The following is a 144179-nucleotide window of genomic DNA, read 5'->3' on the forward strand; positions in this document are numbered from 1 at the left end:
TAGTTATTCGTAAATTCAGTGGTTCATAGGCGCCCCTTAAGGCTGTAAATCAAAAAATTAAATTTAAATATGTAAATTTCATCTGCTTTTCTATTTGATAGATTACTAACGGGTTTCTTACTTGAGTGCACTAGAATGAGTTCGAATCGTGACAAATGGCGTGACGTCATGCAGCCAGAACATCTGCGCCTGACAGCATAAGCAGTTGACCACGACACCCTACTAAGAGCCCAACGACTGAGGTGAAGAAGAGAGATCCTTAATTTAGGACTCATTGACGGATCGACAATGGTGCATAGGTGTGAAGAGAGAGATTGAGAGAGAGCAGAATTTATTGCACACCAAGACACAATTAACATGGAACAGTCAACGGGCAGGTATAATTGTACAATAGTCGGTCTTATCGTTAAAAGCGAGCACCCTCATTATTATTATTTTTTTTGTTCAGAAGAAAATCGCCAGACTCCCATCTTCCACTGGGAATGGCGGGCGGGGTATGTCGGAGTCGAACCGACTAAAACCTCTTGTCGCTCAACAACCCACGTCCGAGGCTCACATGAGACAGAAGTCATGACAAGGCAAAATGGGGGAGAGTGAAGCGTTTAGTGCGGAGCACATCTCTCCCTTCACCCTCCCCCACGGGACGCCGGACCGGCGGTCGTCGGCGCCACGACCACCAGCCCTCTCGGTCGGCAGGCTGTCCGAAGCCCGCCCAAATGGCGCCAGTTAGAGTGAGTTATCCTACGGAATACCCCGCTGGGTCAGAATCAGCGTGGGTCGAGGATAGCCGGCCTTCCATCACCCGAATGCTCTTGCGTAAAACGCATGCAGATCAGCTTGCACGTCGTTTTCTTAGGTCCCCTTCGCCAGGCCCTAGCCCGTCATATGAGAGGGACCCACTTAAAGGGACAGGGCTTGGGCGAGATGGCCCCCGCTCGACGGCGACGGGCTTGTGCGTCCCACACGCGCCCCGCCACCCCCTTCTGCGAGATGGTGCACTCGCACAAGTCGAGCATCGATGCCACAACGCTCGGCAACGAGAAGTCGTTTCCTATTTTTGCGACGAGGGCACGGCGCCACCCTTCCCATGCAGGGCAGGCAACGAGCATGTGCTCCGCCGTGTCTAAGTCGCAATCAATGATGGAAGCGCCCACATAGGCGTTTTTGTCAAGAGAAATTATGAAAAGGATACAACAGGTGGGCATGTTGTTTATTATACATGAATCCATGATTTCACGGTTTCTGACAGCTTTAACAAAGGTACATTTAAATAATAATATAATGTTCTCAAGACAAATATTTTTTTATTAGCAAATAGTTTTTATGACTTTCGAAAAAGTATTACGATTGTATGAATCCACCATGAAAAAATAAAAAGGCTCATTCCTAATGGAAACTCTTTACGACTACGCTAAACTAATCATACAAAACGAAAATTTGTAATAACTCCATTTCCAATCTAACTTTCTTAAACAAAAACAATTGAACTTTTTTTTTGTCTAAGTTGTTTACTGAAATTAAATTACAGAAAAACTAAATTAACTTGAACTGCGACAGCGAATTGCATGAATTCTCAGAAAATATTAAACAGCCGGTGTTCATTATGTCCTTTAATTTAATATAGTTCCAAGTACAAACGGTTAACTTTTTTTTTTATTGCCTAGATATGTGGACGAGCTCACAGCCCACCTGGTGTTAAGTGGTTACTGGAACCCATAGACATCTACAACGTAAATGCGCCACACACCTTGAGATATAAGTTCTAAGGTCTCAGTATAGTTACAACGGCTGCCCCACCCTTCAAACCGAAACGCATTACTGCTTCACAGCAGAAATAGGTGGGGTGGTGGTACCCACCCGCGCGGACTCACAAGAGGTCCTACCACCAGTAATTACGCAAATTATAATTTTGCGGGTTTCATTTTTATTACACGATGCTATTTTCCTTCACCGTGGAAGTCAATCGTGAACAATTGTTAAGTACGTATTTTATTATAAAAATTGGTACCCGCCTGCGGGATTCGAACACCGGTGCATCGCTACATACGAATGCACCGGACGTCTTATCCTTTAGGCCACGACGACTTCAACTAACGTTCCCACGCATGAAGAATATCGTCAGAGAAAATATTAAACGTGTTTCGTTTTATCATATAATGAAAACTAAAGCTAAGTTGTTTCACTAGTAACATATAAAAGGCACTACAAATAACGAAAGCTAGACCCTGCAGTAAAATAACTGAGAGACTTACTGGTGAATTGGTGGTGGTAGGACCTCTTGTGAGTCCGCACGGGTAGGTTACCCTGCCTATTTCTACCGTGAAGCAGTAATGCGTTTCGGCTTGAAGGGTGAGGCAGCCGTTGTATACTGAGACCTTAGAATTTATATCTCAAGTTGGGTGGCGCATTTACATTGTAGATGTCTATGGGCTCCAGTAACCACTCAACACCTGGTGGGCTGTGAGCTAGTCCACCTATCTAAGCACGAAAAAAAAGAGACACAAACTCAAATCGACAAGAAATTAAACAAATCTATATCTTTCATGGCGAATGCTGTCATTATTCTTTCGAAAAGCTAATCAAATCTCTTTGTACTGAATAATGAATACATTTTCAATGTTGCCCTGTAATTAAGTTTACTTTCAAAAACTGTACTTACAAAGCAGATCCTGCAAAATAGATAGCCCGATATTAATAATATAGGCTAATTAAACAGAACTGGACATGCTGGATTAAAGTTAAATAGGAATAAAAAGAAAAAAAAAAGCCATAGACTTTATACAATAATAAAAAGAGCATATATGCGTGTGTGTCATAAATACATGGTAGGTTGTTTAATGTATATATTTTTTTTTAAATGTATTTTTAATGCATGATTTAAAAAAATATTAACATTCTGCACTCCTTCTCTATATTCTCTATAAGTGTGGGAAACTTATATACTCCTCCGTCTGCGCAATTTTCGTAAAAAGGGATACAAAGTTTTAGCTTCACGTATTAATAGACAAATTCAGATACTAACTACCCCGTAAGTCCCCGTTTATGAAATCGGTACTGATTGCGACACAATATTCATGAAATTCATCAAATTCGTTCAGTCCATTACGGTTTCTGGACCTCTTGTGAGTCCGCGTGTGTAAGTACCACCACCCTGCCTATTTCTGCCGTGAAGCAGTAATGCGTTTCGGTTTGAAGGATGGGGCAGCCATTGTAACTATACTTGAGAGCTTACAACTTATATCTCAAGGTAGGGGCGCATTTACATCGTAGATGTCTAAGGGCTGATGTAACCACTTAACACCAGGTGGGCTGTGAGCTCGTCCACCCATCTAAGCAATAAAAAAAAAACGTTAACTTTATATATTTTTTTTTATTCCATGTTATGTAGTGGTTCTTATTATGTTTACTTTTCCAAAAAATGTTTTTATCTATCTATAATCAAAATTGATACTAGCCATTTTGGTATTATGATTAACTTTAAGAGGAATCGAGTCAATAAGAAACGAAATTTCGTGATGTTTATCTTTATTGAGAATGAAAATAGCAGATGCGAAAAACGAACTCTGAGTAAATTTTATTGAAATTAAACCGACACAGTACAAAATCGTTTCGACGGCGTACGCTCTAGTGTTTTTACATTTTTTAAGAGCTATCTGTCGCGTGGAATGGACGTAAAACTCTCTGAACCGGTCACGGAACTCTATCAATAAACTCTACATACAGTTTATTGATAGAGTTCCGTGACATTTCGATGTTATTTTTGTTAACGCTTTGAACAGGCGGCCAACCGTGAACACTAGTGAAGATGTTTCACATTATATCATGCTTTTGATTAATTAATTATGTATGCAGGACAAAAAATATCTCATACAATTTCAATTGTTAAATACTTAAACTTATATATACCTTAGTCCAATATATGACGTCAATAAGATGACAAGTTATAATAATTATAATTATTATAGTAATCTATATATTAATACGTGAAGCAAAAACTTTGTATCCCTTTTTAAGAAAATTGCGCGGACGGAGGAGTATGACATTTTCCACACTTATAGTGAATATAGAGAAGAAGTGCACAATGCTAATATTTTTTTTAATTAATGCATAAAAGATACATTAAATCAATAAAGAAAACATTACACACACTACATACCATGTATTTGACGCACACACGCATGCATACTATTTATTGTCAAACTTTTGTTCTTGACGTCTGTTGTCAAATTGAGAATAGATTAAATATTTTTTGTCTTTGTTAATATTTTTTATAGTGTAGTCTTGGCGAACTTTGTGATTATAGAAGTATAAAATACAACCATAATAGTGTACAAACTTACAATTCCAATTAATTATAGTCGAATTTCGACTACTGCGGGACCTCTAGTCTATTAAATTATAATAATATAGACTATAGTTATACAGTACCCTATTTGTGGTTGTAATTTTCTCACTTTACTTTACCTATCCAAATTATTTTTGTGGCCTAGAAATCGGGTATTCAGATCTGGGACGAGATAGAATTTTATCAAAGAATTTCAGAGAAGACCTCAGGATTCGAGGCTTGCCTCGGAAGTCACGTTGTACTTAACGTGCTCTGGAAGCTTTAAATCTAGGCAGCGGTGAGGTCCTCTGTCTATTTTATGGTATTAAAAAAACTCAACTGACGAGTATGCACGTATAAGACTAATGTGGTTCAAATACGCTACATATGTGCTTCGAGTGCAGACCCACCTGGTATTTACCATTACTGGTGGTAGGACCTCTTGTGAGTCCGCACGGGTAGGTACCACCACCCTGCCTATTTCTGCCGTGAAGCAGTAATGCGTTTCGGTTTGAAGGGTGGGGCAGCCGTTGTAACTATACTTGAGACATTAGAACTTATATCTCAAGGTGGGTGGCGCATTTACGTCGTAGATGTCTATGGGCTCCAGTAACCACTTAACACTAGGTGGGCTGTGAGCTCGCCAACCCATCTAAGCAATAAAAAAATAAGTCATTACTAGAGACCGCAGACACCAGAATGTAAATTCGCCGCTGCATATCTTCAGACAAGTGATCGAAGTTTTAATTGTATTGTAAATTTACTCTTCTATCGTTCAGATCGTAATGTTTCGCTATAGATAGAAGGTGATACTCACCAGTGCGAGCTGGCTGTACAGTCTATGAATGCCAATATGAAGGACTGGGATTCAATGAATTTTGTTTTATGGCATTGTTTAAGCGAATTATCTCGAAAGTTGTTGGATTATGAAACCGTCTGATGATCTTATTTCGTAAACTATATCCGGAAGTTCTTTTTTTTCTGTAATGAAAAATTTTGAGATCTTTAACTTTTTTCTTTCGTCTTATTATAGTAACATAACGCAAATATGTACAAGGACCTAATAATAGTGTGAACATATCAAAGATTACCTACATGCGAATTTTTATGAATGAAAATTGTAGTAAATGCATTTCAGTAAATTATTAAGTAACATTTATTCGTTTCTTATTTGTTTTCTTTTTTTTTTAAAAAATACAGTACAATGTGAACTACGGTGCTGCGAAGATTTCTGGCTAAAGTCCAAACAGGAGAGTGGCACGTAGAACATGATAAAGAATGATAATGACTCTAGCGATCTGTGTAGTTCATGGACAATATATAACTTTGAAATAGTTCAGTTATGTAAAGCATAAAAACACTTACTTTTTGATTTGCCTCTTTTTAACATTTGCTATGATGACAGTAGGGTGTAATCTGAATCCAGTCCGAGCTCTCTTCATTATCCTGGATATTTTTATCACGATTCATAGAATACGTTCCGGTCTCAATCGTACGATCGAGTTTGATTGGGGTGAGACATAAGAATCAACTTCTCAATGCTTAAATATTCTACCGGGATGAAGGGTGGTATGGGACAGGTGTGAATTTTTTACATTGTTCCTACGGAAAAGCATCTTAATGGTCGGTACGGAATTACCCATTCAGATACCTTCAACCTGGAAGTTGACTGTGGATAAATGATGCGCCCCATAGATGTTATATATTTTTATTTTTATTGCTTAGATGGATGAACGAGCTCACAGCCCACCTGATGTTAAGTGGTTACTGGAGCCCATAGACATCTACAGCGTAAATGCGCCACCCACCTCGAGATATAAGTTCTAAGGTCTCAGTATAGTTACAACGGCTACCCCACCCTTCGAACCGAAACGCATTACTGCTTCACGGCGGAAATAGGCGGGGTGGTGATACCTACCCGTGCGGACTCCCAAGAGGTCCTACCACCAGTGATTACGCAAATTATACTTTTGCGGGTTTGATTTTTATTACATGATGTTATTCCTTCACCGTGGAAGTCAATCGTGAACATTTGTTGAGTACGTATTTCATTAGAAAAATTGGTACCCGCCTGCGGGATTCAAACACCGGTGCATCGCTTCATACGAATGCACCGGACGTCTTATCCTATAGGCCACGACGACTTTATGATGTTATATGATGATATGATGTTATATGGTTGCTATTCGAATTTTAGTATGGCGGTGGAAGCCCAAAAGGGCCCAAAGTATTTATTAACATGTATATCATTAAAACAGTCAAGTTATCAAGTTTGTGAGTTGTCCTGTCTCTATAATAATAAAATATTTTCTTTGAAGTCTTGTAGTAGAGTTTGAATTCTTGTCCAATAGCATCCCGGAAAGTCTATACGCATTAAACACCCACGCCGCTGTTGAATGGCCAAATCGAATACATAGGAACGACAAAGGGATTTAAGTTAGCTAGGTTCTAAGATCTCAAGTATAGTTACAATGGCTGCCCCACCCTTCAAACCAACGCATTACTGCTTCACGGCAGAAATCGGTAGGGTGGTGGTACCTACCCGCGTGGGCTCACAAGAGGTCCTACTACCAGTAATTACGCAAATTATAATTTTGCGGATTTGACTTTTATACACGATGTTATTCGTTCACCCTGGAAGTCAATCGTGATCATTTCTTAAGTATAACATTAGAAATATTGCTGGATTCGAAACCCGGCACAGTTGCATTGCTTTAGGCGACAACGATTTCTAATTACTTCTTTTTGGAATTTACTCCTAAAGGATCGATTTGATTAAATTCCCTTTCACTGAAGATTTACCTGCAGCGTAATCGGACCTTAAAAAAGAATATTGTAGACAAATGTGAATCAAAGCAAACTTCATTTAATTTTTGAACTGAATTTCGTAAATCTGATAAGAAATGAAAGAATATTTATGTGATATGAATTTTGTAGAACAGTTTATTTTCTCCTATCTTTTCTTCAGCAACAATTGTATTAAAATTTAAAGAATAAACTACAAACAAACAATCACGGGTTGGAACTGATACGCAGATTTTGTCCGATTTTTAATAATTTATATTTATAGTCAAGCTCTACAAAATACCTAGAGATGTAGTGTTTTTAACGTAGAACAAACTAATTTACAACTCGATGACTTTGATTTGGGGATATGACTTAAATAAGTTTATATTGGTTTAAATATCGTGTTTTGTAATTTAAATTCTTTTCTTTATTCTTTAGATCGCAATAGTTTAACAATATCCGTTACTATATTGAAAGAGTGTTCTTTTCTGACTAATAAATTGTAGAGCTTTACAATTTCTTAATAACTTAGAATCAAAAACCCATCAAGAAATTTTCAATTTATTAAAAATAATTTCTTGAACACAACATTAGACCCTCGGCATCTCATCCAATAAAAATCCTCATTGAACTTAATTAAATCAAAACGTGTGCACCCGTGGTAGAGATACAGTAAAAACAGCTTTTGACAGCTCGGCTTCGCAGCTTATGCGAAAATTTATAGAAAATTGCATGGTATGAGCGTTACGCTCATAGGGTGCGCGGAAACTCTGGGGGTGGATAGGAGCGTATTTAGAAATAGTAACTACAGCCACTGACTACTGCCAGTCTTCGCTTGGTGCGCGTTCCGTCAACACGTGTCCCGTCTTCCCTTACTCCGACTTTCTCGATCGTAATAAATTGAAATTAATTAATACACTCGTGTGTTCTGTGCATCGAACTGGATTTTTATGTTCCGTGTGAATGTTGAACTGTGGCTTTGGCTCGTTTCAACGCTGAAGGACTGTTTTTGAATATTAATGGTTTAGTGGACTTAAGGTACGTACTTATGGTTTGTGTTGGTTTAAATTTTAATTAGTAGCGCAACGAATATCAAAGGGAATGTCGAGGCTCATTCGCACTCGATTTTATTAGGAAATATTAAGTGTTTTTTTTTTTTTATAAAATGTAGAAGCTTCGTTTTTGTTACGCTTTAATTTTTAAATAAAAAATTTAATTCTGGCGTTTATAGGATGAAACAACAACATTGTCAAAGTCCATACGAAAACCTGTTCAATTAAAATTTAACTTTGTGCAATTGACCTTTATGAATAGTGTCAACCTTAAGGTCGAATTTAACAGGCAATTAATTTCACCTCTACATTTGTACTTAACCCAATGTTAAATTAAAAGTTTATTAACACCGTGCACAGTTTTTCTCATTGGAATACGATATTACCCAATGTTGTATACTCATAAGTGATTGCGTGTTATTTTAGGCTTCTTTACATATTCAACGCGATAAGAAAGTTGATACACAGCTGAAGGCAATTTATTATTTCAATAAAACACTCGGAACATCAAATATTAATGAATTATTGCATCTCGCCGATAAAACGCCGTCTTTAATGTTATTTCATGTGTCTTATCTATAACACATTTCCCCTACTACAACATCGTTAAGCTCAAGATCCAAAATATTGGTTACGACTAAATTGATATTGAATTTTACCTTGTTTTTTTAAAAATCGCTTTTTATAAGTTTTAGAATATTATATTATAAGTTGTTACAATTCCTTTATTTCGTCTAACCATATTAAGTCTCTTTGCAAGTAAGATAATTTTATTCTTATTTTTTCTTAGAAGCTTGGTTTCAAGTTTCGTCTTCAATTTCTGAAGTCTAAGCTCATTATAGATTACCGTCTAGATATTTAGAAGAATATAAGTTTGACTGTTCTTATCTAGGACTGTTTCTAACGTCCAGTTTGTTGCTATTGAGTCCTTAACGTAAATAATTGGTCGTTTCCTGCGGAAATGATATCCTTTTTGGGTTAAGCTTTACGTATTTTGTGCGTCACCATTATTCGATTGGCCATTCAACGATTTTAAGCATTAATGTAATTTAAAATGTTCGAGTATTAAAACAAAATTCACACCAGTTCGCAGAAGATTTATGAGATTTTCATGGGAATTGTCGGTCTCAGAGCTTTAGGTTGTAAACATACGCGTCAAGTCAACGAGTGAAAATCTATTTCTTCCTGTCTGCTAACTGTAAATCAGTCTTGTTTTATATCGATTTTAACATACTTTTTTTTAATGGTTTTAATTGTGAAATCGTAACATTCACACAGAATTTGTAATGAACAGACAGACGGTCCGTGATATTTATAGTAGCGATAATAAATTAAGTTAATAAGTGTTGCTGAAGTCATTAAATGATAATAAGTTTATATGCATGAATGTAAATATCTAAAGTCGTAATGAAATAAATAAAGTCTTCTAGTAAACTAAGCTTTACAAAGTTCGTTAAGTTTTTGAGATAGTTGTTAAGCAGTTTATTTCAAATATTTATCGAACATAAAAGAGCTTTGAGCGCCAAAAGCACCAACAAGGACCAAATTGTAATATCTGCCCTAATTTATAGAAATTTTCACTGAAAAAGATGTACACACGAATTAAAATAACCCTTTATCAATTTTAGTTTTAGCGATAATTAGTCAACCATGATCCATGCGTTTCTAGATGTTCAAGGCAAGTTAAATAAATTCTAATTAGTTCTTGAGTTCGTTCGAGAACCCACTATAGGGGTATCACGGCATTGTTTGTTTACATTTTACAACAGTATCGGGGGAGCAGTATATTTCATTACACCACATTTTCTAACGCAATAAATTAAATTATTTCTAATACAGGTGCTTCTTTTTTTACGGAAATACATTTTAAGATTATACTGTTTAATAATGTAAGTTCCATATAATTGTTATTTACGACTTCAATACAAAACGTGTTGCCGACAATAATAACTAGATTGCGTAAGAGCGGAGATAATTTAAGTGTGTTTTTTTTTGTTGGGCATGCGGCATGCCCGCTTACACGTAGCTTTCTGATAGATTACATACGAGTAAGTAATATAGTGAAATGAAGAAATTTGGGTTCAACTAAGATTAGTACTAGTCGTACTGTTGTATTTATTAGTATGGATATATCTAAAATACGTAAGTAGGGATAATAACAAAAAAAAGGGTGCGTGTACTTACGTACGCGCGTAAGAAGTTCAACTTTATTTATATATATATTTTTTTTTAATAATGAATAATGAATAGTAAATATTTAACCTTAATAATTTAATAATATTTAGTATGAATTATATTAATTAATACTTTTGTCATTTATATTAATTAGTAAATAATACATACGGATAGTTAACCTCAATTGTATTGGAGCACTTGTGGGCAACTTCGTTTCTGTTAATTTTGTGTCACGGTGCGAGCGCATCGTTAAATTTAACTCATAAATTTTTCATAATTCGCCTAAAGAAGTATAACTTCAAAAATTCGCTGTTGAATCTTTTTTTTCTGTTATAATAGCCACTGTACGCAGGTGAACATACGGCCCATCTTATGGTCACCATCGTTCACGGACGTTGGCAACGTCAAAGACAAGCCGTTTCCTACTACTTACCTTATAACTAAGGGGATACATATATGGCCAGAAGTACCGTGCCAATTTTACGATTTAAAACTTCTGATCCTTAAAAGACAATTCTATCATCATTTGTCATCGTCTAATTCCATTTCATTGCGATCCGTAATTCAGTTTACTATGAAACAAAATACCATTAGTCATATAGTTAAAAAGTATCACAAATAAAAACGGAAAGAGCCGTATCGATAGACATTATTAGCCGGTCAACTAATACGGGAAGGTCACGAAACTTCGTACAAGCCGGCGTCTTGTTTATTGGCTAATGTTTTTCCATGTAGAAACATTAGATTTTCGGTCACCGAACTTTCATATGGCGGAAATGCGCAAGGAATTTCCTCTTTGAGTGGTCGAAGTAAAATTTCGTGTTCCGACAGCCTTTGGTACGTTTAAGAACATAGGATATTCAATTTGTAAGCAAGTGTGCATTCCTGGCTTAACCGGACCGTACGATAGATTCACTGTTTCACATACTCGGAGATAGATTTACCTATTGCTTTGTCTCGCAACATTGTTTGTGTTGCAGTCTGTGGAGCACACTCCTATAACGTTTTCAATGAATCGTGCAGAGTTTAGTTCTGTTGATACGTTTATCAAACCTTATACACCTTTTATTATTCATAAAACAATAAAAGAATTGTATTGTTATATATTAATTTAATATTATTTAAGTTATATATTAACAACGGCTGTCTGGTGTAGTGGTAAGTGACGTGGTCACTACACAAGGGGGTCGCGGGTTCGAATCCCGCCAAGGGAAGATATTTGTATGATAAATATAAATGTATTTTCCAGGGTTATGGATGTATATTAAATATATGTATGTGTATAATAAAAATCTTTCATTTATTTATTTCCGTTATCTGGTACCTGTAACACAAGTTCTTTACGAACTTATCACGGGCCCAGTTAACGTGGCGTGATTGTTAGTAAATATTTATTTATTTATTAAATCTTCAAAATTCGAAATTATTAAATATTTGTTTGAAATGTCTCTAACGTTATGAATAACGGAAATATGCAAATACATTTTAAGTACAAAGTCACTGATAGTCCAAATTCTCAATGTCTTTAAATAAGCTTTAGATTCCAACCGGGAATATAATATGAACCCCATGTTACAGTGGACAGAATCACTAACAACTGAACCAACGAGCCGGTGAAGTCAAATTTCGAAGTAGCCGACAAATCACTGAATAAATAACACGATGCAATTCAAAATTAAAAAGCTTATTAAATATTGAGTACTACCCATTATCATAATAAATACGTTATGTTTGTATATCGGTTAAACAAACTAGCGAACTAGTTTTCCAATTAAAATTTCAAAGCGACGAATACGGTAAAACTTTATCGATGAACAAACATGTACGTATAAAATTTCCCTTGAACATTTTGTGGAACTAACTTAATTAAGTTATTGGAAATGCGAAAGAAACGACGCCCATAGCAAACACCGACAAGCAATTATGAAGTAGATTCAAAGTTTCCGTCAATGTATTTATTTTATAATCAATAACAATAAGAAACAATGCATAAAGATTCGTTTAAAGACAAAGTAATCGGTCTAAAATTATAATATTAGTTATAGTTTTATTTGTGTTTTTTGATTTTTTCGTGACAACTTGAAAATTTCTCACGTGTCACGTCACGTATGTATGTACTATGTACAACACCCATCCCACGTATATCATTTTTAAATACTTGTGGTAGGACCTCTTGTGAGTCCGCGCGGGTAGGTAACACCACCCCGCCTATTTCTGCCGTAATGCGTTTCGGTTTGAAGGGTGAGGCAGCCGTGTAACTATACTTGAGACCTTAGAACTTATATCTCAAGGTGGGTGGCGCATTTACGTTGTAGATGTCTATGGGCTCCAGTAACGACTTAACACCAAGTGGGCTGTGAGCTCGTCCACCCATCTAAGCAATAAAAAAAAAAAAACTTTCCCAACACCAAGCCCATGCTTCTTTTATGAACTAAAATCCTGCATTTTTTAACAGTAACATTGAATTTAAATAGAAACCAACGGACGAAGGCAGTTCTCTATTGTACACCATAAAAATACCACAATCTTAAATCACCAATATTCAGAAACCCGAAACCACTTAGATCCAAAGTGGATTGATTCTAAACATTCCCTAATAAAACAACTTTTACTGCCCGTATGTATATCATAGTTTCTATATCGGTACTATAAAAGCCAGTAAGGGCAGTAAGATGCTTTATAACTGTGCTATTAGCGCCAATTAGTCGACTTGAAGCGGTGCGTTTGATGGGCATTTGTTGTAAATAAAATTGACCGATTCGGAACGATCTCCGAGGGCGGGCGCGGTATCAATCTTTAACCTAACATAGTTCAATTTTATGTTTTCTAATTATTAATTAAACGTTATTAATATTTGATGGTTTATCACAGATTTCTTGTGTTTTTCAGAGTTGTGACACTGAATTGTTTTGTTGTTACGTCGCTACCAATGAAATTATATTAAATCCTTATTATTTCGATGTGTGCTGTTTAGATATGACAATTATTTTATTAAATAGCTTACTGGAATGAAGAAAAATAATATATTAAAAACTATTACAATCTTATTTTGTCAGCATACTTAATAATACAAATTATAAGCAAAGCACCAATAAAATTAAATGTAATTATGTACATTTACAATGTTTTTGTACATTATCTTTTGAATAAATTACATTAAAATTCATAAGGTAAATTACCCTTACAATGCCAAATGCAATTCGATTTGCATTTAGCGAAAAATCACGTACAGATCCATGCGAAAACACTAAAGCGACTTGGTAACAAAACTACAAAATAAAGCACCTGAAACTGCCCATCCGGTTGGTCCGTCAGCTCAAGGTCAGCGAGGCATGGAAAAAGCCATGCTCGGAGTTTCCCTGAAGGATAACATTCGGAATGAGGTTATTCGACAGAGAACTAAAGTCATCGACATAGCTCAAAGACTCAGCAAGCTGAAGTGGCAGTGGGTTGGCCATATATGCCATAGAGTTGACCATCGCTGGAGCAGACGGGTTCTCGAGTGGAGACCGCGCAGCGGAAGACGTAACGTGGGACGCCCCCTGGCTAGGTGGTGCGATGACTTCCGAACGATGGCCGGCAAGAAGTGGATGAGGAGAGGCGAAGACCGGGCTCAGTGGTGTGGATTGGGAAAGGCCTATGTCCAGCAGTGGATGACTGTGAGCTGCTCATGATGACACTGCACATCCACTAGTATCATCACGTAGTATCAGGTAGTTGTAAAGCTATATGGTATCTTATATTTTTTACTGGTATTTTTCTTTTATTGCACTTGTAGGCAGACGAGCGTACGGCCCACCCGATGATGAGTGGTTAACGTCGCTCATGGACGTCAGCAATGCTAGGGGCAGAGCAAAGTCGCTGCCTAAAAATAGATGATTATAGCGAATTGTTATGATAGGTATTACCATCATGTCATTTCTATCCAGAAATAGTCACACGTTGATCAGTGGAATATGTGTTTATTAAAATTGAGATTTCGACTTAATAACTAAAGGTTATGTGTCTAAAAGCGAAGCGGCGACGCATAGAAAGGTTAGGAATAGGAATAGGTTTTAAGAATTAAAAAACAGTTTGTTTATTATTAAGCCTATTTAATAAGCCTCTATAAGCACTATATTTTTTCATAATTTTTTATTGCATAGATGGGTCAATGAGCTCACAGCCCACCTGGTGTTAAGTGGTTACCGGAGCCCATAGACATCTACAACGTAAATGCCGCAACCCACATTGAGATATGAGTTCTAAAATCTCAGTATAGTTACAACGGCTGGCGCACCCTTCAATATATATTACATTGCAGTTGGCATTCGCTTCGTCATTTCGATGGACTCCTGTAATACCGGGTAAGTAGATCATACACATGATCTAATACACCAATTAAAAATAATAATTTCAACAAGCTGAACGCTTTAGGCTATAATCACCAGGTGCAGTTGGAATAAATTGTTGACCTTCCTTCTTCCTCCCCCAACTAAGCTGTTTCACGGTCAGTGTCCACTATAAATCTTTTAATGGTGATTATTTATTGTTCGATCACTAAGAAAGGCACGAATGCCCGCGGCGATCTCTCGTATTACTCAAATTCAGTTCCCGAGAAAAAATTACACGTTATATCCGTTTAATAGCAACGAATTAGGCATTTTATCCAGAAGTCGTTTCGGGGACTGTTATTATGTGTAGTAAAATGGATGTATGAGATATTGATGGTACGGATGGCGTGTGGCTAAGATTGTAATTCACTTTGGTTTTATTAGTCGTATTCGTGTCTAAAATATTATGGAAGCGGCGACGTATAGAGAGCAAAAAGCGGCTTTAAGAAATCAAAAGGAGTTTGTTTACTATTAAACCTATTTTATAAGCCTTTATAATATTGTAAGCTACATAAGTAATAGAACAAAATTTACTTCATATTCCTTCAAATCACAAATATGCTTTTTTAAGTCACGAATGACTTAAAAACGCATATAATATGGTAATATATAACGACTATTTTTTTTTACGTGCTTGGACGAGCTCACAGCCCACCTGATGTTAAGAACCTCTGGAACCGTTTGGAACCTCTGGGTCTGCGGAGGGACTTCGGTTCCCTCTGTATTTTGTACCGTATGTTCCATGGGGAGTGCTCTGAGGAATTATTCGAGATGATACCGGCATCTCATTTTTACCATCGCACCGCCCGCCACCGGAGTAGAGTTCATCCATACTACCTGGAGCCACTGCGGTCATCCACAGTGCGTTTCCAGAGATCTTTTTTGCCACGTACCATCCGGCTATGGAATGAGCTCCCCTCCACGGTGTTTTCCGAGCGCTGTCATGTCCTTCTTCAAACGAGGCTTGTGGAGAGTATTAAGCGGTAGGCAGCGGCTTGGCTCTGCCCCTGGCATTGCTGAAGTCCATGGGCGACGGTAACCACTCACCATCAGGTGGACCGTAAGTCAGTCTGCCTACAAAGGCAATAAAAAAAAAAGTGGTTACCAGAGCCCGTAGACATCTACAACGCAAATGCCGCCACCCACCTTGAGATATGAGTTCTAAGGTTATTATTATAAGTTATTTATGTTACTAAACAAAAACGTTATACTCAAAAAACACAAGCCAACTTTTCTTTTCTTCACATACAATTCCACTTTCTCTCGAAAATGTTTCGTTACTAAACTCACTAGAAAACTAATTCTTCGCGTAGGCGTAGACTTGCTCACGCCAAGGTCACGTGTAACGAACGCGATCCGAGTTAATAAGCCGTGAAAACTTCACACAATTTTTATCCATTATCGTCCAGCAACCGGCGTTTGACCTAACGCGTTTTTCGTGTAATCCGTCGCTTCCGACGAAAACCGTTTAAACTTGTGCAATGTACCTACCTACCTACTCTCGAGAACTTTCTTACATTCATAAACATTTTACTTATACAAGTCCCGACTCCGCGGCTTGCCAAACACCTGCTATACTTTTAAAAGACCCGAAAACGTTTCAGCGACTGAATTGAAGTTTATTTTGAAGATAGAATTGCGGGATTGAATTTTTGTTTCGCCAGCCATGAATTGATTTCTTAAATCCATGGAAATAATATTTGTGCTTGAAGCAATTATTAGTGTTGTTGAAGAATTGTTTTATGAAATAAAACAAAAATATTTATTTTCACTGGCTCGAGCATTATATAAGTTTAATGTATTTGATATAAGTTTTATTTCTTCTTTCATTTAATCTAAGGAATATTCCAGCTTAAAGTCTTTTGTTCGTTAAAAACATAGGTTAGGTAATAAGGTTTGCTTAGCTTGTTTGCTATAAACGAAAGTGTCGCGATTACCAGTTCTTATTTATATGTGCTACAAAATAATGATACAATTGATTTTAAGTAAAAAACATAGACACGATTTTTGAACAATGTCAATAAATAATAAATTGTAACCAAAATTAAACACTAATTGCATGTAAACCGTGATTCAAATTGAGAAATGTATAAAAAAGGTGAATGCCTCTTTTATACATTTGTCAATGTGTGGAATTTAGTACCAGGCTTAGAAAAAAAACCAAAGGCATTTCAAAGCTTTTTTTTTTTAAAACACTGTCGATACCGTGACTGCATATTGTTGGGGCTAGACATCTCTAGTCGTAACACTAAAACCCGAACAAGAAAGAAATAAGACTTGACCTAAAGGTCTTAGTTACCAAGTCAAAAAATCCATTTAAAAAAAAGAACAAGAAAGAGGGTATAATTTTTTTTAACATTAAACATCCTCCCGCAAGTCAATCTACCCAAGAGAAAGACGTTTGCAACAATCCTGAAATAACGAGATCTCAGTAAAATAAACAATCGCGATTAAGTCAAATAATTGTATTTATATAAAGTAAAATAATTATTCTAAATGTATGCAAATGTAATGGAATGGCGTAGTGCTTTTTTTAAAATTGGGTCACTGACTAAGTGGAAACCTACAAGTTGTGAAAATTGACCAGATCTAAAATATGATCCTGTAACTAATCAATTGAGGGTATTTTAATCTTTTTCGTGGGAAACATTGAATCACTGCACCACATACGAGTTTAATTTGTGTGTTTAGCGATATGATCTTGATATTCGTAAATAATAGCTCTATATAGATCGCATATTTCATTTAGTATGTAATTCAGTTTTAATGTCGTATTTCTCAGACGCTCGTGTTGCAGCCGTAAAAACTTTACGCATAAAATATTCATCGGAAAACAGCGCTGTTAAAGGGCACAAGGAAAGGGTAACAATAGCAGAAAACTTGCCCCATATCCCATTTTATATGATTAGTTCTCAACTCACGTTCGCAAAGTATAGACTTTCTGAATAAGTTATTTATTTTGTACACAAGCCGCCTAGTGTATTCTAGACCGTACTATAGTCTATGGTTTAATAGTTTACTACCAGTTGGGTCATTTGCGAATTGTATAATTCCACGGTCTCATTTTTAAAGCATTAAAAGCGTCTTATAAGAAATTTACGACCGACTTGTTGTTTATTACGGGAATAATTGAGATTTTGAGTTATTTAACAGAAATTATAATTGCATTGGAACGTCGATTAGGAGTACAATAATAATTAATTACCTCAGACATATAAGTGGTAGTAAAGGAGGAATTCAGATCCGAATACATACTTGTATCATCTGATCAATAGTCGGAAAGGCAAATAGTCTATTAAAGTAAGATACTATAAAAAAATACATTCAGGCAAAACTTTGATAAAAATGATAATTATGAAAATGTTGATGATCTTAATAGAAAATGAGCCCAAAAAACTTCTTACTTACTTACATTATCAAAGAGATGTTTACCGAGAAATTCTGTCCACAAAACATTCTTTTTTTTTTTTAAACTAATAAGACGGCTACGTTCTTATGTAGTACGCCTCTAAGGAATACACGTCAATGTAAATTTGGAAAACAAGCTTAAAGCGAAAATTAATTAGGTCTGTAATAATTCTGCACTCAGGTATTCTCGGTCGCTGTACAACTACGCAAGAGGTTTCTTGTTTAAGTTCTCGGCACGTGTTATGAAAATTTCATGACGGCTGCTTTGTATAATTCTAACGAATTAAGGGCATCGCATTTGTGTTTTGTAGTTTATACACTTTTACGAATGTGTTGATGTTTTGAAACTCTGGGTCTATGCTAATATTGAATGATAAAATGACATTAATTTGTTATTATTAGATTTGTCTTTTAACCTAGATATTAGAAACAATACGCAGCTCTTTTGTTTTCTTAGACACGACCGTGTGAAATTGAGTATAAAATTCAATTTACTATACGATATTTTGTTCTTATGATCTTATGTTCTTACGATTAGTTTGTTCTTAGATTTTCGCGATTTGTAGACGTAATTAAAAGTACTTTTACGATGTAGTCTTGTGTTTTTTGTTATCACCTTTGAAAATGATGTGGCCTAACTAAAAATTTTAAGAAAATGTGCTTTATACTTGTAGAAAACGACCAACGTACTTTTTTCTTATCTTTTAAATCAAGCGAATATTATAAAGTATTAGAAAAGAAAAACAAAAAAAATACAATTCAGCAATTATAGTTTTGAGATTACAAAAACAATAAGAATTTTGGATTAAAGCACTTCAATTTTAAAGGTCCGATATTATTTGAGACGCTTCGAATTCGCTTCGCTTTTCAGTGTTCGTGGTGACGGGCGATATTTTTTCATATGTTAAAACCTTTGTAATTGCCACTTAACAAGCATAATTTTGTTCTGCCATAGCTTCAACAAATACCATAGTCTTTCTTTGTTAGCAAATCTTGAATGGCTTAAAGCAAAATAATGACCGGCTGGGCTGTTTGCTTCAGTCCTGTCGAACATAACTCGCCTGTCTATTTGTGTCCATACATAATTGCTTACACCTGGGTATTAATTCTGTAATTGTCTCGTTTCGAAGACCGGTTCGTAGTCGTGTTTCAGTACGGGTACATGTGGGGCTGTATTCTGATTGTTGTACGAGTTGGTTTGTAATTCTGATATAGAAATCTGTATAATTAACGTATATCGATATTGAATGTGGTATTGTACGCGAAAGCCCGCTTTGTAGGCAATTTCTATTATTATAATAATTATTTCGAGACTATATTGTTACTATATTAAGTATATTAGATACGCTGATATGCTTTCAAAATATATAATCCTTTGTGATTAATTAATAATGTATGTAAGAAAGCTTTTGATAGCATTGCCTATAAAAATCGGAAGGATTGAAGTGTCCTACGGATTTTAAATGTCAAATCTATAATCCACTCGGTACTGCGTTTTTAATTTTATTAAATCTGTACGAAAAATTGCGCTGTCATTCTCACGTGTAACAGAAATAACTGATCAACTATTCAGTCAACTAGACAACTAGTCAACTAGACAGATTCTTTGAGATCTCTTTGATTAAAATTCTTTGAAATCTCTTTCCCGTTTCATGGTTGTTCAACTTTTTATAACATTTACTTTCATCCTTATTTTCCATTACAAGAGTAATTATTACTAAAGAGATCTGACGTGATATACCCAGTTTTCAACAACTAGCTAATTTATATTTAATTATTGATCGAATATGTTGTTCTAAATCTTTTTAACGACGTAAAGAGAAGTAATCCATGTAGGTAATCAATCTTAATCTAACTGTAGGATTAAAAATAAATAAACAAACAACTTTTTGTTGATTATAAAGGCTTAGTGGAAGTTATAGAAACATACGCATTTTAAGATAAAAAGCGTTAATTCCAAATATCCTTCGAGTTATCAACGTACTTAATACTACAATTGATAAATTGACGTGTAACTTTTTATCCCAAAGGACGCGTAACGACCGATACATCAGGGTTAAGGGTTCGCGATCAATATTCAATATCCGGACCGAATTCGCCTCTTCCGATCTCCGGATGTATCTACCAGTACGTAACGATTTAAACACGGTACGTTTTATTTGAAGTCGGATCAATTAACGGAATATTAAAAACAAATATTTGAATGTTAAAATTTCAGCAAACACTGAACTTTGCTAGCTGTAGGTACTTTATGAGGCTTATGTTAAATGTTCATTAATATTATTGATATATCTGTCAATAGTAGAGTTATTTACCTATTTCTGTGACAGTTAAGAGGCTTAATTATAATAAATAAATAAACAAACGGTCTTAAAAGTAAATAAAAAAATGTGTTATTACTCATTTTAAATCCTTTAATTACTATTATTTATTAGTAACTATTTTTTGAGATAAAATATGATCAGAAAATCAAATATATTGTAATTAATTGAATATGCGTCTTTCATTGAAACGAAATCAAATAAACAGTAAAATGTAATTATGTATGATCAAACTGGATTGCCATAGAAATTGAATGTGTAATTAATTTAATTGATTACAAGAACAGAGAATCAATCATAATGGCATTATTATGCGTATAATAAACAATTATTATTGAAGATAATGATTGGTTTGTTTATTGTTAATTTGCTAGTAAATTTATTAGATTAACTTAAGGTATAATAGATTATCTGTAACTAGTGTTGAATATTTGATACACCAATTCTGAATATTTGAATTTCTACGACCCATTCTTATTATTTTCATTATCAAATTAAAAATGTAATTTATATATTATTCTTTATGTTTTTTTTAGACAGTGAAGAAAAAAATATAGTCCTGGATTCTATGATGAAGCAAAATTCTACACAGTCTAATCAAAAACGTATTTTGTTAAAAAAAATCTAATTTTATGTATCTGAACATTTTTTGGACACAAAAAAAAAAACAGATTATGAGAGCTTCTCAATGACGTCTTTTCTATTTTAATGATTACAGTTTATCCACTTCAAAAAGTAATCATGAAACAGTTATTCAATGCCAGATTTGTTTTCGAAAGTTTATCTTGGCAGTCCCAATCAGATTCCTAAGTCAAATTATATCGTTAATGAATTAAACAGATAGTGTTGAACATCGTCCATATAATACTCAATTGAAACTTTACAGACAATCGCGAAAGCAAAATAAATTATCGAAAGCTAAAACTTTAGAGAAACATTCGCCTAAAAGATTCGAATTGTTAAATGGTATTTTGTCTATCTACTCTATTGGATGTTTATTCAATTAATCAAATCCTTGCGTCTTCATATTAGTGTAGTTAATTTTTACATTTGTGGTTTATCTTTGAAATTTTCGATATAAATATCTCGATGTTGATTTGCTGGTAGAGACTTCAACTTATTGAGTTGCAAGCGAAGTAGTTTGTCTCTTCATACCAACGTGACAATTTACAAAACTTGCATACGTTTCTTTATGAGCTATGTTAATGTAGTGCTCGCTCATACGGCCAGCATGCTCTTAAATTCACTCCAGGCCATCCAATACCGCTTCTGCAGGATAGCCTTCGGAGCACCGTGGTAAGTGAGGAATGTTGATTTTCACGATGACCTAAATATAGACCCAATACCAATAATCTTAGTGTAGCATCAGACTGCTACTTCGACAACGCGGCGCGACACGATAACCCTCTTATCGTGGCCGTCACTAATTATTATATCCGATGAAGATGAAGGGGAAACGCAAAACTGTCGTCACCTGAAACATGCCCGTCGCTACTCGTGCTTTAGGGGTCTTCAAGCACTGGCCACCTTCTTTGTCGAACTCGTCGATTGCAGTTCAACGAGCGACACAGCCTACTGGATTACCGGATTTCCCCTGGAACATCTCAGTGGGTCGTGATTCGGATCCGGTGGTAGATGCTGCGAAGCACTGCTCTTGTTAGGACTGGTGTTGGCCAATCCTCTTAGGTAGAGCCCGTGAGCTCATCTACCCTTCCACATGAAGGGGCTATCCCTTTTTTTATTTATTGCTGAGATGTGTGGAGGAGTTTACAGCCCACCTGGTGTAAAGTAGTTACTGGAGCCCATAGACATCTACAACGTACCCACCTTGAGATATGAATTCTAAGGTCTCTGTATACTCGTAGTTACAACGGCTGCCCCATCCTTCAAACCAAAACGCATTACTGCTTCACGGCAGAAATAGGCAGGGTGGTGGTACCTACCCGTACCGACTCACAAGAGGTCCTATCACCAGTAATTGTACAAATTATAATTTTGCGCCATTGAAATTGTATAGGCCCAAGTAAATAATAGAAAATATTCTCCTAGGTTGTTTTTCTTTCATAGTGTTTTAGTATTAACTGGTATCGTGGGCGGCGGTGAGTGTTTCTCTCACAGCTAAGGCTATCTGTCTGCTGAACATGCACACAAAATATTGCAGTCTTCTACATAAAGTAATGGAGAACAGTACAGCAATTTATATTATCCTGTTTATAATCTAAAACTGATTGAATTTAATTCTATGAAACTTAAATAGAGTATATAATCTGTTAATTATATATATTCGTTTGCCCAATTATTAATGTCGCGTCTGTGCTGGCCTTTGTTATAATAATTTTTATATATCGACATAATTATGCTATGGTTATGAGTTTTCTATTGTACATTAAAAATAGTAACAGAAGCGTGTCTGTTTTGTTACGATTTACATAAAAAATAGCCTTAGTTTATGCAGAATTTATCTCAAATAAATATTTTTTAAACCTTTTTAATTTATTGGTTCACGTCCACTTAAAAATTACCATATTTTTTTACAACCAATTGCTCATTTTAATTTCGTGGTTCATTTATACCGGTTTTAATAGCATTTGCTAACATATAGACTATTGTTTCAATTCGATCTTCAAATTTATTTTAATTAACAGAAATTAGTTCAAATTTCTCCATTCAAGAATTATATACGATTATCGACAATTAATCGTTTTTCTGAAACCTTCTCATTACAATGATTTATTTTAACGTTTATTTGTATAGATTAGCTAATAAGCACGAGGCCCAACTAATGTTAAACTGATAAAAATCGCTGAAACAAATCGATAATAAACACGATGTGTATGTTCACTTTGAAACATGAGGTCGAAATCTCGATTCAATTGGAATAAAGTCTATTGTGTCCTCCAAACCGAAACGCTTAGATGCCTCAAGCTGATGTTTGCACGAAGCGTTCAGTTGAGAATTATACGTTACTAGTGGTCCCCTGGTAGTCGAAATTCGACTATAATTAATTGAAATTATAAGTTTGTACACTATCAAGATGATATTGTCAAAGACTATTTATACTTCTATAAACATAGATTTCGCCAAGACTACACTTTAGATAAATAAAGACAAACAATATTTAATCAATTTGACTACATACTATATGCAATAAGAAAAGTTTGACAATAAACAAATAGCATGCGTGCGCGTGTGTGTGCGTGTGTCAAATACATGGTAGTGTGTGCAATGTTTTTTATATTGATTTAAGGTATTATTTATGCATAATTTAAAAAATCTGCACTCCTTCTCTGTATTCTCTATAAGTGAGGGAAATTTCATACTCCTCCGTCCGCGCAATTCTCGTAAAAAGGGGTACAAAGTTTTAGCTTCACGTATTAATATATAAATGTTATCTGTAGGGATTGAACGGATCGGCGGGTTCGACGTACTCGCGATCTCATCTCGCTTGACCGCGCCGCAGGTGGATGCGATGCACCTGCCCGGCTCGCCAGCTCACCATAAAATGCGATTGAAACCAACCCCGTTGAAACAAAACTTCATCTCTGTCACTCTCATCGTACAGAAAGAGACGACCGCAATCACCGCCGACATTAAACATCGGACGGAACGCTATCGTACGGAATATCAGTTCTTTTACTGACGCAAAAACTATTGGAATTTCAGGGTTAGCCGCCGAGACGTAATCACTTGCTCGGAGTCGCTTTTAAAACAATATCCCTTTTGTGTTTCACCGGGGCAGGTGTTTTTCGTGGGACGTTCTCATACGCTTTTTTTTTTCTTCAAAAGTTTTTGATTTTTTTCCCGCTTCAGTCTTGAGGGCATTCGTTGCCCTCTCGGAGTTTTGTTTTTCTTCCGTCTACCTTCTGTCTCCAACGTATTTTGAAGTATTTACTTAACTCTCGAATTGGATTTCTTTTTGCCATGTACTTCAATGAATACAAGCAAGAAAACAATTAAAATAATAATGTGGCGTACGAGATTGAAAACATGTTTTCATTACGGGCTCGCCTTTTGTTGTTTTGTATTAATAGGTATTCTATTCGGTATTCTATCCTATTGCAATATCTTAACACCAAATCGACGTAGAAGCGTGTCTGAGCTCCTCATTTAAAGACGAACGGTTCGATGTTTAGATTATATTAGCTTTTTATTTTATTGCTCAGATGAGTGGACGAGCTCACAGCCCCCCTGGTGTTAAATGGTTACTGGAGCCCATAGACATCTACAATGTAAATGCGCCACCCACCTTGAGATATAAGTTCTAAGGTCTCAGTATAGTTACAACGGCTGCCCCGCCCTTCAAACCGAAACGCATTACTGCTTCACGGCATAAATAGGCAGGGTGGTGGTACCTACCCGTGCGGACTCGTAAGACGTCATACCACCAGTAAAAGCTTATAGGCTGCCTTTGAATTTTATTACATTGATCAAAGATCAAAATTATCACGCGAAAACACATTTCTATCATTATCAATGATAGAAACTAGATAGAAATCAGATATTAAACAGTCTAACGAAACCCAAAAATGTTTTACACAACACATAAACTAAATTAATGTGGATAGGACGTACGCATGTTAGATGGAGGATGTGAAACGTGCCGGGACCAAGTTTTTAAAAGCAAAGTCACGCTTCGGTCTGTTGAACAATACATCTTAATTAAAACCGTAACTACAACGTCAGAAACTTACTTACATTCCACATAATTACTTAATTATGAACTCCGGCACTGACGATCAATAATGGAGTACGTACAAAGTTTATTCCAGCCGGGAAGTACTACTGTCTTTGTGGAGCGTAAACGTTTAAATATAAAATGAATACAAGCCACTACAGCGCGCGCAAAAGACGCCCGGAATAAAATGGATGACAGCAAGGAAAGTTATGTTTTTTTACTTTCTCTCTTCTCTTATCCAATCTGACTGTAGATCTTTTTATGTCGAGGGATGAAAGGTCATTTGGCTTAATACGTGACATTTATTTTTGTAGTTAAAGGTGCATATTATTTGGTATTAGCGTCAACAGTTCGATGTTTTTGATTGAACTTCAATTATATTTTTTACTGGTGGTAGGACCTCTTGTGAGCCCGCGCGGGTAGGTACCACCACCCTGCCTATTTCTGCCGTGAAGCAGTAATGCGTTTCGGTTTGAAGGGTGGGGCAGCCTTTATAACTATTCTTTGAGACCTTAGAACTTATATCTCAAGGTGGGTGGCGCATTTACTTTGTAGATGTCTATGGGCTCCAGTAACCACTTAACACCAGGTGGGCTGTGAGCTCGTCCAATAATGTAAGCACAATAAAAAAATAATCACTGCATTTACATAACCGAAGAAGTTATGATATTTTTTACAAAATTTAAATGAGTCTCCTGTAAACCTTTCACCCCTCGATGTGTACTCAATTCTTTACGGTCTCTTGCCATTCACATCCAGTCCTTACCAGTTATTTTGACCAGGTTGTCAGTCCACCTTAATGGTTGTCTGCCCACGTTACGACGTCCAGTACATTGTCATGCAAAATTGTTAATTAATTACACGAACGCTTTTAATATTATTGTGATATCGACATCAATAATTACCGTGGCAACGATACGGCCAGCACAAATCAAGATTAATTTTGCCTTGAATCTGTTCGGGAAAGCATTGATATATTTATGGCACTGTACCGAGTAATTATTGTAAATAGATGAGAGGCGTCGGTTGTTTGTAAATTTATAGCGACACGTCACGCTAACAATAGGTCGGACTGTGGAGCTACAGTTCGTTTTGCTCTCAGGACGTTCTCATTGGTCTAGACGCGGTATTTCTATATATATAATATATACTGTAATGCGGACTTGTCAGTTTGTCACATAACTCTAGAATGCGACCGACGTATCGGCGGTCTTTGATATTTTCGTCTTTTATTGTACTTCTTAATTGTTGTTTAGAATATTGTTTAACGTATAAAACCTTTAAATTTAATGGTATATAATAGGAGACAAATAATTCACGCTACACGGACTTAATAAATATTTCATTTTTTCCGTAATTTAGGAAATGCGGTTTAATATACTTTTCAAATTTTGGAACAAAGTACCTTATGGGACTATGCGGAGGGGTACCATAACCGGGAAAAAACGTCCGTAACGTAAGATTTTTATTAGTAATGAACACAGTGTACGACTTAACTTGGTAATAACGTACAAATTAGTAATGCACACAGTGTACGACTTAACTTTGTAATAACGTACAAAAAATAACACATTTTTTTATCATTCATTGACGACGATCTCAGAGCGTTCGTTTGCGCAATACACTAACTCTTATGCAAACAACTGTGAATGAAATGTACCACAATAAGTTCGCACGTTACCGAATGACCGTGGGTTGTTGCGAGACCTCCAGTTTTATTTACTTTATACCTCGAATATAACTTAAAATTAATACTTTTATAATAAAGAACTTCGTTCCTATCCACACTTTTTTTTTAAGGAGTTATAATAACAAAATACCAACTTACTCATTTTCAATTCCAGCGAGTGCGGCGCCGCTCCTTAATATTCACAGGGGCGACCGCGCGCGGTAGGTGTATTTAATCTGAATTACACCGAACTGACTGACAGAATGTCTAAGCGACGACAAACGAAAAAAAAAAAAAAACAATAAGTTCCCAACCTAAAGGGGAAAAGTTTCGAATAAAGAGAACGAACGCCTTGTTTGGCGAAGAATATTAAAATGGCGGGATGTCTTTTGCATCGTGCCGCTGTGCTGAGCCTTCGGTGTACGCGAATATTAACCGATCCACTCATTCCTGATCAGAAGAAAAGCGATTTTGGGCAGGACGACTGATGCGCACGTGACGCCTACGAATAATGTTGTTTATTAAAATATGAGCGGATATTTAAACTGCGTGATAGGAAGGGCCCGAGCGTTCTACGCATACAAATTACTGTACAAGTTTAAAATCGAGTAAAGAGCGTATTTAGTCGAGATTTATAGCCGGCGGCTGATTTATGACGGCGATGTTAACGTCGCCTACTACTTTGTCACTTTCAGAATATTGAACTAGGGACTTTAAACGAGTCCTGTAGCGATGACTAGCTCAGATAAACCGAGTTCCGCCTAAGGCTAGTGTTTGCTTGAAGTATTATTATTCTGTATTAAGCGAGCCATAATAGGAGTCCGGCTAACGAAGTCGCCCGTCCCGGGTAATGTTTCGTAACTGGAAGGTATATTTTCGCCTACGAATGCGAAAACGGCTCACGACTATTAATGTTGGATATAATGACGACTATGTTGTACAAACGTGAATACCCTTTTATAGAATAATACGTTCTGCTTAATAATATAATATTAAAGTAATTATTCGTCCAACATTTCCGAGCATGTGGCTATTTAAGTTTCATTTTTGAAGTCAACGATCAATTCTTCGAAGTCGTTTCGACAACAGTGTTATGCTTCCAGTAAATGAAGTGCATCTATATATATTAATACGTGAAGCAAAAATTTTGTATCCCTTTTTACGAAAATTGCGCGGACGGAGAAGTATGAAATTTTCCACACTTATAGAGAATATAGAGAAGAAGTGCACAATGCTAATATTTTTTTTAAAATAATGCATAAAAGATACATTAAATCAATAAAGGAAACATTACACACACTACATACCATGTATTTGACGCATTTGACGCACACACGCATGCATACTATTTATTGTCAAACTTTTGTTCTTGACGTCTGTTGTCAAATTGAGAATAGAATATGGTTTGTCTTTGTTAATATTTTTTATAGTGTAGTCTTGGCGAAATTTGTGATTGTAGAAGTATAAAATACAATCATAATAGTGTACAAACTTACAATTCCAATTAATTATAGTCGAATTTCGACTACTGCGGGACCTCTAGTATAGTATATAATGGGACGTATAACGAGGGAACGGAGATGAACAGTTTGCACCTGTGCAGTTACTAATCAAGTCTAGTCTCAGTCCTAAATATAGAACAGCATAATCGAAGCGTCGATTGTCCTATCAACGAGTCGTTAAGGCTCAAAATCGATGTTTTATTTATTTTTCGATCCTAACATTGAATGTATTAAGTTTTTACGTTTGTTTGAGACACGCCTCGATCTTCCTACCAGTAAGATGTCAAAGCGTCACCTATTGTGAGTCTACAATGAAATTATTTATTTTTCACGAGCCCCCCTCCGAAGATGCCACGGCATTTATCTTTCTCAATATTAATGTGCTAAAATCGCGTCGTCCCGTTGTCGCCATAAATCATTATCATCAAACAGTATTCTGTCTCGACGATGTCGGCTTTCATCGGATGCTTTCAATCCGGTCCTCCTTTATTTCATTACAATAAGCAATTCACTCGCCTACCATTCACTCTGATTTCGGTAAACATTCCCTGAAATTGCCAATAAATTTCCTTCTAAAATCGCCTCGAGAAACGTTCCGTTCCTTAACAATGGACCGACTCAGGAGTATTCCTATGAAGATGTTCACTTGAAAGTTTTGTTCGGAGCAACAATAGTTTTATTTAGCTGCAAGCCCGCTGCCCACACGCCCTGGTTAATGGCCAGAATTGTATGAAGATGTACTAATAAATGGCCCGATTTATAAAGGGCCAAATATGAGTTCTCATGCGGCTGAGATCGTGTCTATTGTTCGCTTTTTTTTATTCTTCTTCTTTGTGTCTGTAGAGCGTCTCGTATAATAGGGAAGGTGTCAATCGTGGCCGGGCAGGTGTAAGTTCCACGGTCTGGCCGTCGCGCCGTGAAATAAAAATGGTCATAATTTAATTCTGCAGCTGCCCGTCAAGGGAATGTAGAGGCGAGTCGCCGGACCAACCCACGTTCGTACACAAATATAAACGAAAACAAATATTTTATTTGCTCACGCTAAGCTTGACTTTATGAATCGTTATTCAAATGTTTTTTGACATTATAATCGAGACGGATCGCTGTGAACAAAGTCACAATTGTAATCGTAGTTCGACAATGCAATCTCATCTTATGATTATAATTGATGCTATGTAAAATTTCTCTAATTAGCTCAATTATTAAAGGACTGTAAAGTTTTTAAACAAACGAAGACACATATACATATATATTATAGTTAATTAAAAATCTGACGTTTAGTTGTTTGACTTAGACTTTGACTTGTCTGGTCTGTTAGTTTTGTGAACTTAAATATGACTTCTAAACTTATAATTTATTGAGCTATAAGATCAAAGATGTGAGCATGATTTTCAATTAAAAAAGAAAAACAGTGTTTATATTGGGTAGCTGTATCGAAAGACTTATTTAAACAAACACAGTTCAAGAATTCTAAAGTTTTGTTTGATTTTCATTTAACTTTAAGTATAGATACTTAACGACTTTAGTACTTAAAAATGAAGATTAAAAATTTCACGTGTACCTTAATTAATCTTGTTCATCCCTTATCCATAATTCAGAGTAGGGATTCCTGATAGAAACAGAGAGAGTTCTGCCTCAGATTATAATAGAATAAATGTTGCGTGACTGAATCTTTTCTACTACATTTTCTCATCATGTAGTGGTGGTCTTTTCAGTGATTCTGATGAATAAATTGGCTTCTTATTGGCTTCTTATTGGCTCAAGATTTAGTTTTAGGGTGTTACCAAAATAATGAAAAATATCAGTATGCTGTAACATATTCTTACTCGTTTATAGCTAATTATTTACTCAAATATAACTCGGTGTTACGTTTTGGCATAAAAGTAGAAAGCACTATATTGTAAAAACGATAATTCTTGTTAATTAATGAAGATAGGCAGATGAGCCTACGATCCACAACAATGATAATATCGCATAAATACCGGCACTCTTCTGTGTAAATAAGCAACACGAGGGTGATTCTTAAAATATAAGCCAAAACGTATAATTGTTTCGCAGCGGAAGTAGGCAAAGCTGATGATTACTAACAACACTAGTAAAACGTGTGTGTGTGTGTGTGTGTTTGTGTGTGCATATGTGCGTGTGTGTAAACAAGCAACCTGAATCATACCAGATACGCGTCTAAGCCATGACGCGCCCAACACTTAGCTCCTTTGAATAATACATAAGTTATTCGATAACGTACTATTAAGGTTAAAGCTCATTTAATACACATTTCCATTATCTGCCAATATGAAGGCTTTAGGCAGTCGCATTCCGTAATCCCAACGCACGCGTGTCTGATGTATCATCGCGACCAACACTTCATTAAAACAACTATGCTACGATGTCTGTGCAAATGTAATATAGATTTAGCGACAATCAACGCCTCGTCTGCTATTACGTGCCCGTTTTTGTCCATCTTAATTGTAGGTAACATTGTTTTATTCGATATTTTACGCTTATGAAAAATCGATTATGGAGGGGATTCATGGCTCTACTTTAGTTTGCATTTAAAATCTCTATATTATTATTACAAAAGTGTTTACACATTACTTTTCATTGTTTATTTCTTTGTTGGTTACCTAATTCTATTCTTGTTACTTATGAAAACCTGGTATTGGCTTTCAGTAATCTAATCTAATCTAATCTAAATCTAATACTACAATACACTAAATTCATTATTGATTTACTCAATAATCAAATGCAACAAAATGAGAAAGTATGAGAAAAATTATTTTGATGGTTTATTAACTAATTAGGGGTGTGAAACCGTTTGATCGAAGTATCGGTTTTAAATTCCTTTGTCTTTTTTTATAACGTACTAGCTGACCCGGGAGATTTCGTAGTACCTCAATCGATAAATAAAAGATCTAAACTTTTGTATAAAATAAACTTGAAACAAACAAAAAGAATCCGTCCGACGGGAAACACATCAAAGGAAAAACAAAATTGTTATTTTTATTTAATTCCGAGCATTTTCATATTTTTCTACCTTTTAAACCTTCCCTGGACTTCCACAAATAATTCAAGACCAAAATTAGCCAATCCAGCCGTTCTCGAGTTTTAGCGAGACTAACGAACAGCAATTCATTTTTATATATTTTATATAGATTATCGGGACTTCCTTACTATCTAGAAAAATGTGGTCTTCCACAGTCTATTTAAATCTAGAATGTAGTACTTACTCTGAAACGCTACCCCTCTCTACACTTGTTCTCTAATGTTACAAAGATCCCACTGCTAACGATACTTGAAGAGAGATCTTAGCTGTAAACATTAGATAGTCCTAGTATCACTGATATTTATAAATCAAGTCAAATAATCATTATTATTTTCAAGACTAACTTAAAACACGTAGTTAAATTTTTTATATTTAACACTAAAATCTTTTTTATCGCCGTCGCAAAGCTAAGCTAAGCCTATGGACCGGTGGGTGCTGTGGCCCATTGGCACAAAAAAGAATGCCTTCTCTTATCTTGGAGTAAGAGGTCAATGTATCAATTACATTGCGTAACGACTGTACCATTTATTTTAAACAAGAACACCGACACACAAGCAAAATGATTTGTTTTGTTGAGAAGGTTTGTTCCCTGTAAGGATTGAATTTAAAAAGCCTTTTTTAGTGCACGTCTAAGAGAATATAAGTCTAGGACTGCTTACCGATATATATGAGATACGTAAGCACCCTCGAGGCATCGCTCCAACTAATGTAGAGTTAAATCCGTTGTAATTACTCTCAATCTCAGTTAGTTAAACACGATTATATTGATTTCGGTGCTTTATCCTCAAGTAATATGTTTAAGATAATATTGAATATGCGATATTGTTTGCTCGAGTTCGAATCTGTGGAATTATAATGTTGTAATGAAGAATCACGGCGTAAAAGTTTTGATTCTGTCCGTTTCGTATGAGGCTTTATCAACGTAATTATGCGCGGAGGGGTTTAAAAGGGGGTTATTAAATATTTATATATGAGCGGCGTCGCTTGCATAATCTCGTACTATCAATTAATCCGCCCACTTGCCTCATAAACCCACAATGTCTTGTCTCTATTCTTTCGATTAAGTTACTTTATCAAACTTTTTTATTGCCTTCGAAGGTATACGATCGTAAGGCTCTACTGATGTTGAGTTGCGACATCCATGCCTTCGCATAATGCTCAAGATTATTTCCGAGTCTTGTTTGAGCTTGTAATATGTTATAACGCCGAAGATCTCAACGTTTCAATATGAATTTTTAACTCACATAGACGGGAACATAAGTCCAGATCGCTCCGTTTGTTAAGCGGCTAGTGAAGCCCGTAAATACTACAACTTGAATGCAGCTGTCCTCGTCGAGACATCAGTTCGAGGCCTCGTTCGAATTGGAATAACTTCTATTGTGACTTCAAAGTAGAGCGCAGGGATATTTCTTGGCAGATGCCAGTACAATTATACTAACTATATAAGTTCAAAATATGCCCGATCATCAGTAAATCCAATAAAAAAATTGAACTAATTAAGTACGTAGCCTTCAAGGATAAATAACTTAATTTTATTTCAACATAATATCCACTACGAAGCAATCGTGCCTTTTGATCAGAAGGATTTAGACGGTGACATACTATTGGGTACTAAGATCTCGTTTCTTAGAGTGGGTAACACCAGCAGGCCATTTTCATTCCGTTGTAGAGATCGAATACGTTCTCGTAATAGCTAAACAAAGATAGTGTAATCAGTAGGCTCGAATTTCGAAACGGAATGACCAATAAGAATCGTATGCTTGGTTCATTAACAGATACTTTTTTTCTAACGTAAAAGTACGTGAGTTTACGGTTTGTTTGATTCTTAGTAGATTCGGAGACTCGCGTATTCCAGCAAATCAGGTTTCTTGACGTAATTCTAATGAAATACGTACTTAAGGAATGTTCACGATTGACTTCCACGGTGAAGGAATAACATCGTGTAATTTAAAACAAACCCGCAAAATTATAATTTGCGTAATTACTGATGATAGGACCTCTTGTGAGTCCGCGCGGGTGGGTACCGCCACCTTGCCTATTTCTGCCGTGAAGCAGTAATGCGTTTCGGTTTGAAGGGTGGGGTAGTCGTTGTATATCATCATATCTCATCATATCTCAAGGTGCGTGGCGGCATCCAATAAACACTTAACACCAGGTCGGCTGTGAGTTCGTCCACACAACTAAGCAATAAAAAAGAAAGAAAAAAATAAACTGGAAACAATACCTAGAATATTAATCAAAATCTAGAATTGTATCTTCAAAAAGAGCATTAAGGAAGTGAAAGTGATAATATTTTGAAGACCAATAATTCGCGCGATTGGAATCGGAAAGTTACCCGAAATCAATTTGTAAACTAAACAATGGCCTTAAGCTATTTATTGAGGTAGCACCTCGCTTAAACAGCGACGAGATTCGCTTACACGGAAAGGAGTATTTCATTTGTAGTTTGCGGCACTTATTGATATTCTCGGGGCATCGTTTGAGATATCAGCGGGTGGATATAAAACTTTACGTGAGTTTGGGATGCGGTTCGAGTGCTGGCGGTTTTGTTGTTAATACGAAATATCGACTGAAATTATCAGAGATAGTTTTGGTATCGTTATTAGCATTGGATATTTGCACGCATTTCAACAAGTAAGAATCTTAGTTAATAAATATTTGGCTTGGTACATCTATATCTATATCCATACTAATGTTATAAAGAGGAAAGATTTGTTTGTTTGTTTGTTTCGAATAGGCTCCGAAACTACTGGACCGATTTGAAAAATTCTTTTTCCATTAGAAGCCGACATTGTCCCTGATGAACATAGGCTACTTTTTTAATTTTTTTTTTTTTGTTACATGTGGGTTTTAATGTTTCCGAAGCGAAGCGAGGGCGGGTCGCTAGTATTCTATACGGAATAAGTGTGCTATATACACATAATTAACTTATGATAAGTGGCTTTGGATTCGTTTCGAGTAATGCTATATTATTTTCGATTAAATTTTAGAAGGCAAACACAAAATAAATACCTCCTAAAGTTAAGCAAACGATAAAGATTTTTTATGAATTAACTTTCTTACCGAAAATATCTAAAGTCACTTAGAAAGCCTTTATGTTTAATACGACTCGATTCACCTTTTATCAGATGACCGTAATAAGCAAATCCTTCGACAATCTAATTGTACTAGTGGCCCCGCAGTAATCGAAATTCGACTATAATTAATTGAAATTATAAGCTTAAGCATTATTATCGTTCTATTGTCAAACACTATTATAATTCGATAATATAATTACAGTATTTGCCAAAACCACACTATAGATCAATAATATTAAAGACAAATAATATTAATCTATTTTCAATTCGACCACAGACTTTAAACAATAACAAAAGTTTCCCAATTGACAGTAAACAAAGAGTATATTTTTATGTATGTGTTGTGTCAATTACATGGTAGTGTGTGTAATATTTTCTTTATAGATTTAAAGTATCTTCTATGCGCTATTTAAACAAATATTAGCATTGTGTACTCCTTCTCCATATCTACTTATATACTAATATTATAAAGAGGAAACACTTGTTTGTTTGTATTGAATAGGCTCCGAAGCTATTGAACCGATTTGGAAAATTCATTCGCTGTTTGGCAGCTACACTATTGCCGAGTGACATAGGCTATAATCTATTTTGAAACAAATTAGGGATCCTTACTAAAACTCCAATAATACCCAAGGTGTAAAAAAATTACCTGAAATATTCTTTATTTCAGGTAATTTTTGGTAGGCAGCGGCTTGGCTCTGCCCCTGGCATTGCTGAAGTCCATGGGCGACGGTAACCACTCACCATCAGGTGGGCCGTATGCCCGTCTGCCTACAAAGGCAATAAAAAAAAAATATCGCGTGCCCTGCAAAAACTATTGATGATAGAATAAAATAATGTACTTTGTAGAACACATTATTATTTAAAAAAAGCGTCGCGACAGCATATGTCTAACTATTATAGTTATGCTGTAGTAAGCGTTCTTTTATTAAAAAAAATAAAACAACGTCAAATATCGTTGAAATTTTTGTTAAAGACCCGAGCGGAGCCGGAGCGGGCCGCTAGTTCTCTATAAGTGTGAGAAATTTCGTACTCCTCCATCCGCGCAATTTTCGTAAAAAAGGTTTACAAAGTTTTTGCTTCACATATTAACATATAGATTGAAACGAAATCTCGAATCGCTTGCACTGGCACCGCTAACATTATATTTTATAAGGAGGTTCGCTTCATGACTCGATCGTGGGCGGTGTAGCTCCACCAGCGGAGGGTGGCCTACGACAATTCAATGTTCTCTTTGTTTAGTCAACGTTTCCGGTATCAAGTGGCTCACCACCGATTAAAGTTGCTAATGCCGAACACATATTATGCAGTACGCAATTATCGATGCTCGCTTCGCTTTAATAAACAAGCAAACCGGTTGTCATAATCACGAATAATTGAAAGGAACATGCAGAGGAGCTATGAAAATTATTTCGTTTGTTTTAATAAGAAAATAAACGTTAATTGTAGTAAATAAATTCGAGTACAGGAGTTGAGAATGTTTGAAATTTTTTTATTGTATTGCTTTTATGGGTGGACGAGCTCACAGCCCACCTGGTGTTAAGTGGTTACTGGAGCCCATAGACATCTACAACGTAAATGGGCCACCCACCTTGATATAAAAGTTCTAAGGTCTCAAGTATAGTTACAACGGCTGCACCACCCCTCAAGCCGAAATACATTTCTGCTTCACGGCAGAAATAGGTAGGGTGGTGGTAACTACCCGCGCGGACTCACAAGAGGTCCTACCACCAGTAGAACGTTAATTGTAGTAAATAAGTTCGAGTTACAGTTTGGGGTTGAGAAAGATTGAATATGCTCTGGGTTGAAGAATAGGACAAGTGTTTTTTTATTCTACCTACCTGGTAGCCTAAGAGGCTATTCCAGCTACACCTACACTAGATGTGAGCTCACAGTTTCAACCTGGGAGAATTTGCTTGAATTCGACGAAGACGGTAACAGGTAATGTAATTCTAAAGTAGTATTTTCGATCTTTGGTTTCAAAGTGAGGGAAGTTCTACTCCTGTTATTGCGTTAAAAGGTTCTTGTGATGGCTTAAATTTTTTTTTTTTACTTATATTCACCTTCTATTAAAGTAAACAAAACAATTTAATACAAATGCGATGCGGACATGTGATGCGTAGAGAGAAGATGCTTGTGACTAGGAGATGTATGGAAATGGTAGTGCAAGGTAGAGGGGGAAGAGGTCGACCGAAGAAGACATGGATGGAGTGTGTGAATGACGATATGAGAGAGAGAGGAGTGAGTATTGAGATGACGGCTGATAAAAGAGAATGGAAGAGAAAAATTAGCTGTGCCGACCCCACCTAGTGGGATAAGGTGGAGAAAAAGAAGAAAACAATTGAATACAAAACACTCAAAACGAGACTTCATTTGAAATTCTATATGATATCACGTCCTGTTGCATTGTGAGAACTCTGACTAAACAGCATATCGCGCCGGAATTCGTACTAAAAGAGGGAGTTATCTTTGTAAATTGTATGTAAATATGTGGACACCTGCTGAATACATTTGTGTAAGCGATCGACCACGAGGCGTGTTTGAGAATGCTCAATGGAACACTTGACTATGTAAGCCTATTAATATGGACACACAATCGTAACCCGGAGAGGTGTTATGTAAATCACTCTGAGAGAAACGTGTGACAAGTTATTAAACTAGGTTTTGACGTTTATCATTGAATCCGCCCTGTTTTTGAAATGTTTCCGTTCGGGTTTCAGTATTTATTTATTTAATGTGGTGTGTGTAAAGCAAATGGCGAAATTAACTCCATTAGGCATTATCTACATGATATGCTTTGGGTTGTAACATATATCTTTTGCAATGCCTGAAGATGAAACGAAGAGAAAATAGACGAAAAATAACTCATTCTAGTTTAATCTGAAATGCAGCTAATTCAAACTTTTGTCGAATGTACATAAATTAAATACATTACCAAAACTTATTTATGCATACATACATCCTGTGTATCTAGTACATGCACATGCAAACATAAATCCAATAAATGCATAACTTTTACATAAAAATACATTAGGTGATATTATTGATGATGATAAAAGGATTTAATTAAAAGTTAAATTTAAGCTTTTCCTGATATCACGTTTCTAACTATTTTTTGCTACTCGGCTTTTAATAAAAGCAATGTGATTCAATAACGTACATTTCGCTCGCTGCATGAGGACGTAAATTTGAAGTTATAAAAAAGTAAAAAAAAGTTTTAATAGTTTTGTCAATCAAAACCCATATCCAAGGTATCAAAAAAAACCTTCAATTGTTACAAAGGCGAAAGTTTCTGGGCGTGGCTGGACGTTTGTTAGTTTTTCAGGAATTTTAACTAGATGGATTTTGGTGTAACTTCAAATGGTTTATAGCTTATAGTAATATTAGTTACATATAGCTTATAGTTTATAGTAGTTTCAAGAGGTAGATTTTTTCTCGTGCATTTTTTGATAATAAAGTAAGGTTGTATATTTCTTGTAAAAGATAAGGATTGGGAATGGTATAAGATAAAACTAATAAAGTCACTTATTGTCAAATTATTGCTGTGGCACCTACAAACAATATACAAATAAAAAACTCTGCAGTTTGTTTATATGTATTATTTTACTGTTTTTTGAAGACAGCCGTTGTTAATACAGGCCACTTCATGTTTACTCCCCACCATAGATATATCCGTTGGAAAAATCTCGTAACGTATTCTGTGTTACAACACTGGGCACAAATTTTATTCAAATCACGTGTTGTTGAACGAAACAATTAGCTACTGAAAACAAAATCAAACATAATGCTACATTATAGAGCAAAGAAATGAGATAATGAAACGCGGAAAGTATGTTTGAGGAATATCTAAAAATATCTCGAATAGCATGGATCCGTAGCAGAAAGCACATTAGCAAACAAAAGAAAACTCATTACGAATGTTTTGGTATAAAATTTGCGGAGGTTCGGTCCGTAAATAGTGGGCTCTTTGTACAAATAATTGTTATTCCAACAGTATCCCTAAAGTTTGCGTACAATAGAAAGTAATGACTCGACATAAAATACAATACCGGGATTTTTAGTCGGCCACCGCGATGCATTAATAAAAACTATAACTTACCTTCCGATCTATAGAAATAAAGTACATGAGATATTCATGTTTGGGCCAATAAAATACATTCATTATCTGAACGAGGAGCCTACAATATCGTTAACTAAGTCCGTGCTGGTGTAGGAATAATGATATCGACAAGAGTTTTTTTTATCGTTCGCTTCCATCTGGACCGGCCCGCTGATGCGATTATCGTACAAGAAAAAAGTTTTTAACTTATCGTCGCTGTCAATGTTACTAATCTGGCATCTCACGGAATGCCCGTAATGTGACGTTTCGAAATCGTCACTAGACGAATTATTGGCCGTTAATGTTAAGTCGTAACGTTTTACTGGTTTACGGCCAAACCACTTAGGGCCATAGCTCAAATTACTCTAGCTCCGCCAAGTTATTCATTTGTTATCGAATGCACGTAAAAACATGACAACTTTCGTATTCAGTAAACAAAAGATAAACGCTAAGTAATTTTATTGATAAAGCTTATTAAACTTTATTGATTTAGTGTTGTTCTTTTTAACTGGCCACTTCTTCGGGATCAGAACGATTTCTCCAAATTCTAACCATAGAATATTTTTATTATGGAAACAGATACAATTTTTTTACGCACACATAATAAAATGCCCAGTATTTATTAACTGCCGCATGGACTGTAGCATCGTTACGATGAATCGAATCTAGTATTAATAATTTGTCCATAGCACCGAACCGAAATTACCGGGATTACCGTTACGGATCCAGTTGATGACCAGATAGAAATCTATTAATAGCATTCGGTCGCCGACAGATCTATAAATGATGAGTTTCATTTCAGATAAGATCACATCCGATATCTTGGATGATTGATGGCTCCCTCTTAATATTACTTTGGAATTCTATTACACTCTGTATTGTTTAGTGGCGGCCATTATAGTGGCATTAGCATATCGCGTTATCAGTTACGTGTTTGTTCCTTGTTTGGTGCTCAGTGTGAAGTTAGTTGAAGTTCGGGGAATTTGTATTCCGGTGGTCGAGCATTAGGATACACCTCAGGTGGTGCATTTCAATTTATTTTTGTATAAAACCAAAATACGTAAGCGACGTGAACGGTTTTGTTAAAGTGCAACACGGCTTCATTTTAGTATTGTCTACATTAATTAGACCTTTAATACATATTGTATGGATGTATTGATTTCTTACAAATTCCATCTCACTCGCATTGTTTTACCGTATTTCTGATTATATAAAACGACCGCGCTGTGGGTAACACTCATTAGTTCAGTACTTTTTAAAAGACTCAGCTTATTAGATTTCATATATTTTTTTATTGTTTAAATGGGTGGACGAGCTCACAGCCCATCTGGTGTTAAGTGGCTACTGGATCCCATAGACATCTACAAAGTAAATGCGTCACCCTCCGTGAGATATAAGTTATATAAGACCTTAGGGTCTCAGTATAGTTACAACGGCTACCCTACCCCTCAATTCGAAACGCATCACTGCTTCACGGCAGAAAGAGGCGGGTGGTGGTGGTACCTATCCGTGCGGACTCACAAGACGTCCTAACACCAGTACGAACATATTAACATAATTTTACCATTATTAACGTAACAAACATTAAATACAAGCTTTAAAAAACACATTTATTAGTTAAAAATAGGTACTATTAAATTACATTAATAGGTACTATTAATTTACAATTAAAACTATTAAATTTTATTAAATTACAATTGATTGTGAAAAGAGTATGTTTTCATTCGTCAGCTTTCATTGATATCTGATTTTATTAGTTGCTTATGTGTTTATGTTTATTGCTTATGTGTGTCAATGAGCTTATCCCATAAAGTATCCATAAGTCGAAACCTTAATTGTATTGTATAACGAATGTACCAAACTTCAAAGCCAACCCTCGACGGCTTCGCGGCAGGAATAGGTAGAGTAATAGTAACTTCTGCTGGAATTTTAAATCACACCTTACCTCTTGGCGATCTGAGTACGCTGGTACTCGAGAATACTGCTGCTAGTTTTTCGATGAATCCCTTAGACGGACGCCTTCGACGAAACTCACGGAAAGATAGAATGCTGCAACTCTCGAGACGAGGCTCCCATAGACACAGCCCACTGAGTTTCTCGCCGGATCTTCTCAGTGGGTCGCGTTTCCGATCCGGTGGTAGATTCTGCGAAGCACTGCTCTTGCTAGGGTCAGTATTAGCAACTCTCCGGTTTTAGCCCCGTGAGCTCACTTACACCAGTTAGGGTGAAGCTGAAATAGCCTCTTAAGGCTATCAGCATAGTTAGGAAAAAAAAAAAGGAGACGAGACAGTCAAATGAAAGAACTATAATTACGTATGCAGATAATTTTGTGATAAACTATTGAAATTCAATTCAAATATAATTAAAACTAATAAATTGATACTGAATTAAACATGATGCGTTTAATAAATCAAAATAAATACGATACGATAATAGCGTTCATTTATTCTATGTTAATATCCGCGTCTGCTTGTACATAAAAAAAAAAGAATAAACAATAGACTATTTTAATGCAACGGATACGTCAAATATGCTTCATCATTATGTCAGAGCTAAGTATTGTTGTTAACATATTAAAATGAAGCTATTATTTCAAGCAACTAAAGAGAGACAGCGAGCCAGTACCTACTAAACATATTTATATAATAACATTTTTCCAGTACTTTGGATCAGGTAGACCAAGTTCTCGTTCCAGCTACGCAATATATAAATAAAAATATTAGTGATTGAAAAAAATAGCATAGATGATAGACAGAATTATCATGCTAAATGATTCATTGTATAAGTATATAGATAAACAGTACCAATACTACGGTACATACTACAGATACATATATACAGTGCGTATACAGTGTCAATGCAGATAAATATTGCACATCAATTTTTGGAAAGAAGCAATCGGCTAATTCTAATGTTTGCGGGTATGAATTTTCATATGCTATGTTGTCAATTGTGAGCATGTGCTAAGTACCTACGTATGGCATTAGGAATATTGCTACCTGCCCACGGCATTCGAACACATTGCTCGATACGAATGCACGGGTGTCTTATCGTTTAGGCCACGATTTGATTTGAATAAAATTACTATAAACTGAAATGACTTAAATTAATAAAATTTCATCTGGTAGGCAGCGGCTTGGCTCTGCTCCTGGCATTGCTGAAGTCCATGGGCGACGGTAACCACTTACCATCAGGTGGGCCGTACGCTTGTCTGCCTACAAAAGCAATAAAAAAAAATCTAAAGTCTCGTTTTCGAGTCCTAATAAAATAAGCCCACATATTCACCAAAAACACTAAGAGAGAGTCACAACATTACAACATTTTATTTTACCGAATGAATACCACAATCATTGCGTCACTATCTGAATGGCCGTATCGCAGCACCTCCGAGGCAATAAACCACGAGTGGGTCCTGAGGCGATCCCTGTAATAACTATCATTTTCTTAATAGCTGTTAATTAATTAAAGGCTTCGTTCCGAATTTAAGCCTTCGTTTAATGACCGAAATGACTTAAATAGCTTAAACGGCCGTAGGCTATTAATTGATACAAATAAATGAAAACAAGAAAAACTAGGAAACATCGGACCACACATCGTCATTGTTGTAAGACATGTATCGCTAATGATATGTGTATTGAGTTGATTTTTAATGTACGGCTACATTCAATCGCATGGTCGTGCTCAGGAGATAATGACGATATATAAATACGAGTATATATATATATATTTTAAATAAAGTAGTTTGTCACATGTCAATTGTGCGTAGCATAGAGAATCGGTTTGGTTTACATCTGAAATAGAATCTTTAGAAGTTTCGAATACTTCAAACACAATGCTACTTCAAAGCTAAGTAATAATTTAAGAATCATCTAGAGAAATGCGTGCAATTCCACTAAATCACGCGGTCGCAGCTAGAAATCCGCGCTGTACTTTTGATATATAATGATTACCATTATTTTAAGAATGATTTTCGTTCGGGCTCACTTGTACGTATTTATCGGAATCACGGTTGAAAAGGAACTTACTTTTTTATTGTATTTTACTTTTAAATTGAAAGCTCTACATGAAAGTTATTCGAATGCAATAATCTCAAATCTCGATTATATTACCGGTCTGTTTCCTACACTAATAAATCATGGCGAAGTCGTGGGTTACTTTAGGTGTTTGAAACGGTAATGCATAATAATATAATCGATAATGCGTCCATAACAAATGAGCACGACAAATGTCAAAGAACACACGTTCCACAACTCAGTAGTTCTAGATAAAGAAAAGGTCGATGCCCAACTAATAAGTATGAATCGATGTTAGTTGTTAATGTTAAGAAGCTTCTAGATTAATTAATTATCGATCTTTTAAATTGAATCTTACATTAGGAGTAGAGCGTGTATATGTAGTGTATAAGCTCTTATCGCGTAATTTTGACTTATATTGTAATTTGTAGACTACAAATTTGTGTTTATATCTAAAAATCATATCATTTCGTCAGGGCGTGAGAGATGAACAACTTCACAAAGATTTAAAAGGAGAATGTGTGAAAACCTACAAATAGATTTGGTGTGTTTAATGTAGTTATTGGAATAAAATATACCTTATACGATTTTGTATTCATTGTATAATACTTAAAGTGGAATGATAAAGTATCGATTACCGAAACTTTCAAAATATGTTTTAATTTAATATGCGAGTCTATATTATTATGTTTTCTACATTAAAAATATATCAATAAAAAAATTATTCACAGAAGCTTGCAAATAAAGACGTACGTACGGCTCACAATTATAACAAAATCTTCTTGGAAACGGATAATAACACAACAATTTCTCATTATAATGCGGTGATGGATGATTCCCCAGGTAGACGGGTGCCAGTTATATTATTTTCTGATGAAAAAAAAAAACACCCAAACATAAACACTCCTATTATATCAAGCACAATGGCTGTTCGAACTGCTGTACCGAATTCCAATCGGTTACGCCAGTTTAATACATTTAATCATTATTTTTTATGCAGCGTCTATAGTCGTTAATAACTGTTTCATCTCATTAACGAGCAGTCGAGCGAAAGAGAATGCATTAGGCTGTACACGAATACATATGGCAACATAAATAACGGTTAATGTTTTATTCGTATTGTCTATGGTTCAACAAAAGTATGCCGGCTATTGCTCCAATACATCTATGGATTATGGCTATCAAGTAGAGCAATTTTTAAGGCATACTAATTAAGAAAAGCCATTTCTTTTGGTTAATTATACCTTTTGTTCGTCTATTGGGATGCTAGACTATAATAAATATTTGTCGAACAATTTCACGGAATAGAAACGAAATTTTTAATGTTGCTCCCTCTATATTACAATGGGTGACGCTAATTTATTTAGACATTGAGTACCGATGAGGGTACGCACCGTTATAGAGAATCAAGTTATTCATTCGGCTGAAAGCTTCGATCAACAATAGTAACTAGATTTCGGGTCGGTGCATAAAATCCGTCTCGTCAAATAACAGCGCACTTGAAATGTGAGCTCTTATTTTGTTTAGTTCACTTCAAACACAGCCAATGTCAACCCGTCTCACAATACCGCAGTGTGTATTCAAAAGTTGCAAAAATAAGGCCCGAAAAAGCAATTTAACGGCCGGAATATCTTACTTTCGGTAAGTACATGAAGTATAAACTATATTGTAAGCTTTAAACTTATAAATAATATTAAATTTTGAACAAAATTACCGATTTTTAACCACCGCTACAAATGTTGGCCAAGGCTCGGCCAACACATGGACAAACTTTTGCTTAACAGAACAGTAAATGCATGGAGTAGATGTGTTTTGTAATAATTTTTTAAAATTTGTTAGCAGCACTTCAAAATTAGTTGGTTAAAATTGGTTAATGCTGCTTTTGTGTCTGTTTGTTGGACTCTCATTAGATACTTAGCTTTCCATTTTTATTTTAGCTTTCCTAGCAAACACGTGTACAAAATGGATCTCGATTGTCGCCAGAGAAACAAGAGATGACTTTTATAAGCCAGCTAAGATCTCCGCTCATTGACACTGGACATCTTTGCCTTCCGTGCTCACGGCTACTGAAACGTGGCCGAAACATTGTAATAAAAATACCACGCTGAAACCGTTTAAACGTTGTTTTATTATGTGCACTGGTCGCGAAAACTTAAAAATATATATTACACAAAAACGTAACGCTAATAAAATAATAAGTAATGTATAGATAGTCAAGTTGCGGGCCACGCGGAGTACGTTTTAAAAAATAGAAATTATATTTTATGAACGTTTATTCCGTACCAAATCTGACTTAAGACTAACTTATTACTAATCTTAATCTAACGGGAAGGGCATCGGACCACCGGTCCAGCGGATGCCGTCGTCTGCGAATTCCACAATTCAGCAGTTAAGTTCGCCGAAGATCTGCCTTTGCAGACATGCGTCAGCAGAGGTGCCCGACGTAACTCCTCCCTCCTTAAGAACGGAGTTCTCTGTTTCAGGAGAACTACGTACTGAAATCTTACAAAATTTCATACGGTACTTATATACTAAGGCACATAACATGAAAGTTATTAAAATTACATAAATGCAAAGAGTCCAAACGCTAACACTTTTCACATGGATAATTGCCTTTTCACTGTGTTCACAACCACTAACACTTTTCTTCAGGGCGAATGAGAGCATCTTCAGGTCTGTAAGATCGACGTCTTCCAGGTGCACTGGTTCTGCAGTTTTTATTTTACTCGTTGAATCAAGTAGGGGTAAATTGAGCATCGGTGATTTTATGTATTCTATATTTTCCACATTGGTTTGGCGTATTTTCAGAGTTATATTTCGGACCTTAATTTCACAGGGGTCATCAAGGGTGAGTATATAGGTGCCTTGGATTTTCTGTCGGGATATTTCTTCAGGACAGGTTTTGGTGAGTAATGTCTCATCTGTAGCGTATAAAATCCATTGGTTTTGTTGTAGAATCTGAATTTTGATGTCTTCTATAATTACTGGAATTTGAATGCACGATTTCACGTTTTCTACGTACATCATTAGATCAGTTATGCAGGGGTCTTGTATGAATTGTAGCATCTCATCGTTGATGCAGATGAAGCTGGCCTCGTCGATTTCCTGGCATGGCTGGGCAAGCAGTCTGATCTTCAACCCTTTCGCTAAGAGGTAGGGATATTTTGGAAGGATAATCACTGTAGGATTTTGAGATACGGGCAATGGTATTAGTTTATAATAGATATAGGTTTCCTTTTCGATCAAAGGTATTTCCAAAACGTAGGTAATTTGGCTCTTCTTAAAATAAGCCTTAAGTGTTATCGTTTGCTCTATCTTAACTAAATTTTCTAAACTAGGGGTATAAACTAATTTATCTTTCTTATGAATATTTTTAAGTAAACTTAATAATTTGTTTGAATCAATAATGGATTGATGTAATATTCCTAATCTACTAAGTGCAAAACTAGTTTCTATTTCACTTAGCTTAACATGAATCGTCTGAAGGTTATGGTATATTTTATTGTATGCGGATATGATTTGAACTTCAAAGTGTTCAATACGTAAATTTTCAGTATAATTTTGCCACAATGTTGCAATTTCTTTATTCAATCTAATGAGGTTTCTATTTAAGGTAATGGTTGAATTAGATACAATTTGCACCATTTCAGAGATTAACGTTAATTTTTTATCATTATCGTCTTGATCTGATTTTATTTCACTAATTAATTTATCGTATTTTATGGCATCATCGTGATCCAGATTTCCTGTAATGATTTTAATTAATGATCCAATTGGGTTAATCAGTCCGCGTTTGATTTTAAAGGTAGGAGTGATTTGTTCGAATTTGCTTACTGTTAGATTTTGCATATAGTCTACTTGTTCTCTTACATCTATAAAATTATAAGTAAAGTTCTTAATAAACTTAACACTAACTAAGCTATTTAGTTCCCTGAAACATTGAATGTTAAGATCTAAGTCTTCCCTAATAGGTTTAAAGTCCAATACTCTTGCTATTATTATTATTATCTTATTATATATCTGTCTTTGCTCAAAACAGCAGTGCCTTCTTTGACGGGTAAAACTCCGGGATTGTTATTTAATGCCTGAAGTTGAAAGGCGTGGACTTGTATCGTCATGATCGTCATCAGGAGGACGCGGAGGTGCCTGTGAAGGGCGTTTAATGTTTTTTAATGGAACTTTTGTACTGCGTTCTTTTATTTGAACGGGAACTGTGTTTCTGACTATGTCATCTATAACTATAGCTTTTTGGTAACGCGGCTTATCTTTGCTAATTCTTTTATTTGTGTTTTTGGAAAATATGGTGTCTCCTGGTTTAATTTTAAATTCTGTTTCTCCTGCTCTTTTTTCGTTTCGTTTTTCCTTCATTTTTATTGTTTGTTCCGAAATATGTTTGTATAAAAATTTAGTTCTTTTTGCGTGTTCTTTTATTAATTGTTGTATATATTGCTTATTAAAGTCGGCATCAAAAGTATTTCTAGAGTCTGTGTGACCTAGGAATATCTCGAATGGGGTGTAGCCAGTACTGGAGTGAATAGACTGATTATAGGCCATAATAGCATAGGTCATTATGGATGCTGCATCCGTGTATTTTTGTTCGTATTTAGCCAATCTATATATTTCTAGTATTGTGGAATGGAACCTTTCTATGAGTCCCATGGAGTTCGGGTTGTTAGGTGTACTGATGTGTAAATCTATTTTGTAAAATGCTAAGAGTTCTTTTAGAAGTGCATTATTAAATTCTGTACCGGGATCTGAGCTAATTTTTTGGGGTATCCCATAAAATGAAAAGTATTTTATTAGGGCTCGTACTACTTCAGGAGTAGATCGGTTTGTAATTTCTAGTGCTTGTCCCAGTTTGCTGAAGGCGTCAATTATAGTAAGATAGTAATGTCCTTCGATAGTAAATAAGTCGATAAAAAGTTCTTCCAAAGGCTTAGTCTGTGTCTGTGTTAATTGTAGTGTAGGTCTGAGGGGTTTCCTGTCGTATTTCATACGTTTACATACTTCACAAGAGTTTATGACACTTGAAACGGTTTGTTCCATTTTATGCCAAAAGTATGTGCGTTTAATATGTGTAAGTGTTTCTCTTATACCTCGGTGACATGTTTTACCTGTATGATATTTTTCAACGATTTCCTTTTGTTCTAATTCATTTTCAATAAAAACTACTCTTTTAGTGCATTCGAAAAATTGTACCATTTCCTTTTTGAATAAAAAGATTACTGCTTCTGTAAATTGTCTCCTATGTTGGTCATCTTCGAAATAAATGAAGTATTTAGTATTGTTCTTTATATATTCCTTAAGAAACTGTTTAACGAGGTCAGGTCGATTAACTGGTAGGTGGACTTCTAAAATTCTTTGTTTTTCTCTAGACAAATTTTTAACTGAGAGTTTGTCGATAAGCCATGTATAGACTAAAATTTGATTTGGTTTTGTATCTATGGCTTCTTGTAAGATAGGAATACCTTTCGATTCTGTATCTTGTGCAGAATGAGCAGTTTCTGTGTTACTAGGTGAACCTTCGGATGCGGTCAGGGTGGAACTAGAGTATGGTATTGAGTAAGGTGAGCGACAATGGGCTGTTAAAGTTCGCTCAGAGTCTGTGTCGGAAATAGACATAGTTTCTAAGTTCTCCTCGGGTTCTCTACGCAAATTTTCTATTTCTTTAATAATTTCTTTTACATGTTTATTTCTATTTCTATCTTTGTCAACGTTTACTTTCAATGAGCTATTATCTTTGTCTAAGGCATTTATTTTAATACGCGATAAGGCGTCTGCGTTATTATTCAGTTTTCCACTTTTATGAATGATGTTAAAGTCGTATTCTGATAGTCTAAGTCTCCAACGGGTCAGTCTACTGTTTGTCTCTTTAAGGGTATTAAGCCAAGTGAGGGGTTTATGATCAGTCACAATTGTAAATTTTCTACCATAAAGATAGGGTCGAAAATGTTTGACTGCCCAAACGATTGCAAGCAATTCTTTTTCAGTTACACTATACCGTGTTTCAGCATCATTTAAAGTTCGGCTGGCATACGCTACAGGTTTGTCATTTCCTACTGTTCCTTGTGATAATATTGCACCGAGAGCGAATTCTGAAGCGTCTGTTGTTAATATATATGGTTTTTCAGAGTCTGGATATTGTAAGATAGGGGCATTTACTAATAACTCTTTACATTTTTGGAAGGCGGCTATATATTTTTCGTCGTCTATTGGCATTGAACGTTTCTTTTTTAATCTAGCGGTCATAGGTTGTGTAATCTTTGCAAAGTCTTTTATGAAACGTCGATAATAACCAATTAGTCCTAAGAAACTTTTTATTTCGGTAGTAGTACGGGGTAGGGGGTAGTTTAAAACTGCTTTAATCTTATCATTATTAGGCTTAAGGCCATTGCTCGTGATTGTATGTCCTAAGTATAGAACTTCTTTCCTCAAAAATTCTGACTTGTCTAATTGTACCTTAAGGTTGGTTTTTCGAAGTCTGTCAAAAATGGTCCTTAATTTGTCTAAATGTTCTTGAAGGCTAGACGAATAGACGATAATATCATCTAAATAGACTAGGCAGTGTATTCCTTGTAGTCCTCGCAGCACATTATCGATGGTTCTTTGAAAAGTAGCCGGAGCTGTCTTAAGTCCGAAGGGCATACGAGTAAACTCATAATGTCCTGCATTTGTGCTAAATGCGGTTTTTTGTCTGTCCTTTTCAGCGACTTCAATTTGATGGTAACCACTAGCTAAATCTAGGGTAGAGAAGTAACAGCTGCGTCCTAATTTGTCAAATAAGTCTGTAATATTTGGTAATGGGTATTTGTCATCGATGGTAATTTCATTAAGTTTACGGTAATCTATTACAAGTCTATATTTCTTTTCATTACTAGCGTCCATTTTTTTTGGTACTAGGTGCACGGGTGCACTCCAGGGTGAGTGAGAGTGAGTTACTATATTATTTTCTAACATTCTCTCAAGTTGTCTATTTATTTCGTCGTTAATCACTTGGGGCTGTCTATATGGTCGTATAAAAATAGGGTCTTCGTTACGAGTGCGAATGTGGTGTTTAACATCGTTGGTAAAAGTCAAGGGTAGTTTTTCAGAATAAAATATATCTTTATATTCTGAGCAGAGTTTACGAATGTATGTTTTCTCCTCTTCATTCATGTGGTCTAATCGTAATTTATTATTTAAATTTTCGGTTAATATACTATCTACGTCTATGTTTGTCATGTCAATGTCAGTTATATTGTTAATTTCACATGTGTCACTATTGTATTCAGTTACGGTTACTGGTGTAAGGAAATTTAAAGTTACTTCGCGGTCTTTAATGTTTTGTATGACCGTCGTCGCGAAACCGTTTTCGCATCTTACTATTGCACTAGGCATTCTAACTCCATCACAAAATATTTTATAATTCATTATTGCTTGTCCGTTTCGTAGGTTTGTAGGTAACCTAACTTTTTGTTCACAACGTGGGGCTATTTTAATTGAACAACCGGGATTATATATTATAGGTATTTTAGTGGTATTTGTATGTAGTAATAAATTTTTCATATCAATTTTTGTATCTAGCTGTTTTAGTAGATCACTTCCTATTAGTCCGTCGTAACGTCCGTCTACGTCATATATATAAAATTTATGCATCTCGTCACTATTAAATGTTGGAAATAACGGTATATATATTACTTCGTCGTGCTTACTAGTTGCGTGTGTGCTAATTACTTCAAAGGGTTCATAGTACTTAAAATTTTCGAAATATTTAGTAACCAGCTTAGGGCTAATAAATGAGCGTGAACTTCCGGTATCTATCATAAATTTACCATTGATTTCGGGGATGTTAATATATGGTAATTTTAATGCGTTACAATTTAAGTTTATTATCTCGGGGGTTGGTTGTTGGTAATTATGTGAAAATTTTCTACTACGGGGTCGTATTCTTCAGTTTGATCAGTTTCTAATGTTTCAAACTCTTCCATTACTTCTGTATTACTATAATCATCGTATGAAGGGTTCTGAATTTCAGAATTGTTATAATTATTATCGTCATCGTTTAAGTTGTATAATTCGTTCATGCGTATTCCTAGTGGCTTAGCGGTACGCATACTAACATCAGTCGGTCCGTTCCTAGGTTGTAACACCTGTGGGGGACGATATCCGAATTGTTGGGGTTTATAACCGAATTGGGGGTTATTCTGATTTAACTGGGGTCGGTAACCGAATTGAGGTTGATTTAAGTTTGGTTTGTAACCAAATTGATTTTGGTTCAAAGGTGGTCGATATCCAAAATGAGTTTGATTTTGAGGTCGATATCCGAATTGTTGCGTTTGTGGTAATTTTATTTGTTTGCTAGCGGGAATTCCAAATTTAAATTTATTTTGCTGTTGAGGTTGATTTGACATGGTTGCGACATTTTGTGGAATACCGAATTTATACTGAGGCTGTGTGTTACTAATGAAATGGGGTTTTATTACATTTTTATCTGAAAACTGAAAATTGTTGAACGGTTGAGGTCTAGGAGCCGTACACTGGGTATTTTGTTGTTTTAACATTTTATTGCGTGAACTATATTGGAACATAAAGTTAACTTCTTCTAATACTATACTTAGTGCTTTTTCTAACGAATCACATCCTTTTAATCTAACTATACGAAGAAGGTCCTCCGGTAGATTATATAAGAACACATTCATAGACATGTTGTCATATATTATCACTTTACTTTTACGAAGGTTATCATCCTGTATTAAATTTACTTTTGCAATCAAAGTACTTTTAATATGCTGTATTCTATTACAGAAATCTAGATACGATTCTCCGTTATTAATTTTTAAAGTTTCTAATTCTATTGCAATACATTCTTCTGAACGTGGATCTCCGAAATGTTGTCCTAAGGCTGTTTTTAATGAGTCCCAAGTATCTAAATCTTGTCTTTCACTAATAAGAGCTGCGGCTTTCCCACACAATCGGGATGTCACAATATGAAATATATATAAGTCCTGTTCTCTATTATCATCTACACGACACAATCGAATTACATATTCGCATTTTCTAATAAATAAATTTAATAACTTTTCGTCACCATCGAATTTGGGGATGACGTTAGCAATTTCACGTGGTATCTGAGATATGTTAAACATGTTAATTTATTTTATTAATTAATTTGTTTAAATAAAATTGAAATGATTTTAATAAGTATGTCGTATAAAATTTTGTAATTCTTATAACTTAAAGTAAATTTCTTTATTCTTTTATTTTATGTATTATATGTACTTTTATTAATTTTACACTTAATTTCTAGCTAAAAGAAAACTGAAAACACTTTTCGAATTTTGGAAATAGCGCTCTGTCTTCTAGAAAAACGTATAACTATTATACTAAGGAATGGAATGGAATGAAAATAGCGATTAGGGTCTACTCACAGACTGTCCATATCCTCGGGGTGAATCTCAAGCAGATGGTGGTGACTTCCGGAGCTGTTGTGGTCGTGTTGTCTTGACGAATTTATTTTGTTCGAATTTCCGTTAAACGCGTAAAAACGTACGTCGCGATTACTTCAAGATTGAGTTCGCGATCGCGGAAATCCTACCGGCTGCGCCAGTCAAGTTGCGGGCCACGCGGAGTACGTTTTAAAAAATAGAAATTATATTTTATGAACGTTTATTCCGTACCAAATCTGACTTAAGACTAACTTATTACTAATCTTAATCTAACGGGAAGGGCATCGGACCACCGGTCCAGCGGATGCCGTCGTCTGCGAATTCCACAATTCAGCAGTTAAGTTCGCCGAAGATCTGCCTTTGCAGACATGCGTCAGCAGAGGTGCCCGACGTAACTAGATACTAACAAACATACATTTCCAAAACATAAAAAGTAAACAACTAAACTTTTACTTTAATTCATTAATAAATTATTTTAGTGTTAAGCGCGACTCCCTTACCTCCTGTAGTAAATAGAAATCGGCATTTCAAGAAGCAAAAATAAATAAAGCAAAACAATGTTAGTTCTCAGAGCAATTAAGGGAAAAGTTACTTTATTTGTTGCGTCTTAAGATTGATTTAACATTAAAAGTTGTTTAAAATATGTCTTTTTATTGGTAAGTGACAGGAGTAATTTATTGCTTTGCTCGTTTTATGTGACGAATGATCGTAAGTATTAGATAATGTTTTGGAGATTTGTGACTTTATTACTAGGTGCCATAGTTGTTATTAGTTTGAACGTAAAAGTGTTTCAAAACTTTTTTCTCCGTTTGTTAGTAAACGAATGTAGCTATATAAGTATATATTCACGCGGACAGTTTTTGCTTTAATTTTGTACGTATCCCTTTATCTAGTTACTATTGTTGATCGAAGGCTGAAAGGGTACTGTTTGTATCTGACGTAGAAAAAAAAAACTCAGTATAGAGACATCATTCGGAATGGGCGCGCTTCGCTGCGTCCCTTTCCATACAGGCGGCCGCCGGCTCGTTCACTCGATGCATTTTTATTTCGATGCTTAGATAAGTCCCTGCGGTATTCCGCTCGTTTTTGACATATTGTTGGCGAGTTAAATTGTCTCCGGAAAACCGAATTATGCATCACGTACGCTGGTTTCCGTTGGCAAAAGAATGTGGCATTCGTTATACGTGTTTCGTTGAGATGCTTATCAACTTAACGTATTTGTATGCATAATATCGTCTTTTCGCATTAAAAGTGTACAATTTCCTCATATATTCGAAATTGAGTTAATATGCGGAATCATTTGGTATCATTTTGGTCATTGGTCAGTATTTTTCTCATAAATACTGTCAAAAGAGCGTAGTTTAGTTTTAGTTTTTTTTTTTTAGTTTACCTATGTGTTGACTACTATTAACAAAATTAATACATAATTTTATTTTACTTTAAAAGACAGATAATGTAACTAATAAAAAATAATTGTTGCAAAGATGATTAATATTAAAAATGTCACACGTTAAGCCTTTAAAAAACTCTCCTGTAAAATTAGTAAGTTTTGAGATCATACAGTTTTAATGCGAGAAGATGATACATGGCGATTACATGGCCAAGTTATGGAAGAGAGGGGGACGTTATGTCATGAAATTTCAATACGTGATAAGGTCATGCGAGTAATAGTGGAAAATAGCATAGCATCAGAATTTCCTTGTTCGCCATTGCCACATGAGTGTTGAGCAAGCAAGCCCAGCGCTAGCACACGTAATGAAGATACGCTAGTACACTCGAGTGGGCAAACAAACGTACCCGGAGGCGCTTTTTCTGTTTGCTCCCGCGGGATTAGTAATTTAAAAGTCAATGCGGACACTCCAAGGGGTCAATCGCGCTGTACGCCCGAGTATTGAAAACAGATACCCTTTTCTGTATTCCGGCGGTAGCCCATGAAAGTTATAAGGGCTGAGTTGTTGAACTATGTAATTGACTCGGTTCTGCGGTCGTAGGCTTTGTTCTCCCCGGGCGGATAATCGAAAACGCCTCTGGTTAGTCCCAAATGATGGGAGAGAAACAATGCGAAGTTGATATGTGGATTTGCCAGACGGTCCCCTGTTTGATTTGCAAAGAGCTATTTGCTTGTCGAAGACCGCGGCCGACACAGGAAATTAGAGCTCGTCGCCCGTTTCGGGCAACACTGACTCGTGTCCTGTTACTTCCTTTCGAACTCATTAAATAGCTGTACCACTCATTTTAATAAAGGACGCTGGTAGCGTTTAGCCGTGCATACTTTGACAGAGCAATTTCCGTGCGACACGAATAGTTGTCCGAAAAACTAATGCGTTACACAAAAACAAAAGAGGAACGACTGCGAACGATGTGACGCCGGTTATAAAATAGACAAAAGCGTTTAGCTGGTGCACGAACAGTGAGCTATTTAAGTCTGGAGCGTTCCCGTGCCATCAATTTTATTTTCTCGCACAAAACATGTCGGCTGTCACTACGCATTATACCGGGAGCGCCACACGCAACTTCGTATGATGTTTTATTTTAGGTAAGCGTGGCCGTTTCAAATGATTGACTTATCCGGAGTAACTTGAGAGGGTCTCGCGATCCGCACAGCGTTCGGCGACCGCTCGGCAAGCGACATCCAATTGGTCCCGTACGACGGTAATCCTACACTACAATCTTCTTACGACAAACAGCGCTCGCTCAATACATGACAAGTAACTTAAATGAAATTGCTTTCACAATCCCCAAAAATAATCCAAGCCCACGAAAGTTTATCTCAATTTTTTTTATTGCGACCCACCTGCTAGTGAGTGGTTATCGTCGCCCATGGACGTCAGCAATGTCAAAAGCACAGCCAAGCCGCCGTCTACCGTTAATATTATGTTAATTATGTTTATGCGTTCCGATATGTTGAAGGTTATTAAAACAAAATTGACATCTTTAACTTCGTGTGTCAATGTTAGTGGCGGTAAACAAGTCGTGCTGTCCCTGGGCTCCGATTAGCGTTAAAAGCCAGTTGCGCCAAGAAGTCCAATGCCCCATAATGCAATTTCACCAATATAACAACGATTATTCTTTTTTAATTTACAAAGTGAATTGTAGAGATTTAATGAAGAATTTAAATGCAGAGAACACGAACATTTAGAATTACAGAACAGAAAGAAATTAATACAATTACAAGAGAACAAAGCAATGAAATAATGTGCAATAAAACGTTCAGTATTATTTTTAACGGAAATACTTCAAGATTTAAGTTTTCAATCGCACTGTTAGAAAATAGTCTTCCATTAAAGTTTATTCCTTTCCTTGTTTTAGTTAGAAAAGGAAATATTGATGATCCCATGTGATTCAAATGTTTTAAGAGAAAGCCAATACGGATGTGAGTACCATGTGCGCGTTGTCTTCTTCAAATGGACGGGACTAGAAACTCGATACGCCGCTCTAGACAGGATGAGCGCGTGTAGCAAAATAATCTTATTGTATTCAACCGAACAAATACGTGACTTCGGAGAACACGAATGTAATGACACAGACGCTTCAGAAGGGGATTAGCGCGAAATGAAAAGAAAATAAAAACTCCGGATTCCGGCTAAGTTTGCTGGCTTAACGCATCACCATAATTCAATCGAGATCCGTTCCTTTGCTACCAAAAAAGAGCATCGAATTTATTACTGCGCTCGCATCGTTCGGGAACCCCTACTACCTATTATTTATGGCACTGGGTTGGTCTGTCACAAAAAACGGACGGGTGCTTGGTATATCTCAGCGGGCGACTACGAAACATAAGCTGCAACAACACGCACTTCCTCCAGCCTGGAAGCAAAATTCTAAGCCACGGTTGCACATTTGGTAGCTGCTTTATTGAAATTTAAACCTTGTCACGACCGCAAACTTATCATTTTAAAATGTGGGCGGCTGCGGCTTCCTTGGAAGGTTGTGCTTAAATAAATGATAATCCGGATTTATTGAAAGTAGGCTGCAGTGCATGATATGTTTCGATGCGAGCCACGTGGTAGCGAATGTGGGAACCCCGCCAAGATGTTGTCCGACTAACGACTTTGTTACTTCATTGTTGTTTGAGATATGTTTATTTTGAGAAGTTTTATCGTTGTCAAAGTATTAGCATGTGTATTCTAGCAAATGATTTCAAACAGAGTGCTTATTTTAATCACTGATTATAAATCAGTATAATACTGATCAAAATCGACCAATTAAATAATATTGAAAGCCATTTAATACCACTTTTAAGATAATCTTTAGAAATCTCACGTGCGAGTCTTTTACGGTCATGATTATTTTGCCTTTCTTACGGAACACTTTATCAAATTAAGCCGGATATACATTAAAAAACAGAGATTCGTATTGCAGGAGCTCGCGAGATGTCATTGAAAGGCCCTTGGGATGCGGACGAAGGATCCCTTCCGAATACTGTTATAAGCCCTCTTTTGTCATTCGAGTACTAAAGAACGAAGCCATTTTGTACCGTGTCTAATTATACCAGATTCTTGAACATCTCACAAGATCCGAGACGAGCCCACTGTGTTTATTGTAAAAGCGGATTGAACAAACAGAAGACGTTGCTCGGCTGTGATCAATTTTAATCCCCGAAATGAGACAAATATCACGAACCGGGTCAACGGCTATCTCACGTTTGTTGACGACTTAAAGTGTGATAATATTTATTAAACGGTTCGTTATGAAACGAAAGAAAACGATAAATAAATAAATAAAACCCTTAAAACCATTATGCGTCACGCAAGATTTATTATGTATCCCACCGACTACACTTCGAGCCGAGTCATTGCGGCATTATAATGCAGAGAATTTTTGGTTGCGATGCTATCGCGTTATTTTTACTAGTAATTAGTATTTTTTTACTAACGTCTTCCAGTATCTAGTATCTCTTGGTGTGAAAGCAGTTTATCGTGAATTATGTGTTCACGGGACGGACGAGTTAAGCAATTAAAGTTGTTTTTACGTAAACATAGAATAGATGCGACATGTGATAATGTGTAATTTATGAACTAGTAAGTGCTGTTGATTAAATAAATTCGGCCTTTTTAAAAGTAATTCTTTTTATTAATTAATATTTGATCTAACTAGGTTTCTTTTAGCTCACATTTCTGTTTTTTAATTAACCGTAAGGCACAATAATTCCAAAGATAAAGTCGCGATAGTCGGTATACTGCCATGAATTTTTGAAGTTATACTTCTTTAGGCGCGTTATGAAAAATTGATGAGAGTGAAATTTTACGATGCGCGCGCACCGTGACACAAATTTAACAGAATGAAGTTGCCAACTAAATCGCTCATTACAATACGACCGACGTAACTTGGCGAGTCTGAATATAGCCGCAGGTGAACTTTCCGAACCGTACCGAGAATTACCCAATTTATACGATGTGAAGAAAAGGGATGTCCAATATGCGTTCAGATTGATTAAAAAAAAAAAAAAAGAAATAAATTTAATAAAAATAAAGTATAGCTTCTTACGCGCGTACATAAGTACACGCAACCTTTTTTGATAAAATTAATTGACTATTAACTAGTACATATTATTCTGATTTTTATTACTCTATTAAACGTTTATCTATATTTACTATAATGTTGGTACAGTTTAATGATTAATCCATTACAAATATTTTAGACCGTGGATATCAAATTAAATATCACCTCTAATACGTGGACAAAGTAACTGTGGCCCACACAAACCGGTAGCGTGCTAACAAAATACATAAAAAGTGAGGCTACCGTTTTGTACACCATATGCGTCGCGTCGGCTATACGATCCTCGTGATCCAACAGTAAATGTTCAGTCTTCCGCTCTGTGTAACTTGCACTCGCAACCCGACTACGAGAATAAATCATATTATAATTGAATCATATGCTGCGTGTCAAAAGTAATTAACAAGCACTGCGATACGCATCTCCACATGTGCATTTTTAATAAAGTCGCCTCCCGGTTTCCTCTCACACGCGACTCACGCACGAGATACCATCGACAAAGAATTTATTTAATACTCGCATCAAAATTATAGCTTCCCGCTCGATGTGCCGAGATGACTTTATATTAAAGTCATTGTTAAAATAAATTGATCCGTAGACTTTTCGATGGGTGGAAACGCGATACAAACTCTATGAATTGGTGTGACGAACAATTTATTTCAATGTACTTACTTATACGGAACCTCAAAAATTTTATTAAAAATGAATTCCAATTACGTTAACGTATACGATAAACGATTTATTTATTTATTTAATACCGTTAATTGGAATATACAGTTCAAACTGCTGAAATAATAGTCCGGAATAAAATATTATGTAACAGTTTAATTAATGCAAAGAGGAAAAATAACTTAGATTTTATTGGTGGACTGGACTTTTACTGGTGGTAGGACCTCTTGTAAGTCCGCACGGGTAGGTACCACCGCCTTGCCTATTTCTACCGTGAAGCAGTAATGCGTTTCGGTTTGAAGGGTGGGGCAGCCGTTGTAACTATACTGAGACCTTAGAGCTTATATGTCAAGGTGGGTGGCGCATTTACGTTGTAGATGTCTATGGGCTCCAGTAACCACTTAACACCAGGTGGGCTGTGAGCTCGTCCACACATCAAAGCAATAAAAATATATATATAAGAAGTGAGATAATAAGATAAAATTATGTTTACATATTCTCCAAACACAAACCTTTTTGTTTTTGAATAAATCTCGAGGAGCAATGTATTCAACGGGTGCTTAAATTCGTTTCATTTAACATCGAATCCCGTATTAAATTTGGCCGGCGGCGAAGACTGACAATGATTGGCCTAGCGCAGCCCCAAACGACCGCTGCGATGGCCCATAAAAGTGTTTCGCAGCCGTACAGCAATTACCTTAATGTAACTACCATCAAAACAACCTTTTTAGCGAATCGTTCTTTCGTTCTTTCCCACGGAATGTTTACTCTTAATTAAATTAAGAGCAAATATCTCTAGCCAAGGAGAACGCGAACAACGGCGTCACGATGGGCGTTTTATGAAAATGAGAAAACTCTCAAGAATTTCGTGTGTCGTGTTTGAAGCTGTTTCTCGGAGTGGCGCATCAACGGGAGCCCTCTACTAAGGATGAAATATTAGAAGCGTCGGTCCCCGCCCGTTCTGTAATGAGACCCTCAGGAATAAGGAGCAATATCTTAATACCCACCTTTTGGCGCGGATGATAAATACATAATATTTGAGTGGAAATTGTTTGCCATTTTCCATTGCTCCATCGAAAGACAACAGACTAATGAAAAAGCTATATCTTGTGTGCAAATAGTTGTGTATGTTATAAAGTGTTGACAGCAGACTGGAACCATCGTAATTTCGCTGTATATTCAAACATCAAAGCGACTCCTCCATTGGGTAATCGTAAGTAATATTACATGCTTAACAAACTTACGGTTGACAAATGTAGTCATGAATAATTAAATACCAACGATGTCGAGCAAATCAGTCACTATTCGAAACATCAAAGACGATGAAGCTTCGGTTTACATCAAAGAACAATAACTGAGGATATCGTGGGACAAAGCATAAAACAAAACACATTAACGAGTCGTCGTGCATTAATTTATTTTGTCGCGGAAACAATTACGCTTCGCTTCGCCTTGAGGGGGTTGTGACCGAAAGACGACACATGAAAACACTCATAAACCGATCGTAAAGAACGGCACGTACTATCGTGTCCTTTGAGTGGTTCGTAGACGCTTTGATTTGTGTTGAACAGCTGCCCGACGCGTTAATAACTTAATTCGTCAGAGTCGGTACGGGAAGAGGGTTTTAAAGCTAAAAGAGATCAGGCGTCGAAGAGACGTCAAACGTTGAGGGAGCGTCAAAAACTGTCGCGGCTAAATGTCGCTCTTTTGAGAGCGTGCGACGAACGATTTGTGTATCGACACCCACTTGACTTGGAGTTCTCATGTTAATCGGACTTCTAACCGTAAAAACTATTAATCAAAAGACACCGGAACGTAAACTGTGATGCTCTTGATCATGAAAAACATTGATGACATACCAAACGATACAAAAAGTTCCTTAGGAAAAGATTTCAGAAAAAAAAAACTTGAATAATCTGTAACGTATTAAAGTGTTGATTTGTTTGAAATTTCGTTTATAATCACGTTTTGTTTGCTGTTGAAAAATTAATACTTTGTGATTTAAAATATCAGCGCAATGGTTTAGCATCGACGAAATAAAAAAGGGTGCGTGTACTTTATGTACGCGCGTAAGAAGTTATACTTTATTTTTATTAAATTTATTTCTTTTTTAATTTAAATTTTAATCAATTTAAAAAAAGTCGATTAAACAACATCCTCAAACACGCATATTGGACATCCCTTTTCTTGACATCGTTTAAATTCGGTAATTCTCGGTACGGTTCGGAAAATTCAGACTCGCCAAGTTACGTCGGTCGTATTGTAATGAGCGATTTAGTGGGCAACTTCATTCTGTTAAATTTGTGTCGCGGTGCGCGCGCATCGTAAAATTTCATTTTCATCAATTTTTCATAACGCGCCTAAAGAAGTATAATTTCAAAACTGTGAGTTGAGGATATATAACAGTTCACATCATTGAACTGGTCATAAGGTGCTAGCAATAATATCAGAGAATCCAAGATCCTGTAAAAATATCAGTTCTGTTATTGGGTCAGTTCACACACAGATCGCAAAGTCGCGGAATAGAAAATATTATAATAATTCCAACGATCTTTTGAATACACACTTCGTCACCTCAAGGGAGCGAACGTAATAATTATTTGTAAACATAGATGAGGATGCAGCCGAGTTCAACGATGAGAGATGTCGCCGTTGAAACACTACTTCAGAATTTAGATGTGATGTTCTCATAATAATTCATATCCCGAGGCGTCGTGCTGGTGTAGGAGGCACTTCACTACTTGTTAAGTGTCGTCGATGGCTCACCTCAGCATTATTTTTATGCGGTTCATTCGTGTCGGGAAATCAGAAATCTCGTCGTCACTTCAATTCATTGCGTCTTTTGTAGTTTGAAACTTGAATTGTTTTTGCTACAAGCAATATACTTAGTCTGGCCATAAATACGGTTACAATTAAAAATAAACAAAATATTACATTTGAATTTGGAATCTGTCATTTTTATATGATCGCTCATTGAGTTTTCTCATTTTGGCGCCAATAGATTGTACAATATTTTGCGATATTAAAATGGAGTGGGGTGATAAAGAGAACTGAATCGCTGTGATTGCATTACACAAAGTAGGTATGGAGCCAAATGCAATTTTTATAAGTAGATTGTGTAGTGCTTGGCTTGGTGTTTTATAGTTTTCTTAATTATAAACACCGTTATTTTAAGGGTTTGGTCAGAAGAACTGAAGACAAATCTGTCTACAATCATCAACGATTGATAGTTTAATGAGTTCTCGATATTTTGGATTACCCGCAAGCTAGAAGGAGGGCAGACAGATTTATCTACGGCTTACCTGTGATCACGCCGTTTCCAACAGCGCTAAAATATCGTTAAACCTATAAAACTAAGAACCGTGGTAAGAACCCGTTAACTGATAATGCTTGTAATGCAGATAACCGGTAAAGTTTAATACAAGATGTCTTAATATACCCGTAAAAGCACAAGTTATTGACCTTACTAGCGTCAAAGGAAACGAAAATAATGCATAAATTTAAATAATTGTATTATTTCAAATTATTTGTGTATTCCGTGAATGTGCTCTATAATTGGAGACACGTTTACAGTTTTAGCTCTAAAATCGATAAGTAGTGTTTGATTGCACGCCGAGGGAATATTCAACGAGACTTATTTCATACTCACTACGATTCAATACACGATGTATCAACAACACACCGACTCCGTTAATTAATGGATTTGCATAGGTGCCATGTGCTGAAAAACGTTGGAGTGTAATGCAAACTTTTAGCCTTAGTTCACATAAGCTTCATATTGTATTTTCCGAAATGATGGATCAATATGAAACAAAAAAAACGCTTATTTCTTTTCATTTTATTTTTCTTTCAGATTATTTTCATTTTTAAAGATCCTTTTAGACTTTTAATTTTTTATATAATTAAAGGTTATTTCTAAAAACGTTCCATAGATATTTATAATGTTTTAAATTTAAAATTGTTGATATTCGACGTAATATCCCCTCAGACACAGCCCACTGAGTTTCTCGCTGGATCTTCCCAGTGGGTCGCGTTTCCGATCCGGTGGTAGATTCTACAAAGTATTGCTGTTGCTAGGGCTAGTGTTAGCAAACTTGTCAGGTTAGAGCTCCGTGACTTTAGCGCGTTGCTCGGTTAAGCTGGCATAACTGCCAGAGGTTAGTAGGTACGCAAAAAAAGACGAAAAGTTAATATTTATTATATACTCTCAACATGGTATTTAATTAAATTCATTATTTTATTATTTAACTACTAGTATTTATAATAGTTACTTGCATTTTTGTAAACTAAGAATAAAGCTTATCTAATTGTTAAAATTGTTAAATTGGAGTTTTAATATGAGCTATTTGTAATGTGTAATTCGTACAATCTGTCTATGTGGGTGCCGCATTTACGTTGTAGATGTCCATGAACCCCAGTAACCACTTAACACCAGGTGGGCTGTGAGCTCGTCCACCCAACTAATCAATAAAAAAAAATGTCAGTGAAATTTTGGATGTCTGATAGTGACGTTCATAGGCAGATAATTTATTTTTTTATTATTTTATTATTAAATTTTAGTCTGAGATCATATGACCGGCGTACTATCTCTTCGAACATTGTTTTTGAGGGTCAACAAATGTAACTCCATTAAAAGTTTTCTTGTTTTCTAAGTAAGCACGGAGACTTTCAAAGGAAGTCCTTAAAAATTAATGGAGACATCCTGATTACTGTAAAGGACGCCCGAAGTATGCGCTATGTTTAGACAGTTCCAGTCTATTTATATGTAGGCATTTTACGATGGAGTCTCCCTTGTAATTCGTCGTTTCGTTAAAAATCGGCCCGTTGATTATATTTTGTTAATCGCCCCCAGTACTAATATAAAGAAAGATGTATGACACCCACTAAATAATTGTATAAAAAAAAGGAAGCGTGTACTTATGTACGCGCGTAAGAAGTTATACTTTATTTTTATATTTTTTTTTTATATTAAATAATTAATAATAAATATTTAACGTTAATAATTTAATAATATTTAGTATGAATTATATTAAATGATAATTTTGTCATTTATATTACTAAAAAATGAATACGAATAACACTTTTTTTTACGAGTGTACATGCGCGAAAGTTCACCTGCGGCTGGCTATATTCAGACTCGCCAAGTTACGTCGGTCGTATTGTAATGAGCGATTTAGTGGGCAACTTCATTTCTGTTAATTTTGTGTCACGGTGCGCGCGCATCGTAAAATTTCACTCTCATCAATTTTTCATAATAACGCGCCTAAAGAAGTATAACTTCAAAAGAAAGATGTATGACACCCACTAAAGAATTGTATATAAAAAAAAAAAGAATTTAAAGGTAATATTGTGACTATCGCATGGATCGCGCGGTTAACATTTGATTCCCACAAAGGGAAATAAAGAGCTAATTCGAAAAACGAATAAAAGTCTAGCGAGCGCGCCGAGCGTCAGATTATAGGCATAAATTATTAGGCACTTTTGTTCAAGTCAAAGAGCTGCTCGCGGGCCATTCAATTACGGATCAGCCTTACAAGGAGTGCCGAGTCTTTTTCAGATGTTTGTGTAAGGGATTAGTTCGGGATATCTGTGCCGGTATCTCCGTGAGATAAGTACGAATATACGTCAACGTCGGACGGCTAAGCCGATTATTTTAAATGTATTCACTTCCTTAATGGAGGTCGTTTTTCACGTCTCGCGCCCCGTGGGCTCGTTCACTGACTTACCGAAGATTTTCGGTTATGATCCGGTCAATGACTGACTAGGATTAATGGGCACTTATCTGACATTTATTAAATTGTCGCCGAGCTACCACCATAAGGATGATGAGAATGTCATTGTTGATAATTTAGGACGCATTCGAACTTACAGACCTATTAATGCAGAGATGTATTCGAATCGTATTTTTTTTAATAACAAACGTAATTCAGTCTAAACATTAATTAATTTTTGAAGTGAAACTTCTTTATCGGCGTTGGAAAAAAATTTACCGTCACATTTTTCGGTTACGCGTCACATTTTTCCGTTACGCGCCATCTGTTTTGTATTCATGTCTATGATAATAAAATCCTTTTGTTTAAACTTTATCTAATTTAACTTTATTTAACCAATTTCTAGAAAGTTGCATGTAGATCATTTTTCGAAAAATAAGGCCATAAATAAGTTTCACTTCTTACGTGTGTACACTAGTACACGCACACATTTTTTTTAAATTAAGTTTCACAGTTTACCGAAATGCCTATTTAAAATCTAGTTTCCAAGATTTTTTAACCCTTTCTTTTTTCAAGAATAAAACTTTTGTACTTAGCCGAAGAGTTATGGGACCACACGCGAGCTCATAAAGCCAATTTCAAAACGTCCAACTCCTCGGGAGGTGCTTAGGAGCAGCTGCGGAGCCTATAGAGATGGTTTAAAAAAAAATAAAGTAATAACAAGATCATTGGCCCACCTGCGCGGGCATTGACAAATGCTGTTGTTACCTACAGCTCCCTCCGCTCACGGCCTTTGGGACCCAAATAATATACATATCATTATTTCGCTCGTGCTCTCATAAATATTACTTACAAATTTGCCCATCCAACGAGGCTACGCCGCCGGCAATTTTTCAAGAAAATAACGGAGAAACCGGGTAAGTGAGCGCGAATAGACGGCATGCAATTGTGTGTTATTTTGTTTGCGCTGCTAAAATAGAGACTATTATGGAATAAAGAATCTCATTCTTATTTTGTTTAGTATTTTAACTCCATCGTGTCGTGTTGTCGATGGGAAATATCAATTCATTATTAACTGAATATTATGGTTTGAGTTTTTTTTTAATTGCCCTTGTAGGCATACGATCACACGGCCCACCTGATGGTGAGTGGTTACCGTCGCCCATGGACTTCAGCCCAGGGGCAGAGCCAAGCCGCTGCCTACCACTTAATACTCTCCACAAGCCTCTTTTGAAGAAGGACATGTCATAACGCTCGGGAAACACCGTGGAGGGGAGCTCATTCCATAGCCGAATGGTACGTGGCAAAAAAGACCTCTGATAGATAATATGTATGAACTCTGGTCCGATGGCGGGAGGAAACAGAAGTGGAAACAAAATGAAAAAATATTACGACTATTTATTGCAGACGAAAAACTGTTGTAATTTTATTTAGCCACAAACGTAGCCGCAACAGCGTGTTTCGTGTAGCAGGTGCCCATTTAATTAATTAGTAGGTGGTTGTCTATCCCCCTCGCGTTGGGACTCAAAAATTAAATGTTTATTTTCCAATTTTTTCAACTCCCATAAAAGCAGTCGCATGCCGTCACCGACGCGTGATAATTAATAATAATCAAAAAAAATGGTTCAGTAATTTTGGTTACAGCATTTGTTACTTTGCACAAAAAGTGGCGGTTGAGTAGAAAGTTTTATAAAACAATTCGATTTCTTTTTGTGACTGAATATCATAATAATAAAAAATGACTTACAAATTGAAATTGTCTGAAACTTAACATATATTTGATAAATTAACCCATTGACTACTGTGTAGGTCACCGGTGCCCAACGCGACGCACTAAAGTAAAGTTTCAAATTCTGTTACTAAGGTGCCAGAATACCTAGTAGACTCTGGGAAAGACGAATCCGAAGATACTGAGAATGAATCTATTTTTACGAGACCTAATAGACTAAAACACTCATTAACGAATAAAAGAAGGCAAAGTTACGCAATCCAGGTGCTTAGTAACTGAAATCGACATAATTAGTTTAGTGCGTCGCGTAGGGCACCGGTGACAGTCAACGTGTTAAATTAGTTGTAATACGTGTTGGGCGACTTTCTTTACTGCAAAGATAAACAAAAATATTGACAGATACTAACAATTTATGAGACTGTAATTTGCTTTCGTCAAATGTCTTAAAGGAACAATAATATAAAGGCTGAGCAGTCCGTACACGCCAAGTTGTGCATCGCATAGTACAGTCAAGTGGAAACACGTTCGCTATGTCACGTGAACGCGTAAACCTAACACGAAACGAGGAAGTAAGCCGGCCTTACATCACTTTTGTACATCATATTACCGGGTTATTACAATTCACCACGAATACAAGCCAACCCACAATTTTAGGGCGAGCGCTTAAACGAAGGGCTGCGAGCTAAAAATTGTTACGAACACCTATTTAAATTTTTAATTTTACCTTGTTTCCGGTGATTTATGTTTAAATTATTTAGAATTTATGGCATTATTTTTTGTCGAAATATAAAAACTAACGCTCCAACAATGCCTTAAATGTCTTAACTTCTTTAATTTGAATTAATTTTATTCTACGAACATTATAACCAAATTGTGATAGTTATCTAGTACTTAACTACGAATATGAACTGAACTGTTCGTGCACTATTGAAGGTTATATCGATTGTTTACTTTTACTATAGTACTTTTAAAGTGACATAATAAGTATGTACATCTTAAAGTTTTTTTTATTGTAACGAAGTTCCCTATGGAACGATGGAACGAACCCTAACCGGGAAAAAACGTCCGTAACGTAAGATTTTTATAAGTAATGCACACAGTGTACGACTTAACTTTGTAATAACGTACAAAAAATAACATATTTTTTTATCATTCATTGACCACGATCTCAGAGCGTACGTTTGCGCAATACACTAACTCTTATGCAAACAACCGTGAATGAAGTGTACCACAATAAGTTCGCACGTTACCGAATGACCGTGGGTTGTTGCGAAACCTCCAGTTTTATTTTCTTTATACCTCGAATAGAACTTAAAATTAATATTTTTATAATAAGGAACTTCGTTGGTATTATCCGGTGTCCCACGACACCACATATGTTTTTCATTTACATTACAAGGTACAGTTCAAGTTCTATGTTTATGAAAATTAATAAACGTAAATTGATTACGTATGACATATCAAACGGGAACAAACCTTTGTAAATAATACATTACAATATTGTGAAAATCATTTGAATGAAATAATTTATAACACGAAAACAAGAATGTGCATGTTAGTCCTCGCATTATCAAAATTATGAATTACAAATGGCCACTGCGACCGTCCGCTGTGGGCTAATAAAATTAAATTACGCAAAACCGTTTCAGTTCTGATCATTTATAATTATTTCAATGTCGGACTTTACATACGGCCTGTCTGGATGCGAGATTGGACAGATGACTGACGCGGGACAAAAAGACAGTGTGCGAGAAAGGATGTCGGTTAAAAAACGAATTTAAATTACGCGGGATTTTTTTTATTTTTTTTTATTGCTTAGATGGGTGGACGAGCTCACAGCCCACCTGGTGTTAAGTGGTTACTGGAGCCCATAGACATGTTGAGATACAAGTTCTAAGGTCTCAATATAGTTACACCCTTCAAAACGAAACGCATTACTGCTTCATAGCAGAAATAGGTGGGGGTGTGGTGGTACCTACCCGTGCGGACTCACAAGAGGTCCTACCACTAGTAAAATTATAATACTATTACTAATTACATCATATAAAACAAATTGCGTAATTTTTTATTTAAGGTATTAATTTGATTTTAACCGACATGCATGTGCTTAAACCTGATCTTATTCAACAAGACAATAGGATAATTTTTATCTTTATCATACGAGTATAGGATAGTCCTAATGCGTATCGTGTGTACACATATACGGCAAATTTCTTTTTTGCTTAGGTCTGTGGTGTGAGCTCGCCTGGTGTTAAGTGGTTATCGGAGCCTATATACATTAACAACGAAAATGCCGCCACCCAGGTCGAGGCATGGTTTCTAAGTCTCAGTTATATAGTGCAATAGCTGCTCCACCCTTCAAAGCGAAACGCGTTACTGCTTCACGGCAGAACTCGGCAGTGTGGTAGTACCTAGCCGATACACGAGGCTATTCCTTTCTCGTAGAAGACGTTCGTGGACATTTGCTAAGTACGTATTTCAATAGACAATTTGGTACCAGCTTTCGGAATTTGAACACCGGGACAGTGACATCGCTCGATACGAATGCACTAGGCGTCTTGTCCTTTAGGCCACGACGACTTCGGTCTTGTTCGGTTCAAGTTAGACGTGAGGCCAGGTACTCGTACGATCAGACTTCATTCCTTTTCCTATTCACATACTAATACCTATTCACATATTAAGAATAAACGTTCTATATAAATCGACTCGAGTTAAGTAGGGTTGTTATATACTGCTGAATTGCCGAATAAGTAAATGCGGCATCATTGATAACATCTGTTTTGGGTAGCAAAACAGTATTCATGGGCTTCGCTAATCCCACAACAGCAATTGGCCCGGGAATTCGTTTGCTCATATATATAATTTAATTTTGAAAATAAATAAATAATGTAGTGGCACTAAAATGTCACGAGTGCCTCTTAAAGCATAATATCACCCTTCACGCTTAGAAAAAGAGCACCTACTCGGACGTATTATATGTACATATTATGTAATATCCATTACTTTGACTTTGAAGATATAGGTATTTATTCTTCAACGAATATGTCATTCAAAAGCACATTCTATCTATCTTTCAGTCCACAGACGTCCACTGTTGGACTTAGGCTTCCAAAGAACATTCAAAAGAAGTTGTTTTCGTGAATTCAGATAGGCGGTAAACATAATCTCAAAGCAATTCGCCTGTCGCTCCCAAACTTAGCTTTTGTAAGCAATCAAACAACTTGAGCTACTTCGAACACCTGCTCGTGTCCACGTCTTTAATTAAAATACTGGTTCTTTGCATTTATGATTGCTTAACATCCAGTTTTGTGTGTGTCCCTTGACAACTAACGTCCCGTGCTCATGTTTTTAATCGTCGGAAATAGGGACTCGTTTTCTTTTGCCTAAACGACTACGTTATAAGTGTGCATCGAACTAATTATTATTCATAAATTATTATTAACGATTTCCTGTCTCGTTTTGTTAATGATTGTCGAAATGTATTCAGTATTTATTTTTCGGTTTGCACACCCCTAAACAGTTTCTTGCTTTTCAAAACTGGACTTTTTGACGGGAACGCGAGGAGTGAATTTGTGTGATTTGTTTTATTTTGTCTATTTAGTGTTTCTTCAGGTTTAAATGTGTAATAACTGTGGTTTATTAACTGTTTAATATCTGTGAGTGGACAAATGTGGGAAAATGAAACAAAGCCAGTGAAAAAGTTTCAGTAAATGACCACCATTTTACTGAGATTATATTTCATCCCATATCATCTCATCTCATTTCATTTAATTTCATCTGAATTGTTTGATGTCTCAAATTAATCATTTTCATTTCATTTCATCTCATTTCACTCCATACTATCATTTTTCGTAAAAATAAGAATATAAATTAAAATAAGACATGACTTAAAGGTCTTAGTTACCAGGTCATAAAATCCCTAAAAACAACTTATCAAAACTCAGTTCTCATTGAGGCTCAAATTATATTCAGAACGAGACTTAATTTATTAAGTGAAATAGCATGATGTAAGTACAATTTAGCTACCGTATTTCATAATAAACTGTATAAACAATATATTTATATAACGAAGACGATAACTCCGAGCGGTATGCACATTCGTTACTTGAGATCGTATATTATTTGCCTAATGCTCGATTCGGAATCTCGAATAAATACAACATCTAAGTATTAAGAGTGTTTTCTATCACTGCAATCAAAGAAAAACTACCTGTTCCACATAGAAAAGACTCTATACGCATTCTGAACGACAAAAGCGCCTTCGACAATGCATGTGAATAAATAAACCGCCCACGTCAACTTTAACACAGACCCACGCTTTACAAAACACTTAATACCCATCGCGGGAATAAATCTATAAAAATACAACCCAATAAAAATGTTTGCCTCCACCCGATGTACAACGTATTAAGCGCCGTTAAACTCAAAGCTCTTTATTACGTTTTAAAGAAATATTCAAAATAAACAGAGCAGAGCGCAAAGCGTTGACACAGTTTTCCTGACGTTGAATTTTAAGGGCGATGCAAAATTTTAAAGAGTTTGAAAAGAAAATTAAGGAGTCGGTGGACGGCGTCGATTTTAAAAGCTCTGCGAAGTCGTTGCATCGCGTAACTTAGTTAGGCACGGCGAGTTACCTCCTTAACGGGCGGCCGGAATATTATAGAAGTAACTCGAATTAATCTTGGAGTTTTTTCTTCGGTTATGCAAAGAAAATTCTCGGCACTAATGAGCTAGATTGTTAGCTCAGACTGACGCACCTTTATACAGGTGCGCCTGTTTTGTTTAACGTTTCTAGCTTCATTTGGGCTTGAACCTCGTATCGTTTGAGGATCGTATGAATTCACTTTCAAATTTAATTTTGCAAGTTAAACTTATAATTAACAAGATTGATGTTTAGATTTCCCCACATCGGATAAGTAGAAATACATTTTCTATTGTGTAAAATTTATATTGGATCATGAACTAAAATACTACATATTAATATTTTACTTGTTTTAGTCTTGCGACACTTCAAACGCTAATATTTTCTAAAATTGTTTAGTTTAATACATAAATTAAATATAAAACTAATGGTCTTCGTATACAGGCATTATTTATCTCGACCTTCATCTACGAATAAAAGTATAATAGCAAATATTTATTTATATTTTTCAGTTTCTATTCCGTGACCGCCATTCCCTCCTGTGGGGCGATTTATACCGTGTTATTGTGTAATAAAGACATAAAGACCGGTGGCCCGTCCCCTACAGTCGCTTATCTAACAGCAATCGATTGGACATCTGTATAACCATACATTATTTTAACTCGATTAATCGCAGGAGAACGGGTGGTCTCCGTAATTTGGACATTATGATTTAAATGAGGCAATTTCAATTTAGTCATTGAATTTGTGGTACGTCACTTGAATTGGCTTATAAATGATCATACGAAATAATTGTTTTCATTGCAATTGTTCGCCACCGTTGGCTTAGTGATGACCCTCAGTACGGTGCTTTGGGAGTCCGATGTTGAGTTGCTGTAATTATCGTAAATGGAGATATTTGATGACCATGCTCTGGGTCGTAGTACATTATGGTATGATAAGTGTTATCATTCATAAACATGAAAGAGCTAAACAAATCTCTAAATTTTATAGACTTAGAGAACAACTAAAAATTTTATTGTAAATTATACATATTATAGGAACCGTAACCACGCTACACGCCTGTTTAAAATCTCGTTCGCGACGGGCCACTGAGTTCGAACTGCGGCTATGCATCCGATACGTTCCAACCAACTTGTACAGTTCAGTTCATCGCTCCATTTATCCGATGACCGTTGATAGACTCGCTCGTTATTTTAACTCAATACGAACAAAACTCTGAGATAAAATCATCAAATTTATTAACAGCCTTCGAATGACGTTTTACATAACAAAGAGTGAAACGAATAATATCATTCCTATCGCGCGTCCGTATCATTTCCGTCCGTAACAAAATCGTTCGTTTCTCTGTTCTCGTAACTTTCCATTTAACTATAGAGAACGGGTTAAAATAGATGCTGGCCGGTTGCGATACACGGCTCAGATAAATTCCCTTCATTTTTCTTCAAGTCGCGGCCCGTCAGCGTATAAATGCTTCCTCTGTCTTTTTTGTGCTCTCAACCGATGGAATTACGGTATTAATCAACCGAAATGAACCTTTTAGCGAAATGTCAAAAGGTTTACGAAGATCTCTTCGGTGATGCGGTCGGTTAGCCGTAATGAAAACAAAAGAATACTCACTGCGTAAGGGCTAAAGATTGTGTAGGGGAAATTATGTGGCAAAAGAAGTGTGAAATGAATGGACACGATGACTCCTTCAAGAACGGTTATATTTATTTTCAATTCTATGTTTCAAATAATCACCCTTTATAAAAAGCCATTTTTACAATCATCATCACTCTTTTATTGTATTAAATAAATTATTTTACATGGCTTTAGTGCAATCGTTCTTAGAATAGACAGGCGTAAGTTATTTGCTTTAGGCACAATCGACTAAAGGTTGAACCAAGACAAGTCGCTTTCTCTGAGATAAGAGTTTCCTCTTTGTTTATCCCACCACATTAATTCGAGACTATTACGTAACCGCTTCGAGAATTGTTAAATTGATTGTAACATAGCCTTTTACTTTTTTTATCACAAACTTACCTTACCTTAATCAGCTTTGCCTCGAATGAATGTTAAAAATTAGAGAGAAAGCTATGAAACTTTTTTTTTTTCTTATTAGTTGACCCGGCATACTTCGTTGTGCCTCTATCGATAAATAAAAGACCTAAACTTTGGTATAAAGTAAACTTAAATCAAACAAAAGGAATCCGTCCGACGGGGGACACATCAAAGGTAAAACAAAATTGTTATTTTTATTTATTATAATTTCCACCATTTTCGGCAGAGCCAAGCCGCTGCATACCGTTTAATACTCTCTACAAGCCTCGCTTGAAGAAGGACATGTCATAGCGCTCGGGAAACACCGTAGAGGGGAGCTCATTCCAAAGCCGGATGGTACGAAGGAAAAGGAAACTCGGGTAAAGTGAAGAGCAGCTCGTAATGGAATCTAAATTTCCTGTTAGAATTGACCAAATATGAACTTGATTCGAATTCCGTCCGGCAACGGATTGTAGTGTTCACTTGGGGCGCTGTCCGGACTAGCGCACAGTCCGGTCACCCGAGCACATATTTCCGCTTGATTAGAGGACGAGCGAATCGCTCAGGACACCTGCGCCATCTGTGTGTCGACCTTTCGGTGCGTTTTGTTTTCGAATTCGGAACGAGTCTCTCCGGATAACTTTTATTGTCGCTTGTCTACTGATGCGGGCGCTTTCTGACTTCCACTCGACACGATCGTTTCGTCTATTTCGTTTTTGAAGCCAATTTTGCTTACATCTTGATCTTTATGATGATGAAATGCTTCTTGACCCGTACCTTCTTTTGAGAGTTCAGTCAAACGACAATTAAAAAAAAGTTAGGTATGTACTATTTTTTTTTCTTTTCCGAAACGAAATTTTATATTTCTGTTCTTACCTAACGCCGATATTCATGAAAGATGGAAGGAGAGATATTATCAGAGCTAATAAAAATATGACTGTTATAAAAATATTTTTATGGGCATCTAAGGGTTTAAGACCGCCAATTGTACTTTTTGTTTTTAATGTATCGCACTGTTTATTTGTTTTTTGGTGTACAATAAAGAATACTCTCTCTCTCTCTCTCTCTCTTTATTTTATTTATGTTTTTAATGACATCTTAAAATTCTTCAGAGACGACACGACATTTAAAACAACAAAAATTAAATAAGAAGGATTTAATATTTTAAGTACAGGAATATAATAATAAAACTTACTTTACTGGTGGTAGGACCTCTTATGAGTCCGCGCGGGTAGGTACCACCCTGCCTATTTCTGCCATTGTAATTATACATGAGACCTTAGAACTTCTATCTCAAGGTGGGCGGAGCATTTATGTTGAAGTTGTCTATGGACTCCAGTAACCCCTTAACACCAGGTGGGCTGTAAGCTCTTCCACCCCCCTAAGCAATAAAAAAAAATACTTTTTATATTCTTATAACATTTTATTAAGTAATATGTATATAAATATTCATAAATACTTTACTTGCATGTTTCTATTATGTTTTCAGATTTAAACTACATTCTATTTTATTTTGTTCAGCATTATACAATATATTCTATAAACATTAAAATTAAATTTAATCATAGACGTACCATTTATTTTAACTACCGACCGCTTACTTTAGTAGCGAGGGACCACCACTACTTACGCTTCTGTTAATAAATTTATCTTTTATTGTTTCAGGATGCTGCTAGACTGACGATTACTTCTCATGTTTCGGATTAAGTCAGCGTTATAACATCAAACTCCCCGCCTTCACTTAGGTAAGCAGCTTTTACGAGTTTCTTATCATAAAAATTGCTAAGTACCAGCCCTATTTTTTCTGTGGGCTGCACGAAAATACTAAATGTGTAGGTAAAATAAGGTTAGGTAATACAAGCTTGAAGTAAAATTGATGGGTTCCTACGGTTACGAAACAGCGGCTTTATTGTTCGGGTCAGAAGTTTATTATTATATTAAAATAAAGAATCTTTGATCCTGGAAATTATCTTAAAATATTTTCATTATACAAAAGATTTTGGCCAAAAACCATACTAAGTTTGTACTTTTTTACGCATACTCAAATTAAATCGTACAATTGCCAAATTTGAATGCTTAAGTTCAATTTAAATACTAGATGACAAACATAACAATAACATAGAGAGATATCAAGTATTTTGGTACAAAAGTATCAAAGTTAAAACAATTGACGAAACGTTTATTTCCGACGGTAGCCATTTCTCTTTCAAATCGCGCGGAAAAGGGTAATTTGTATCTTTTTTCAATAAAGCAACACCTGTGGCCCGCCATTTGTGTGTTTCCCTCTAAGCTTCAACCGTTGTAAATGTTAGTCCATTTGTAGCGAGATTGAAAAAAACTCTGTCGTCGTATGTGTTCGTAGTTTAAAGGTTTTTAGCAATTTAGAAGCAGTAGCAATAGTTTGTAACTAACAACAAAAAGAGTATGCAAACAGCAAGCCAAAAACCTCAACGGGATTTGTAATTCGATTATTCTTTGAAACCAGAACGCAAAATTGCTTTGGGTCAGAAATGGTTACATATTTGTAATGGGTAACTTCAAATAAACTGGTTGTACTAAATAAAGTTAACTTATCTATGTAAAAGGTAATGGTTAAATTAGGCAGCCATTGTATGACTTATATGTGGGAAAATCTTCAGCGGCTCTTCAAGCACCGGTCACCGTCCTCGGTTAGAGAACTAGCCCATAGATACAACCCAATGATTTTCTCGTCGGATTTTAGCGGGTCGCGATTCCGATGTGGAGGTCGATATTGCAAAGCACTGTTCTTGCTGGGGCTAATGTTAGCAAATTCTCTGAAGTTGAGCCCGGAGATCACCTACCAGTCACCGCGTAGCTGGAATAGCTACTTAGGTTACCAGCTATTTCGTAGGGGAGAAAAAAATACAACAATTTGAAAATCAGAGACGCTTAACTTTTTTCCGAAATATTCGCTGGTAATCACAGAAAATTACTAACCCTGACTATAGTAACCGCAGTGCTTCTCTTAATCTACCATAGAAGATTGTTGTCATAATAATATCGTCCTGCAAGCTGTATTCATATTTCTCTTTAGAACTTCTTATCATGTCTAAATCTTCTTATGACACTATTAATAAGTTTTTATCGCATAACGCCATTTAAATGTCAGAACCCAATGTTCTGTAAAAGTTTATTGAGCACGATATTTTGTTGGTTCTAGTGATATTATAGTTTCGGATGACAAGAAGTTAAGTATCGGTTGTACGCACGATCTATCTCTGTTAACCACCTTTATCATAACGGGTATCATAATATATCAAGTTATTTTACTTTATCCTTGTCTTAAAAGTAGGGGAAGCATTCAGGCTTGAGTTGCGTAAAACATTCTTAACTAAGCTTACCAATTAGGTTTAGAAAAAATTGTGCATATCGACTTTTTGGTTATATGTATATTTTGTTTGCGTAATGTGAATTTCAAATAGTTTCTTATTTAGTACTCAGTGATAAGGACTTCATTAAATCCTACTTCACGACTGAATGTACCAATAAATACTATTCCTATTTCGGAGTGCAAAACCAAAACAACCAAAAGTCCAATCAACACAAAATAATGTCTCCCAATTTCCCTTGAATGTCCCCAACTTCGTGCTATTGGTCACGGCAAGCGTCTTAACGACACAAAATCACCGCGGAAGCTGTGTTTCTCCCCCAATTTCATTATCATACAAATTTTAGCTGCCCCCTATTACTTAGCGATTTTCCTGATTAAGGGCGAACCTATGCGTTGGCGACAAACCGGAAAATACGGCCACGGTTATGTTGATTTGCTGTTAGCATATTAGGTAAATGTTTATAGCATATGTATGATAAATTCACGTTTTATAATTGTAACGAAGTCACACTACAGTATGCAAAGTATTCTTATTAGTATATGAGATATAGCTATTTATTGAAACTACTTAGTCATGCGTTAAAGGTATGTGTTATAATTAAATGAGATAAACCATGTATGAAAGATGAACAAACACACAAACCAAAAATATTTATTTCATTTCTTTTCATGACTTTGATTGATGATAAATTATACCTTATTTGAGTACAGCACTTCTTATTGTTCGAAGAAATAGTATAATTTTCTACATTCTAATGAATCCTGAATACATATTATTTATAGTGAAGTGACTTGCTTCGTTGTTCAAGGCGGCCTCTGAATAGGGACATGCGGGTTCTAAATTGACGCTTCGATGGCCGGCCCGACATTATGTTCTTGCATCGACGTGCTTTTGTCAGAGCAATTCAAAGGTGGTTGCTCGTAAGTGGGTCAGAGGGGATTTGCGATCGCCGTATCCAGTTATGTGGACCCCGAAAGCCTCGAGCCATTGTGGCTTGCTCTGCTTTCTACGCGACAGCTATTTTGCCCGTTTTGCATACCGGCTTTGTTGGACGTCGTTGCTAGTCCACAAACGCTGTCAAATAGCTGACGTCTTTCCTTATTTATGGGCTCGAGCTCGTACGTCTTGACAGTTTTAAGTAACAGAAGTTCCGAGAGCATGGAAACTGTCTAAACTACGCATCGATGTTCTGCTGTAGACGTAAATCACTCAATGTCGTTCCTTTGCAAACCTATGACCTTGGACTTGTTGAAAACTTTATTTCATACCGCGAAAGTGTCTTAAACAGTATCTAAGTTCCCACAAAATGAAAATGAAATTTAGGGTTCCCTGAACTTTAGGCTTTAAGAGGCGATCTTCAAATCAAATGACCGGTGAATAATACAACGGAACACAAACAAAGACTTGTTCGGTTGTAGCGGGTATAAGTGGAAGGCCCTCATTTCGTCAGGCGGATAAGTGTGGCCGTAATCTGTACTAGGGCTCGTGTAAATGCAAATCGTCCCATAAAGTCATCGCTCCCTCCCCACTCAGCGCGCCCGCTCTCTCCTAATGAAGAGCATCTCGGACGTCGAAACCCACGTCCGTCATCTCGGTATACATAGCTTGAGGCAACATTGACTAATTAAATTCACCCCTTAAATTAGTTTGAACATGCATGTGGGAGCCAGTATCTGTGTTTTGATACAAGGTCAGTTCCCGAGTTAAAGCGTTAAATGTTCTAAAATAAAAATATTACATACTCAACGGACTTTAAACACAACTAGATGATGATCGGTTATTTTTTTGATAACGGCATCTTGTTGTGTCTTTAAAGCGGTTAGTTTGCCCTTAATTAAGAAAAATAGTATTATTAATCCCCAATAGATGTCGGGAAGAGTTGATTATTGAAAACACGAATAAAACAACATTTTCTGAAAATAAATCGTAGCTAGATCGATTTATCGCCCCCGAAATTCCCTGTATATTAAATTTTATGAAAATCGTTGGAGCCGTTTCCGAGATTCAGATTATATACATACAAGAATTGCTCGTTTAAAGGTATAAGATAAGATAGGATAAGATAAAAAATTTAGTATAATTTAGCGCGTATAACTACTGATTGTAATGCTAAATAAAACTATGTTCCAATATAATTCAGATCTGAGCCGCTTCTATGAATGCTGTTCAAATTCAACTTGGGGTTATCATAGTTATTGGAAATTGATGGTTTATTGTAATCAGCGTTAGGCTCAAACCTGGCTACTATAACTGCCTATTAAGTTAACGACTATCCTCAATTTAATTACTTGGCTGATTTGGGGAACGAATGTTTCGTTATATTACCGTCCCCTGCGTTCTTGTCTTAGATTTTACTGTCAATAGTTTGATGCGGTGAAATATACACGAAAGTCATGAAGTAAACAAAAACCCGTCGTACTTTTCTATCATCACTTATTTGTAAGTTTGTATATTTTTAAGGCGAAGGCTTTAAGGCGACTATACATGTACTAAGTTTTATTACATTACTGTGTATTCTATTCTTCTATAGATTCTATATTATCTATTTTACGCTCATTTTAAAGTTTCTGTCTTTTATTTTCATTTAGAAGAATGTCAATAAGTTCATTGATTATATGAGTCTATAGATCCCATAATATATAGGTACAGTGTGTGTGTGGTGTCAGACATCTCAAAGATATGAGATTTCAGTTTTCATTGTCATCTAATTGCCGCTGTCTATATTTCACACTGGCAAGTGTTTCACCGCAAAAATAGGCAGCAGGGGGTAGATTGGAACATTCGGCAATAAAGCGATCGATGCTTTTAAACATACCTATTATCTTATTCATAATTGTTCCATTTACACCTTATAAATATAGACATCAAATATTATGACTACAATCAATGTATACAATAAAACCACCTCATCAATCTTCAATTACCTATCTCACAATTGACAATTTCGTGATTTCAGTAGAAAGAAAAAAAAAATCACAAAAATACTTTATTACGAAAGACGATAACAATGGATAACGATTAATAATGACAACTACCTTCGCTTCGTCAACGACAAAACCTCGCATTGTCGCTTAATTATCGGATCTCATTACTGTCGATTCCAATGATTACGAGTCACAAAACAAGAACAAAGAGCGACGTCGCCTTAAGGCTTCGTAGGTGAAACAATACGTACGCGTGGGGACTCCCTGTTGAATTACAAATACGTATACTTGACGTGAATTCGAATAAGGCGGGACACACGCTCACGACACACTAGTTTTATGTTCCCGTGTATCGGTTTATGTACAGTCGCTTCATAGCGCTTGGCTTTGTTCTCGCATTCTATTGCGATGAATAAACGTCAATAACATTTTTTTTTTTTTTATCTAAACTTGTGTGAAGTGACTTTATACTGTGATATGTTTTGAATGAGTTCATTTCAAAATTATGAATTGTTTTTTTTTTTCGTGAAAACTTGTTTTTATTACGTGTTGTTTGCATTAACTTTATTTGAGAATTATGGTAGTATTATATCGATTTTACGCCAATACATAAAGCCAATTACTTTACCTTAATTAACAAATGGCCGTTATAAATTAATACAGCATAGGAAATTAACCGTTGAAACACAAAAAAAGAGCTCGTTAATACGAACAAAAAGACGTACCTACCCATCGTTGTTTTTAAAAGCCAATTTAAATCAAAACTACCGAACTGTTTTGAATGTTTTGATCAATTACACGAAATGAATCCGTGATGGTTTTTACAGTTCGTATTATAAGGGTCGATTTGCTGAGATCGTGTCGAATAGTTTAATTGTTGTGTTGGTACACTAGGAAAATAATCAAGGCTTTAGCGCTATATCCAAGGGCGCTGAAGCGTAACGGTGAGAATATTTCGAATCTACATAATACAGAACGGAGCGCTTTGTGGCTTTTTGTACCGCAAGATTAGATTAATTTACAAAAAAAAAAACAAAGTCTCGTCCGATATTGCTTTCGAATGAACGTATTCATTTTGGTTATTTGATATTGAATCTGGAAACTAGAAATTGAATTGGTTTACGCAGCTGGGAGTTTTCACTCGTGCCATCCCAACATCCCAACTCTGCCAGAAAGTCGATTAGTCTTTTAATATTACCATCGACTTTATGAATCCATCCACGATGACCTGGAGCTCGATTCAGTCAGTTAGTAAGCATCTGCAGTCGGCATCGCTGCGCCATTTTGAGAAGGCGGCACGACATGAGAACCCTCTCATCCTAGCCGCTGGAAACTACATACCCGACCCAGTAGACCGAATGGTAAACCGTCGACGTCGCCCAAAGCACGTCATTACGGATCCTCCTGATCCATTAACGGTGTTTTTAGGCACCACAAGCACCGTCCTCGTCGAACCCGTCGCTTGCGACGAAGGGCTCGACGAGCGAACTAACCCATGGACACAGCCCACTGAGTTTCTCGCCGGACCTTCTCAGTGGGTCGCGTTTCCGATCCAGTGGTAGATTCTGCGAAGCACTGCTCTTGCTAGCGTCAGTGTTAGCAACTCTCCGGTTGAGCCCCGCGAGCTCACCTACAAACGTTAGGGCGAAGCTGAAATAGCCTCTCAAGGCTATCAGCATAGGTAGGGGGAAAAAAAAAATGAATCCACGGTATTTTGCTCGGTAGCCTATAACTCAATCACAATCTACTAGGACTCAAGCTTGCCTCAAGTCTCGATAGTAAATTGAAATTTGACAAGTAATAATAAACATTTTAAATTGGGTTTAAACATTTTTATTCATACCTAACGATCTCTAGTATGGTCTAATAATCAATAATTTAAGTACACTGGAGTGTTATGATAGTTCACTGCGCTAATGGGAGAGTTCAAGTGATGGTCTCTATTTGACGTCGCTATTACAATTATGAGGAAATGCTTGGCGAAAAATAGTCCGCAGAAAAGTTGAATACACTATTTGGTTACAAATTTTATCATAGAGATATACGAATCAATGTATAAGGAGACTAAATGTAAGGATGTGTAAGTTACTACTGTTAGTAGATTACCAATCCGGCCAAAATTCGGATAATGAAAGGAATGAGGAAATTTTGTGTCATAATTAAAATAAAATGGCGTAATCTCTTTTCTACATTTGGAAACACCGTTTCCGTGTAGTTCACTTTGGTATTATTTTCGTAGGCAGATACGTTCTTGACAGTAAACAGGCAATAGCAGAGCATATCTAATCCACTACCTATACAGAGCCTATAGACGTATTGGTTCAAGTAACTATCACTAGAGATGTCTATTCTAGTATTTTTGAGGCATCGAATTCATGAAGTACATGTGTTTCAGTGTTTCTCTTATTTTCATCCGTTTCCTGAAACGCATCATGCGCCACCTATCGTATCTCGATATTTCAAGCTTACCTTCAACCCCCTTAAGTGCCAACAACTGTGCATAGCTTAGTGTATTTGGATATAAACACAGAATACGCAACGATCAAGCTACAAATTTACAATACTTATTATGAATACTACTCAATTTTCAACAGTAGTAGTAGAAGTAGTAGTAGTAGTAGTAGTAGTAGTAGTAGTAGTAGTAGTGGTGGTGATAGTAGTAGTTGTAGTGGTAGTTTTTTCATTAATTGCTAAGGTGGGTGGACGAGCTCACAGCCCACCCGGTGTTAAGTGTTTACTGGAGCACATAGACATCTACAACGTAAATGCGCCACCCACCTTGAGATAAAGGTTCTAAGGTCTCAAGTATAGTTAGTAGTAGTAGTAGTAGTCCTAGGGAACCCTGCTGCTACATGGGATCCTCACAAGTTGTTTTCACTTCACCTTGTCTTGCGCTTGTTCCTTAGCATCGCTCAGGTCGGGCCGGCAGTCCTCATCTCGCTCTCCACGGTGCGTTACTTACTAACATACATACATACTTTAATACTCAAAAGTTAAATGCTATTAAATTCTCATCAGTAAATGATTCATATCGATCAATTTCAGTCTCATAAGCACCCAAGCGCCGCGGTTTCACGGTCCATAGAGCCAAGTCGGTGTACGTTTAAAAATATTTTGTTACGTGAGACCGAACTGGATATTCGATATCGTTCGATAATAGTCTGAACCGATTGTCGGATAACGGACTCGGACGGCCACTGTGGTAGATCAAAACCCCGAAATGTCCGTGGGATCGTACTCAAAAATCTTTTATAGACTATTTTGACATATTATACCGTCATTTCATGGGAACAACATTTCGATTTCACACGTGTCGGATAGTTTAAAATCTTAACTACCGGTACGCACGTTACCTTGTTAGGCCGCGACGACAGAAATCCAATTTTATGTAATGTTATTATAAAGGTTTTGTTTATTGAAATTGCACTTTCGGTGCAGACATTAAGGCGCATTAACAGCTCGTATTTATTTAGTGAAACTCGATTATCGCTTTCGAATCGTGTGGAATTAAATGCGTATAATAATGAATTAAATGAAATTCGATGTAGTTAGTTTACCGTTTAATTACATTCGAAGCATGCGGCGACAAGTTTTCGATTCGATTTGTAATTTATTCTCTTAGGTGAAAAGTTATTTGGTTTGAAATAAATGATGTTTTAAATTTAATAATTATTGTCGTTATTATAACATACACGAAACAAAAGTTTATGTAAAGATTAGTTATGGTTATAAAATGAAAAACATAATTTTTGTAATTCTGATTGTTATGCTATTAATAATTCGTGAGGATAAATCACGAATATTCATCATGCTGTTTTTGGTGTTTTACGTTTTTGAAGTGAAAACTTCTTTAGAATCATTGTGATTTCAAACCGGATGGAACGGAAAAAACGACAGGTAAGAGACACAAATACAAAAATGTGTAGGATGAAGCCAGCAAAGAATGAGACAGAAATATACATACTATTTAATACAGCGCCATCTGTGAGATTTTTTAATACTAATGTGTGTATGAAAGCTCTTGTAGTGAATTTTAATTTAGGATTATACGTGAAATTAAAATATCAATTCACAGAGGGCGCTACCTTACAATTATTTACTAATGACAAAATTTTACATATACTTAAGACGTTTAGGATAATTGTATTTTAATTTTGGAAGGTTTCACTTCTACCACGTGTGAATTGCACACATGTTTTTTATTTATTACATAGATGAGTGAACGAGCTTCCTATGTGGATTCCCTTACCTTCCTTTGGTCTTGAGGTGAATGTCTCAATTTTATAGTTTAATGACTGTACCTTCGAACCTTCGATCTGGAACGCGTACTGATTCGCGGTAAAAATAGGTATGATGGTATAACCTACCCTTGCAAACTCACAAAACACCCTACCACGAGCAAAACTAACGTTTCGCTGTAACAAATTTAAATTTTCTGAATATTCACATGTTTTTATTTTTGAAATGCAAAAACTCTGTACAATAGTACGAAATGCGTAAAACATTTTTGCATATCCATTTATTTCAGTACCTAGGTAAAATTCATATCTATGTACACAATAATCGGTTCGTATCGATACATTCTTTTATATTTTCTATGCAGTTATTGAAGCTCAATAACGTAACGTGCAAGCCAAGCAGTTAAGTGCGAATGTTATTAGGCCCAGTTGTCAATGTAGGACTGCAGTAATCCGATACATTTGCATAATGCGACATTCAACTACCTTGCCATAATGCTCTATAAACATTTGACTAACAGCCATAAATCAGGATCTCTCACGATTTGCCTAGTAGCTTTCATTTGAAAATAAATTGTTTGTATCATTGTTCAGGATATACCGTGTTACTGCTGGATTGGAACATTTATAGGTTATTAACTCATAACACATATTAGTGTGGCCGAAATTGGGCTTTTTGTGGCGGATGAGAAAGATCATAACGACATTGGATTAACCAGGGTAGTTCAGGTAGAACACATTCCCACTGAAAATAAGTAACTATGAAGTCCAATAGCTTTTTTTTTATATTGCTTAGGTGGGTGGACGAGCTCACAGCTCACCTGGTGTTAAGTGGTTACTGGAGCCCATAGACATCTTCGACGTAAATGCGCCATCCACCTTGAGATATCAATTCTAAGATCTCAGTATAGTTATAACGGCTGCTCCACCCTTCAAACCGAAACGCATTACTGCTTCACGGCAGAAATAGGCAGGGTGGTGGTACCTGCTCGCGCGGACCCACAAGAGGTCCTATCACCAGTAAAGGTGGTGAGAGGCCACTTAAACTTAGATAAACTTATTGTGTCGTATACAGGCAGGAGAACTTATAACCTATCTGTTTTTAACGCCGGAGCTCACAGAAAATAACTTTAACAAAAGCATTGCGGCTCAATGTCGTCCCTAAATTCAGATTACGCATTCGTTCTATGGTATTGAGTAAAAAATATTTGCACAAGCAATCAACTAAGAATTGTAATTGCTCAAGATTGTTGAGATTGGCCTCGTATAAAAACTGGTAGATGTAGGTGGTCTCTCCATATCTAGCATCGAAGCGGAAAAGCAAGCTAGAAACATTTCTGGAATGAGAACGAGCCAACGGGTTCTTTCGTTAACGGATTTCGAAGATTCTTTACTCAAAATAAATCAAAATCACTAAATTAATCCACTTTTGACTTATTTATTATAGACTAGAGGTCCCGCAGTAGTCGAAATTCGACTATAATTAATTGGTATTGTAAGTTTGTACACTATTATGATTGTATTTTATACTTCTATAATCACAAATTTCGCCAAGACTACACTTTAAAAATATTAATAAAGACAAACAATATTTTATCTCAATTTGATAACAGACGTCAAGAACAAAAGTTTGACAATAAATAGTATGCATGCGTGTGTGCGTCAAATATATGGTCTGTAGTGTGTGTAATGTTTTCTTTATTGATATAATGTATCTTTTATGCATTATTTAAAAAAATTATTAGGATTGTGCACTTCTTCTCTATATTCTCTATAAGTGTGGAAAATTTCATACTCCTCCGTCCGCACGATTTTCGTAAAAAGGGATACAAAGTTTTTGCTTCACGTATTAATATATAGATTATTCGATGTCCGAGCTTATTATTAGAGATATTTCGTTGGTTTTTAATGGAATTAAAACACACATTTTTTGTAGTTTAGATAGGTGGACGAGGTCACAGCCTCCGTGGTGGCTCCAACAGCTTTTTACTGGTGGTAGGACCTCTTGTGAGTCCGCACGGGTAGGTACCACCACCCTGCCTATTTCTGCCGTGAAGCAGTAATGCGTTTCGGTTTGAAGGGTGGGGCAGCCGTTGTTACTATACTGAGACCTTAGAACTTATATCTCAAGGTGTGTGGCGCATTTGCGTTGTAGATGTCTATGGACTCCAGTAACCACTTAACACCAGGTGGGCTGTGAGCTCGTCCACCCATCTACGCATTAAAAAGAAAGCATCACTATGAAGTTCCACCTTGAGATATTAGTTTCAAGTCTCCGTTTTAATATAAGATTCCCTATAGGGAACTAGTCGGAACTAGTCGATATGTGAATATGAATGTATTTATGTTCCCTTTAAGGTTAAAAGGAACATACATTCATGCACACATCGACTTTTATAATTATCGATTTATGAAAGAAAATAAAACCCAAGCAACAAGCAACAAGAAAACAAAATTCAAAAGCAACTTTAACCCCGCAAGTTTTATTCCAGGAAAGCAGAGGTTTACAAAGCTTCTTAAAAAATGTATAACAAAAATATGTTTATTTCTGAACGCCGATTCAAAAGAATAAGGAAAATCGATATTCAATGAATTTAAAAGCTTGTTTAAAAAAGGCTTTCGCCTAGGTGAATCGTGACCTTTTATTTTCCTAGTCCGTCTAATTAATGTCCGTTAATCAAAAACGATCCTCTTTCCGTTGCATTCGCAATCAAAGCGACTGAAGGAAAATCTAATGAATGTACTCAACTTTATTTTCCAAACAAACATGAGTTTTAATCTTCGATATTGTAAAATTTCAATTCAACAAGTGTAAAACGAGGTCAGAGATTCATTGACCTCGCTCTTTTTGTTGAATAAATGCTTTTTAATTTTAAAAAGATCAAAGATATATTTTCATTTTTAAAATACTAGTAATAGCGGTAAATTTAATTTAAGGCTTAAGGGTATTTCGTTGAAAAATAATGGTAAAAGAAACACAATAGTGGTAGGGCCTGTTTTCAAATTTTAAGTCTAAGGGTTGGTTCTTGTAAAATACAATCGAGCCTTGGCCTCTACTTTCCGAGTTTTTTTTATGATTGAGAGATTACTGGTGGCCCAGAGGCTTTTCCAGTTTCACAAGGACAGGTGGGCGAGCAAGGGCTCAGCCAGAAGGGGCAGGATTTACTAACCGACCGGAATCGCGCCCCGCTGACAAGATCCGGCGAGAAACTCAACGGGTTGATGCTTAGGTTAGGTTGCACGTCGAACTCTTTGCCGAGTTCGAGGAGTACGGTTACCGGGGTCTCTTGTATTAGAGCGGAAGGCGTCTAATGCAAGGGTTATTGGATCTGATGGATCCGTAAGGACATGTCTAAGGCGACGACGGTGACTGGCTCCTGTGTGATCAGGAGTCGGAGAGTAGTCAGCGGCGACAACGATAAGGCGATTACCATGACGCATTTCCTCATCGAAGTAACGTTCCCACGCGGACTTCATGTATTTTCTAATCGATTCGAGGTCCAAGTTGTCGTGTAAGTCGACGGTCCTCACGGTCCACGGGGCTCCGACTGCTAACTTGCAAAAACAAGATTGTAGGGATTGGAGGATGTCTATGTGGATGCGGGCCGCGTGAGCAAAGACCACACTCGCGTAAGTCAGGACGGACCTTATGCAAGCTTTGTAAAGTGTCACCTTGTTCCGAAGGGACATTTTGCTCCGCTTACAGATCATGGGATAGAGTCTGCAAAGAATAAACACGGCACGGTCACGGACTGATTTTATATGTGCGCGGAATGTCATGGATGCATCCAGGGTGACACCCAAGTACTTGACCTTCTTGGCCTAGGGTATGAGTTGGCCGAAGAAGGTGATCAGGGGAGTTTCCGAGTCAGTAACGGCATTCACGTTGTGATATCTATTGGCTCTAGTAATCGTAAAACTTTATGAGCCGAATGCTTATATGCCCCCATAGAACATCAAAACGTTTTTACCATTTCACATGACTAAAGATGCACAAACTACATAAATGAATACTTTTCAAAATGAATATAAAAACTATACATTTTATGATAGATGATTCCATGAAAAACTGTTCAAACACACTCGTTGAAGTTCTAGGATATAATAAGAAAAAGCTAATTATTCAAATAAGGCTACAAAGTCTAATTAAGTAGGTGTTCAAAATTCCCGAGCACGATGCAAAAATTTAATCAAAATAAATTTAGGACGAGCACAAAATACGGTCCAGTGTAAACCTTTGCCTCGTGGTAATATTTTGAGGATAATTTGGCAGCTTCGTTGTTCATAAATGTTTAGATTTTGACCTGCTCTGATGCAGTATATCAGTAAAATTCGTATTTATGGATGGTGATAGGGGAGCATTATGGCATGTCCTTCTTCAAAAAACATTTGAAAATAACCAATGACTTGAAATTATTTATTATTTGGGTAGCATTCTATTTTTCCTTTACCATAACTTATCCTCGATATCCATTATCCATTATCCACGATGACCACTCACTATCAGGTCAGAGGCACGCTCGTGTATTTACAAAGGCAAGAAAATAAAAGTCTGCCTGTTTACCATTTTTACAATAAAAAGCCTGTTTAGAATTTTCACTGTAAATAAACCCATTGAATCCGTCTTATCGTTACACTAACACAACCATTTCCGAGGCGTAGAACCCGTAAAAATCCCGGATTGAATGCGCTTTTGCTCAAACCAATGGTTAGTTTGAAGTGAAATCCTCCCATTCATTCGTTCATAAAATGCATTACCGCCCAGCCCTACGGTCTCGACTAACGCAGAATAAGTTAACCGAGAACCGTACACTCCAATATAGGAAACCGGTGACTGAGGATTTTGCTTCAGGTTGCGTTTGCAGACTTGATAGTAATCCGGCTTTCGTGCAGCTTTGTTTAGCACTCCGTATGGTGGCGAAAGCAAAACGTTCGCCTTGCACACACTGCGAAAATGAATTCCTTATTTCGTTCAGAATATATATTTAGATCCTTAAGATAGTAATTGTAGATTTCGACCTTATATTTTACTGTGAATTTAATTCAAGCTGGTTGCTTGGTTTTGTTCAAGTTGGAATTTAATTCAAGCTCAAAGCTGCAGTTGCTATTTAAAACATAAGCAAAAAGCACCAACCGCGTGACATAAACCATAAACGAGAAATTAAAATAGCACATATGTATTATGTAGCAGCAGTACCGTGAAGCAGTAATGCGTTTCGGTTTGAAGGGTGGGGCAGCCGTTGTAACTATACTTGAGACCTTAGAACTTATATCTCAAGGTGGGTGGCGCATTTACGTTGTGGATGTTTATGGGCTCCAGTAACCACTTAACACCAGGTGGGCTGTAAGCTCGTCCACCCATCTATTAATAAAAAAAAAAATTAGTACATATTTACCTAAGATATACGAAACTGTCTTCACAGTTAGAATTTAATTCCCTTAAAATCTTCTTTTTCATAATCATAATGTAACAAGCATCCTGGTGGAATCTGAATACCGGAATAGACAATTTTCCGTAAAGCTTTTAGAAATAAGATCTCACAAACGTACATTGATGTGGTCACAGTAATAATTCTGGCTTTGTTCATATAAACAAAACAAGTAAATGTTAGTAATAACTTCCATTCTCCTTATTGGCAATCCTCCCATGCGAGCTCGGATTTTTATCCGTCCGGCTAACGCTTTTATATGCCTCAATGCAGACAACATATGAGCACATCTAATTTATTTCATGGGCATCGTTTATTTAGTTACTGGAAACAGAGGAACTTGCGATACCGAGGGATAGAGGATTTATTTCTTGACTCGTTTCCCTAAAACCCACTTCGCTTAATAACCCTAAAAGAGGCCAGATATCTCACACGGAATCCTCGGGATTTTCGCCAATGCTCGGTCGGCGCGATCGCGTTCCAATGGGCTTGGAGTGTCGATAGCGTCTACCCATCGTCTCAACGAGCTATTTCATTATTCAGCTTCGGCGCGTCCATTGAAGACGGCGCGATAGCATTGACTAATTTTGCAATAAGCTGTAGACGAACGTCGCAGCGTGCCTTGATTTCGGTTCGAATAATTTTCCTGTCTTCGAAATTTTTTATTATTTTTTTATCGCTTAAATGGGTGGACGAGCTTACAGCCCACCTGGTGTTAAGTGGTTACTGGAGCCCATAGACATCTACAACGTAAATAGGCCACCCATCCTGAGATAAAGTTCTAGGGTCTCAAGTATAGTTACAACGGCTGCCCTACCCTTCAAACCGAAACGCATTACTGCTTTACGGCAGAAATAGGCAATGTCAACAATAAAGAAAGCGTTTTCATTCGATTTTTGTAAAGCAAACGTTAAACACGTTCACCCTAAATTTAACTCGCGGCTACTATGCAAACGGTAACTTTTAAATTTATTATAGACTCAATTTCTCAAAGGAAAAGTTTTAATAACACTCAAACAATTCATAGGTACCGGTTGCTGAGTTTTTCTCGTCGCGGCTAAAGTCAAAGTTTTGCAACGTGCCACAAACCGTACGCCGCGTACAAATTAAGTACTGTAGTCGTTAATGCGGATGTGAACTTAAATTGTAACCGTCTTCAAATATTTTTATGATTAATCAGTTCTTTACGAGTTATTCGGACGCTTCCTTCTTTTACGAGTGGCAAAGGCGATGAAGTTTGTAAAGTAAAACAACATTTAATATGAAAAAAAAAGAATGCAGCTAAACCTTTCAGTATCTCTGTTTTATTTATAACTAGAATATTGATGTTTATGAGCGTGTGTATATATGTATTTTCCACGAAAACACGAAGTTACGATTCCTTTTGGAAGTAACTATCTTTTGGGTAAATTCGCGATTAAAGGGCCTATCTTAATAATTGTTTTGTTGTCATTCGTAAATTTATTTGTTCGTATTTTTTTGCGTTTGTTCATGAAATTCTAGGGTAGGCTTGTGATATAGTACCACTAACATATACCATAATGCGTGAGTTGCTTCAAAATTTGTGGTGTGCACTGAAGTAAATAAAACATTGTAATCACGAGTACTGAGCCTTTATTTCCAGTAACACCATTTTTTTTTCAATATGTAAGTACTTAATTATAAACACAATTTCTAAAAAAACCTTTGAAGTTTATTTGTTAACTTAAATTCGTTTGCCATTCAACCGAAACCTTACCCGTTTGGGTAGAGCCAATACTAATCCACATTGAATGAAAGTCAAAGTGAGAGCGAGTTGGTGTTCGCTAAAAGCCCTTTGGCGAGGCAGCGATGCAGCGATGATGCGTGCAGCGGCCGGCGCGCCTCGCTATTATAGCCAAGTGGCAAGTTTTGTGCTCGGCTCATGGACGATTCATCGCCACCTCTCGTTAGGGCGCGCGCCTGAATGCCGCCTTAGCACTCCTCATTATTGCGTTTATAAAGGCTTTCATACAGAAGACTGATTCACTAAGGCTCGTTTTGTTGGTGTAAAAGAAAATGGGATTGTGTAGACGTTTTGTTTGGGGATTTTTTTTCTTTAATCGAAACTGTACGATGCTCGAGCTATTTCGTAGTAATAAATTATTTAGCGTAACAACCTAATTTCTATCTTTTTTTGGAACGAAGTTCCTTATGGGATGATGCGGAGGAGTACCTACTCTAACTGGGAAAAAACATCCGTAACGTAAGATTTTTATTTGTAATGCACACAGTGTACGACTTAACTTTGTAATAACGTACAAAAAATAACATATTTTTTTATCATTCATTAACCACGATCTCAAAGCGTACGTTTGCGCAATACACAAACTCTTATGCAAACAATCGTGAATGAAGTGTACCACAATAAGCTCGCACGTTGCCGAATGACAGTGGGTTGTTGCGAAAACTCCATTTTTATTTTCTTTATACCTCGAATAGAATTTAAAAATAATATTTTTATAATAAGGAATTTCGTTCCTATCCGGTGTCCCACGACACCACACATATTTTTTTGTTAAAATAATCGTATCATAAGAAGCACATAATATGATATTTAAAATACGTGTTTTTTGCAAGTATGTATGTAGTTAGTGTATTAGTATAGTATAGTGTATTAGTTTTTACCTAAGAAGATAATTTAAAAGAATAAATTCAAGTGTTTGTTCCCGGATTGTTTAGCAAACATTATTTGCATGCGAGACTGAACGAGCAACTTGTTGGAGTAATATCGCCGTTCATAAACTAATAAATCTGGCTTTGAACGTTCGAAAGTCCCATAGTCCTCTAACCGGGCTTTGATTGTAAAATCAATAGAGGGAGCGCTTGCTACTACCGAAAGGTGCGGTTGTTAGATTAAATTTAAGTTAACACATTCATGGTCCGATAAGGGTATTTTATTTGTGACGTTTAAATTTGAATTTGGACAACGTCTAATATTAGGGCGTGAGTATGGTGAGCTTATACGGGCAGACTAGGGGTACCCTGCCTATTTCTGCCGCGATGCCACGTATTTTTTTTTAAGGCACGCTAACTGGTCCCGTGCTAAGTTCGTAAAGAATTTGTGTTACAGGTACCAGATAACGGAAACAAATGTAAGATTATTATTATACACGTACATATATTTTAATATTTAATATACATCCATAACCACGGAAAAGAGATTTATATTTATCATACAAATATTTTCCCTTGGCGGGATTCGAACCCGCGACCCCCTTGTGTAGTGACCATGTCACTTACCACTACACCAGACGGCCGTTAAATATTGTAAGTATTTGTTAAATAAGTATTTTGTTTGGAGTTTGAAGGGACTATAGAAGCTTGCCTGGAAATTTCAAGCTCGACATTTAAAGAATGGGTATTATGGTAATCCGAAATATGTTTTCCGTATCCGGATCGGATATACAAAATGCCTTTTCATTTTTACGTTTTTAATTTAAACAAAACTTAGTCGTCGTTTGTTTTTACTAAACTAAACGTAAATTACTTTTAGCATTTCCTTGCTAGTAACGGATTCGTAATTTAAAATTCTAAACTTGCTCACATTGTCTCAAGTGGTAATGTTAAAATGAAAGCTTCTCGGAACGAGGAAGACGCTAAAACGAGACTTGAAACTTTAAATCAGCGACGTTTTCTACCCGAGATCAAATAAAAGTTTACTAAAAGTTTTAATCACCTTCCATAGCGGATTATTATTTATAAAATAATGGGTATTAAGAAAAATATTAGGTAGAAAATAAAGATGCGTACATACAGACGAGTACATAGGTTAAAAAATCCGCAGTCGATATAAAAATATTAGCAGTAGATCAAGAATTTTGAGGAGATAAGGACAGATTATTCTCTTATAAGAATTTTCTGTCTATCATTATTTTCTCTCCTTAGGCTTTTTCTTTACTGGTAGTAGAATGTACTATGTAGGGGGTTTGGGGTGTGGTTGTTTGGTTGATGGGTGATTGTCCATGTATGCCTTCTGGCCAAGTAGATATACGGCCGCCCTTTAGGCCTAAGAAACTGTTATACAATAAAATTGAAATTGAAACTTTTCAATCAGTAATGTTAATCATTTATAATAACAATTCATTTTGTCATTCGTGGCCACTCAGCGTATATTAGTTTATGTTTGATTTGTCGTTTATTAAGTCCCAAATAATGCCGTTGGTAATGAAGCTAGCTATTATAAAAATAATAGGACAAATAAAAAAAAATACGAACTGTCCACAGCAGCACGTAATAGGGGAACCTTTCTGTGGTTTATCAGCCGGTGTGACGGTCACGATTTAATCTTGAAATATTTTAATCTAAATTTTGATTAAACTTCTTTGTGCTTTATCTCCGATTTAAAGTAAAAAGGCGTTCGTGCCTGTGGACGTTTACCGTGAAGTTGCGAATTTACAATCGAATCAACTAGTCGCTTCGCTCGGTTTTTGTCCTGTCTAAGATGTAGACGTGCACTCGGTGCGTTCTCCGCCGGCCAAGTTTTCTCATTATGCCCGTTAGCACCGCCTTTTAGACTATACTTTATAGCCGTCAACGAAGAACATGCATTCTCGAACAATCCCATATAGCTGAAACTCACGAAACAATTTTCTCGTATTACGTCGTCCACTTTATTGGTGGTAGGACCTCTTGTGGGTCCGCGCGGGTAGGTACCACCACCCTGCCTATTTCTGCCGTGAAGCAGTAATGCGTTTCGGTTTGAAGGGTGGGGCAGCCATTTTAACTATACTTGAGACCTTAGAACTTATATCTCAAGATGGGTGGCGCATTTACGTCGTAGATGTCTATGGGCTCCAGTAACCACTTAACACCAGGTAGGCTGTGAGATCGTCCGCCCATCTAAGCATTAAAAAAAAACTAGGATTTCTATAGTCTTCGTTGTAGTAGTAAAATATCTTAAGAGTAAGAATACATTTAAGCTCGGTTTAAGAAAGTCGTAAATGTGGACTGAGATAATACTGTATTGGGGCGAGGGCGAGGAAGTGGTAAGCGGACTTTTACACCGGTTTTATTGTTTCGCCCCTCGTGAAGTGTCATTTGTGTTAGTAAGGTCTTAACTTGTATTAACAGCTAGGTAGCTGAGACCTCGATGAGAGCGATCGCCTCTGTTGACTTTGAGTTGCTTGTGTCAAACTCTCGTCAATGAACTACCAGTAAATCTTTAGATGCGTTGGTAAAATCACGAATCAGCGAACACAGCTTTGTATTTATTATAGATGTAAGCTTCACCTAGATAATTTAATTTTATATAATAAAGCATAGGAATGCTAAAAAAATATCCTACTTAAGCTATAAACTATTTTTGTGCGAAATTTCAAACAAATCCGCTTTGCCATTTTTACATGATCGAGTAAAAAATCACCTATCGTACAAATTTTCACGTTTGTAATTTTAGACTTATATTTTCGTGGCCTATTTGCTTTGTCTGCTCAAATTTCTTGAAACTTTATGTATATTTTTTTTTGCTGCTAATATAATAAATTATGTATAATATAGGCACGACATTATCATTTGACAGTTTTTAAGTTTAAGTCTAGTTAAGAAATCCATAGCATCAAAATGTTAGGATACAGCCTTTAAAATTGTTTTCCGGAAGTACAATATTGGGTTGAATATTCTCGAAATGTGAAACTAATACTCAGGACGTGTTCCACATTGAGGACAGGAAATGATAATTCTTGATTACCAATTATGTACCTAAATGGAGTTCATTATGACTTACGAACATAAATGAATGGTAACGAACTGGGGATACGGAATAATAAACTGTAATTATACACGGCAATAATTAATTTCGTAACGAAAGCGTAACGACAAAGCTTACTTTGTAAAAGTTTTGTTTGACGCAAAAAATAACTCGATAATCCTCATTCGCAGACAGTTTCAAACAAAGTCCGTTACGTTTATTAAAATGTCGTATCTAAACATTGCGAAGCTTAACTTTTCAATAAGGGAATGTTAAATTTCCATTTCGAGATTTCCTGCGGAACGAAAAGAATACGATAACTTCAAAACGTATAATACTACATTAAAGAGAATACGAATGTTTTTGGGAAGAAATTATAGCGGCTATTAATAAAATTAATAAATACTTACTAGTGTTGGGTTTATTTATTTTATTTATTTATTTACAGTGGAAGAACGTCACATTATGTGGTCGCGATCCTCAGTAGTGAGGGAACGATGGAGAAGAAGAAGAAGGGCTTATTGTGAATATTGTGTATAGCTTAATTTACATAGTGCCCTCTTCTGGACTTGTTGAGGCATCTAAGCGTTCCAGTTTGAATACCTTCAAAATGAGCACTTAACAGTCTGTGAACCTGACACCGGTCTATGTCAAATATAATAAAATAGTAAAGTAATAACGGACTAAGCACACAACGATTCCATTGAACATAATTTGCGGTTTCAAGTCGAAGTAAATTATAAGACAACCGAAAAGCTAAAGCACAGGTCAGCAAAGAAACTGTGGGTGCGATTCCTTCAAAAGTTGTTTTCAAGCAAATAAAGCTAATGTAATATACGAATAGAAACATATATGCTTAATATTTCAATTTCAGATTCAGGAATGACATAGCAGTCATTAAAATTGCATCATTCGGTTCAGACGTCGCAGAGTACACTCGGAAAGGCAACGGAATTAATCCGTCCTAATACTGGGATCTTTAATGTGTATCGGATATGTATGGTTTCTGTAATTCAGGCGGGCCCGGGTAATCCGTTCGCGTTGAATGATATCTGGTTACCGAGGGAGGATAGCTCATCTTCACTTATCATGCCGGTCGAGTTGTGATATCTTCATTATGTTTACGAGTAGTTGTTCCCACCTCAGAGTAGATATAATAGTTTAAAAAATTGGGGTGCATGGTGTTAGTAGAGTAGAGTAGAAGAATTATTGTTTCAATAATATCTTAAATAGCACCCCACGCTTTTTTTACAATAAAAAATATTTTTTTTCACAATTTTTAATTTAAATTAATTAAAATTTATTTTCAATTTTTAGTTTAATTTTATATAAAGCGTGTTTTTTTTTGTTTTTTAAACTATTATTTATTTTTAACTTCTTTTTTCAATTATTTTTTTAATATTGAATAATCATCGCGGTCCTCGATAAATCTACAAAGTTTGCATGAAATCTGGCCATTTAAAGTGGGTCAAAATCGCGTCTAAAGAAGTCAGTTACAAACATACAAACATACATACAAGTGAAGCTAATATAAAGCGCGTAAAAATCAATCAATTTCTTAGACGTTATTTGTCATAGACAAAGTTTTCCCAACATGATCATTCGGCAATACTGAATTATAAATTTAATTAAATCTCACCATATTTTTGCATTTTGTATACGGCTGTTGTTAATTTATTTGGCGTATAACCAATAATGACAAAGCTGAGGAAGCAGCTCAACATTCAGAACTTTGTTATCTAATTCAATTTGCATTTCGAATCAAAAACTTTCCGTGACACTGTTTTGCATTATTAATACTTTATCATGGCGTGATCTCCCTAGAGGCGCACTAGAAGCTATAAATTGAATTCCAACCTTCGCAATTAGTTATTCCCGCGCGTGAAACTTTCTAGATCGTTCGCCTTCGTTAACAGATGTTACGGTGCTATTCATTATACATTCCGTCGAATTGTAAAGCCGAACATTTAATTTAAAGTACCTACCGAATGATCCTTTGTTAAATTGTCGACGATTTTGGGTAGCATTGTTAAGAAAATGTTCAGGTTGCGAAAGCGTAGCGGCGTGAATGTTGTTCGCTAGTTTCCCGTTTACGGCACATTCGTCTTGCAGGGAAATGTGGAACGATAAATAAAGACGCAATAAGCCTTGACGAGTAAAGGAACTAGCGGACTGGGGGCCTCGCCGCGAGAAAACGCATTAACCCTCGCACCACGTGCCTCCACAACGTGGCCACCCGCTCGACAAAATGACAAGCGGCCCTAATGTAATGGCATATTGAATAACAAATCGAGGACGTTAATGCGTCTCATGCAATATGTTGAAATGGGACTTACCCCCGCGTCTATGCTGGGCTGTAACAAAAGATAATAAAAAAGTTTTTGTGGCAAACTACCGTTCCGTCGGCGCGGCACGTCTCTCTTATCAGTCTAATTTGGATCAAACAATTCCATTCCCCCATACAAATTGGGGAGAGGCACATTTGTTATCTGCAGTTTTCGCCAGAAATTATATTAAGATTTTGTGGTGCGATAATTTTGTGTATTTTGCTTTTATTTCTTTTTCCATGACGGAAGATTAAGAAAAATAAGAGAAACAGACAAAATTTTACGATAGCAATAAATTGCACAAGATAACAGAACAGATTTCACATGAAATGAGTTTTGTGGGTCCCTTCTAACAAAACAACTTCTGTTTTTCTGTACAGATAAAGCTGAAGTCATGCTATTTGAAATATAGACTGTAAACTTTTTTTTTATTTACAGATCACGAGTGGCGTATACATGAGATGTTATGGGCTCCCGCGTAGTGAAGTGGCGCTGTTGGATGGTGCTGTTTGCATGGACATGGAGTGCTGCAGCAGCGAAAACGCTATGTCCGGTGCGGTGCATGTGCGACGACGCCTTAAGAGCCGCCTCCTGCGCCAACGCAAACCTAGAAATAGTTCCCATACAACTCAATCCAGAGGCAACTCTTATGAACCTTACGCACAATGCTATCGACAATCTACTCTACGCATTCAACCTCTATACCCAGCTCACTGTTCTAGATATTTCTTACAACAAGATATTAGATTTAGGTAGTGAAAACTTCGAAAGCAACAGTGAAATGAGACATTTGAATTTAAGTAATAATTTCTTAAAGCGTCTTGATAAAGACGCCTTCGTCGGATTGAATAGTTTGGTTGATTTGAATCTATCAAACAATGAAATATCGAACATACACGTGCAGACATTTAGAGATTTATCTGCTTTAGAAAGACTTGACTTCTCAAACAATAGACTGGTTACTTTCGAACCGGAAACATTTGAGCCCTTGTCGTCATTGAAGATTTTATCACTCAGAAACAATTCCATATTAGATATACCATCTGCCAATCTTGGATTCGTCATTCACCTTGAATATTTAGATCTGTCAGAGAATTTGATACAGCAAGTCTCCAGACACGGCTTACCGTTCTTAAAAGAATTGAAACATTTGGACTTGAATAATAATATAATTGAAAGCGTAGATCAATTAGGTTTTCATAGTTTGCCTTCATTACGTCATTTGGACCTCAGTGATAATAATATGACTTTAATTCCAACGTCCGCTCTTTCAAAACTATCTAACTTGTCCCATTTGTACTTAAGTGGAAACTTTTTTCAAAACGTTTCATCGCTTTCTTTCCAAAGTCTTTTCCTCCTGAAACACTTACACTTGAGCAGACTTTACGTACTCGAAAGAATCGATTCGAGAGCTTTCGTTGATAATATAAATCTGCAAAAAATATGGATGAATGATAATGTCAAAGTGAGGGAAGTTCCGCCGAGATTGTTTCACGGAAATCCGAAATTGACAAATATTTATATGAAAAACAATGCCTTAGAGACACTGGAAGCATCTCATTTTCCGATAGACAGATTACAAGAGCTAGAGATTTCTGGAAATCCATTCGCGTGTAATTGTTCCCTGCTGTGGCTGTGGAAGCTGGGTAAAGATAGTGAGACCACTACTAAGAAATCAGGGAACTCTAGTGAGTTTCTCAAAATAGACTACGAAGACGTAAAGTGTTCAGGTCCGTTGCAATTAAAAGGCATGTTGTTCGTTCAGATTCCTGAATCTGAATTTGGGTGCTCAAGCGGGTGGGTGATAGATGCTGTTGTGGTGCTAACCGTTAGTATCATTATAAGCGTTGTGTGTGCCGTTTTGTATTTTATGGGACCGCTAAAGAAATGCAAAGGAGATAAATCGAAACAGATAATGACTAGTGTAATGATGAACGGTGACGTTTCCAAATTGGGAAACGGCCTGGGATATTCGAGTCGCGGTCGGGAGCAAGATAACAAGCGTGACGTGGATCGGTATCTAATGATCGGCTCTTCGGTAACTAATAACTTTCACTCATTAAATCCCCCGTGGAATAGTGTCGATAAGAACCCTTATTACCAAGAAGAGAGCGAGGAGCATATTTACCAACAATTTGCCTATGAAACTATCCCTCCTCACAGAACCCCGGAGAAACCACACATAGTGTATGTTTAACAGACATTTTAAATTTTTTTTTATTGCCTTTGGAGGCAGACGGGCATACGGCCCTGATGGTGAGTGGTTACCGTCGCCCATGGACTTCAGCAATGCCAGGGGCAGAGCCAAGCCGCTGCCTACAATTACAATGAAAGACAATTTTGCAGACTGCTATTTCGAAAAGTTATACGACAAATAAGTGTCATTGTAAGAAAGACAGACACTGATTCGCAATAATGTAAATAGTGATAATAATAATGTAATATGTGATAGCTTTGTATATAAACGTGTAAATATATACTATGACGTATAGGAACGTACCTATTATAGTAACGGTTTTCTACCAAATTAATTTTTTCATGATTAAAATCAAACATATCGACGCTTGAAAGGCAAACGTGACTAAGCGACAATGCGTAAACTTTACAGTAGACTAATTTAAAGTCGCAATACCTGAAAAAAAAATTATTTTAACGAATCTAGCTGTAGTAGAATCTAGCTAGTAGCTGTAGGATTGAAATGATTTTAATAGACCTAGAAATATATATTTTTGCGCATCGAATATGGTTATTGCCTGTCATTTATGTACAAAGCAGTTATTGTCGCTTAGTAACGTTTGCCTTTCAAGCGTCGATATATATTATCATGTTTTCACTAAATAGTGAATGTAATGTATATTTGAAATATTTCGTTTCATAGTTACTCGGATGTGGGTACTGTTATATTTAAGTGCTTTGTAAATTTAATTAAGGAATTCTATATTATAATTGTAAATCGTATGTACTTGTATATTACATTTATATATTTTCAGAATTAAAACACCAATACTTGAAAACTTTGTACAAACATAAGCAATATAGAATTAACTTAAATTAATAAATCGTTGATTTTATTCAGGGACTTGTTATAGTATACTTATTAGTTTAGGAAGAGTTTTTCAGTAATGCTTAGAACATTGTAACGTTTGTTAAAATAAAATATGATTAATACAATAGAAATGATTATGCTAATTGATTTTAACCCGCACATGTTAATCTTTGGCAATTTTTTGTTTCTTTCTTTTTTCTGTTTACAATTTTTTCCTTTAGATGTTTTTAGTGATGGAATATGGAATAGCAGAGTTTGTAAAGGATTTAAATTTCGTATCTGTGATTCGAATTTAGAACAACACTTTTTTCAGAATGACATAGTGTCAGTTTGACGTGTGCTGGTTAGATTTGATGTTTTGAATACACAAAAATCCAGCTGCTCTGATGGAATCTGGTACAAAATATATATTTTTATTCGCGTTGTTCCGTTTCTTGTCTTCGATGAGATTAATTAATTACTATTACACGATTACGTTAATTAGATGTTCTGAAATTAATATTTTTGTACTTAGTGATATGCAAAGGTCGATGCTCTTATAGAGTAAATAATGGTTCAGTTTTAGTTGGACAATTTTCACGTTGTGTTTTGATTTTTAAATCATAGTGAACACAGAATAAGGTTTAAAATTAAGTTGAGGTCACCATTATGAAAATGTAAGAGAAATTATTTTATCATTAATTTTTTGTTTACTATTTTAGCTCTTTTATTTGTCGACCGTATTAATTAATATATGTAGCTATGAATTAAATTAATGATAATTTTATAAAATGCATTTAATCCTACGAATTTCTAGTTATATTTGAATAACCGAAAAAGCAATACCTATGTATGCAATCAATAATACCTACAGTTGTATTGATAGTGTATGACTATTTATACTTAAAACTTTAAATGACTTTTGTTATGATACTTATTTAAAAACATAATGAAAAAATAAATGAAAAGCAAATATACGATTTTGAATTTTATTTTAACCCCCACGGAGCTACAGAATTAACTAACACCGGGTTTTGCTTCAATATAATTAAATATGCATCGAAAATTAACATAAATGTACACAATAGTTTTATAATACAAGTAAAAAAGCATTAAATCTTGTGGTACCTACACTTATTTCAGAACTAATAAAAATATTGCATGACATATTTTCTGTTGAAAGAGGAGCAGTTACTTCATTTACTATGAAAGTAATATGTAATTAATTTAGACACAAATATGTAACAATAAAAAAATACTACGAGATTCTAGTGTAAAAGCAACTGAAATAATAGTTCGATTATCTTTTAATAATTATTTTTGTTAGGCGAACCAACTTAACTGAGTGGTATCAATAGTCCAAAAGCATCAAGCCGAAGCGAATTACTGCTCCGTGACAGGGTGGTCGTGCCTACCCATGCGAGCTCACAAGACAACCCTAATATCAAGAATTATACAATTTAATATTTTTGCGGGTGTGATTTTTATTACATTCATCATGAACGTCATTTGTGAACGTGTGTAAAGTACGTTTTTCATTAAAAAAATTGGTCCCCTCCTTTTTTGTTTTCGGACAAGGGGCTGAACTTTATACGAGGTATCTACGCCTACGGGATGCGCAGGGTATTTAGCGGTCTACAGATGTTGGGAACAGACCGCGGGACCAAGGTGTTTTAAGGCCCTGCCCACCAAATGACTCTTCTTGCACTCTCTCATCCGATATATAATCTTCGCTCGGGGTCAAAAACCGGTCAGAGCAAGGGTTTACCGTGGTCAACAACATAACCAGACTCACGGCGCCAGCCCTAGAACGCCCCGCCGATGGGTCATCAAGGCGATAGTTGACGACTCTACCTCTCGGTACGGCGGCCCGTCAGGCCGCCCCAGGAGGTGTCGCTGATGTTCAGGAATACCCCGCTCGACCAGATCCAGCCTGCCAGGTCGAAACGCGATACAACGCCAGAGCGGTATCCACCTGCGGGATTTGAACACCGCTATAGTCTCAATAACAGTACACCGGGCGTTTCATTTTTAAGGCAATGACGACTTTAAACCTCGAGATAAGACTTAAATAACATTCAATTTAGAAAGAGTACAACGAGAGTTACTGCTATTTCAAACAAAAACACCGTCATAGTCTTTAGTAAAGAAATAACAGTTTCTGAATAAGTTAGACAGATCGAAAATAACAACTCTACAGAATTATTATTAAAGTTGAAAACAATTAAAGTTGATAAAATAATAGTTACAATAGTATTACAACTCAAGATGAGCTATTACGTAGAATAGGATGATAAGGCGATACTGAAAATTACCACAGAATCTTATAAGCTTAGAACTCTTAGCATTGTACAAGACATGTAAGAGTGAAATAAAAATAAAACACAAATACATGCATATTCTAGTTTATCACACTCAATAGCACATACACAAATTCTCTAAAAATATACAGTACAAAAAATATGTGTGCCTGTAAGAATTGGGTATGAGAACTTGCGAAGCACGCTATTAACATAATATATTTTGTTGATGGGTTGATCTATGTATTAGATGGGAGGACGTACTTGTGGGCCACATGTTATCAAGCCGTTATCAGAGTCCATACACTTTGAGGTTGAAGTTTCAATTGCATGGAAGAAAGACTGCTTTTCAAATCTCAAATACACGTCTGTTTTGCGACAATATTCGCTAAGATAGTACTACAGACAGCAAGGCATATTGCACCACTCGATGCAATTAGATATGGAGCTTATTCTTTCAACTACGATGGTTTTGAATAGGTGAATAAACCGGCTTAAGAACAGACAGAATATCTTAATAAGAATCATTAAGTTTAAAATTAGAACTACGATGTCAAAATTGCCAATCTTATAAAATTGGCAACAGAATCCCATATTAAGTTAGTGCTTAAAGGTTGCAATTCCCAAATAATTAATTGGAAAAGATTGCAGAGTTCCATAGTCGGAATGAACATTCCCTTTTTAAAATTCAAGGTACATAACTACATTTAAAAAAAAAGTAAATAAAAAAAATTAAGCTTAATAACCAATGCGCAACACCTTTTCAGTGTTAGATTCTGTGGAGTTGTGAATTTTCAAAAATATTCATTAATTGTTAACATTTCGATGGATAAGACCCTTGATTCGACTTTGAAAGAGTACATCGTACTCATTATTAACATAAATCTCATTAAAACAATCTATAAAAAGATTTAGTATCAACTCTATAATGAACTTATCGTTGGTTCAATATATCGAAAAGAAGGCCGTCCTATTTGTATCTCAACTATATTCCTGATTGGTGATCACAGGAATACATTCACACATCTGTTCACTCCCAATAGTCAAGACTTTTAATTTACAAAATGTACTGACCCAAATGAATTTCGACTCGCTTGTAGCAGACAACTTGATAAAGTAATTTCATTCACTATGACTGACAGTCATTTGACATCCAATGAGGGGCGTGAATGGATGGTGACGGCTACCTACGCCTTTTTATCATGCACAATTAACTATCAATTTCGTTGTAAATCGATTAATTCCGAACCGTCATATGAAACCATTAAAAATCAATGACGTTTATTAACGTAATAATATACATTATACGTAATTTAACTGAAAATATTTTTGTAACTGATTGGTATTTTTTATGATTCTATTCTCGATTCTTTTTCTACTTACCCCTTAATGTAATTTTTACAGTACATAGTATATATGCATTTGGCGTATATATAGATATCTACGAAAAGATAAATTTAATCTTTAATATGCTCTGTAGCCTACTAATTAGTATTTCAGTAAGGCAACAATGATTCTATAGCAATAGCTATATAGGTCTTTTATGAAGAGAAGATATTTGACAAATGCCTGAATTACACTAACGACATTTTCAAGAAAACATTTCATGAAACACAAGTCATCAATAACATTCGCATCGTCGATCTACTGGGCAATTTCATGCGCTTTATGGAGGATCTTCTCTTTGTCAATTCGGCCAAAGTTCAAAGAGGAGGAATAAAATATTGGTTGTTGTTTATTATTTAAAGACGGAGAAAAAGAAATTGTCTAAATCGGCTGGCGAGCCTATGCCCGACCCGACCCTAAAATATGCACAGTCGAGTTGCTACTAGCTGCAAATAGCTCTTTTAATACCATAATGGAGACGAGTTCAAAGTAAGCCGGAATGGTGTTTGGCAGATATTCTTTTGAAATTGTTGAGCAGGGCCCTGATGGATATAGGGATGAAGTTGTCACCTCAAACAGCACCTTAGAGCTTTGCGTAGGAAACATTGTGCAACATTGAATAAAACATAGTGGTTGCGCTATGCGGTTGGTAGACCAAAATTGTAACGGTCATCTATTACAAAAATGAGTGTGGACTGTATTTGCGTTGTTTAACTATGACACTTTCTCGGGCCGTCGCGGGAAGAAACAAAGGAACACAACCCGAGGGAAATTGTGAAGGAAAACGCCGTACCTGGAGACGATGGAGTCGTCCGAATCACGGCTGCTAGAAGTGCTTGAAGCCAGTTGGTGTATCTTCTATCTTGCACGACACTGTGATACACTGACACTGATGTTGTATAAGAATAAAGTCTTAGGCCATTTCAATAATTAAATCACAAAATAACTGATTTCTGTAATGCGGAGCGCGCGCTAGGTAACCGCCATATTTTTCTTCTTTTCTTTTTGTGTGCCCGCGTCGCTCGTACTAGCCAATCCAGGGCGCGGGGGATGGGTGAGGAAGGGGAAGGGAAAAGTGTCATAGCTGCCATATTATTATAAAAACATCTATCTACAAATCTGTTATGACGCTGGCGCAACCACATAGAAAGAACTAAAGTCCCGTCCCATAGGATGGAGACTCCAAGCATTCTGTTACAATACTGTTGGCGTTAAACTTCAAAACTATGGACGCACAACAAATATTGTTCACCGCTCTGCCTATTTCTATAGAACAGCAATAGAGCCTTTTGATTTGAAGGGCGAGATAGTTCCTAAACTATAATATAAAATTGAAGCTCTCTGTGCTTTAGTCCGCCTGACTGCTAAGCCCGGCTGTGGTAAGCGAAATATTTAATTAGCCACTTATAGAAGCCAATCGACACCCATTTCTGATCCTTACGTAGAGCGATTAGGGCTTTATCTCGTAAAAAACGCAAAGCAAAGAAAAGACACTGGGTTCAACTTATTTTTCTAGAACGGCACTCAAAAGGCTTAATTCTATAACTATTTTAAAGATGTTCATACATACCCAGACCGGCTTTTTTTAAATACAAGAGACTGTGCAAGCATGCTGTGTTATATAACTAACATTTAAGCAGCGGCTTGGCTCTGCCCATAGCATTGCTGAAGTCCACGAGCGACTGTAGCCACGCACCATCAGGTTGGCCGTATGCTCGCCTACCCACAAGTACAATAAAAAAAATTGGCAAAACAAATATGCTTTTATTTAGTTTGATTTAGTTTTAAATCACTACTTTCATCGCTCCATATGGGCGTCTAAGTCGGCGACTTTGAAAGGTTTTAAAGCATGAAAATGAAAAGTTAGGTTTCCATACTATCTAATAAATGACATTAGTCTTGATATTGTTGACTTTCGAAAATTCAGGACAATGAATAAAAACGAATTAATACTTATAAATTTAATATTAAGTAGACGGACGTTAATTGGCACAGTTTCCCGTCCGACAAGTTTTGCGACGATCGATAAATACCGGAATAGATAACTGTGATTGCGTTAATTGTCACATGTCACACAATAAGTACGAATTGTTTTTCATTGTATCAAGGCGGATGTTGCATGAATAAATATATTCTGTGATAATATTCTGTAAATATCATAGATGATTTAGGACCTACAAATGAAATAGCCTTTTTTTAAAATGTGCTCATAGTTAAACTGTCCTTCACGTGATACTGTTTTTTTTTTATTTTTCCAGATCGATGGTCGAGCTTACCGTCCTTCTGATCTTAAATAGTTATGTGAGTCTGCAGAAATCAAAACAAATCGCCTCTTCGACCTCATGCATGAAGTCAGTGTGGTCATGAGTCAATGTGGCTGGATAGGGGTACATACCCGTTCGAGACCACATTACTTTTTAATTTTTTTTTATTGCTTAGATGGGTGGACGAGCTCACAGCCCACCTGGTGTTAAGTGGTTACTGGATCCCATAGACATCCACAACGTAAATGCGCCACCCACCTTGACAATAAGTTCTAAGGTCTCAGTATAGTTACAACGGCTGCCCCACCCTTCAAACCGAAACGCATTACTGCTTCACGGCAGAAATAGGCAGAGTGGTGGTACCCACCCGCACGAACTCACAAGTGGTCCTACCACCAGTAAAACTTCCTACGACTATTACATGTCTTTTTTTCTGAGAATCAAACTTACATACTTCGAAGTGTGCGTAGTCGTGTTAAGTTCCCTTTTAGCATGTTTTTTAGCTTTCTTAATGTCAAGAGAAATGGCAGTGTTTAGGCCGTTCATTTTTCACAGTGAACCAAAAATAAATGCGACAAGTTTTTTTTTCTAGTATTGATGGACAGTCGCTTCGTCTTTAATAGAATAATCATAATAAAACCCAGTTGTTTGGTAGTTAAGATTGCCTACCTAGAACTTTGAACAATTTTTTTTTGATGCAATGGAATAACATATTTCCATATGTAGTAAGATTTTTTTCGATATACTATAATAGTGTGTAAACTATAAAATCAATTACAGAAATAAAATCACAGGTTATGAGCAATACTAAAGAAAGGAATAGGAAATGTTAAAAATGAGAATAGACTGAGAATTCTATTCTTTATAAATCTTTATAGGTACAATTCAACATTTTGACCTCGAATGATAATTCAAACATTAATGCATTTTAATAATCGGGCATAATCAGGTATCTTAATCTTAGGGTCAGCTACAGAATTGTATGGATACCTATAAATAATTGAATAGAAGTTAATAAACATAAACTAGATACCGTTGATTCCTTTATTCATTAAATACGTAATAATTGCTTATTGAATAAAGTACCCAGGATAAAACTAGTTAGATTTTTAAAAATTGTTTAATATAAAATAGATTTATCCATGCACTTTTGCAACTCACTGTACTTACCTACATAATGCCTTGTAAATATCTTTAGGCTATGTTATCCGAAGGTGCATTACTTATAGGCTGCTCAAAATGTCGTCTAAGGGTAGTTACACACGAGGGACTCATTGCGTCCGTTTTACCTCCGCAGATCAGTAATGGAGATAAATGAATGTCAAAGCACTCAAATTGCTGACCGAAGTAAAATTGTACGGGTTATCCACCCCTTGTAATGGAGTAAACGTGTAGAGCATTTATTTCACAATTAGACCTCGTTTAAAACGGTTTCATTTTACGTATGCTATTAAATATTTTGTCCGGAATGGAATTGTCGGCTGTATCTTAATTAATACGTTAATTCAGACCGGGACTGGGAGGGCCTGTAAAAAAAACGATGTCTATATTAGAAACATTACAAAAAAAAAGACATCTAATTTTAAAACAGAAATAACGGTATGACGAGTGTTTTATTAAAACTAGAGGTCCCACAGTAGTCGAAATTCGACTGTAATTAATTGGAATTGTAAGTTTGTACACATACTATAATCACAAATTTCGCCAAGGCTACATACACTATAGAAAAATATTAATAAAGACAAAGAATATTTAATCTATTCTCAATTTGATCACAGACGTCAAGAACAAAAATTTGACAATAAATAGTATGCATGCGTGTGTGCGTCAAATACATGGTATGTGGTGTGTGTAATGTTTTCTTTATTGATTTAATGTATCTTTTATGCATTATTTAAAAAAAGTATTCGAATTGTGCACTTCTTCTCTATTTTCTCTATAAGTGTGGAAAATTTCATACTCCCCCGTCCGCGCAATTTTCGTAAAAAGGGATACAAAGTTTTTGCTTCACGTATTAATATATAGATACATCAAAAATATGACATGACAATATAACAAACCAGTCGACAATTATTTTAACTACTTTTACAGCTTATTAATATGTTGTATTTTACAATCGAGTGATTTACTGTTTTCAGAATCGCGAGCAAAAACCGTAATAATCTAATCCTTTTTAACACATATCATCAAACTGTATGATTTAATGGGATGGTTTTTGAAAAAAAAACATCGGCTACAAGAGATTCTAATTTAGGTCGATTAGTAACGATTCAATTAGACCCGACAACTGACGCCCGAACCTCTAGAGATACTGTCTAAAATAGAAACTTATATTGAAAATCAAAGTGCCAAGTTGTGTCGCTTCGAATGGAGACAAAACAATTTACTTCAAACAAAAAAAAAAGCCTTTCTCGACTACATTATTTCAAGTTAGAGTTAGTTATAAAATAAAAACGATTTTTGTGTATCGTGTGGGCTTATCGATATTCGGATTTGAAATTTTACGCAAAAGAAGCAAAAAAAAGGTGTATAAAATTATTCAAAGCACCAAAAACTTTTTTACTAAAGCTCACAAACGCTTTCAACTAGTCATCGCTTTACCATGGATTCCAAATACGACTTCACCACTGAAGAGAATCGGCATAAGCTTATGTTTCTTGTTCTTGTTGCTTTCATGCACTTGCGATCAAAATCTATTCAGTACCTATTGGTGCATTGACGAATTTCAAACCGTAACTTTGTATGATTAGGTAGTTCTATCGTCCTGATTTCTTTCCTTGATATGTTATAGCTTGTTATACAGTATAGATAGCAGTTATACAATACAATTTGAGATTCGACTTTCATGTTGTGATGTCTATGGGCAGTCACTAATGAACACTAGGCGGGCCCTGAATCTATATAGTATACTATGGGTATGGTACAAAAAAATTGCCCCGGTAGCCGGTGCTAGGTGAGGTTGCTCATCAGGCTCCGCCGGCCGAGCGTCCTTGGTATAAGCCGCGCATCTGATAGCAGTGTTAACTGCGATAGCTCCTTTAACCCATCCGAGTTCTGACCTTGGGGGATCGGACTCTTCGGCGAGAGCGCAAAGGGGTTGCTTAGGGGTAGGGCCCTAGATACCATCCTTGAGTCCGTTGTCCGCTACCAACATCTGCAGACCGTCCAGTCCGACATATCCCACGTGCAACATAGGCGCGGGGAGTTCGTAGAAGGTTCGGCCCTCGGCTCAAAAAAAAACGGGAGGTTGCGCATATTTGCGAAAGTAGATTCCGTAAAGTAAGAAATCAATGGAATAGAATAGTACGCCTAATTTTTTTTAATTTTTAGGGGCCAATTCCATGTAGTCCTTTAAAAAATACGATACTGGCTTATGGATAACAAAAAACACGGTAACTTTTGCAAATAACCACCTCCACTTAACAAGTCAATGAAAAATAGACTTTAAACACGGTTCTTGCCCGCGGCTGTGAACCGGAAAATCGGGAGTGATAAATGTTTTTTGGATTCGTGACAGTGGACCGTTTGGTTTAAATCTGCTAACGGCTGGACGCACCGCTCTAATGGTCTCGGTAAGGGAGCGAAACAGTAGCATAAATTGTGATCACCTTTTCGATTCGGTCCGTTCCAATTTTTGGAACGGCTTACCCGCCAGGCGCTCTCTATTGGCCTTTAATTTATACGTCTGTGCCAAGTTCAATCGCCTTCGTTTCGTTGTCTGTCTGTCAATCTTTTCTGTTGAAATGAAAATATTGGATGTTTTTGCAAAATTATATTCAGTTTGCAAGATAAGCTTAATTTACGGTTCACCGTGGTCTGATAGTATCATAAACTAGTCGGAGTCTTGTTGGTCGTGTTGTTAATGATGGATCTAGCTTCATTTTGGAGTCAATATACGAGGGTTTTACTTATGAAATTGTCGTTCAGTACACAAAAAGATAAAGTCGTCTTTACAGAAACTTTTTATTTATTTATTTGAAGATATTTCGTATTCGCGACATAAATGAACTTGATTTTGTCTCGAAGTGTTTCCAATATCCTTTTAACACCGGAAAAAACTCTAGTTTGAGGCCCTATTTTCTTTCCTTACTGACAAAATCGAATATGTGTGTTCATTTCATCGAGATTCATTTCGGGATAAAAATGGAACATCTACAAATGTTCTATGTCGTTTTCTGGCTGGCCAAATCCTGTGGATGTACACATATATTTGTAAATTAAATAGTGTGCGGTAAACGACAATCTCGGCCCTTAAAAATTCTTTAATTGCAGAGTTAACCAAGATTTTTCGACGTCGATACTCATAGAAACTCTTGTCTTACTGCTTAATAGGCATAGTGTGGTTTAGTAATATTACCATTATAGTATCCCAATTTTCGGGATGACACAAAAAATTACAACGAATCAACAATCAACGGACGATAAAATCGAACCAATCAAAACACAAGACGTAAAAGGGATTCGACGAGAAAAAATAAAGAGCTTTTATCCTTGTACTGAAAGGCGGCTGAAACGGCATTACCGTTGGGGTGGCAAGATTTATTTCACGACGGTACTCGTTATGGCACCGAAGGGATGCCGGAATGCAGCCTGCAGCAAACTGGGTCCAATAGACCCGTATCGAGGCTATGGCAGTTTCGTGATAACCTCGCATTGCTGCGACCCTTTTTGACTGTTTGTGGTAAATTATTATCCTATAAAAATTTTGTTGTTTGTGTAAATTCCTGTTTTCGGCCATTAAGTGTTAATTACATTAAAATCATTTGCATATTCATACAAGTTTTTTTTTTTAAAACAAATTCAATACGTGAGATCACGCAACACTTAACTCAACAAATAATGTTACGATCTAATAAAACCATGTGATGGTTAAATTCTGATACGTGTAATTACTTTTTAACAGTATTAATTTAAAATAGGTAATTGAGAACTAAGAACTGTTAATTAACTTTACAGTTACTCAAAAATGACCAGCCAAATAAAAATTACGTCTAAGCTGTAAACGGATATATCAATTAGTCGATCAGGGAATATAAAATTACATTCAAACTAAAATGTTAAGAAGGCAAAAAAAAAGAAGCGATTACTACATTTATTTGTGAATTGTGTAATTTATTGTGTGAATGAGAATATGAATATGGTAGATAATAAATATCTAATGAATATTTTTATGGTAGTTTTAATAGCTTTTTAAACTCAGCAATTTATAAATTCCCGTTTTCCAATATTGTACTGACCGTGTAGGCTATTGAAAAAAAAATACATGTCAGATTACATCCGGATAATATGGTGCCAGAGTAGATATCAAAACGGGCTAGACAAATGGTAAAGCTTTTAACAAACAGAAATGGTCCTTAATAGAATGTGGTTAAAGTTCACTAAGGATTGTATTACTATCCGTATGTGTGTCCGTCCGTTATCATACCTCATTTTATTCAAAACAAGTACATCTCTGCACCATCGTGTGCTCCTCCAGTAAATGCCATGGGATCGCATGACCACAGATCGGAATAACGCAAAACCTATTTTGTATAATGTATTGTATGTGGGAATTGAGACGATCTAGTTTTGTTCCCTACTTGTTAATTAAATTCGCTGTTGTAAACGCGCGATACAACACATTGAAGTAGATTCGAACGTGCATTGTTCTCGGAACGTCCAGAGAACAGGATAACAACGATTGCAGTTACAGTGAGAGCGAATTGGGACGAACATTTATTGGAAATGGTTTTCATTATGTTGGTTTTTATTTTCACTCTTTTTAACTGTATTTAAATTAATGCGGTGTTACATTTCGCAATTAATTTTTTTTCGCTAGTGTGAAATGATTTAAGCTCTCTTTTATTATATTTGCGTGGCTGGTTCGCGCCAGAAGTATGCAGAATGGTAGCGCCAAAGTAAAAGGGTACACGTAACTCCAAAGGAATTACCTCTTCTCTTCTTCTTCTTCTTCCAGTGCCTCTTCAATCCTGAAGGTTGGCCGTTAGCTTTCTATATTCGTTTTTATCTGCAGCCAGCCGGAACAGCTGTTCGACGGAGGCAATACCGGTCCACTCCCGAATATTCCGGAGCCATGATTTCTTTCTTCGCCCAGCACGTCTCTTTCCGTCCACTTTGCCCATAATTATCAGCTGGAGCAGCATGTATCGATCGTTCCTGAGCACGTGGCCGAGATACTCTATCTTGCGCTTTTTGATAGCAGGCAGCATTTTCCGGGACATATGAACGCGCTGAAGCACGGTTTCGTTCCTGACCCTCTGCGTCCAACCAATGCGTAACATGCGACGGTAGCACCACATCTCGAATGCCTGTAGGCGTCTTGTAGTGTCCTCTTTCAGGGTCCACGTTTCGCAACCATACATGACGATAGGCCAGATATAGCACATGAGTAGCCTGACTCGGAGCTTTATATTCAGTTGACGACAGCAAAGAACTTTACTTTAGAAAGAACTTTAGAAGAAAGGAATTACCAGTGGAAATAATTCTGTGACACAAAAACAATATTATAGTAACGATAGCAGAGTGATATGACGTCACTGCGCAAATTTGGTCAGCGGCTATCTAATCGGAATGTTGACTGAAGGGTGGTTTTCGGCTTCTTTCTTCTGTGAGCGGTCAGATCGATCAAATTAGACTTATTCAGCTAATAAAAAAACTACTGGTCCACAGTTTTTTTTATTGCTTAGATTGGTGGACGAGATCACAGCCCATCTGGTGTTAAGTGGTCACTGGAGCCCATAGACATCTACAATGTAGATGCGCCACCCACCTTGAGATATAACTTCTAAGGTCTCAGTATAGTTACAATGGCTACCCCACCTTTCAAACCGAAACGCATTACTGCGTCACGGCAGAAATAGGCAGGGTGGTGGTACCTACCCGTGCGGACTCAGGTCCTACCACCGGCAAAGAATGCTAATTCCATATTTTGCTAACTTAGTGATTTATAAAAAAAGGTAATTCATTTCCACTGTATAAATAAACGATAAACATAATCCAACTTCTGGTGTAGGTGTGTAATATCAATCGTTGAATTAACTTGACAAAAATTGCTTAAATTGGCCTTAAGTGCTCGATCCATCTGCTATGGCAGAATTACATATTTTCCGTTCTAAGTTCTTTAATGTCAACCCGAGCAACTACTATTATTTAATTATTATATTATTTACATATTATTTATTTAATAATATTACAAATCTCAGTGAGAAGACATGTATCAAAAATAAAAGTACCAATTACTGTTGAGTGAGTATCCGGCAGATATAGAGAATCTGGCATGTCAGTTCAGTTTTAAGTATGTTATTTTTTTTATTGCGTAGATGGGTGGACGAGCTCACAGCCCACCTGGTGTTAAGTGGTTACTGGAGCCCATAGACATCTACGACGAGATATAAGTTCTAAGGTCTCCGGTATAGTTGCAACGGCTGCCCCACCCTTCAAACCAAAACGCATTACTGCTTCACGGCAGAAATAGGCAGGGTGGTGGTAGCTACCCGCGCGGACTCACAAGAGGTCCTACCACCAGTAAAGTTATATCCGATATGTTATATCCGAATTACTAGCTTTAATGTCGAGATATGTTGTCAGAAAATCACATCTCTATCCTGTTCATACTCGAACTAAAAACCCGAGCGTCATATTATTATATACGAGGCACTTCTGACAGCACTGGTCCCCGAACGTGGTTTATAACTTCTAAGAAAGATATTGAACTAATAGCATTAGTTCTTAGAACGGATCGTGACTCGATTTCGTACTTGATAGCTGAAATTTATATTACCTTAAACCATTTTCCATCAAAACTTGACTGCATTATAGAAAAAAAGCACGTTGTAGTGATTACAGATTCGAGATATGAGTCGGACATTTTTCATTTGCTTCATAGTTAGACTGAGCATCACTTGACTAAAAAAGTTTAATTATGTCGTTTTTAGATGCCTGTTAGTATATTATATTTAAAAAAAAAAAACTTAATGTATCAATATATCCGTGAAAAACATATTTTATAACTAATAAAAATAGAAAGCTCCCCGTATCACTGAGCTCATTGACTTTCAAGTGATCTGAAAAAATAATTGTGTTATATTGCGCGGCAAGTTACTACGGCTGGATAGTTTTGCCACGTGCTTTTTTTTAAATCCCTAATATAAGGTAGTAATTTAATCAATTTAGACAATATGCAAGTGTTTGATAGATGCGATCGATGAAGCAGTTCAAAAACAGCGTAGAGATTACGAAGCGCCAATCCAAAGCGAGCGTCACAATATTAGTTGGCGCACTATTCAAATGAATTTTCATATTGCACTCGTAAATATTTTGAAAGTTTCAGTCAAGCATAATCTAGTGTCTTTAACAAAGAAATCTGCACAAAATTGTTTTGAAAGAAACTGTGAATTATTAAGGCACTCGAAGACTTAGATAATACGGAAATTACCACCAAGTGACGGCTTATTCTATGTTTATGTTTACCAATTAAGCGTCAGTCGCGAATAAAACTAAATTTATATAACATAAATATCTGCTTTCATTGCGCCTTAAGAAATGAGACTCGTATAATGTATTAGTGGATGTGTAAATAAATTTTATTGTCCAAGATAAACCCTATTACGAATGGTTTACGAGAGGCGCTCCCCTATATATATTATGTAGGGGGAACTTTGGCATATAATTTTACTGTTTGAATTTCCGTATAGTAATCCGAATTTAATAATTAAAGTGGTTTTCGTTTTCTCGTAATACGCATATTAATCTAAACTCATACGCTAACGTAGATAGATAGATTAACGGTAAAATCCCTGTAATCCTGTTTAATACAATCAGACGTCTGAACACCCGCTACTTTCTTATTACTTGGAAGTACATAAAATAAATTTACATTCCTGTATTTCTAACAAGATAAAACCTTCAGTTTGAGATAGACTCAATAAATGATCAATAAGAGACTTTCCACAGCTGCATTCTATTTTGTAGACCACGGATTTATCAAGTTCGACCTACACCGTTGTTCTGTAAAAACTGAGATTTAGAGCTCATGTCTCAAGGTCGGTGGCAGCATTTACGTTGTTGATGTCTTTGAGCTGTGGTGACTACTTAACACTAGAGATCTACCCATCTGAGCAATAAAAAATGTTCCAATTTAACTAGAAAGAGGGTAGACAGATTTGGCTGCCTCCAACATCCTACCGATAGCTTTAAGTCTTTAGTAACGGTTATATTGTAAATAGAAGTTAAATAAAAAAATCAATACGCTCATTACGATACATATCAATACATTCATTACGCTATACCAAAAATTAAATCACGAAATTAAGGAATCGTAAATGAGCGCCGGCGTTGGCTCAGTGCTGATCAGTGTGGAGAGAAAAGAACTCTGTCTTTGAGCCTTCGTCGGTTCTTCTGCGGGATATGGACTTGCAGAGGTAGAACATTCAGAGATTAGCCTGAGATTAGTTTAATCCGGAGTGACAGTCCAACTTCTTCGAATACGAATTTATTTGCCAGAAGCAAACACCAGCGAGCTTCAAGCCGGAATGTAAAACATGTCCAATTTTAAAAGAAAGAGAAATAGTATTGGCGTTTGGTTCAAACCTAACTAAATAATCTTCCAGGTGTCGTATCTGCAGTGCAAACTTGCATCCATAAAAATGTGCCTTGAATTAATCAAAATGTATCTGTACAAAAAATAATAATATTACAGTGTAACTAATGTTGCAAATGAAGTGGTGCATTTAGAGTAAAATAAGCTAAATAAAAAAAAAAACTAAAAAACTTAAAAAAAAAAACAGAAAAAAATCTTCATCGAATACACAATAACACGTAAAGACTTTCATTAAATCTTGTTACAACACGCACCGCTGAATGAAACTTGATAAATTTCCCCGGCATAATGGAAAATGTAATAAGAATCGTAATTTATTTCTTATTGAAATGAGGAGAATAGACGCTCAGCCGCCCTAAGAACCGAAATTGTTCCCAACAGAGCAAAGGAATCATGATATCAACGCTATAATCCAATTTGCGGCTTCGACCGAGGTGAAACTCATTAACGAACTTCCTGCGTTATTGCATCTCGCATTAGAACTACAGAGCGTCTAATCTTCAGTCTAAAATGCACTTTATATCACACGGGCATCAGTTAGGCAGACGTTATCCTCTTGGGGTAGCAGTAGTAATAAGATTTCGCGCTTCGCATTACTGTCAGTATGAAATTGAATAACTTTTCGAATGAAAATTCCAACGAATATATTGTTAAATGTTAATTTTGTTATGTCTAGTGCATGTTTTGGTTAAAATATTTTGTTAATTTTTTTTTAACGGTTTAGAGATAATTAGTCAATGTAGAGCTGAATTGGGCGTTGAATGAGCATTGGGCTTATTTCAGTGGTGAAGATTAGATACCATTACTGCATGTCTCATGCGAAATCGTCTGATATTATTAATAAAATAAATACCTACACTTGTACACTTGGAATATATAACCTGTTTCTTACTTATTTATAGACATTGAAATGAATTGCAAAGTACATAATTCACTGAAGACAATAAACGCACTTATATACTTACTCTTTATAGTGTTTTTACAACGTACCCTCTTAAGTCTTTAAAATAATATCTTAGAATTTTCTGTACACTTTCGGGGAGCAATAAGTGGATTACAATGTTAATTTTATTGATGCGAACAAACGGAGCTTCTTATTAGTATTCTGACGGTAGTACAAGATAAATCTATTTGCGGTACATTTAATCTTGTGATTTTTGCACGAATTTAAAAGTAAAAAACAAACAATTTTATTTGACAATTCAACAAAAAAAAAAAAACAGTGAATCATAAGGTTTTCTATTTTTGTTTTAAATCGCAAATTTTAAAAATTTTCAGTTTCTGTTTTCCTTCAGATTTTAGAATAAGGTGGCACTTACACAGGTTATGGATTAAAATACGAATTTAGTAATAATAATAGAAGATCTTTTTACAACCAACCTAAAATAATTGAATATCGCGAAGACGTATAACAAAGTCTGTCCGTTATGGTTTAATGTACAAATTGTACGACATGGGGTTGCCAGACTGTCTCGTGCTTATTAAAGGAGACTTCTTGTCAAACGGTTTGTTTCGGTATCGAATAGAAGGAATTCGCTTTCTCCCCGCTACTTTTTAGTTTGTACTTAAACGAAATACCCCGGTGGCCGGCGACCCAGTTGGCTCACTTTGCCAATGATACGACTATCTACTCTCGAGTAGGAAGATGTCGTTCATTCACGGTAAACTTCAAATCGAGGCCAATTTAGGCTAGAGGTTCTAGAAGTGGCGTATCGATATTAACCCCACGAAAAGTATAGCCGTGCTCTTCAAAAGGGGTCGCCCTCTCTTCACCACTGCTGGTATCTCGTCCAGAATAAAATGTGGTAAAACTCCATTCCTGCGATCAAAATCTTTGGCCAATGCGTGAGATTTTAAAGCCAACCTAGGTGTCACCCTCGACATCGACATCGGTACGACTGTATCTATGAAAAATGTATGCATACCTAAAATAGGAAAGAGAATAGGCTCAAATACGTATCGATAGATAAAACAAAGAAATGATGCACCAAAAATGAATCTATATTTAAATGTACGTCTATACATACCCCTCTGAAAGCTTATATTGGTGCAAGCCAAGCTGCTCTCTGAATATCGCGTTGATCCAACGTTGCCAGCTTAAAACACGCCCGCATTTTGCATTATGCTTTTTAAAACGGTGAAAATCCTAAAAAACTCTGCTCTGGCTATGGGCACTGAAAAATCACATTAACCTCCATTTAGGTTCAAAGTATTGCTGGATTTCATATTTATTTTTTTGTTGACCTGGTAGGCAGACGAGCATACTGCCCACCTGATGGTGAGTGGTTTTACCGTCGGCCATGGACTTCAGGAATACAAGGGGCACAGCGAAGCTGCTGCCTACCGTATATGTATGGGTTCACGAACTACGTGTATATTGTTAAGGGAAAATATTATAAAATCAAATAATTATTGGTCATAATACGCCCTGTTGTGATCCCGGATGGATCAGCGACTCATTTTTTGGGACGATGGTTATTCAATACAATTATTCGCCTTCTCATTGACTCACACTTCCACTTCTGGTGTAGTATTTTTACTGGTGGTAGAACCTCTTGAGAGTCTGCGCGGATATGTACCACCACCCTGCTTATTTCTGCCGTGAAGCAGTAATGCGTTTCGGTTTGAAGGGTGGGGCAGCCGTTGTAACTATTCCTGAGACCTTAGAACTTATGTCTCAAGGTGGGTGGCGAATTTAGGCTGTAGATTAGGCTGTAGTCTAAGGGCTCCAGTAACCACTTAACACCAGGTGGGCTGTGAGCTCGTCCACCCATGTAAGCAACAAAAAAAAAAAATACACATCTCAAGGTCAGTTGACAATCATATTTTACGTTGATTTCTTGGGAATAAAGAATAAATATAAATTTTCAACCTTTTTTTATGGTTTAATTATTTTCAACAATTTATTATTTCTGACGTTTTGCAAACTGTATAGGCTACGTCAAGGATAACTGAGCTCATATTCACCGACAGTTGAATGTCGTCCTAGCTACAGTAACACTTTCAATATCGTCAAACAAAAAATGCACCACGAAAACTATAAAATCTTCCAATTTTCCTAAACAATAAAATTAGGACGACAAACGTAATTATTTTAATTATGTCTTCGAGTTGCCAAAGCTAAAAAAATACTACAGTGAGCAATCCCTCGTTAGCATAGATCGGCAGTTCTACTCGCAGAATAGTAACTCAGACGCATAATGAGAAAGCTTTTTATGTTTATCAGTTTTTGTTGTCAGATAGTCTTATGGTTGAACTAAAGTTAAGCGACTATAGTAACCCAATGCTTTTTTAATCATTGTAGATAGTTTAAGTACTCACGAGGCTAATCTATACTAATATATAAATCTACAGTGGGTTTTACGGATGTTCCGTTATAACTACTGAACCATGCATCCGATTGTCTTGAAACTTGGTATCCATGTAGAAAACACATGTACTTAATGGATAGGCTAATATTTATATGAGTGTTAATGATGAGAATCTTTGTGGGGGTGAGAATAAATAATGATGTTAATTTTAAATGCCCAGCGAAGCGGACGGGTACAGCTAGTCTGATATAAAGTGGCTACTGGGGCCTATGAACACTGCAACGTATTTTTCTCCAACCAATTTGAGGCAAAGTTGGAATCTAAGTGGATGCTGACTTAGAAGATATAGGCAATTAGTACATCTAGCGGGCTCACAAATTACCTTACTTCCAGTAAATACTTACTGGCACTCGCAGTATAGTAGTTAGTATAAAACAGCCGTCCGTCTCCATTTACGATACTAATGGGAAGAGGTGGTCATATATTATAATATTTTAGTTTTTTTTGCTGATAGCCTTGAGAGGCTATTTCAGCTTCTCCTTGACGTGTAGGTAAGCTCACGGGGCTCTAACCGGGAGTGTTGCTAGCACTAGCCCTAGCAAGAGCAGTGCTTCGCAGAATCTACCACCGGATCGGAAACGTGACCCATTGAGAAGACCCGGCGAGAAACTCAGTGGGCTGTGTCTATGGGTTAATTTACTAGTCGAGCCTTTCATCGCAAACGACGGGATCGGCGAGGGCGGTGACCGGTGCTTGAGGTGCTTGTGATGCACCGGTGTTTGAATCCCGGGCGGGTACCAATTTTTCTAATGAAATACGTACTCAACAAATGTTCACGATTGACTTCCACGATGAAGAAATAGCATCGTGTAATAAAAATCAAACATACAAAATTATAATTTGCGTAATTACTGGTGGTAGGACCTTATGTAGGTCCGCACGGGTAGGTACCACCACCGCGCCTATTTCTGCCGTGAAGCAGTAATGCGTTTCGGCTTGAAGGGTGGGGCAGCCGTTGTAACTATACTGAGACCTTACAACTTATATCTCAAGGTGGATGGCGCATTTACGTTGTAAATGTCTATGGGCTCCAGTAACCACTTAACACCAGGTGGGCTGTGAGCTCGTTCACCGATCTAAGCAATAATAAAAAGGTACCTAAAAACACCATTAATGGATCGGGAGGATCCGTAATGACGTGCTTAGGGCATATTTTAGGTTAAGATGACAAAGTACTATAACATAAATGCTATTTCCCTCTTAGAGGCAGATAATTTGATTGCATTGGCAACGAAAAATAAGATCATTTTGCGGCAATGACACAAGAAGAGGAGGTTTAAACAACGTACAGCAGGTTCAAGTAATTATTTGCATGAATTAGGGGATTACGAAGTCAGGGTTAAGAAAAAATCAAACTACAATATATTACTAGAGGTCCCGCATTAGTCGAAATTCGACTATAATTAATTGGAATTGGAAGCTTGTACACTGTTATGATTGAATTTTCAACGCCAAGACTGCACTATAGAAAAATATTAATAAAGACAAACAATATTTAAAACAACAACAAACAAAAGTTTGACAATAAATAAATTGTGTGCATGCGTGCGTGTGTCAAATACATGGTAGTGTGTGTAATGTTTTCTTTATTGATTTAATTTATCTTTTATGCATTATTTTTAAAAAAAATTGGCATTTTGGATTTCTTCTCTATATCCTCTATAAGTGTGGAAAATTTCATACTCCTCCGTCCGCGCGATTTTCGTAAAAATGGATACAAAGTTTTTGCTTCACGTATTAATATATAGATAATCATAAAAAAATTAAATAGGAAATTTCAGCTTTATCATCGTTCGGACGAAAAATCAACTACTATAATACTTCTATTTTTGGCTTAATTTGCTACACATCAAGTACGGGGGAAGCTATTCACATAATGTAATAGCCGCTTGAGGCAAACTAGCAAATTTTAGGGTTGGCTTATTAAAGCATAATGCTGATGGAATTTCGTTGTCATAGTACGCCCGTCCGCTTTCAGTACCAAGCCCGCCCGCTTTCAGTACCAAAGTCTACAGACTAACCAGGAAATGTCTAGAATTTTCGATTATTGAACGTTTTTTTTATTACATACATAAGCTCTAAAATTATTGCGTATGCACTGTAAGCGATAAAACCGTGGATACATTTACTTATAATTACTTTTTATATTTACTATAGACTTTACTATAAAAGTTTTCTTATGTACATACATACATTGTCATATATTAATATGCCAAAAATACATCGCCGAATTTTTTCCATTTTCGTGTGTGGTAGACATAATTAAAACTACTGTTACCATTTCATCTCGCGTTAATCTTTTAATTTCATCATATCAGACGATTCCAATACTTTACAGTCTTCATGATTAAGCTCACAATCGTAGAAATTTTAATATGGTGCCAACTAGTTTTTTTTAGTGCCGTCGGGTCGACGAACTTACGGCCCACCTAATGTTAAGTTGTTACTGGAGGCCATATACATCTACAACGTAAATGCCGCCCCCCACCTCGAGACATGAGTTCTAAGTCTCTGTGTTTACAGTACAACGGTTGTTACACTGTTCAAACTGAAACGCATTACTGCTTCACGGCTGATATACGCAAGGCGGTGCTACCTACGCTAGGAACTTACAAGACGTCCTACCACCAGTAAATGCTTAGCTTAAGTGCCTAGTCCTTCTTCTCTGTTCGATATTATGACAATGAAGGTACGCTAAGAAAAAAGACATTGTGAACTAAGAAATAAATGGAGGACCCCAGCTGGGATACTCTACCAGTTTTATTACTTAGCTGCGATTATTGAGGTATGTAAATATCGAGTTGTGAATACCGTTAGCCAATTTCAAATAGAGGATCGAAGGTCTCAATTGTTGAAATGGTTATCCTAAATAATGGTTAGTACTTTTCGTGGCAGAAATAAGCAAGCGAATCACATCTGATGATCTATATTCGTGTCTTTGTCAAAGACGTTGTTTGCACAAAATGCAAGCCCATAGTTGCTAGAATAACATCTTATTATTATATAACATACATATAAAATTCTCATGTCACAATGTTAGTTCCAACACTCCTCTGAAACGGTTTGACCGATTTTTATGAAATTTTATATGCATGTTCAGTAGGTCTGAGAATCGGCTACTATCTATTTTTCATACCCCTAAGTGATAAGGGTTGTCCACGCTTAACATTAATTTTTATTTTTGGACATTTTTTTGTTATAATGAGGCATTACCTAGGTATGTGGTTTTGTTATTTTTATACTCCCTAATCGTTCACAGCCTCTTTCACTCATTTACCATTTATTTTACCATTTATACATTTACAAAATTTACACATTTACAAAAAAAAAAAAATTTCTACACTAGAAATTCCCTAGGACTATTATATATGGCAAAACAACGTTTGCCGGGTCAGCTAGTAACATACAAAAATGTGTTTTTCATGATATTGAAAATTTTAGTCAACATACAACTTTGAACTAAAAAATATGCATAAATAGTCATTCATTTACACAATACTAAAATTAAATCATAAGAAGAACATATCTTATTTCATACCAAAGTCAACGTAATGCAGTACAATCTAGTAAATTACTAGTGTTCATTCTATGATTTAATTTTAGTGTGACTATTTACTAGAGCACGACGAAAAGCAATTCACCTTCTTAAAATATGTACTGAGCGCGCTACGTAACGTCATTATGAAAGGATTAGAAAGAACCATTTGCCTGTATAATTTGCGTTCACCTCTCAAGAGACAGGGGCAAAATCAATTTAATTAAAACAGTAATCCTTTGATTAAAAAAACGGCTAAATTTAACGGTACGCCTTTCCTGATCGAAAATTGCTGTCGTTAATGCTTGCTATTATTTCCGAAAGTGGTTTTACAAATTTGTCGTATAGATTTTTTTGGTAGCCACTCAAAAGATCTATTATTCTGCGGAATGTATTAATTTTATAAGAACGGTACTAATAGTTTTGTTCTGGCCAAGTCGAATCGTACCTTACTCTTTGTGGACTTTAACAATGGATAGTAAATCTTACTCGACGCTTAGCATTTGTGCGGCTTTCGAAGCGTGCTGGGTAATGCGTACAGTAAATTTACAATTACTCTCCGCTAACGAAATATAGGTATGTGATTTAAATAAAATATGCTGATACTGTTAATATATATTTAACTTACATCGTTTTGGTCTTAGTAGATTTTTTATTTTTTATTGCTTAGTTGGGTGGATGAGCTCACAGCCCACCTGGTGTTAAGTGGTTACTGGAGCCCATAGACATCCACAACGTAAATGCGCCACCCACCTTGAGATACAAGTTCTAAGGTCTCAAGTATAGTTACAACGGCTGCCCCACCTTTCAAACCGAAACGCATTACTGCTTCACGGCAGAAATAGAAATAGGCAGGGTGGTGGTACCCACCCGCGCGGACTCATAAGAGGTCCTACCACCAGTAATTACGCAAATTATAATTTTGCGGGTTTCATTTTTATTACACGATGTTATTCCTTCACCGTGGAAGTCAATCGTGAACATTTGTTGAGTACGTATTTCATTAGAAAAATTGGTACCCGCCTGCGGGATTCGAACACCGGTGCATCGTTTCAACACGAATGCACCGGACGTTATTATCCGTTAGGCCACGACGACTACAAAAGACTTGGTAGTATACTTAAAATATTATGGCAAATGACTTTCGCGCAGATTTCTTTTTTGGCTTAATTATCTTCTACGAAATTGCTAGTGCAATTTAAGTTTGCAAAATCAAATTTGATAGCAGAGATCGAGTTGGAATATAACTATCAAGTAATATTTTGAATCGAATAAACTTACTAAGTTTAAGGTATATTTGTACAAGAGCAAATTTTCGATAAATTGAAGAATCTTCGTTAACTTCGATTAGTTCGACAAGGTTTTGTGGTAAGTAAAATCTTGCAGGGGTCATGGCCCTGAATAAAGGTGGCGTTAAATTGAATCAAGTTTATTGAGTTTTTTATGTGTTTTATTTAAGAAAACGTAGATTTAGTTAACTTAATAGTCACTATGCTCTGTTCCATAAATTTTTATGTTTTCAAGTTAATGCATTTTAATACTTAAAACTACTACCTATTAATTACGAATGCATTTTTGATGGTTTCTTTTTAAGCTGACAAAGAAATTAGCTTTATAGCTACTAAGGATTAGCAGCAGCATAACAATCAGTAAATACGAAATCTGTGTGCAATTTTTATCAGCTTTATCTTAAATCACTATTTTTATAATGAAAACTATGAAGTACGCCACGTCGGAAATTATTGAATGCGTTCATTTTTTTTTTCTCTATCGAAGAACTCACGGCTCTTGTTGCGCTAATTTTATCTTTAACAGTTGCAAAATTTTAAAACGTAAATCATTTTTCGATTTACGGGTATTCTATCGCACTAACTTTACGATTTTTGTCGCTACATTTATATGACATAGCTAATAAGGATTAGCAGCAGCATAACAATCAGTAAATACAAAATATAGGTATATGTGCAATTTATAACAGCTTTATCTTAAATCACTATTTATAAAGAAAACTATGAAGTACGCCACGTCGAAAATTATGGAATGCGTTCAAGATTATTTTTTCTCTTTCGAAGAACTCACGGCTTATTCTGGGCTAATTTTATCTTTAATAGTTCCAAAATTTTAAAACGTAAATCATTTTTCGATTTACGGGTATTCTGTCGCACTAGCTTTACGATTCTTGTCGCTACATTTACCTATATGACTTACATTTATATGATATATATTTTTACTGGTGGTAGGACCTCTTCTGAGATCGCACGGGTAGGTAGCACCGCCCTGCCTGTTTCTGCCGTGAAGCAGTAATGCGTTTCGGCTTGAAGTGTGGGACAGCCGTTGTAACTATACTGAGACCTTGGAAATTATATCTCAAGGGGGGTGGCGCATTTACGTTGTAGATGTCTAAGAGCTCCAGTAACCACTTAACACCGGGTGGGCTGTGAGCTCGTCCATCCATATAAGCAATAAAGAAAAATACCAAGTAGGGTGCCCGGGATGGTCCGAACCCGCTAAGCTCTTGGCTTTGTCGCGATGCTCGAGTGGTATCAATTTGCATGCACTCCACTGAAGAACATTCCGAGTGTTGTCCTCTTCGAAATCGATAGTTTTTGCCTCTTCGTCTCCATATTTGAATAACATTGCTTTGCGAGATATATTTGCAGCTTACATTAGTATAAACAATAATCGAAACAATGTAAGTAATTTCCGAGAGCCTATTTAGGGTAAATACCTAGGCGAAAACATTATAAATTGTTTCCTATTTACAAGAAAGAGGGTAATGCGACGTATATTTAGTACATGGTCTGACCATCGCCTCACATGATATCTTTTTTTTTTAATTATTGTTAGTATTGTAAAATACTAACTTCATAGGTAAAGACCTATTATGCAGCTAAGAGCTGGAATAATCATCACTTTGAAACATAAATGAGGATTTACTTTGAAATATTTGGGATCAAGCAAGGTCTACTTCTACATTGTCTTGTAATGATTGCTTTGGTAACAAGGTTCTCAAAAAATAAGCTTTCTATTTAACATTATATTTCTATTTTTATCGGTCTTGTTACCCGCCAGCGTTTATGTTAATAGACAAAGGTTCATACTGACCTTGGGCTATGAGAAATGGGAGAATCTAACATTTTGCGTCACATTTCACATTTTATTATAACTTATGCTCAAGAGTAAGACCGAGCAAAAATGAAATTTTCATATTTGTTATTTCATTGATTATTTTTGTCAATCAAAAAGAAATAAAGAACGCTTTAAATGGTTTTTATATTATACATTAAATTCCAAAAATAATTATGAAACTATTGAAAATTTGCTTTAAGCAGAAGCCTTACTTGTATACGTCGTTGATCAGACAAGCGACTACTTTTAGTTGTACGAGGTTCAAGTTATAGTATCATAGATATATGATATGATATGATATGATATGATATTGTATGATATGATATGATATGATATGATATTGTATGATATGATATAATATGATATTGTATGATATGATATAATATGATATGATAGATTTATGAAACATTTTCGGTATTTGGCTGGTATCTCTACATGTCCTTTTTTCGTATGTATGTTCAAAATGCTATAGTGGAGATGGTTTTAGTCTTAAGTTGGTCAGCGCCACTCACATGGCGGAAAGCTAATGAAAAATCAATACATAATTGTAGTTTATGTGGTTTAAGCACATCCTGGTTGTCTTACCGCACGTGTTTTAGTTTATTTTAATAATTGATTTGTGTATTTGACTAACTAAACTAAATCGCTGGACATGCTTCTCGGGTTTTCCACGGGTATTGCTGAGAAAATTATTCTAAATAATAAGGCAAGTTGTATCGTTATGGCTGGTAAATAACATAAATAAGAAACAAAACACATTGCAAGTTATATTTCTGGCGTAGCGGGTCCATAGCTGAGTCACATTATTAAATGTATTTTTAATACATAATTCCAATATAACAGATAGATAATAGATACCAAACACACAAAAACAAATACCAAAGATTGTCCTTGAAATTGCCATGAAAACATCTGAATTTAGCACCATAATAGTACAAGTTCAAGACTAGACTGTCCACACTCTGCCTTCGCCGCGCACTCGAGTACTTCGGTCATATTGCTCGGAAAACACCGGATAGCTTAGAAAGACTATTCGTGACAGGGAAGATCGAGGGAAAGAGACCGCGCTGGCGCAGTCCGACAAGGTGGTTCGACCAAATCCGCACCACACTAGAGATCCCATTCCACGACGCCCTTCATGCGGCTAATGATCGGAGGCGCTGACGGGACATCACAAGGAGTAAAATCATGTCGAATTATAATGGTCGGGACCCTCAGCAGTGAGGAAACGACGCGAGGAGTACAAGTTCATGATTTAATTATTTTTTACAATAAAAATCATCAAAAACACTATTAGCGGGTTTTATGTTTAAATTTTATTTATGATTTGAAACAATTTACATACAGACATAAGCCTCATAATGAATCCGACGCATTAGTGTGTCGGTATTTTATTCGCGAAGGGAACAAATTTCGTAGGTTTACTCATGCGTGGAAATGCGTTGTGTCAAAATATTTAGAGGGTACTGCAGTAATGAGAATATTGTGATTATGCAGGGGCCCGCACCTAAGTAATTATTGTTTTAATTAGTCCCACTGTACGAAGAAGGGACCGAGCTCATAAGTTGGTGTGAGAGAAAATATCATAATTGTTTATTTTGTATCCATTTTGATGAAATCATTGAGAGACCTTTTTGGTTTAAATATAGATAGTTCTATATCTATCTACTATCTATAATATCTATATAACTAGCTATATCTATATATCTATACTAATACAACTTATAATTAAAACATAATATTTAATATATATATTTATATGTGGATGTGGAATCGCTCGTGCTACTGTTATCATAACTAAATCATCTCCCGCAGTACCTTCAATATCTGCCTTAAGTAATCTTCTGCTCGATCTTTTCCATCTTGCAGTAATCTCTTCCACATTCTTGCAACAAAGTAATCTTGTGTTCTCGTTTGAAGGATTCAATTTTATATTACATATATGGGTGAACGAATTCTCGGGCTATCTTGTGGTTAGTTAAGTGATTACCGGGGCTTATGGACGCGATTGCCGCCCGTCACATTCTCACTCTCTCACTCCTCATTCATATAGAAATAATAAATAATATATTAAAAAAAACACTCTTGTCGTTCTTCTGTCTTTTATATTTGTGTATTACAAGTTTCTTGTAGTTGTTGGAAATAATCGTCGGAAGTATATTAAAACAAAGCGAAAACACTATAGTTCAGTTTTAATTATTCTGAATAACGTATGCTCGTGCTCGACGCATGAAAGTATTTTGTGTATAAAGGACACGTAGCCAACGTAATTCGTCCGTGCGCATAGCGGACAAGGAATGCAATCTGCACAGGAATGTACCATGGATGAATTAATTTAAACAGCCTGAGTACCTACGTTGCAGCGGCGTGCACGATTTTAGAGGTTACACACGAACCCTAGTTTTTTTCAATTTTTGTTAAATGGCTGCTTGAAACGGCAAAGGGGAGAGCTTTCTCCAATTGCGTAATATTGCTCGATAGGTCCTCAGTGTGTGTGCTGGTGTTCGTAATTTGTATATCGGCAAACTTATCTTTGACTAGCGACCCGCTCCGGCTCCGTTCGGTTCTTTAACAAAAATTTCAACGATATTTGATGTTGTTTTATTTTTTTAAATAAAAGAACATTTATGGCGGCATAACTATAATAGTTAAACATATGCCGTCGCGACACTTTTTGTAAATAATAATGTGTTCTACAAAGTCGTAGTACATTATTTTATTCTATCATCAATAGTTTTCGCAGGGCACGTGATGTAAAGAATATTTTAGGTAATTTTTTTACACCTTGGGTTACATTATGGGAGTTTTAGTAAAGATCCCTATTTTTTTCAAAAATGATTATAGCCTATGTCACTCGGGAAAAGTGTAGCTTCCAAACAGTGAAAGAATTTTTCAAATCGGTTCAGTAGTTTCGGAGCTTATTCAATACAAACATACAAATCTTACCTCTTTATAATATTAGTCTAGAAAAGCCAATAAAGACAGCTAAATACCTAAGAGTGAATGTATTTCGTTGATTAAACTTAATGTTGTAAAAATAACACAAATACAGAACAGTACAGTCAAATGTGAGTAAATTGCCATTAAAAATACATATCATTAGTTTATAAAACAAGTCCGCAAACCGTAACTTAATTTAGCTGTTTACTTTAGTTAACAGATGAGAACATACCTACGCAAACAAGGGAAGGATTAAACAGTAATCCTTATTTTGTATACGCCTCGAAGTTTCTAGAAGTTAGATTCTTGGCTTGGTCACCACATAAATTTATTAACTCTACTAGCGACCCGCCCTCGCTTCGCTTCGGAAACATTAAAACGCACATGAAACCAAAAAAAATAAATAAATAAAAAATAAAAAAAAGTGCCTATGTTCATCAGGGACAATGTCGGCTTCTAATGGAAAAAGAATTTTTCAAATCGGTCCAGTAGTTTCGGAGCCTATTCGAAACAAACAAACAAACAAATCTTTCCTCTTTATAATATTAGTATAGATTCCGTTCCTAGCACTCCCGAAGAAGAAGCAAGGGTGTGAAAAACTGAACGCCGAAGACTAATTTTCCGATTTGCAAATTAAAAAACAGTCTGTTTTCATTTGTATATCTATGCTATGCTTCTCGCTTGTAAACCCTAAGGTTATTTATTCCATGGTATTTCATTATCAATAGTTTTTGTCCAAGACGTTTCGTTGAGGCTCGGACGTAGCTTCGCACGTTTTATTTCCAAAGGATTAGCCATAAATAGTTCTAGCTCATTACATTTTCATGAAGGCTCCCTCTAGTTGTGGAATTTATGCGGAGAAAAGTTTGAGCTTTACTGAATAAAAGATATCTATTTGGTTGTAACGCTGGAGCCGCGCCAAGAGACACTTCGCGCTCGAGTTGGAGTTATTAAATGTGAGATGGGTTAGGGGGAGTTCAGAAATATTATGGCGATATATGGAGTCAATATGATTCCGAAATATTTATCAAGGCTAAGCTTCAAGTATTTTTTTTTTATTGCTTAGATGTGTGGACGAGCTCACAACCCACCTGGTGTTAAGTGGTTACTGGAGCCCATAGACATCTACAACGTAAATGCGCCACACACCTTTAGATATAAGTTCTAAGGTCTCAGTATAGTCACAACGGCTGCCCCACCATTCAAACCGAAACGCATTATTGCTTTACGACAGAAATAGGCGGGGCGGTGGTACTTACCCGTGCGGACTCATTTGCCAAAGGAGCTGTGTTACCTATTGATCTTTTTTTTATGTTCGCTGTTCGAACCTGCAAGCTGTGAACTTCGAAATAAATTGATGCTCAGCACTTAAATTCATCATAATACATGTAATGGTGAAATTTAATAGTTTAATTCTGCTTTTCAGTCTTCCTTGATGTAAATTAAGTATCAAAAAGAGAGAGAATGAAATTTTCAAGGAAAAGGAGACTGAAACGATTACATACATTTTTGGGCCCGAATGTAACGTGATGAAACTAATATGAATTAATAGATTCAGATTTATCAGTACCTTGCTGAAAATTATAAAAGTTTTCTCAATCTGAGAGCCGAGTTAATAAAGATTTAGTAAAAGTTAGGTTATGTTATAATCTCTTTAGAAGAGCTGAATAATAACTTATTTAAGAATAAGTAAATGTTTATTATATCCATTGAATAATCTTTTAAATGTCATATTATGAGTGAATATCAATGATATATTATATCAGGTATGGAATATGGAATTGCTATCCCACAATTCACACAGCGATCCATAATTTCAATAGTATCCAATGCAACAATTTCAAGTCAAACGTGTGAGCGATCTTCGGTGTCCAGTGTAGAAGTAATTGTCGTACAAGGCTGGCAGAGTTGGAATCCGTAATAATAAAGCAGTGATCGTTGAAAATATAAAAACAGCCCGATAGATACATACTCAAAATGCGTCGAAGATACAAAACGAGTAGAGCAGAAAAAACCAACAAGCGCCAAAAAATAATTGTATAATCTATGAACAAACGTCATGTCAGCTTACTGTCAAAGCTGTCATCAAAAATACAATCGATTTTAATCGATTTGAAATCGATAATCATATTACTTTGCTAAGTAATAATAGACTTTTTCTTCATTTATGTATATAATCGCAATTAAATCCGGCGCATACCGCACTTGTATACAACAAGTATAAATCGCTCATTTAATTACTTTGCATTAATTACCTAGTGCAATGTTTTTCTTTTTATAATCATATCATCATCTTTTTACATACAATCATCATACAATCGTCTTTTTATAAACTAACTTTCTCATTTTTCTCCGATCCCAGAAAGAGGATTGAGGTGATTTTTTATATTCTTATATAAAAAAATATGACAAATTTTTTAGACTACATTCCAAGTTATTACATTTCTGGCCCACGATTTTCCGTCTCCTTTCCGTTTTCGTTATAGTTTCCGATGCGACCGTATCTTTTGTCATTCGTTAACTCGCTCACAGGAAACAATAGAGTCTGTTTAAACACCGACTGATCCCGCTTTTACTTTCACATAAACTGAGAGATGAGATATGGATTTCAAACTTATTCTTAGTTATTATTTTATGTTGGATAAAGTTTCTATTTATTTCCAAGGAAAGGGAATTCGTGAACGTAATGTTAAAAATATTTAAGTACGAGTTAAAGGCTTATTTAAAGGTTTATGAAGCCTTGATGAGGTATACATACATCATCATTATTCTCCTGCTCTTCTCCCAGTCACCTGGGGTCGGCGCAACATGTTTTCTCCTTCCATACTCTTCTATCATATACTATTTCTTCGCTCACTCCTCTCTTACCCATATTGTCTTTCAGGCAATCCATTCATTTCTTCTTAGGTCTACCTCTTCCTCTATATCCTTTCACATTCATAGATAACACTATCTTACCAACCTCATTTTCATTTCGTCTCATCACATGTCCATACCATCCCAAACGCGCACTTCTCAGCTTCTCTGTCACAGGTACCACTTTCAGACTTTTTCTAACATACATACCTACCTATTAGCCGCTATAAATAAGCTCGGTAGAATTATGCAATTTATACTTAAGCTGATGCGAATCATCACAAGGTGCAATAACATTGAAATTTAAAAAAGACGTTCCATTTGTTTGTTATTCTCATTGGCGCGGAAAAAACGAACTATTCCAATGTATCGGAGGGGTAAAACAAGAAAAATAAAAAGTTATATATGATGGTCGTCACTGATCTAAGTCATTCACAAATTCATATTCAATAATTGTACACTTACTCAAAAAATTCAGCTTATAACTACCTACATTTTAATATGATTTAGATACTAAACTTTGCCCCAATCAAACAATCAGTCAATTAAAAAACATAAGCCCTCGCTAATTTTGGGTATCTAATTCATATTTCGAGGGAAGAAACTGATCCTATTTGGATATTCCATAAGAAATCCATTCGTAATAATACATATGTTTGACTTACCTTAATCTTCTTCAAATTGGCTTAACACTTCTAGTTCGACATTACTTTAAAGCTGCATATAACTAATTTAGGTATTTTGAGAAACAGATCCTCAAAAAACTTTTTTTTTTCTACTTTTATTAATATGTATAAACTATACATTTATTTAGTGTTTTTCTTTTTAAATTACTATTAGTTTAAATACCCCTTATTTGTGTCATTGTATACAAAAAAGTCAGGTTGGAGAATTTCATGACATTGCTCATTTCTGATTAAATGAGTTCCGTTTTGAAAAGGCCGCGCGTGGTTACAAAATAATACTACTTTAGATGTTGACTTCACATCTTAAGATAGACAGACGGCAAGATTGCCGCGCCGTAGTACCAGTTGACGATTAGGCTTTAGCGACACCTAAATAATATATATGAGCTGACCTGCTCATCTATTGAAAAAAAGAAAAAATATACCAATTTAGCAACACGATAGGCAGACAAAAAAATGGAGGCCCCATTTTGAAATAGAATACACGGGGTAGAAGTGACCGTGCCTCAGGCATTATAACCGGTACGGGTTTTTGCTTTGGGTCCACCGTAAATACAAACGCTTATCTTGTTTACGATATTATTGTTGAGTCGGCAGCAGCACGGTCTTTCGGGAAAACTTTGAACATTTGTTATGACTAGGCACCGACCTAATTCAAGATATATCGCTAAATCGGCCCGTAATTTACATACTGCCTGCAAACCTTGAATGCAAAATAGCAATTATTATTATCCAGCGTCTGTACTTTTTATATTCTTAACAACTAAAGATTTTCAATAGTGATCTGATATATATTCTTCTGTAATTTAGTATGCTTTAGTATAGGTTGTTTATAGTACCCATTACCTTAGTTTACTTTCTAAAATTATATATGCGTTTTATTTTCTTTTTGTGGAGCACGTTATAAATTATTAACTTATATATGCATACAGTAACTAATTTTAAAGCTCTTCTATACGACTTAGATCGAGCTTCAAGAGCATTATGATACTTTACTAACACGGGATTATATTCAACGAAAATCTAATAAGCCAGCTTGTTAGGAAACAGTTTTCCGTCCTAGATATTCCCAGTGTAGGTATATCCGGAGCTTGGTTTGGTGGATGTGGATTTTGAATAATATGAAACATTTCATTTATACACTAGTAGTTTTCAGTAGTAGCACTTAAAAAAAATTCATTTAGTAAAAAAATTCAATCACTAAGCTTTAGAATTTTACATCTCACATAAAACGGGATAACAATCGGAATTAAATTGAACCAAAGAGTAATAGATTTAAACATGTAATTTACAATGTATCCAACGACTTACCCCCCTTCTTCAAACGAGGCTGTGGAGAGTACTTAACGGTCGGCAACGGCTTGACTCTGCCCCTGGCATTGCTGAAGCCCACGGGCGACGATAACCATTCACCATCAATTGGGCCGTATGCTCGTCTTCCTACAAGGGCAATAAAAAAAAAGACTTCCACTGTAACGGACTAGCATGGTACATGTAAAATGCATCTGAAAATTTAACAGATTTGTGTAAGTACTAATAAAAGGTAGGTAATAATTAGTACAGCAGTGCCTGATATCCCGAGGCTACTAGCGAAATTCTCTCTGCGAAGTCTATTGTTGTCTATTTTTATTCTCCAAGTGTCATCTTATGACGATAGTTTGAAATCATTGGACTTACTAGACTAACCTTAAAAACAACTCAAAACTAATTCAATTTTCGTTTTACAATAACTAGCGTAAACTTTCCACACATATTGTTCTCCATTTCCCGATACTATTTTTCAAATTATTATATTTTGCGTTTTATTAAGAGTTTTCTAATTTACATGGTATAATTAGTACTTAGTCTTTATTCGCGGCTCCTATGCTGCCACTGCTTCATTTCAATGCAGTCGTAAGTTTGATAAGTAATTACTTAAAAACTTAAAGATAAAGAAATTATCTATAAAATAGGCAATATACATATTTAAAACGTGGTCATCCTCAACCGACATCATACCGATTTAAATTAAATCCGAAAAAAGCATTTAAAAAAATTATTTTATTTCAAACGGTCTCGTTATTTTGAAATTCAAAAACTTCGCAGCGCAGCAATAAAAGCGAAGTTTGTATTAATTACCTTCTACTTAAAGAGTTTTCCGCTTATATCTCGTTAAAATTCGGACATCACTCGTAATGTTTCAGGAAAACGGACTCTCGTCAAATATAAGGCTTATGGATGTAAAGGGTGAGTACGTGACGGTTCCGAAGGTTGCGACATAGTCATGAATTTTGGATTGAGAATTTATGACATCGACCACATGCCAAAGCAAAACGATTTCTGCGGAGGACCCCGTAATTTTGCACAAAAAACCGCATTCATATGATTTTTATGCTCTTAGTATGGCAGACAGGATCGTCGTGTACCTGGTTTTGTTTTTGGAACGAAGTTCCTTATGGGACAATGCGGAGGGGTACCCTAACCGGGAAAAAAACGTCCGTAACGTAAGATTTTTTAGTAATGTGTGTACGACTTAACTTTGTAATAACGTACAAAAAATAACATATTTTTATTATATATTTTTTTATAAATCATTGTGAATAAAATAAAGTTGATAACTTTGTAAAGTAGTTTTTAATTATTTTTATCAATAAAAAAATCGTGGTAAAAAATGTATACCCGAATAATTATTTTCTTTATACCTCGAATAGAACTTAAACTTAATATTTTTATAATAAGGAGCTTCGTTCCTATCCGGTGTCCCACGACACCACACATCTTTTTTTTTGTACTGAAATACTTTTTTGTTTATACGATTAAACGAGCTCGAGGCCCACTTAGTTTTAAATAGTTACCAGAGTCTACAGACATCAAATGTCGCCCCACACCTAGTTACATGAGTTTGAAGTCTCCGTTTTAAAGAACAACGGCTGCCTCTCTCTTTAAACCGAAAAGCATTACTGTCTCACGACAGAAAGAGATAGAGTACTGCCACCAGTAATTACACAAATTATATTTTTTGCAGGTTAAATTTTTTTCACGATATTATTCCTGCGAGTCATTCGTGAACGTTTGTTGAGCACGTATTTTATAAGATAAATTATTGACTAAATGCGGGATTCGAACACTGGCACAGTCGCATCGCCGATACGAATGAATCGGCCTTCTTATCCTTTAGGCCACGATGACTTTAAGAACGAATTTATCCGAACGACGATGTTCTGGTCGATTAGACAATGAAGCTTCTGATATTACCATAGTATGGTAGCCTGTGTATTTGTAAGTGCAATAGTCGGAGTTAAATTGTTAATAAATTACATATTTCGGTACATCCGCTGCCCATGGTTTCTTAAAAGGCGTTCTAATACATATAAAAGCGGAAAAAAACCTTGAATTTTTGTCAACCATGTTTCTGATAAAATTAATGAGACTCGGGGTTCTACCTTATTTTAAACAATTTCCTTTAATTTAAAAAATATATACAACACTTGGAGGGCATCATATCATGCCCTTAACGATATCCTTACCAAAGGAAAAGATAACGAACTTTATTCATTCTTAATTTAATTAATTATTGTCGCCCTCTTTCGCCGATTGCGTGTCTTTGTTCTGAAATCTATCGATAACTTTCATGTAATTTAATTGCTTTGTAAGAACAGAAAATGCCTTTGTAAGTTTTTTTAAAAGTTTTCATAAGTCTTTTAATCTATATAAGGTAAATCGAATTCAATACATGTCATTGTGTTTTCAGAGAAACAATACCTTAAATTACTAGTGAGTTTTTAATCAAATATCTGCAACAGACACCATCAAATTATCTTCCATCTGCCTTAGTAGTTAGTACCTTTCATTTATTTTATTTTGAATCTAACGCTGATGGAAATCTTTTTTGGTTAATTCTCAAGAAGAGTCGACTTCAAGATCGGCACCTTCTGTGTATAAGCTGCGCATTTGCATATACTACACACACAGTAAGTACTCCATCGTTTTTGACTCCTGTGTGAGGATCAGACTGACAGATTTGTTTGAAAAAAATCTTCATAAAAGTATCATCATCATCAGTATCATGTGTACTGTAAGTAATACACTATAGCTTTACTCAAATAAAAAAAAAGGCAATAGTGTATAATGGAATAATAATAAAATAATAACAGTTCATTATATTTCTGCTTAATTCTAAACTGTCATGTAAATAAAGGTTTTTTTTTTTAAATATTACAGCCTATTCTCTATTCGATATTGAATAAAAACTTTCGAGAACGATCAAGCACCGATTTCAATTACCTGAATATAAATCAACACAGTTTTGTCCGTTTCACACTTTGAACTCGCTCAAAGCTCTTCAATCAATTTCGTAAATTATTAGCGAAAGTGTCGACATTAAATATAACATGGGTCCCTTTAAAATCAAATCTCTATTCGAAATAGGAGGCGAAAACATGAAAATAATTTACTAGGGTGGATATTATTAATAATAAAAATCTTTCAATTTTACAATTTTCATAAGACGAGAACGAGGGCTGTAATTGAAAAGGTCTTCAATGAATGAAATAAGGGAAAATTTGGTATAACACTCCCGGTTTCGGAAAGAAAAATATCAGTGAATGCCTATGTATTCATAAAATCTTTTATGAAAAATCGTTAGGTAATCGGGTTACAGCCGCTTTTTGAAGTTGTTTGTGCGCGAACGTATTTTTCGATAGTAATTTTAATTGAAGTATAATATTAATATAAACGATTTCTTATTGCTTTAGATCGACTGATCACGTCATAATCAAATTGATGTACAGTTGTTAAAAAACAAATAGACATGTAAATATCATACCACCACCGTCCCTAAGACATTTAAACCTGACTTATCATTGCAGAAATAGGCTGGACTCTAGTACCTATCTGCGTGTGCGAGCTTAACAAATGCCCTACCACCATTTATTACGGAAAAACCATATATTCATATGACATATATTTACACTACGGAGTTTCATGTTATTACACGATGCGAATGTGTTGGTAAAGGGGAGATATGCACTTGTGTTTACATTATGCGGATGATTATCTGAGGTGAAAGGAATAATTGTTATATTAAGGTTCCAGTAATTAAAATATCAAACAAGCATTTCTTTAATATACTTTTCTCGTTTACATTACTATTAAAGGTTTTGTCAATAGATAGAATTAGCTAAGTAATAGTCATTTGCATATGACCTGCGGTATTAGTCTAAGAAGATTTTGATAGTCTTGGATATTATGTAAAAAGAAGTGTAATACAATGCTCAGTGCAATCGGATTACGAATATGCGAGTTTAATTTGATAATTGAGTATATATTGTACAACAACGTAAATCAATATCCCCATAGCGTTGATCAGGCCTTCGTGTATTTATTTTTCCTCATACGCTCAAGAAACAAATAAAACGAAAGCCAATAAGATTCGCAAGCTCACAAAAACAATGAGAAGCATTACAGAAGTGACACATAAAGAGAAAATCATGCCACGAAAATATTAATTAACTTATGAACGAAGTTTACTTCATCGTGAACACAAACTCTCGAATACCTGAGCTGATGACAAAACTGATCTAGAAATAACACAAAAAAACAACACAAAATATAGGAAATAGGTGAACAATTTTCCCACTGGGATTATAAATCTAAACACGACCTTTGATGACACTGTTTGGAAATATAATACGAATTTCTTGTTCCTGAATTATTGAGCAAAATAATTTGAATTTCAAATGTCATAACACTTTTAGAAAACGGCTAAATTGAAATTTATTATTAAATTAACAAAAATACTGTTACGCGCTGGGGCTCGGGGTAAATAAAAATTCTACTGAAGTATAAATGTTACCGAAGTATTAACAATTAAAACTCTTAGCGAACACTTTCAAATTCTCTATTCACTTCTTCCGTTTTACTTCAGGTTATCCGTTCGCTGTTTCGCTTTGAGTAGTTCCGATAACTAACTGATTTCGTCCCATCTCTGCAACGCTCTTTTAGTCGATACGACATCTCTAGATTTATCGAGAACATTCTGGACAAGTCGAGTAGCTTCGATGCGTGTTTTGGCTATCTGAAAATAGATGGCGTTGTACTTCTCGAGCGTTCTAGATCTTTTCATATTCGTTTAGGCTATTCGGCAATTGATGGCGTTACTCTTACCGGCGTAACAATACTTACCATCCGAACATTTATGGCACACTTTAAATGCTCGTTCTACAGTTTGTTGATTCTCTTAACCGCACATAAACAATCATCCAGGTGCCGCCTGAATAATGTGGCCATTAGTGGGGATCTACACATGGGAAGTTCATCAAGGCTTCAGTGAATTAATGCTGTCTTAAGTACCGGAGAACACCGACGTTTTATATAACGCTTTTAATTAAATTACATCGCGTGCCATCAAAGCCACTAGGACTCTGGGTACATTTGAGCGTTTTAATTTTCGTGAGGCGTTTACGAATATTATGACGCATAAAGCAAATGACAGATATAGGTACATTATACAGATATTAAATTTAAGACTTAAATATTTGTAATCTTTATATTTTTATAATCATATTATTTAGTATTGAAATATCGTGTAAAAGTGCGTGGCTCTCGGAAAGATAAAAAAAAATCAAGACAGCTTCCTCAAAGGAATTATTACTTTAATTGAGTTATTCGTGTGCCATAGGAGACGCGCCGCCCCTTTCAACTTTCAGTAAGAAAGAAAAAAACGAAAACTGTTAAGGCGGAACGTAACAAGGCTGTTTAGTGCAGTGACCGAGCAGAATCGACCCCATCGACAAACCCCTCGACCTAAATCATGAAATAATGGACACCGCAGAAACCGATCACGTCGCAAATAGCTCACGCACAATCAAATTAATTAATCATGAGAACGTTCGGAGCGAAGTTAAAAAACTTGTCCAAGTCGGGGAAGTTTTAAGGAGAAGCTAACGAGGAATGGAACTGTGGTGTGAGAGTCGAAAGTTCACACTTCGGGAGTGAGAACGCAGCCAGACAAGAAAAGCTGCAATTTAAAAGTCGATTAGAATTTGAAAATTGTGGTGGTTATTAAAAATCTCCTGATACCGGTCGAAGTTTGGTTTCGTGTCGAAATAAGCTTCGAATGCAGGCGTTTTGTTTTATTCTTATTTTTGAGAAGTTTGAAAACCGAATTATTGTTAGAAACGAATGAACCTCGGGTTCGGAAAACAGTAAGAAAAAAAATACGTAAAGCTACCTTTTTAAATTTTATCTACATAATAATATATAAATATTGTTAGCTTGTGCTTATAAATTCTTTATCGTTTCTAAATGTTCAGTGAGAGTTAGCGATTGATTTTCTAGTTGAATAACTAGGTAATGTAATTTACTAGATGACCTGTTACAAATGTAACAACGGTCTGTGATACAGCGAGATAGGAACGCTCTTATTTAATATAGAATATTCTTCAATACTTAGTAGAAGTGATTTAATAAAAGTTATTGATTATTTTTTCGCTTAGGTGATTACCGTAATTAAAAAGCTTAAAAACGTAAATTATCGCTATCACTCATAGTTTGATGTTTCAATTGAATTTTGATAGCATCTGTCCTTTGAAAATCAAAAGATTTCGTGGCAAAGATAGTCAGGTTGCCAATATAAATGGTAATGGAAAATACACCCTACTACTAGGACTAATTAAAATTTAAAAAGGAATCTAAATTATTTTCGTACACAATACAGTGCTTCCTTCATTGTATAAGTTCTTTGTTAGCAACTACGTGTAAGTTCACGGACATATTATTTGTTTGTTTCAGATATCGTTGGTTACTGAACTGATGTCGAAATGGACATAGGTCCAATAAATTAGATACCATAATAGTCTAGGTTTGCATTTGCTTTATTACTGCAGCACTACAACAGTCTTGCCTTCGTAGACGTGTCAACTAAACATATCACAATGGAATTGTTGAAGGTACCTACAGCATTTGGTATACTTATAATTTATCTTACCACGAGTTATTTGAGACGCATAATGCTTTGCGTAGCTCGGCTATGCTATTATGTGTCACAAAATTACTTCCTAACACGTTTACAGATACAAATGATGTTTCTTTAAAATTAACTTAAGGTTAGAGCTTGAGAATAACTAACAATCGGATTAGTTCATAATTCAAAACGCAACACTTTTTGGTGTCTGACCCTATTTTATATGATAAAATTTATCACAAGATACACCGACTATGGAATTCAGTTTTGAAATTTATATGGCTACTGACACCATAAAGTCTCGCGTTCAGCAGAACTGTCACAAGCTACTTTGTCTCCGCATAAACTAGTGTATTCAAAGGAATCAACATTTATATTGTCTCGAGAGCAATCGCAGTTCGAATACAATACTCTTTATGGCTACTATCATTTGCATGTAGAGAGAAAACTCTATAGAAAACATGTGCAAAACGTTATTTACCATAAACTACCAAACGAGAGTAGCAGAAGTAGTCCGTATTGTTTACGAGCTATGAAATAAATCGAATAAAATCGTTACTTGAACTGTGAGCAGCCTGATTGTTAAATGTTTACGAACGTATGAGGGAAACATTAAACTAAATAAATCAAAACCGTTTCATAGTATCGAAAAGTATAAAAACTTTAGTTATATTTGATCGATACCAGCGATATCAGGGCAGGTATATGATACTTTATAGTTAAAACGCAAAACATTAAAGCCGAATTTACATTGCGAAATTAGTGGCGTGAAATTAATTTCTTGACATTAGTTTTACGAACAGTTTCACGTGTAATTTAATAATTTCGTAATGCATGCAAATTAGTTTCGTGCCCTGCGCGATTTTTTGGTGAAATTAGTGTCATGCAACTAATTTCATAGTGTAGACGCGACGTGAAACTAATGTCGCGAAAGGGCCTGCGTTGTGCGGACGTGTGTATTGTTAGTTCGGACGCGCTTCAAGCGTTGAAAATGGCAAACCAACGATGGAGTACAGAAAAATATATAGATCTTATTAATGAATATCAATGACAAGGGTCCCGTAACACCTACAGTAAAAAATCAAAATTATCTTCACTCATTCGAAAATAGTTTTTATAACTCTCAGGATCTTCATCTGCTAATTCAGGGACTAACTTCAATGCACCTAAATGCCTTCTTGTTGACCATCCTCGAATCTACCAACTTTTTTTTTCTTGATAGTCCTATTTAAGTTTATAGGTATATAAGCATTTCTTTAGCTACATTGAATATAGCAAATTATAGCTTTGATGCTGAAGGCGCCATGGTTACTGCGATACTGTGGATTTCGCGACACTAATTTTTTAACGAAATTACTTTCGCATATATCGAAACTACTGTCGTGAAACTGAGTTCAACATGCATGACACTCATTTCGTAATGTAAACTGCGCATAAGTGATATGTTCAGGGCATAGAGTAGAAGTTAGGCAGTTGAAAAAATCTCAACGTAAACCTTTTTACCGAGGTTTGAAATAGCGCGATCAAAATCACTACTATTACGTAAAGGTATTTTCGAAGCTTATAATAACATCGTCCACGTTCTCGTCGTACACATCGAATACGACAAAGAGTTCGAAGTGCTACTTAACCCATAGATACAATCCATGGAGCTCCTCAACGGATCTCCTCCATGCGTCGCGATCCTAATCCGATGGATGAATCTAAGCGAAACGCTGTCCTTGCTAGGGCCAGTATTAACAAGTTTTCTCAGGTTGCGCCCCGTTAGCTCACCGTTCGTACAGAATCGGCATAATCTTTTAGGCTGCCAGCGATTAGGTAAGAGAAAAAAGAGGTCGAAATACTTTAATATCAATCTCGATCCCGATGCGCAACCATGACTATTGGAGAGGAGGAGGAGATAGGCATTGTTGATCATTATTCTGTTGATAAGACCTCAGATTTGTATAATACCATCTCGATAATCAGCCGCCTCATTTTACGGACGACGGACAAAAAGAACTCCTTCAGTGTGCGGCAAGACGGGCAAACTCACATTATCTTTAGCTCACAGTACGACATTAACGCGTTACTGAATATTTTAAAATTATCTAAGTTAGACTATAGTTAGTTTCAATCAAAGGACAAACCTTTTAGATATTATATAACTTAATACCACCCGACAATCGAATAGAAGTTTAATTATGAACATATTTGTGCCCTGCAAATAAAAAAATTGGACTAATTTACAACATTACTGTAAACCAGCTTTCATTGTTCAACGGAAATTACGTTCGTGTTTTCGATGTGCTACAGTACAGGCCACGATTAAATTATAATTTACCAATCAACTCTAATAGTTCAAAATACAGATAGAAACGTAGAGCGCCAATCAAAATTGCAAATGTGCAGAATTCTGCTTCGTTAACCGTTCGAACGCGCATTAACAGGTATGTCGTTACAATCAAACGATAAGCTATTTTAATCCGGGATAATATGGTGTTCGAACTATTTTATAAAATTTCGAATTTAGTTTAAATGGCTGATGAAAATTGTTTAAAAGGAATAAAAATTTCTGAGCTGTATTATGTGAATGAAAAACTTGAAGTATCCAACGAAATATTTCTAATTTGAGAGGGAATGGGCATGCGTGCTAATACAAAGCTTAGCTTTTTGATTTTTATTGCTTGAAAGACGATGATGTTAGTGGTAATTTTATTACACTAAGGGGTGTTTTTGGACTAATATTTGATGTTAAATAATAAAACGATTTGCTTACAAAACAATATGCCTCAGAATGTCTAGCTGAGCTACTGAGTTAGCCTATCTGTCCTAGACAAAGGAAAAGGGCTTCGGACCAGCCTCAATCCTTCCATCCCAAAAATATCCAAGTGCGAATATGTTTCGAAGTCCTACATTCAAGGCCTACCTTGGCGACTTATTGTTTGTAAATGTGACCTTCATTACTATCATTCACTCCTTAAGTTGAAGTACACCCTTTATTATCTGCTTACCCACTTCTGACGACCATCCTGGAAAGATTTTAGTTTGAGCCTATCAGTGTTATAGATGTACAACTTCATATAATACCAGCTGTACCCGCCCGCTTCGCTGGGCATTTAAAATTAACATTATTATTTCTCACCCCCACAAAGATTCTCATCATTAACGCGCCCCCAACTGGTATAGGGAGTCCAACACTCATATAAATATTAGCCTATCCTTTCCATTAAGTATATATATTTTCTACATGGATACCAAGTTTCAAGTCAATCGGATGCGTGATTCAGCAGTTATAACGGAACATTCGTAAAAACCACTGTGGATTTATATATTAGTATTATTATTCTTCTGTGCGTGTGCTTGTCACTGAACTCCTAAACGGCTGGACCGTTTCGAATTAAATTTTCTGTGTACCTTCGTGTGGATTCGAGAATGGTTTAGATTTAAAACTGGCACTGCAGTCGGTATCTAGGTTATTTATCTTTCCTTGAAATAATTTATATGGCAAAACAATGTTTGCCAGGTCAGCCAGTTACACCAGATTTACCAATAACTTACTTATTGACAAGACATAATATGATACAGTATAAAATAATGGCATAAATACATTCATTTTCCCACACAGGTGTGTATGCATAGCATTACTATTCGATGCATCACATAAGTTTTATAGCTCGTCGGTTGTATTAAGCCTTTATTTACGATTTTTCGAGTAATAAACCCTTTTAAAGTACTTGATACAGCACGCGGCGACCGGTTATGCTAGCGTTTATAATGAATAATGATCAATAAAAACCAAACAAACGCGACCGCGTAATACCAAACAGCTTTCTGTTATGTTCGGGACGTGGTAACGATAGCTTAATATTACGTAGGTACCTACACGCTTTCTTTCATAAATTTGAAGTATACTTTGATCCCACAGAAATAATATTTAGCGAAATTACTCTGAGGGTCGGTAATTAATTAAATTTGCTTCGGTATACGTTACGAAAAAAGTTTGATGCGGCTACCGGCGACTTGTTAATGGCTAGGGAGATGATCCCCTGGCCTGCTACTCACCATGCGTGGTCCCTCGGTCCCTCGGGTGTCCGTGTGGTCTCCACACCCCGAATGCTAATAGCCAATCATATTCTGTTTACATTCCATCACCGAGTATGAATAATTTGTTATTGTCTCAACAAACATGGTGGGCTGCGTCATACCATTGTCTGGTGGATTAATTTGCTGTCCGAGGGCGCTTGCACAATTCAATGTCAATCAAAACGAAGAACAATTGTTGTCGTGTACATAAATATTTAAACTGCAATTCAATTTTTGGTAATACACTAGCTCAATAACGTATGAAATATACTAACAGATACTGATACTATAAATGTTGATATTATAAATATACTAGCCGTACTCGCCCGCTTCGCTGGGTATTTAAAATTAACTATATTATTTATTGTCATTATTATTAGAGAGTCCAAAACTCATATAAACATTAGCCTATCCATTAAGTACACGTATTTTCTACATGGATACCAAGTTTCAAGTCAATCGGATGCATAGTTCAATAGTTATAACGGAACATCCGTAAAAAGTACTGTAGATTTATATATTAGTATAGATAAATGTATGTAAAAATGACTGATATTATTATATAAATGTGATAGATTGAATGTTTGTTACACAGTCACACAAAAACGGATGAACGAATTTCTATCAAAATTTGAATAAAGGTAATTTATAATCTAGATAAACACAGGACATTTTTTTTAAATGATACATGATATGACCCTGGTAACGTCACGTATTTTTACTGTAATAAATACGTCCATGTTTGCGGTCGTTTCCAATTTTATATACCTTCAAATCTACAAATCGACTGGTAATGTTTGCTACGGAGAGTGAAACTCTTTATCCCGAACAAAATGCAGTTTCGTTATTTCTGAATAACAATTTTAATACGTATGGAACAATATATATG

The 144179-nt window shown here is 36.0% G+C and overlaps 1 protein-coding gene and 2 long non-coding RNA genes across 4 annotated transcripts; 2 read left to right on the forward strand and 1 right to left on the reverse strand.

The window, feature by feature from the left end:
• The first annotated feature begins 7925 nt into the window (after nt 1-7925).
• LOC101735623 (SLIT and NTRK-like protein 4) lies at nt 7926-100195 on the forward strand. The gene is made up of 3 exons (XM_004932282.5): nt 7926-8149; nt 73881-73960; nt 96632-100195. Exon 3 carries the CDS (start codon nt 96660-96662, stop codon nt 98388-98390), a length of 1731 nt encoding a protein of 576 aa, XP_004932339.2. The 5' UTR covers nt 7926-8149; nt 73881-73960; nt 96632-96659; the 3' UTR covers nt 98391-100195.
• On the forward strand, nt 40978-43102 carry LOC134198836 (uncharacterized). The gene is made up of 2 exons (XR_009973084.1): nt 40978-41426; nt 42995-43102. It is a non-coding gene; the product is annotated as an uncharacterized LOC134198836 (long non-coding RNA).
• A 15625-nt stretch (nt 100196-115820) lies between the features above and the next one.
• Nucleotides 115821-131495, reverse strand: LOC101735531 (uncharacterized). 2 transcript variants are annotated; one of them, XR_009973172.1, is made up of 4 exons: nt 131263-131495; nt 126620-127367; nt 116794-116940; nt 115821-116691 (listed from the first exon to the last, which is right to left on the reverse strand). It is a non-coding gene; the product is annotated as an uncharacterized LOC101735531 (long non-coding RNA). The 2 variants fall into 2 exon arrangements; XR_001140084.4 differs by lacking the exon at nt 126620-127367 and having other exon boundaries at nt 131263-131492.
• Nucleotides 131496-144179: the final 12684 nt, after the last annotated feature.

The sequence above is a fragment of the Bombyx mori genome, chromosome 5 (assembly GCF_030269925.1).
Source record: "Bombyx mori chromosome 5, ASM3026992v2".
Classification (NCBI taxonomy): Eukaryota; Metazoa; Arthropoda; class Insecta; order Lepidoptera; family Bombycidae; genus Bombyx; species Bombyx mori.

What these genes read in the sequence shown, in the direction of transcription:
- LOC101735623 (XM_004932282.5), top strand. Translation starts at nt 96,660, where the DNA reads ATGGGCTCCCGCGTAGTGAAGTGGCGCTGTTGGATGGTGCTGTTTGCA.